The following is a 144179-nucleotide window of genomic DNA, read 5'->3' on the forward strand; positions in this document are numbered from 1 at the left end:
ATTACCTGCCTTGTACACGTTCTTTCTAGCCTAACATTGATCTCTAGAGCTGTTTATGATTGATAATTAATTGTATCCTTTCAATGCCACTATTACTAAGCGTACGTTGTTATGAAATGTTCTGGCATTCAATGCTGAGGTGACGTTACGTATGTTAAGGCATGATGCCCTACGTAGGACAGTAACTAATTATGTGTTTAATTTTATGAGTTTGTCAAAGTTTATGACAATGTTGTGTTTAATATGATGGTTTTGTTAATGTGTACGACCATGTGAACAAAACGTTTGTGCCTCTGCTGTTTGTCTTTGCCAGTATGAGGGCGAAGGACTCCCTCAAGCCATCCTTGAATGGCTTTTCCGTTCGTCTCCGATCAGATGTATCTGTGATAAACCAATAATCAATCAATGAATCAATCAATGTATCAATCAATCAATCAATCAATCAATCAATCAATGTGTGATGTTGAATATGTAGAAACAGCACAGTCGGTTGCTGTGCTGTCTAAAATTAATTGTTGCGACCTGCAGCCATGTAAAAGAGCCCGAGGGATGGTGCAAGAGCACTCCATTTGAATAACATTCGGCCGTTCGTGCTCAGCAAAAGAACGCCTGGCAATTGAGCCACTCTGCCAGTCGCTGTGACGCTTACCGGTAAACTGCAACAAAATATTACGACCATGCAGAAAGCCAGTTCAAGATAATGTAGATATAAATGAGCCTCCATGTGAAATTTCACGTTCAAAATACGAAAAGAGCGAGAATAAGCTCGCAAAATGAGATGTCTTTCATACTGAAAAATGTGCTTCAAGTACTGAAGCTTCTAATAAAAAAGTATGCAATTACCAGCTCTGCGGCTTTGTCAAGGTTCCGTCAGTGCTTTCTACTATTTATTCATGACCAATTTCACCAAAGTGAAATTTCGTTGTAAATGGTCGTTATGCGCAGGAAATGCGTGCGCTTCAAGAATCATTCAGGAATCATGCTGCAGAACTTAAACTTTGCATCTGATCATGGCGTCTACCGTCAGGGTCACTTGGCAAAGGCTGGTAACGATGAGGTCACTGCATGCCATCACACATGCGTAGCACTTTTTACAGCGCGGCTCTCAGGCACGCGTTCCTGCAGCGAGCGTCGGCGTCTCTTGAAAACGGGCGAAAGAACACAGCGAAGTATTAAAGAGCGAACGGGGGCTGCCGCGGGGGCTGAAAGGCAGTGACAGCGTATAGAGGGCGAGGACAAAAGCGGAAAAAGAGGGTATGGCGAAAAAAAGGGAAGAAAATTATAGTGCCCCCCAATACATGGGCTCAGCGGTGATGATGACTACGAGATTGGTGCCTCGTCTGTTCACCGGTGACGCCACCGATGCCATATAAGGAAACAAAGCGCTGCATTAGCGGAGGTCAGCCTGCGGCGGCTGCTGTGAATCGCGGCGACGCGCCACCCACACCCTGCCCCTCTCGATCTCCCGATTAGCGAGGCAGTCACGCCAAACTTCGCTCTGTTTGCAACGTGCCGCACGAGACAGATTGTTCGCGCTAGCCAATATATGGCGAAATGGTAACACGTATAGAGATGCGCTCAATTTTCACATTAAGGAGTATCGTAATTATCGATGAATTTTTCGAACATGCAATGTATAAAAGTTCCTCAGGTATGGCGGCTGAGTGATCAGTTATAGTGTCCTGCCGCCTAGCTGAATATGCCTTGCGGTTGCAGAATAGCTGAGGTGTTCTGCTTTTGAGCACGAGATTGCGCGTTCAATCTTGGCCTAGACGGCCGCATTTGGCTGGGACGTGTAGTACTCGAGGAGTACGAGTAAACGAGCGGTTCTTGGGCACTGAATATTCTGGCTGAGCGGCAAAGAACCGCAAGTGGTCCAAAGCATCGGGAACCTTCCAATACCGCTGCCTTCATAAATAATTTCCAACTTCCAGGGTCTTAAACCTCACAATTTTAAACCTAGCAGAACTACAAGACAAGCTATTTGCTGCACAGGTTTGGTTAGCGACTACTGCTCTACAGCCTCAGTGCACCACTCCATTTGATTCAAATATGAATATGTCACTCAGCAAAAACCTGTGATATTATACATAAGCACTAACGTACGTATGGTTTATGCGCACAAATAATCGACAACAGAAAGAAAAACTTCCGCGACACTAGGGAAACATGTTCATTAGACGGAAAAGGACTACGTGGACACGCAAATCAGAGGAATAAAGATAAAGAATAAGCAAAGCTTACGACGGTCTTACGAGCGAACCTATGGTACACGGTGTAACGAACCTGACTAGAACAATTCGACGGACATCTGCAGCCAAGTTAGCACGAAATGGGCCTTGTGCAGTTAAAGCTATTCAGGAGCCGGTTGAAAGAATTAACTCAAACAGATCAAGGAAAGACTGCGATAAATGTAACGGCGCCACCGCAAGAATGTCATGGTTCGGGTGCCGCCAGAAACATCAAAGCAGAGTTTTTCTTGAATAGCACGATTCGCTGTGCACATGCACCGAAATAACGTGAGAATTCGTCGTTAGTGTGTACGTGGGGCGCGAAACTTCCTATCGTAGTGATTGCTGTCTGTCCTAAAAATGTTTGCTCTCATTTGTAAGACTTTTGCCCAATTCTGACGCACTTCCCTTTCGTCATTTAACTCTGCTGCGTTGACCGACTGGTTTCACTTACCCATATGGACAATGCCTTGTGATCACGGTGAATTTTGCAATATAAATGTTTAAGTCTGGCCAAGACGCTTCAACACTTTAGCTCTATTTCCTATGTGTGGGAAAAAAACCAGGAAGAAACCCCCGTACCTTGCAGCAGCTCTTACAATCCAGGAGCGATAACTGCGTAGCGACGCACGCCGCTAGCCATTTGCACGGCGTGCCAAGCCGCAGAAAGCTGACACGGAGTTATCGCTTTCGGCTTTTCCATTATTCTCCACTGACCCACATTCTTCCTCTAGGTATAAGCAGCTTGTTGGATGTTGAAGGAATGTTAGTTGGCGTTCTAGCTCCAACAAGCCTTCGAAATTCTAATCAGAAAGGTAAACTTGACAAAAACATTACCTTACCTTATGTTGGATGGCTGCTCCTCGTTATTAGGATAGCGTGAGCGCACAGGGTACGGTACGGGACAGAATTTTTCTTAACATTTATTACATGGCTTTGGCGTCATCTTGTTGATCCGTCAATAGAAACATGCTCATAGTTCTTTTTTGTATATTTTACACTGGTTCTAACGTATATTTTGCAGTCACGCACCATGTGCCCCACAGGCGCGGAACGAGTTTCGCCCAAGAAACCAGGTTTTGAGCGGCTGCTTGAGCCACTAGGAGAGGACGCACCTGAGAGCGTCTGCGAGGTCCTTGTGTGTTTCGGCACGTCGCCGGCTAGCCTGCTCGAGCGATTTTCGTCTGCGCTGCGTCGGCGGTGGCCCCACTGGGCCGTGGTTCTCTCCTACGGCGACAAGGCGCTCTACTGCACTGGCCGGAGGGACCCGCGCACCGGCTGCCTCGTTGGCACGGCCACCTGGAGGACGGCCGCGCAGCTCGACGCTATGAACGTCCATAAGGTTCGTGTGATGGACCCAGTAATCAGATTAATGAAAAAAAAGAAAACGATTCAATGAATCACGTGATTAAATTATGTCGAATATTGAGCTGGATTGAAGGCGTAGATGCCATACAAGTTATTGTGTCACCGTTCTATTCAAATAAGCCCACCGCGATCTAAATATGGACAAAAAGTTTTGCCGTTAAGAAGAGGAAACGGGTTTTGTTGCAGGCCATGGTACTCACCTTCCGACGACGACGGAAAGCAAAGGCACTCGCGTACCGACCTTTTCGCGCACGGCAAAGGTCTTACAATGCTTAGCATAATGCGCAGTTCCTCGCGGAAATTGCTCAACTTCGAAGTTGCTTTGTGGCATTAGGTCTAATAAATGAATAATTCTTTCCCTACCACGGGGGAAAATAGGTGTTTTTTGTAGGTTACGCCAGATACTTCTTTCCGAAGGAACTACTGCACTCAATATTTTATGTAATACATAAACAAATGGCACAATGAGTACACTTTTCACACATAAAACTTTTATTAACGAGATGTATGTCATAAAAAGACAAAAATTGCCAAAATTAGGACTGCGAGAAAAGTTTCCAAAGACACGGCGGTATCCACTAATAAAGAATGTAACAAAAATTATGAGATATAAAAAATCTATTGCCGTCTGATTAGCACTATCTCCAAAAAAAATTAAATTATTCATTGGACAGGTATCCCACTACAAAAATTTAAGTGCAAGTACTACAGTTTGGTGTGCCAGACTGCGGCCGTCGATGTTCCGGGCCGGCTTGGGTCGTCGTCGGTCTCAGAGTCAAAGTCTGACGTAAAGACAGCATTCTCAGACTCGCTGCTGCTCGACCCGTGGATACAGTCAGCCACAAACGAAGCGGAATTGCGAGATCTGCGATCTTTCGAAGCGCGCGGGCCTCTCCCGGCGGCCGCGATTTTTGCTTTTTGCTTTGGCGATCGCGAAACTTCGGAGTGCGTTCGAAAATTAACGCATAAGGGGGAAAAAGCGAACTGCTTAGAAAACAAAAGAATAGTCCCCCTTCAGGACCAATAGCGCAGTGTGTCAGTGAGTGGCTCGGAAAGTCTTGAAGCCAGCGTTTCAAATCATAGTTAACGGGCTAACGATGCCGAATAGGCACGGTACGGAAAGAGTTAACGAACTGACAATAAATAACAATGGACTCATTAAGGTTCAAAGAAATTGCGTATAGTATTTTATTTCTGTTGCGAAAACAAGATTTGACTTAAATGATGTGATTACCTCTCGTATAACATACATAACATGATGATGTGGCTATGAATAAGATTGGTCTATATCCTGCGCAGTGGCAAAAGCATCGAGTTTTCGAATGCCACTAACACCGCAAGGACAAGGGGAGCCGACGGTTCCGTATATAATGCCTAACCAAGCCTCAAAAATCGTAAATGAGCAAAGAAATTAAGGCGACGCTTTGCAGCCTACTTACCAGGCCTATTGAAGAACGAGGCCGCGTGTCTGGGTGTTGCACACTCTTAATGCAGGTGTTTACCAGAACTTTTTACTATACTTGCCATACTGATAATCACAAAACGACTCTCGATAAAACTGTTTGTGAAAATGTCGATGAAACTTTGCAATGAGATGACCTTGAAATTCTATCACGTGCAGATGTCCCTGGGCGAGCACACTGTGTTGCCGCAGCAGCTTTGTGACGCCATGACCGGGCTGTGTGAGGACGGCAAGTACCGGGTGGTGCACAACGACAGCCAAGCTTGGGCTATCAGGCTCCTGAACCGTCTCAGCTTGGATATACCGGACTAGCTGCAGTTTTATGTAGCTCACGTCACACCTGTCTATTGTCCATTGTTCAGTATACGCCCTAACAGATCCATCTATGCATCACTTTCTTTGCCCAGCCACTCGCCATGACAATGACTACGTTTAAGTCATGTATTAACACTAGAAACACTGTGTGCGAAACGTCTGTAAAAGCATTGGACTATACTTATTCCTATAATAGGTTTCTGTTGTATTGTTCACCATGTTGTGTTTACTTTTCTAGAGAATCACAATAGTATGGGAGTGTTTGGATCATTTTAACATCATCTCACAATCATGTACGTGGCCGTGCACATTTTACATAGCGAATCAGATTCGTGGGGTTAATCAACAGGGATTTCCAAAATATGTCATTATTTTCGCATGAATGTTTTACCGTCATTACGGAGCAATTTATTTTTTTTTCTCGCGTGATGTCACTTACCACTTACCTTGTTATTTAGGCAACAATACAATTGTTCGCATGCATGCGACTACCGGTAGTTTAGTATAGAATGTATGAATGGTTACTTCAAAAAACTAATACGCAACAATATTGTTATAAATAATGGCGGCCTAATTCGGAGGTCATGTGCTCTTGTTCTGATGCTTGTCAGTGGAAGTAACTTTAGATTGAATATTGCAATTTTGAGGGAATATTTAATACTGTTCCCTTAACTAGAAAACGTAAACATTGCGCAACATCTTGCGAAAATTTCACCACGTTTGATGATTGAAGTTGGCGCTTGTTGTACACTAGTTGTATTGATGCCATTTCCTTAGCACTGATCAGAAATCTCAAAAATAAATTCCTCCTAGAGTTAGACCCGTTTGACAGATGCAAGCAATTTTCTTGAGGATGATAAATAAACGATGCTTCCAAATCAAAGTGCAGCTTTGCTCTACCAACTTACAAAAATGTGATGTAATACAATAACCTTCCTTCCAATCACTCTTTTTTCATTTTTATTTTTCGTCGTATTTAAGCGACACACAAGGTCACTAACATAGCAAGCACTAGAGACGTTAAATTATATATAAAAATACCCCCATGAAACGTTCTTTCAAAGCTGTGATATGATTTTTGAACAGAAGTTAATCGCCACTCTTGCATACTGAAATAACAACATAATGATGCTGCTAATAGTTAGGCCTATTTCGTTGTGTAAAAAGTGCGCCCGAAGCTCGACCTTATTGCTGAAGGGTTTGTTATTTTATAACTGGTATTTACATTCTAAACAACAATACTGAGCGAGTTGCAACACTCCTAAGTATAAGATCAGGCGTAGAAAGACAGACAAAACAAAACAAAGCTCACCGCGGAATTGCCGACCAACATGTCAAACATCGTACGGTGGTAGAAGGAAATCAAATTCAAGAACACAACTTTACGTATGGTTGCTTACGAGCGAGAAAGGGAATATGTTGCTCATGAGCTAATGTGTTAGATAAGACAGATAAGACAGCAGTTGCACGAGAAGTGTGTCTTCAGGAGTATAATTGAAGCTTCCATTTAGTATCGATGTTGCAGGCCGCCAGAAGAAGTCAGCTTTCGGTGTGGAAGTTTCCGAAGACTACCTGACTTTCCTTAGGTTGTGAGCTCACGATTGTACAATTCAAGGTTAGATGCCATACTATTGCTGAATGAACTTTCTGCTTTACTAAAAGAATTTGTGGCTAAAGTTCATCGTTACTACATAGAAATTCACGCACATGCATGCATATAAAGAGACTCCACAAAGATCTTACAAATTTACAAGTGTAAGTTAAAATCTGGGGTGTACGCTTTCTGTATTACAATATTGTTACTAACTATAGCCTGCCATGCATTTTTTCCTGATTGAGCGCCAGCACTAAAAGCAAGTTTGATATTATATACACTAGCTAGTTTTCACAAGTATATCAGATACAAATTATAATGAAGATGTCACGTAAGCTAAACTCGTTTTAGCATCGATGTTTTTTCTGCTGTTTTTAACGAGCATGAAGACGTAATGTACGTATTTAGGCAATCAGGGTCAACAATGATGACAAAAAGAGAGAAACCTGCTTCACTGATAATCATAGTTTGCGAACATTACCTAGTAGGAGAACAGTCGAGACAAGACAAGGGAATTGTGTTTGTTTTTTCAGCATAGTAATGATTGGTAATTTTCTGCAATGGTTTGCATTACCCTTGCAATATTACATGCACGTTTGGCTGTATAAGCTTCGGTGTTGAAATATTTTGTTTTTATACTTGAGCAGGACCACAAGCACTCCAGGCTTTTCCTCCTTTCATGTGACCTCTGTAGTAACACGCATCAACCTCGCTCTTGAAAGCAAATTCAGGTGCTATATCAATACAGACAAATCTGTTTAAATTCACATCGTGTAATAGAGGAAGCGCCAACCTTATAACCGATCAAAATTCCTTAGAGATATCAAAAGAAACTGTCGTTCTAGCACACAAACGTTGTTTTAAAATACGTACATGGACCACCAGGTATGGGTCACCACGGAATACGTTTCATTATTTAGAAAAAAGTTATTTATATCCTCGCTCCAAATAGCAGTCCTTTTCAACTGTAGCGAACCATCCTAAGAGAAAAAAATAGATTATTCACCTCCATGATCAAGGCCAATTATCCACCATGATTTTTTTTATGATGGATCAAGGACAACTGAACTTGCAACGCACCAGCGGTCAACAAATATGAGCGAAGACACAGTAATTTGCAACTGCTGTGGGAGCAACATATCCGCATATATTTTATTTTGAAGCAACAACCGGAAAAATAATTCACCCATTTTAGGTTTTGCCAAGAAAGCTTTCTTCTGACGATAAACATGTGTACTAATGATCAGCACGTTGACTTTGTCTCCATTAAAGCATTTCCAGATGCTTTGTTCCCATTTCGTTCTTGCCGAGCAACATGCCAGCATGTCTTAAGTCCCTTTCAACTCTATGGTGTTCGCGTACTTGATGACTTATTTAAAACGTGTTCCTATTTAGAGTAACTTACTGCATCCGTTATTGTAATGTGTGTGTGTGTGCCAGATCATCATACTGTCCATGGGTGTTATGTACATAGTTTCTTGCGCAATAAAATTCACCCGAAATTCTCGACTCTGCTTGCACAGTACATGAAACTATGGATGTGGGGGCCAGGAAATGGAGCGTAAAGATTGGGAAAAAGATGTTTTTTTCTTCGTATTTTTTTGTAATACGGAGAAAGTCTCAACAAATATTAAAATTTACGCATACCTTTGTGCTTCACAATTTCTGCTGTGCCGCGTGAAGTTCTAGAAGCGGCGGCGACAACAAGAAAACGGCAGCACATTCTTCAAATGTTTAGATTATATATATTCGAGCAGTTTCCTTTTGAAAGCGTGGTGGAGCTTCAAGAGGAAGCTTTAGGCCGGGTGCTCGTAACTAAATACATGTAAAAGGAGAATTAGTTTTTCTCGGCAACCACTTTACCAAATTTGACGAGGTTTGTTGCATTTAGAAGAAAAGCCTGAAATATAGTGACTGTTCGTTTTGAATTTTAGGCCTTCAAGTTTTATAAAAATTGACAAAATTGAAAATTTTCAAAGAACGAAACCCTCAAGTTTACAACTCTGTAACTCAGCGATAAAAAATGATAATACTATTCCGTTAATTTCATCTAATAATGCTTCTAAAGCAGACAAAATTGATATTGGTACGTGAAGCTGAAGCCGAATACTATTTACAATTTATTTACGGGGAAGCTCACGGAGGCCAAAATGGTGACGCTATCTCAAGCCGGCACACACGTCGTCTTCGTCCTCCTCAGTGCAGCCACACTGTGGCGGCTGTTCCGTAGCATCATGTCAGACATGAATGTGAAAAGATTTAGTTCTATGCAAATACAGCGTTTGCAGAACCCTCGTAAACAGCGTAACAAATATCATACTTGTCCGCGTTGAATGGTTTAATGGATACCGTTTACAAAATCGCGATATCTGTTTTTGATGCAGAGCTATTAATTTGTAAACTTCGTGCTTCTATTGTTTTCGAACTTTCAAAATTTTAAAAATCTTCTATACAATATCCAAACCGTAAATCGAAATTCCGCTTCCAACAATCACTAGAATTTAACTTTCCCTCTAAATTGCAACATATTTCATTAAAATTAGTCCAGGGGTTACCTCAGAAAAACATTTTTGTGTTTTACATGTATTTAAATAGGCCGCGTCAGAGTTGAGCTTGAACTAAAGCTTCCACTTCAGGACGATGCCCAGGTGTTGACGAACGAAAGCCGTCTGGGACTCCTGCAAGCACGTGGGACTGCAGACGGGGTGGCAAGGCCTTCGAACTAATCAGCAAATAGCACCTATAGCTCTTAGGCTGCTGAAGATGTCTTTGCCATCAGCCAGTAGACAATGAAACTGGTTTTTGTTTAAAACTTTCTCACAAGTAAACGTCTACTCATCCACGTATACTTAAATTTAATGTGGAAGCAGCCACGATCGTTTCTAGTAAGAGTGCGTGTCGAGCGAGAGTGACTCGGACACTGAATAACCTTCTTCTCACTTTTGTGATTAGCAATGTTTCGTACAAGAGAACACAGTTTTAATTGCGCTGTATTTGTATTCTGTGCGTAAGTATTACACGCATTTATAAATAACTATACTTAAATATAATCATATTACACACAAAGGAAGTTCAGGCTCAGGTGAATGGTGGCAACGATGCCATACTTGGTGTTGCGTTACCGCGTTGTGAAAATGAACACTTCATTATATACGAGTACAGCGTCGTATCTGCCGGAACAAGCTCTCTGCAGTACGTAAAATATATCTTGGTCGCGGCCAGTGATGTGCTGGCATTGCACTAATTAAAGGAAAGCTTTCTTTTAGAAGCCAGGTGCGTTTCGATGCCGCGGTTGGTCCACCAGGCCTCCTGCGTAGGGTAATTATCTGCATCCTTGCGGTTACGGCGGTAGTCACTCAATCTTTGTGGCATTCGACCACCTTAAGTTGTGCAGTCGACGACGGTGGTTCGACTTAAGCGAAGGCAAAGTGGCAATACCACGAGCACAGCGGGTATTTGCATGCACCGGTGCGTTCTTCTGTGGTGGAGAAGTCGATGCTGCTGCATTGCCTGTTGAGTTCGTGTGGATGCACCTAATAAGAAAAAAGTTCCTTGGTTACTAGGATCAGCTCCTCCAAACGGAAATACCAATTTTGCTTCAGTACTAGTTCCCCGTACAGTGTCCCCAAAAAGGGCAGCTGGAATTTTGGGGTTTAGCTTTAAAGAGGCGCTCCTAAGTGTCACTTTTTGCGTCTTGTTCTTGGTTTTTAGAATATTCCTCTTCTTGTGAGCTTTTATCGTTTGATATTTTACCTTGAGAAGAGATATGGCAAACTTGTATTTAAGGGGGCCCAAGAGACTTTTATAAGTAATCAATATCAGATCATGACGCAAAATGTTTTGTAATCCTTAAAGTATACATGTACCTACGGCCTCAATAAGCAGCTTTCTGCCTCGTTTCGTATCCCCTAGCGACCTTGAAGCTACACAGCGGAGAAGCCAAAAGGTCAACATCACGGCCGATATGTATTTTCGCTACGGCGAAACATTCGTATCGGCACCCTTTGGCGGCCTCGATATAATACACTACGCAGTATATATATATATATATATATATATATATATATATATATATATATATATATATATATACATATATATATATATGTGTGTGTGTGTGTGTGCGCGTGTGTGTGTGTGTGCGCGCGTGTGTGTGTGTGCGTGTGTGCGCGCGTGTGTGTGTGTGCGTGCGTGCGTGTGTGTGCGTGCGTGCGTGCGTGCGTGCGCGCGCGCGCGCGCGTGTGTGTGTGTGTGTGTGTGTGTGTGTGTGTGTGTGTGTGTGTGTGTGTGTGTGTGTGTGTGTGTGTGTGTAACCCTCATCGTATATCATTCGTCCGGGAATTCCTGATGGAGGCGGAACCCCGGCAGAAACATAGCAAAATTCATCAAGATGCGTTCGTTTCGTGCGTCCTGTCATTCAAGCACGTATATGTATAATTCCTTTACTTCTATATTGGCAATTAGATTTTACTATTAATGCCCTCGCGATCACGAAATCAGCCAGTAGCGTTTGTGTCCAAGTGCTTGGGATGACGCTGAATGACGACATTTCGGAAAGAGAGCAAGCGATCTGTGGCTGTCGGACATCCCCTTTGAGCCCAGCAGCCGCATCGACTGCAGTGCACAAAGCTGCTGGCATAAAAACCTGAACCACACTTCCGGTCTCGGTTTTGGGTGCGCGCGTTTTGAACATTGCCTTGTACACTTTACGTTGGCTGTGCTCATCAGTGCGGCATTTGTTTTTCGTTCTACGATTCAGCCACGCGCGGTCTTGGCGAGGAACAGCCTTTTGTTTATTTAGTAAAAGAAATGTTACTGCGAGTGAACTTTACTAGCCTCCATGAAATCTCTTCTCTTTGAAACGTGCAATTTTGTAAAGTAAATGCAAGACGCCTTGTGAAAGGAACAAATGTTCATTTTGCTCAGTATAAAGGCTCTTTCCGTGCTTTTGGTGCGTTTACCTAGTACGAAACTGCAACAGACGGCATCAGATGGAAAAAGTCACGTACAAGTACGTGTCATTCTGGTGTTTAGACCTTAAATGAAAACTGCGTGTAGAAGCGAAACGTGCGAAAGTGGTGGATAGGCGGCATTACAAGCTAAATCAACTCAACACACACTGTACCATACATAACATTTGAAGGAAAAATCAGATTTCAGAGCATACTCCCATTCGCGGACCTTATTTCCTGCACTTTAGGAGCACAAATACACGAGCAACCGAACGCTTTAGACACAGCTTGACCTCATCTGACGCGATGGTACGCCACATATACAGGTGCCCACAACGCTGTGTTCCTGCCAGACCTTGCTAGACACCCATGTCCTGTCTCCTGCTTACATTCAGCCCAAATGCGTGGGCCCAAAAAAGCGTGTTATCACACGTTAACACGACAATTTTCGAGTTCCTGTTTTCTGAGCTCCTGGCGTTACCCTTGCGCGTTCTGTCTGCGCACGCAACAGACTACTGTTATCACTTTTCGCGATCGCACGTCGTGTTTCAGCAAGTGTGAGTAGCGAAAAATGGCACATGTTGCAGGCGTGGGGGCCAAAAAGCGCCACAAACCTGGCCCCGTAAGACTCAGTATACGCGAAGTTAACAGCGTCACCATGGCCGAGCTGCTTCTCGCCAACTGTGTCACAACGCCGGGTGCCGCTACCATGCCCAAAAAGTAACAAACTAAGTTATGATATTGTTGGGGCCCCTAGAAAGAATCATCAACATGTCCTAGTTCGATTCAGCACAAGCCAAGCTAACCGGCCACAACGGCCGAAATGTTTTTCACTAGTTGCGTCACAACGCTCTGGGCCATGCACTAAGCCCCAATTGCTTGAAATTCAGCGCAGCCTGTCAAACAAAGTTTCTCACCTTGCCGTAGCGCAGTAATGCAGTGATGCCATGTGAAAGTGCACAAGGAATGCAGGAATACGCCGGTAGCGCAAGAGAGCGGGCTGCATGCGGAAAAGAAGACAGGCGGGTCGCCGAACAGAGACGCACACTCACTGCGCAGGCGGCCACGCTCGCTTCGGTGGCGTGTCTTGTGCATCGCAAATGCTCGCACATACTTCTTGTGCATCACTGTCTTGTCCTTTAGGGAATGCAAGAACAACGTTTATTTATCCGCGAAACTTTCTTTTTTTATTTTTACGGGAAACAATAAAATATAGAACCTTGAGCCCTATAACGTAAAACTATTCCAATATGTTTCTATTCCAATCTCCTGACGTCAAATTTGCGTAACCAACGACGCAAGCACCGGGCGGTCACCCGCAGGGTTGTCTGAACAGACCAATCAAACGCTCTCCTCGTTCATAGGAGGTCACTTTTGTTTGCTTGAAAAACGAACAACATTGCCTACGCTGAGCGGCTTGTCGTATCTAATTGGCTGACAAGAGGCGAGGAGAACGCTCAAGTGGAGAGAGATTCGCTGGGGCAGAGCCAGTGCACTGAAAATCGATAACCGGATGAAGAGGGTGGATCCGGCGTCTGCGATTGGTCGGCTTGCCCTTACTTAGCTTGTGGTGCCTGGTCGAAAATTACGGCGGCATGCAACGGAAGCTTAAGAATGACGCTAAAACTGACTCTCAGCAAAGAAGAGTTGGCAGAATGAGGCGGTAAACGTGCCGAAAGTGCTCGAAAACGTTACACGGTCACGCAAGAAGATTTATTATACGCAAAGAAACCCATGCTCTCCGGCAGGTGCGGATAGCCAGCGTCTCAGCGATTGGCGGCAGCCATTTTTTATTCCTTTCGGAACGGGGCAGCCTGCGGCTATTCCGACGAAAATTCAGTTTTGTTCGGCATATTAATGCACCTTTATCGCGTACACGTCACTTTGACACGGTGAGTTTGTGCGGTTTTGTGACGTCGCGTGACAGGCAGGTGAAGTAGGTGCAGCCCGAAAACTTTTTACTAATAGCCAAGGGATAATGGCGAAAAGGGGTCTAATCAGAAATAACTGTTTTTCTTTTTTCTGTCAAATCATGCATAATCAGTGTGTACACATCATATCAAATGGGAAGTATCGCGGTTTTCGTCACGTCGCGTGACAGACAGGAGAAGTGGGGGTGGTCGAAAATTGTTTTTGACCAATCGTGGAGGGCTGATAGCTGAATTGGAATAGAAAAGTTTGGAATAGTTTTACGTTATAGCGCCCGTTGTCTGTTAACTTCATTTCACATTCATTTCTTTTTATGCTCGTGTCAGCAAACGGATAGCACTGACACTAGCGTCACGTCTTTGTCTTTGCCAGTTTTCGCCGACTGTCCGCTCTTGTTGAAATCCTTCGCCTATGGCTAGGTCGGAGAAACTTGACCGCAGCAGCAATCTTGTCTGGGTCTGCCTGAATTCCGTCGTTGATGAAGAGATGACGGAGTTTAATGTTTTTGTTTACACATCGGCCTTTTCTTGCACTTCGTTTGAAGCCGGCGTTTGCAAGGTGCGCCAAGGCATCGTTTCAGCGCTGAAGATGCATGAAAAACCTACACTGCAAGAAATTTGCCTAAATTCCGGGCAGAAACTACGTAAAACTTACGCAGACCATTCTGTTTTATGAAGAACGGCCATATTCTACCAAATGAAAAATTATGTGAGCCTTGCTTTTGAAGTACGGAGAGCCGTCCGTAGTTTCATATGGAGCATATTCGGAGCAAAAATCTACAAACAAAGAATATAAAGAAAAGACACCGCCCACTCTCAACGCCAGTTACATATTACCTCCATAGATAATGGTGTTTGTACATTATTCCTAGGTGAATAAACGTACAAAAAAGCAGGATTGGTTTGAGCGTTTGGCGCCGCTTAACACCTTTCGTCGAGCCTACACGCCAGGTTGCATTTCTCCGGCACAACAGTACGAACGGTGGAGCGGCAAAGGCTGCAAATGGCACTGAGCGATGGTTGTATTCCTGTCGCGTCTGTGATTTTACCCCTGGATAGGAAGGAATCGGCACTGATTGTTACACAGGTAAGTGATTTAGGTGCCACTTTCTTGTTTTGGTGCACGTCACGCGTGCGATATGCACTGTGATGGCCGTTGATGGGCACCATTATGTTGTGTTGGCACGTCATGTAACGACATTCTTGCTTGGGCATGAGACTTGACAAAGCGACATTGCAAGTCTGTGTTAAAGATGTTGTGTTGATGTTGTGTTGATAACATACCGTCTACAACTTTATTTATTTATTTATTTATTTATTTATTTATTTATTTATTTAGAAATACTGCAGCCCAGAAGGGCTATTGCAGGAATGGGTGAATACAAATGCGAGAAAGAAAATCACTATACAAAAGAAGCATACGTGAGTAACATGACTAAGGGGAGCATTCAATGGCATCCCCAAATTCTCTATGTGGTAAAGAACGGATGGAACCAGGCAGGTCATTCCAGAGTTCAATTGTCCGAGGAAAAAAACTATATTTAAAAGTGTTGGTGCGAGCAAAAAAGACGGATAAGTTTAAGTCATTGCTGTTCCTCGGCTGGCAGTGGGTTTCAGCCACATTTGACGTGGTTCGCTCGGCTCCTGCTTTTTGCCAACATTTTCGTATGTTTTTCGAGTGTGTACCCCTGAACTTTCTACATTTTCGGATCCGTGAAGTCAAGAGGAACACGCTGATGCCCGACTTTTGTGGGTGGGTGGACTTTTGTGACATTTCTTGCCGTTTTTCTTTCGACTACGCCATGACTGTGTGCTGAGCCTAACCGTGTTAGGGTTCGCGAGGCAAGGCATCGCTAGCCCACCTCTTCTCGTCGGAGGCTTTTTCCACGGACTTTGTGATGGAGTGTGAGGTGGAAGGGGAGTTTTTATCCCCCGAGGACTTCACTAAAGACTCAGGGTGGCAGCTCGTTGCCGCCAGACGTTCTTCACGGAGCACGAGAAACGCGGCCAATGCCAGTGCGGCCGACGTTCAGCATAACACCAGTTCCCACGCTCGGCGTAGCGCCGACCTCGCGGGCATTAAAAGCAAGATAATTCGAGGAGCCAGGATGCCTCCGATGCCCAAGGAAGAGGCAAAGATCGTCGTGCGGCCCAGGGGAGGCCTGTGTATCAGCAAGTGCGGACCTACCGCAGTCGCCGACGCCATATGGCAGGCTGCCGGGCTCGATTCGGCGTCGCGAGACACGGACACAATGTGTCCTAACTTTCAACAAAACATAATGGTGATCAGCACACCAAATAGGGACAACGCTGCACGCTACGTCGGCGTCGAGGGCATCTCCGTCGCCGGTCAACGTTTCGAGGTGAGCGCTTACGAGGCCGCCCCCCACTACACGTGCAAGGGCGTCATCCGAGGCATCTCCCTTAGCGACGGGCCCGCGGTGATCGACAAAAAACTTGTAAACCCGAGAAATCCCACGGCGCTGGGCGCCAAAAGAATCAAGAACACCGGCACCGTGGTGGTCCTGTTCGAGGGGTACCGAGTGCCAAATTTTGTCTCCTACGGCGGCACTATTGTCAGGTGCACTTTATTTCGCAAGCAAATGGACGTGTGTTACAGCTGCGGCAGGCTCGGGCACCGCTCCGACGTCTGCCCTTCGCCGAACGACGCCATCTGCAGAGGATGCGGAGAAGCAAACCCCGACGCCCAGCATAGGTGCGATCCCAAATGCAAGCTGTGCGGTGGCGACCACCTTACCGCCGCCAAGGAGTGCAAGCGACGATTTCAGACGCCATATCTCGTCAGACGCAGACGGGGGGAACGCTCCCACGCCCTCAACGCCGAACATTTCCCGCCCATGGAAGGCGCGAATCAAGCCCGGCAAGCATCGCCTGAACGCCAACACGGTCGCAGCCACTCCCGGTCCAGGGGGAGATCCAGGTCTCGTGGCCGCTCCAGGGGTCACATCAGGAGCCGCTCCGCCTCCAGGGCCAGGTCGATGTCAAGATCCCGAGTCCGATCCAGATCCAGATCCGGTTCCAGGGGCGGCCCGGGTTGCAGAACCCAGCCAGCATCTGGACCTCAGCCCGCCTCCACATATTTGGGGAAGCAGCCGACCCTCCTTTGGGCCGATCTGGCACGTCCCAAGCCCGGTGCCAATGTAGAAGCTGTTCAGGCACCTCGTAACGACCAACACCCAGAGCGAGCTAGGGACGCGGAAGTCACTCGCTTACGCAAAGAGAACGACGATCTCAAGAGCACGATCAAGAGGCTAGTTAACGAAATGGCAGAGATTCGGAAACTCGTTTCGAATGTGTCGGATAACGGTGCGCCAGGCAGGGCCACAGAGACTCCAATCCCAGCCCCAGTAGACGGTACTGCGACGTCCACCAAACGCAGAGCAGTAGTAAAACAAACAGGTGAATCGGGAGCGTTGTCCGCAGAAGTCAGCGAGATTAAGCAAACTGTCATTGGGCTGGCAGATGGCCTCAGACAGGTCACTGCTAGCGTCAGTTGCCTCACCGATAACGTTCGTCAAATTCAGGTTGCACTCGGAGACCCCAACAGGAGCCTCGGAGCTCTCGCTGATCGCATAGATGCCATTGAGGCGCGAATGGCTTCATCCGCCTCCGTCGTCCAACCGCTCACCGTTCCCGCCATACTAAAGGAAGCTAGACTTCAATATCCAACCAGGGCGGCGACAGGAGGCCCCAGTCTTTGCACAGCCCTAACTGCCCCATTAGGTGGTAGTCCATCCGGTCCGCCATAATGGATAGGTCCAAAGAGAGTTTTCGCATTTGGCAATGGAACTGCAGGGGGTATTCTAACAAAAAAGCCCCTCTGCAGCAGTTCTTCAGGTCTTTCGCTGTCAAACCTCAAATCATTGCTCTCCAGGAAACATTAGTCTCCGCCGCCTCGCTCCAGGGCTACAGGGCCGTGTCGGGCCTGCCCGGGGGGCGAGGGATTTGCACCTTGATTGATAAAAGGCTGACTCATCTCACCCACGACCTCAAGCTGGCGAGTGGTAGAATTGAACACGTCATGGTTGAGATCCTGCTCAACGTACCACAGCAGAATCAGCGCAGAAACAGCGTGTTCGTCCTCAATATCTACAGCAGCCCCAGGGACTCGCGCCAGCAGTTCAAGACCATCCTCAAGAAAGCGACCGACTTGGCCGGCCCTCGACCCTTAGTCGTCGTCGGTGACTTCAACGCACCGTATGGCATCTGGGGTTACGTCTACGACACTACCAAGGGGCGCAACCTGTGGCAAGACGCCAACGAGATGGACCTCACTCTGGTCACTGACAAGAATTTTCCTACGCGCATCGGCAACTCCGTCACCCGGGACTCGACACCCGACCTCGCGTTCTTCAGGAACGTTGAGGACGTGGGCTGGGAGAACACCGCCATGGAGTTCGGCAGCGACCACTACATTCTCGAGACCAACTTCAAGGTGTCTCGGAGTAGGATCAAGGAATTCACGTTCGTCGATTGGGACCGCTTTCGCAAGATTCGCGAAGAACCCGGCAAAGACACGGCACCCGCCACCCTCGAAGAATGGTGCGAAGGCGTCCGGAACGACGCTTCCGCGGCTACCAAGAAAGTAGAAACCGATCTCGACGTCGAGCGGATGGACAGCAGACTTGCCCACCTGATCGAGGCCAAAAACGCCCTGCTCCGCCGATGGAAGGGCCAAAGGCTCAATCGCAGACTTCGAAAAAAGATCTCAGAGCTCAACAACGTCATCGATGAACACTGCAAGGCGCTATGCCAGCAGCAGTGGGACGAGCTCTGCGAATCCGTCGACGGACAGATGCGCAACGGCAAATCCTGGGGTATGCTGAAGCACCTTCTCGACGAAAGCGGTTCAAAGTCAAATCAGAGGCATACGTTGGCCCGGGCCCTTCAGGAAGCCACCAGGTCTCACACGGTTGATGAGCTCGTCTCAAAACTCGTACAGAAGTACTTGCCCGTCTGTCGCGATGGAGATCCAGTGACCCAACTCCCGGACTACCGAGGCCCTCCACGCCCCGAGCTCGACGAAGACTTCTCCATTGCCGAGGTCAGACAGGCCATCTTCGCACTCAACCGCAAGTCTGCGCCTGGTCCAGACGGAATCACCAACAGAATGTTGAGAAACCTCGAGGACACGTCGATCGTCTTCCTGACCGACAAAATCAACGAGTGCTGGAATAGCGGCGTTGTTCCTGCAGAGTGGAAGATGGCCTGTACGGTGCTCATTCCCAAGCCCGGCAAGGCCCCGAACATCGAGAACCTCAGGCCGATTTCTCTAGCCTCCTGCGTCGGCAAGGTCATGGAGCGCGTCGTCCTCAACAGGGTCAACGGGTACCTCGAAGACAACGAGGTTTACACCTACAACATGATCGGCTTCCGCGCCGGACTCTCGACGCAGGATGCAATGAAACTAATAAAGCATCAGATTGTGGATGGCCGTTCCAGAGACGTCAAGGTTTTGCTCGGTCTGGACCTTGAGAAAGCTTTCGACAACGTGCTCCACAGCTTCATCGTAAAGACCATTTCAGACCTGGGTCTCGGTTACAGATTCCATAGCTACGTCAGCTCTTTCCTAACGGACAGGAAGGCCAAGCTTCGCATTGGCGACTTCCGCTCCAACGATGTGCCCCTCGGAGGACGGGGCACTCCTCAGGGCGCCGTCATCTCACCCACCCTGTTCAACATCTGTATGATTGGTCTTTCCGAGAGGTTGGCACGCGTAGAGGGCGTCAAGCACACCATATACGCCGACGACATCACCTTATGGTGCCCCGGCGGCTGCGAGGGCAGAGTCGAAGAATCCATGCAGGAGGCGATCGATGTGATCGAGGAGTATCTCCGCCCCACCGGACTTCGATGCTCCCCCGCCAAGTCGGAGCTTCTGCTTTACAGAAAAGAGAAGGGAGGGAGACCCAAAGATTGGAAGCCAGTTTCCGAAAGCAGCATCAGTCTTCGTACTTGTGACGGGGGGGTGATACCCAGGGTCGACGTTATTCGGGTCCTCGGCATGTTTGTCGAATTCAACGGCGGGAACGGAACGGCTCTCCGCAAGATCATCGCAAAGACCGACAACGCTTTCCGCCTCGTTCGCAGAATAGCAAACCGGCACCGAGGAATGAAGGAAAACAATCTCCTCAGGCTTATCAATGCCTTCGTGCTATGTCACTTTACGTACACAATTTCTATGCACAACTGGCTCAGTGCGGAGCGAGACAAGCTCAACGCTCTCATCCGCAAAGTGGTCAAGAGGGCTCTGGGGCTACCCATCAGGACCCATACCGAGGATCTCCTCAAGCTGGGGGTGCATAACACTGCCGAGGAGATTGCCGAGGCCCAAGAACGTGCGCAACTCACTCGCCTGAGCACCACAGCGGCAGGTAAACACATCCTCGAAGAGTTGGGTTACCACCCTGCGGGATTCCCGATGGTCAGTACCCCGATCCCTAGGTGCATTCGAGACAAGTTCGAAGTGGCCCCTGTGCCCCGAAACGTCCATCCGGTCCATAACGAGGGCAGACGCAAGGCCCGAGCAGCAGCCATCCTCAAACAGATAAAGCAACGAGACATTAGAGCAAGCTTCGTCGACGCCGCGGAGTACAGCGATGGGAAGACCTTTGCCATCGTTGTGGTCGACTCCAGCGGCAAGATTTCTAATTGCGCCTCCATTCGCACTTCAGATCCCGGAGTCGCCGAGCAAGCCGCCATCGCTCTCGCCCTGCTAGACGGTCGTGGGTCCGAGATATACAGCGATTCCAAAACGGCAGTTAGGGCTTTTCAGAAGGGTTGCATCGCCAAGCAAGCTGCTCGTCTTCTTAGCAACTCGAATCGATATGCTCTCACGCATCATTCAATCCACTGGTTTCCAGCTCACGTAGGGTCGATCGAGGGTGCTCCCCAGAACCTGAATGAGTCTGCTCACGAGGCTGCGCGTGACCTCACCGACCGCGCTTCCTCTGCAAGAAGCACCGACTCCCCTCCTCCCTACGGCCACAGGGACGCTCCCGCTACTCATAACGAGATTATTAAATTCTTCTACATGTCTAGAAGGGTCTTTCCACCCCCTCACCCCAGGTTGAATAGGGCGCAAGCCGTTTCTCTTAGGCTTCTGCAGACTAGTACGTATCCGTGTCTGTCCGTTCTCCACGAGGCTTACCCGGACGTGTATCGCGACGACGCCTGCCCCTCCTGCGGGCAGACCTCTACTCTAGCGCACATGTTGTGGGAGTGCGGGTCGACATACCCTAAGTTCATCAAGGAGGAGTGGGACTCGCTTCTGCGTAGCCCCGCTCTGGAAAAGCAAATCCTGGCTGTCCGGCGTGCCCGCGACCGGGCCGGTGGGCTAGACCTGCCGGTCCCGACGTGGGACTAGCCGGGTGCGCGACGAGTTCGCGTCCTCGCCGGACCTACAATAAATGTTTCTTCACTCACTCACTCACTGTTCCTCGTGATTAGGGGCTTTGCACGGGCCAGATATGTGTTAGGGGAAGCATAATGTGGAGAGTAAAATAGAGAGTGTAAAAGTTTCAGAGAATTAATGTGACAACGGTGGGAAAGAGGGGTTAAACCAAGCATATTCAGATGAGATGACGGTGAAAACATTCTATCATAACGGCGGTATATGAAACGAACCGCCTTTTTCTGAACAGATTCAATTTTGTGGACGTCCGAAATTTTGTAAGGGTTCCATATGGTAGACGCATATTCAAGAATAGGTTTTACAAGTGTTTTGTATGTAATGAGTTTAGTTTCTTTGGGGGCAGCACGTAGAGTTCGGGTTAGATAACCAAGTTTTTTTAGTCCTTTGTTGCAAGTTGTTAGAATATGTTCTGACCAGGATAATCTTGGAGTGAAAAGGAGGCCTAAATACTTATATTCATATACTCGCTGCAGAAAAGTAGATTTATAGGAGTAGTTGAAATATGAGCAATTAGCATGCTTGTGAAAGGACATGGCGACTGTTTTCTTGAAGTTAATGTTCATTTGCCAGAGTTCGCACCATTCACAAAAACATATAAAAGATTGATTCAGAGTGTTATGATCGTTAGGTGAAGAAATGACATTGTAGAGAACGCAGTCGTCAGCGTAAAGCCGAATTTTTACTGAAACAGAGCTTGGAATGTCGTTAATGTAAAGCAAAAAAAGCAATGGCCCTAAAATAGAACCTTGGGGCACACCGGAAGATACTGATGCGTCAGGAGAGTTGAATGAATTAAAAGAAACATACTGTGAACGATAATAAAGAAAACTACGGATCCAGATAACGAGAAGAGGGTTATTAAGGATAGAGCTTAGTTTATGTAATAGTTTAGAATGTGGTACAGTATCAAATGCTTTGGAGAAATCAATGAAGAGTGCATCTAATTGATGACCTAAATCAAGAGCAGAAGCGATGTCATGTGTAAATTCAGTTAATTGAGTCACTGTGCTAAAACCACTACGAAATCCATGCTGAGCGCTGCATAAAATATTATTAGACTCGAGAAAAGTGATAATGTGTTTATAAATTATGTGTTCAAGGAGTTTGCATGCATGAGAAGTTAACGAAATGGGTCTATAATTTAGTAGAGATTGTTTCTGCCCAGATTTGAACAGTGGAATGACTCTAGCCCGTTTCCATGAACAAGGAACTGTACAAGTGGATACAGATTTCTCAAAAATCAATGTGAGGTATTGACACGTCCAGAGCGCATAACGATGAAGGAACACATTGTTGACATTGTCTGGACTGCAGCCTTTTTTGGTGTCAAGATTTAAAATAAGGTTCAGGACTCCTTGCTTACATATTGTAACATTGTTAATTGCACGGGACATGTTAGTTGTCATGGAGTAGGGAGGAATTACGCCATTGTCCTGTGTGAATACAGACTGAAAATATTCATTGAATGCTTTAGCAATAGGTCCTGGATCGCTTACTTCGGAATCATCTAATAGAAATGTCTGGGTGGTGTTCTTTATTGGCGAAATTGAGCTCCAAAATTTTCGTGGGTTACTTTTAACTATGTTTGGTAGAGTGAACTGATAATAAAAGTTCTTAGCTGCGTCCATTTTTTGACGGAGTTCTTCCTTCATAAAGCGGAACTGGACATTTGTTTCGGCATTCATGTGGCGCTTCCGACGTGCTCTGGCTACTCGACGCTTCAAATGCAGTATTTCCCTTGTCATCCAAGGAAGGTCTAGGTTTTTCTTTTTTGTTTTCAATGGCACATAGCGCTCTATGCAAGTATGGACAATGTTTTCAAAATGGGATACTATAGCATTGATATCACTGGTAGTGCATAACTGGGAGAATTTGTCGAATGAAATGCTTAATGTATCAAGTATGGACGTATCATCTGCATGATTATAACCGTAAAAAGTAGTATATTCATAGTGGCGCCTTGAAACTGAAAGATTAATAGTAGTAATAACAGCCTTGTGATCGGAAATACCGTCCGTAAACTCACACTCAAAGCCACTCGTAAAGAGCGGTGCACTTAGGAAAATCAAATCTAGTATGGAGGACTCTCTAGTAGGGTTAGATACAATTTGTTTCAATCCAAGGGATAGTGTAAATTCAAGCAACTCTCTAGAAAGAGGGACGTTATCACCAGTTATCGATAATGAAGCCCACGAAACGTTAGGTACATTGAAGTCCCCCATGCAGATTAAATTTGAGGAGCCAAAACCGTGCTCTTGGATGAACGCGTTAAGGATCATTATTTCATTTGAGGTATGTCTGGGAGGTCGATAAAACACACCAATGATTTCATTTGTTTTACCAATGTGCACCTTACACCAGACCGTCTCGATTTCAAGTGGGGATTGTAGTACAGAAAACTGTAGATCAGAGCGCAAAAACAAGGCGACGCCTCCGCCTCTGCCCGCATTCCTGTCTACTCTTATGACGTTATATCCTGGGGGAGTTACCTCGCAGTCAAGGATGTCGCTATGCAACCAGGTCTCAGTAACACCGATAACATGTGGGGAATGTGATGCCACCAAAGAGGAAAAGCTTGAATATTTGTTAGATAGGCTTCTTGCATTAAGATTTAATATACAAAGTTTATTGTACTTGTCATTGTTAAGTCAAGGATTGTTCCCCTGAGAGAGTGGTAAATGATGGTGAGTGGTGCGGTCAGGAGCTTTTACAAGAGAGTTGGAAACAACATCCCAATTGTAGAGCTGATTATCAACAAACGCATGGTCGTACCTGAGGTGTACCACTGAACCATTGTTACGGAATTCTGCTGTAGCGTCCCATAGTTTTTTACGGATGGATCGTACGTTTGAAGAAAAATCTTCAGATAATCGCCACTGAGACCCTTTTAGCTTATAGCCGTTCTTTAGAGCACTAATCTTTTCGCGAAAATCTAGGAGCTTCATAATGATGGGGCGAGGTCTCCCACCTATAGGTCTACCAAGCCTATGCAATCGCTGAATTTGAGGAAAATCAAGCTTGAGTACGTCCGTAAAAAAGTTCTTAACTTGCGATTGCAGCGATTCATTAGTGTCATGCTCAGATTCTGTCAGACCATAAAGAATAAGGTTGTTGCGACGCGAGCGATTTTCCAAATCATCGTTTTGGGAAGAAAGTGTGTTAATAGTGGATGACATTTTCTGAATTTGGCTCTGTAGGTTATCGTAGTGGGCTGTGCTAACCGTGGGCGTCTGCTGCTCAAGATCAACTATGCGTTTTTCAATTGCCTCAAATCGAGCGTCGATAGATTTTCGCATCTCGGCTATATCTTTTGTTATCTTATTTTGCCCTGCAAGAAGCTGAGCGAACATTTCGGATATCATAGAGCCAGACTCATCTGTTTGAGTAGCGGAGCGTTTTCTAGGGCCCGGGTTTGTTTCAATATCGCCACTCAGTAGGAGGCTGCTCATACTGTAAACAAGATCAGCACATACAGAAATATATGCAGAAAGACGTTCGTGTGGGCAAGGCATCAGCAATAAGAAGCGGTTGTCAGATCGAATACAATAAGCGTCCATAAGGTAACATACCTGCATGAAGAAGAGACAGCGTTTGAACATCTGGCCTGTATTGCTGCTGCCTTGCCCACTGAAGCGATGAAGCTGCGGTGTGGCTTTTATACTGAACGGAGCCGGCGTCGCGACTCGCATTAGTGCACCATCCAGGCTGACGTCACCGATGGCAGAAGTCAGTATCTTGTCGAATCCAGCGGTGAACAGACCATGACTATCTTCCAGGGCGGAGATAGGGCAGTCATCGCGCGCATGCGGGAACATCAGGGCGTGATGACATGCGAGCGGTGATGCATCCAGGAAGGCCTTCGTAGTACACTCCGGGAAAGCAGCCAAGCCGGTGAAAAGCTGCATGAAGAAGAGACAGCGTTTGAACATCTGGCCTGTATTGCTGCTGCCTTGCCCACTGAAGCGATGAAGCTGCGGTGTGGCTTTTATACTGAACGGAGCCGGCGTCGTGACTCGCATTAGTGCACCATCCAGGCTGACGTCACCGATGGCAGAGGTCAGTATCTTGTCGAATCCAGCGGTGAACAGACCATGACTATCTTCCAGGGCGGAGATAGGGCAGTCATCGCGCGCATGCGGGAACATCAGGGCGTGATGACATGCGAGCGGTGATGCATCCAGGAAGGCCTTCGTAGTACACTCCGGGAAAGCAGCCAAGCCGGTGAAAAGCTGCATGAAGAAGAGACAGCGTTTGAACATCTGGCCTGTATTGCTGCTGCCTTGCCCACTGAAGCGATGAAGCTGCGGTGTGGCTTTTATACTGAACGGAGCCGGCATCGTGACTCGCATTAGTGCACCATCCAGGCTGACGTCACCGATGGCAGAGGTCAGTATCTTGTCGAATCCAGCGGTGAACAGACCATGACTATCTTCCAGGGCGGAGATAGGGCAGTCATCGCGCGCATGCGGGAACATCAGGGCGTGATGACATGCGAGCGGTGATGCATCCAGGAAGGCCTTCGTAGTACACTCCGGGAAAGCAGCCAAGCCGGTGAAAAGCTGCATGAAGAAGAGACAGCGTTTGAACATCTGGCCTGTATTGCTGCTGCCTTGCGAGAGCCAGAGACTGAGACGAGTAGGTAATATCAGTGGCATTAACGCCGCTAGGAGCTCTTTTGTTGTCTGTATGTGGCCGCTGGCATATTGACGTTAGCATTATGTTGGCACTTTATTGTGCAGTGGGCTAGGCATTAAAAACAAAGACATGACCGGTGTATCTTTTTGTATTTTATCTCGACGCCATGCACTGGTATGTTAACCATATTCGTCGAAGAATTGCATCCAAGTATCGTGTGCGAATCTTGTGTATGAATCTTGTGTAGTTTGCTCAATGCGTATGCCACTACATTACACTGGAAGGATGGTGTAGCTTGCTTGCTGCCGTAACCTTGGGCGCTATAGCGTAAAGTTATTCCAAACTTTTCTATTCCAGTTCTGCAATCAGAAGGCCACGATTGGTCAAAAACTTTTTTTTGAACCACCCCCACTTCGCCTGTCTGCCACGCGACGTCACGAAAACCGCGATAGCTTCCCATATGATATGACACGTACACACTGATTCTGCATGATTGGACCAAACGAAAGAAAAAGTTATTTCTGACTTCATGCCTTTTCCCCATAAACCCTCTGCTATTGGTCAAAAGGTTCGAGGCTGAACACACTTCACCTGTCTCACAAGACATCACATAGCCAGAAAACTCACGGCATGAAAAAATTTAATTATGGGGTTTAACGTGCCAAAACCACTTCCTCATTATGAGGCACGCCGTAGTGGAGGACCCCGGAAATTTCGACTACCTGGGGTTCTTTAACGTGCACCTAAATCTAAGCACACGGGTGTTTTCGCATTTCGCCTCCATTGAAATGCGGCCGCCGTGGCCGGGATTCAATCCCGCGACCTCGTGCTCAGCAGCCTAACACCATAGCCACGGAGAAACCACGGCGGGTCAGTGCGTGAAAGTGACCTGTGCGCGTTAAAGATGCATTAATACTCCAACAAAACTGAATGTATTTCTGAAAAGCCGCAGGCTGCCCCGTACTGAAAGGAATAAAAATGGCTGCCGCCGATCACTCAGGTACTGACTACTCGCACCTGCCGGAGGCCATGGCTTGATTTGCGTACAATAAAACGTTTTGCATGGGCGTGTATTGTTATCGAGCACTTCCGGCACGCTTATGGTATCGCTATGCCAACTCTTCTTTGCTGAGGATCGGTTTTAGCGGCACTCTTAGCCTTGCGTTGCATGCCACTGCGATTTTCCACCAGTCACCTCAAGCTAAGTAAGGCAAGCGGACTAATTGCACACGCCGGCACCCCACTCTTCATGTGGTTATCGATTTTCAGTGCACTGGCTCGGCCCCATCTAATCCCTCTCTACTTGAGCATGCTCCTCGACTCTTGTAAGCCAATTAGATAATACAAACCGTTCAGTGTAGACAATGTGATTCCTTTTTAAAGCAAGCAAAAGTGACCTCCTATAAACTAAGAGAAAGTTTGATTGGTCTGTTCAGATAACCCTGAGGGTCACCGCCCGATGCTTGCGTCGGCAGTTACGCAAATTTGACGTCAGGTGATCGGAACAAAAACATATTGGAATAGTTTTGCATTATTGGACCCCTTGTGCCATCTCAAATGTTAGGTAACATGAGTGTCACACGGTACCATTTCCATTGGGATCAAACCTGAGCAGCCGTGCTAGATTGTGATTGTGAGTGCCCACGTGATACCCATTAAGGTCTCTGAAAAAGATCCAATTGTTTTGATAGCTGAATATCTGCATCAGGCATCGCTCGAATTTTTTGTATTTGCCTCTGAGGACTACCAGGCTGGGATTAACGTTCTGATGCAGTACGTCCGCATTTAACATATCCTGGGAGTGAGGATTGCCACGTAAATTCAGTCCATATACAGCCGTAACTGTTCAGCAAATATACGCGATAAGTAATCTTGAAAGTCAACTTGACGTATTAATAGCGCTGGCCAAACGTACGCGATGTACTGTCGGCCAAAAAAGTAAACGGACCACTGCTTAGGTAGCCGTAGCGGCTGCGGGGCCGCACCAGAAGTATCTCGCTCCGCACGCTGACGGCGAGAGTGCCCCGAGTGACGCCGGGCTTCGCCCTCTCTCAGCCGGCGCCTAGTGACGCTTGATAAATTTGTAGTGAGCCGTTCTGTTCCTCTGCTGCTGACGGTCGCGACGAAGGGACCGCGCATCACCGGTAGTCATGCACATGGTGCTGTCGTGCAGCAGCAGGCGACCGCAGACCATAAAATGGTGGCACTGAGAAGTAACGGTATGGGAGATGCCTTTGCCCTGCAGTAGCCGTAGTATAAATATAATCGTCATGATCAGCCTGGCTGCGCCCACTGCAGGGCAAAGGACTCTTCTTTACTTCTCCAACTACCCCGGTCATGTGCTAATAGTGGTCATGTTGTCCCTGCAAACTTCTTAATCTCATCCGCCCACATAACCTTCTGACACCCATTGCTACGCTTCCCTTCTCTTGGAATCCAGTCCGTAACCCTTAGTGACCATCGGTTATCTTCCCTCCTCATCGCATGTCCTGCCCATGCCCATTTCTTTTTCTTGATTTCAAATAAGATGTCATTAACTCGCGTTTGTTCCCTCACGCAATCTGCTCTTTTCATATCCCTTAACTTTACAGCCATCATTCTTCTTTCCATAGATCGTTGCGTCATCCTCAATTTAAGTAGAACCCTTTTCGTAAGCCTCCAGGTTTCTGCGCCGTTGGTGAGTACTAGTAAGACGCAGCTGTTATACACTTTTCTTTGAGGGATAATGGCAACATGCTGTTCATGATCTGAGAATGCCGGCCAAACGCACCCCAGCCCATTGTTATTCTTATGATTATTTCAGTCTCATGAAGCAGATCCGCGGTCCCTACCTGCCCTAAGTAGATGTACTTCCTTACCACTTCCAGTGCCTCGCTACCTATCGTAAACTGCTGTTCTCTTCCGAGATTGGTAAACAGTACTTTAGTTTTATGCAGAATATTGTTTAGACCCACCCTTCTGCTTTGCCTCTCCAGGTCAGTGAACATGCATTGCTATTGGTCCCCTGAGTTACTAAGCAAGGCAATATCATCAGCGAATCGCAAGTTACTAAGGCATTCTCCATTAACTTTTATCTGAAGTTCTTCCCAATCCAGGTCTCTGAATGCCTCCTGTAAACACGCTGTGAATAGCATTGGCAAGGCCGTAGATCATCTGCATGAGCCTCACCAGGAAGATGTGTAATGTCGTACACACTTACCCAGCATCTGAAGGGAGTGAAGCTCGTCCAAGCGCTGACATGTAGCGGGGATGTTAATATACGAAGTGCGATTTTCAACCACCACGGCGTTAAATGTGACGGGCTTGATTCCATTCAAAATTTGACGAATATATTCTCGTTCCGTGATGTTGCTACTGGCGCCTCAGAAAAGCCCACAAGACGTCTTCATTACGCAGTGTATCACTCACCGTCGTGTGGGAAACGGCTGGCGAGCTTCCTTTTCGCTGCATCATACCGGGTAGCAGATGTGCAGAAGGTATGTGGGTCCTTCTGCGTAAATGCGACCAAATAGGCGATTTCCCGTTTGTGGTTGAGGAACCAGGTTTTCGCGACGTAGATGAAGAAGAATAGGACGTTTATTAACTTCTGATGCTCGTCCCATTTATTCAGATCATTGACTGCGTTGTAGTTGTTGATGCAGTCCTGAATGTCATCACCGCAAAGTCTTGCGAACATCTGGGGATCATGCTGATGACTATTGGCTGACCAAACTGGTGCGTTTGGGGCTCCCGGAGCTGTAGTGTTAATAGAAGTAGAGCCGCTGGACTCCAATACAGTTAACTTTCTTCAGTGAACTTCAGCGGAGGCAAGGAAATAGTTCACTTAAGTGAAAGTGCAATAAACTGAATATTCACAAGGATATAGAACTGTATAGGGCACAAGAGACATTGAGTCAGTTGTGTGAAATGCAATTTGTTTATGTATGTACATAGATACATACGAAGTGCGTAACAATTACGCTGCTGACTAGCTCATATTAAAAAGAGAAATCTAATTTTGATTTTCAATGGTGCTCCTAAAGCGAAAGAAGTAACAAACCTTTCCAGAGATCTAAGTGTTTGTGCACTTCCTCTGGCATAGCTTGCTGCTGATGCACGAAGTCTCGGAACTTTCGAAGCCACCCTGCAGCCTCGATCAGAATACCAGTATTTCAAGCAGCCTCTACACCTTCCTCATCGCCTCATTATTCTTAGACACCAACACTCGAAACAGCTTCCAGATCTGATATTTCAGGTCTGGTAACCAACTCACTGTCCCACTGCACATAACCGCCGCTGGAGAGGCAATGTGGGGACGGTGGGCGTCGGCTACTCCCGCGCTGCAGAGCGCAAAACTTCGTTGATTTGATTTGCAAAGTAAGCCCGGGTCGACTGATCAAGCTCACTCACCTGAAATGTTCGCTGTTCAGAAATTTGTTCAACTGAAAGATTTTTACATTTAATGCATAGGAAAACTGGCGTGGATTTTCCAAAAGTTCATTATTCTAAAATATTCGTTAAGCCGACATTTATACAACTGAGAATTTACTGTGCCTCGCATATATGCGAGCGCACCTGGCGACCTAAGCGCAGCTCCAGGGAAAACGGGAAGCTGGTACGGCACAAGGATGGATGAAAACCTCCAGCACTTACTAGTAAACAACCAACACAGCGCTTCTCTTAAGCGAGGCTGCAGATAGCGCCGGCCAAAAAGAACAAGACCTGGGATGATGACGATTATATAGATTAAAACGGTGAAGTGAGCTAGAAGCGCTCACAAAATTGTCAGTTGTGAAGCGGCATGAGCCTTGGAATAGAAGATGAAGAAGCGCAGGAGTCTGGGTTCAGGAGAAGAGAAGAAGGAAGTGAGAATAAAAAGGAGACAAGATGGACGCCAGTTCCACAGCAATGCTTTACGTTTACTGTGTCCTTTAAGTAGGAACGCTACATTATTTTGGCGCAGTCGGCAGCGAACTCCAACATGTGGGTGAGATTTTTCCTTGAGGAGACCTCCGCGGACAAGATCATCTTTTCGAGATACCAAGCTGAAGATGAACCAGCGGTGGAACTACCTCGCGAACTCAACTCGGCAGAACTCATGAACCTGGTTTTAGAGAAGGCTTCCATGGACCCTGATGAACTACGTCGGAAGGGTGCTGTGAACGTGAACTTGCCTCCGGTGATCTTCGACGAATTAGTTCTTCAACCGATGCGTCGGAAGGACTCTGGATCACAGTCGTCGACGGAAGAGGTGAGCATCGTTTTGAAAGCACTTCGGCTACAACAAGAACAGATTTCGCAACAAAACCAGCTGGTGACATCGCTTATAAGCTCTTTAAACGCTGAGAAGCCAGTGACTAAATTTGTAGAACCTGATGCATTCGACGGCATGTCATCAAGTCCAGAAGGTTGGCTTGAATTCTATGAATATGCCGCTGGAAAGAACAACTGGCACTCTAATGAGGACAAGATTACTAACATGCGTAGTTACTTAAGCGGTGTTGCACGGAAGTGGTATGATTTGCACATTATTGAAGAGGCTGGCAACTCTTGGAATCAGTGGAAAGAAAAATTCTTGACGACATTCCGAAGCAACCCAGTGCAAAGGTGGGACGCCGCGCTTAATTTCAAATTCAAGCAAGGCTCCCTCGTAGAGTATTTCTTTGACAAATGCCGCCTTTTAAAGCTGGCCGAGCCTATGCTTCCTCCGTCTGCCGTAGTAGCACTAATAATGCACGGACTGCACGCGCAAGTCCTGAAGCAAGTGCAACTACGGTCACCTAAAACTATGGACGGGCTCCTGGAGTGCCTTCACGACATATCATTTACTTCAGAAGAAAATATAAACGCTAGCTCAAGCGGTCACTTCACACGGTCCGGCACGGATTGGTCAAGCCGTAATCAGCGAGAACCGCGCCGCCTTGCAGGCGGCACAGAGAGCTTGGGTTGGCGCGCTCCCAGAGGTCGGGTGCATAACATCGACAGCGACCCTGTTCCCCTACTTTCGGACGCTGAAGAGGCTCCGACGACAAAAAACTGATAAACAAGGGTGATCAGTCCGACCCGATGACCACAACTGAGACTGTTTATTTAACTTGCTCTAGCCTACTTCACATCCCTGTGAAAGTGGGAAACAGACACATGATGGCTTTGGTTGACAGCGGTGCTTCTGTGTCTATAATAAATGCCAAGCTGGTAGATGCAAGTCACCTGCATAGTGGAAGAGTACTACGGGTGCAAGGCTACGATGGAAAAGTGACAATGCATAATCAGTGGGCCTCAGTAAACATCGAGTTCCAAGGTCATGAAATAGCGAGTGAAGTACTGGTGATTGAGGGGGTGACGTATGACTTTCTGCTATCCAGACCAGATATAAAGAAACTAAAAATCAACGTATACTGGGACGATGCGGTTTTAGTGGAAGGACTATCAAGGCAAGAGACACAGCCGGATAGAAAGGATAACCTGCGAGTTGTCAATTGCGCGGAGGATATTGCAACGACCTATCCTGAACTAGTATGCATAGGAAGCTATCCACCGGCGATGACGTCACACAAGGTGCCTTTCGAACTCACCGACAAGACCGTCATCCGAAAATCACCTTACAACATGTCAAGAGAGCGCAAGATATGGTTGAAGAAGGAATTACAGGAGATGCTAGACGCCAATATAATCCGGCCTTCGGTGTCACCCTTCGCCTCTCCCATAACTATTGCGCCGAAAGAAGATGGAACTTTCAGACTGTGCACAGATTACAGGGTTCTCAACCGAAAGACAGAACTTATACCATTTCCCATGCCGAAGATAGACACGATTATAGATGAGACAGGTGGTTGCCGATGTTTTTCACGTATTGACTAGTGCAAAGGTTTCTGGCAGATCCCGCTAACCGAAGAAACAAAAATGTACACTGCTTTTATCACGCCCTTCGACCTGTACGAGTATAACCGGCTTCCTTTCGGCTGGAAAAACTCACCAGCATGGTTCCAGAAGATTATGAACGAAGTCCTGAAGCCTTTCCTAGGTGTCTTTTGTAACGTGTACATAGACGATATTATCGTCTTCTCCAAAACAGAGACGGAGCATCAGGCACACCTGTCCCAGGTATTAAATGCCTTGAGCTTGGCACACCTCAAGGTTAATTTTAAGAAAAGTGCGTTCTTTCAAAGAAAAGTGGTGTTTCTTGGAAGAGTCTTTGATGGGACTACCAAAAGCACGAAACAAGAGTCCGTCGACAGGATATCCCAACTGGTAAAACCATATGACGTACACTCATTGCGTGTATTTTTGGGATTAGCAGGACATTTCAGGCCCTTCATAAAAGACTTTGCCATCAAAACAAGATGCCTCACGCGCCTAACACAGAAAGAAGTTCCATTTGAGTGGAATGAGGAATGTGAGAGAGTCTACCGTGATCTGGTGCACAGAATATCTGCTGACCCTATTCTACGCATACCAGATTTCACTTTACCCTTTGAACTGAATACCGACGCCTCACACTATGGGACAGGTGCAGTCTTGTACCACAAATGTCCAGAAGCATCCGGCCGAGAAAAGCGACACGTAGTAGGTTACTACAGCTACACCCTCAAGCCACCTGAAGTCAACTACACCACTACTGAAAAGGAAGCTCTTGCAGTCCTCAAAGCAATTCAGTACTTCCGTACGTACCTAGAAGGTGCGAAGTTTACTTTGTTCACCGATCACCAAGCCCTCACTCATCTCTTGAATATGACCCAACCTAAGGGACGTATCGCCAGATGGGTGAACTATTTGCAGCGGTTCGATTTCACCATCTCCCACAGACCTGGACCCCTTTTGACTGATGCAGATGCATTGTCTAGACTGATGATACAGGCCAACAACGAACAATCGGCAGAAATCAATGAAATTAAATTGTGGGAAGGCACTGAACAATTGATTTTTAGGGAAGGTCGCTATCAAGTCCCGCCAACGCTGGTTTCCAGGGTGCTTTATTTGTACCACGATAGCCCAGAATCTGGAGGACACGACGGATTTTGGCGCACCTACAACAAGCTAGTCAAGAGATTTACGTGGCCTCACATGAAAGACGACGTCAATCGATACGTTCGTTCATGCCACATTTGTCAAATCAACAAAGTGAAATATAAGCAGCCTACGGACGCCATGATAATACCTTGCCACTCAAACGTGCCTTTTGAAGTTATACACCTGGATTTCGCCGAGCTAAATAAGAAACGAGAAGGAGTCCGAAAAACGCAAGCTTTTCTTCTGGCCATAGATGAATGCACCAGGATGGTCGCGGCACGGGCAGGAAAAGAAGATGCGAATAGTGTCATCGCCCTTCTCGAACGGGATATGTTTAGGACAACCAAGACAATTGTATGTGACAACGGTCCAGCGTTCAAGAGCGAAAAGCTAGCAAGATGGGCTCGAGACCATAATATATCAATCCAGTTCTGTGCGCCATACCATCCCGCAGCGAATGGGCTTGCAGAGCGTGCTATACGAGATGTTAAACAATACATCAGGATGTACGATAGTTTCCCTGGTGGTTGGAAATGCTCTTTAGAAGCAGCTGTAAGACATCACAATCGCTCCTACACCAGCGGCTTGGGATGCAGCCCGCAATTCGCTTCTTCAGGAGAAACCCCTATTCTTCAGGCGGACCGTGAACTTGGGCTGTTAGAAAATCTCCAGATCGTCGAGGAAAGGAAACAGAAATCGCAGGAGGAGAGGTACCGTAAACGAATAAAAAAATTTTTGACAAGAGACATTGCTCAGATATTCCAGACATTCAAGTCACCGACCTCATTCTAGTTAGGAAAGGAGTAAGAGAATCCAATGCCAAATTTTATGGTCCTTACTCTGTGACAAAGACGGCCACTCAGAAAGGAATATTGAAGACTGTGTGGTACATTGGCGAACGTGGCTCAGTTGAATGTGCTTCGATTGGAAACGTTTTCAAGTATTACCCCAGGAGGGGTTAGCAAAAGAAACCTGGAAGGGTGAAGCGGTATGAGCCTTGGAATAGAAGATGAAGAAGCGCAGGAGTCTGGGTTCAGGAGAAGAGAAGAAGGAAGTGAGAATAAAAAGGAGACAAGATGGACGCCAGTTCCACAGCAATGCTTTACGTTTACTGTGTCCTTTAAGTAGGAACGCTACAAGTTGTAGAGGAAGGCGAAAGTGTTGCGAGTCGATTAAAGAAGCCGTCCCTTTAGCATACGCCATAGAGGATGAAGGCGAAAGCCTTCGAGCTCAAGAGACATCGATTAAATTACCTTGCATTTTTCTTCGAATGCGCTGTTTCTTATTACTTGTTTTTCCCCGCAACGGTCATGAGTTCGAGTGCCTTAATAAAGCTACCTTAATTAACCATGCCTTAACCAACTTCATCCTATTTAACACCGAAGTTCATGGGTTCGATGTAAACCAATGGTCGTGGGTTCGAGTGTTTAATTACCTCTATAATATTTAACTGTGCCTTTGTTTGGCATGATTGGCGGCATCGATGTGACAGCCACTTGGAAGAAGACGACGATGACCACGTGATCAGTGGCACGAGTGTTCCGATTTTCTGTAGCTCACAACGCGACCTTGAAACATAGCGATCTAACACTTTTGCCTTAAAAGGCGATGTGCCAAAGGGCTCGTTCAAGTGAAGACGCATAAAAAGATACTCCTGAGACAGTTATTCTTAAGTGGATGAATGCCAAAGCATTGCCACCACCGCGCAATCCCTAGGCTCTTTCAGTCCTCTCAATTAACCCTAGCCTGAATGAACACCAAAGGCCATGGGTTCGACGCACACTAAAGGTGGAGGGTTCGACTTCCACCAAAGGTAGGGAGCCCTGGTGCCTTAATGAACTATATATCAAATAGCGGTACCTTAATGAACTTCCTCTTAATGAATACCAAGAACACCAAAGATCATGTGATCACCGACCACCTAAGGTGGTGGGTACGACTTCTTTAAATAAATAAATCCTAATTAACTGTGCTTTAATTAACTTCGCCTTAACACCAAAGGTCGTTGCATCGACTCCGCTCAGAGATCGACGATTCGCAGCCCTTATTTACACCATAGGTCGTGAGTTTAATTAGCTACACCTTAACTAAACGGGGCTCAATTAATCTCAATTTAAATAAAACCACAGGGCGAGGGTTCAAGTTATGCCAAGTCGAGAGTTCGTAGCCTTTTTGGGCAGTGATGTGGTCACGCCGACAACGGCGCATTTTCTGCCTCGTGAGCCATTTAAGGCTTTTGCATTAATAACCAGGTAATGTTACACTTAAACAACTTGCATCGCGATGTGTGGTAATTGAGCTTACGCACATTCAACAAATACTGAAACAAGAAAAAGTGTGAAACAAAAAAATTATTCGCAATGATGCCAAATCATGTAACAATTCTGTTTCGGGTGGGCTTGGTGACTGTGCCAGTGCACAGACCACTAATCAGTTCACTTTCGCTATGCAGATGGTTTACTGCGTTGTGCGCCTGCTGCTGCCTGCGCTTGCGCATGCAGCATCGCAGACAACATTGGAATGCGGACTCATCGATCCTGGAAGCTACGGACCCACTGGCCGGCTCCTACCTGTCGGCAGGCTGCAGTTCCTGCCCAAGCCGCATGGGGCACGCTGGACAGCGGAACTCTCCCGAGATTGGGCTGCCGCATCATCGTCGACAGCAACAAGTCTACCAGCTATAAAGGAACAAGCACCTTCGGCGCAATCCTGTGGGCTTGGTGACTGTGCCAGTGCACAGACCACTAATCAGTTCACTTTCGCTATGCAGATGGTTTACTGCGTTGTGCGCCTGCTGCTGCCTGCGCTTGCGCATGCAGCATCGCAGACAACATCGGAATGCGGATTCATCGATCCTGGAAGCTACGGACCCACTGCCCGGCTCCTACCTGTTGGCAGGCTGCAGTTCCTGCCCAAGCCGCATGGGGCACGCTGGACAGCGGAACTCTCCCGAGATTGGGCTGCCGCATCATCGTCGACAGCAACAAGTCTACCAGCTATAAAGGAACAAGCACCTTCGGCGCAATCCTGTGGGCTTGCTGACTGTGCCAGTGCACAGACCACTAATCAGTTCACTTTCGCTATGCAGATGGTTTACTGCGTTTTGCGCCTGCTGCTGCCTGCGCTTGCGCATGCAGCATCGCAGACAACATCGGAATGCGGATTCATCGATCCTGGAAGCTACGGACCCACTGCCCGGCTCCTACCTGTCGGCAGGCTGCAGTTCCTGTCCAAGCCGCATGGGGCACGCTGGACAGCGGAACTCTCCCGAGATTGGGCTGCCGCATCATCGTCGACAGCAACAAGTCTACCAGCTATAAAGGAACAAGCACCTTCGGCGCAATCCTGTGGGCTTGCTGACTGTGCCAGTGCACAGACCACTAATCAGTTCACTTTCGCTATGCAGATGGTTTACTGCGTTTTGCGCCTGCTGCTGCCTGCGCTTGCGCATGCAGCATCGCAGACAACATCGGAATGCGGATTCATCGATCCTGGAAGCTACGGACCCACTGCCCGGCTCCTACCTGTTGGCAGGCTGCAGTTCCTGCCCAAGCCGCATGGGGCACGCTGGACAGCGGAACTCTCCCGAGATTGGGCTGCCGCATCATCGTCGACAGCAACAAGTCTACCAGCTATAAAGGAACAAGCACCTTCGGCGCAATCCTGTGGGCTTGGTGACTGTGCCAGTGCACAGACCACTAATCAGTTCACTTTCGCTATGCACATGGTTTACTGCGTTGTGCGCCTGCTGCTGCCTGCGCTTGCGCATGCAGCATCGCAGACAACATCGGAATGCGGATTCATCGATCCTGGAAGCTACGGACCCACTGCCCGGCTCCTACCTGTTGGCAGGCTGCAGTTCCTGCCCAAGCCGCATGGGGCACGCTGGACAGCGGAACTCTCCCGAGATTGGGCTGCCGCATCATCGTCGACAGCAACAAGTCTACCAGCTATAAAGGAACAAGCACCTTCGGCGCAATCCTGTGGGCTTGCTGACTGTGCCAGTGCACAGACCACTAATCAGTTCACTTTCGCTATGCAGATGGTTTACTGCGTTTTGCGCCTGCTGCTGCCTGCGCTTGCGCATGCAGCATCGCAGACAACATCGGAATGCGGATTCATCGATCCTGGAAGCTACGGACCCACTGCCCGGCTCCTACCTGTCGGCAGGCTGCAGTTCCTGTCCAAGCCGCATGGGGCACGCTGGACAGCGGAACTCTCCCGAGATTGGGCTGCCGCATCATCGTCGACAGCAACAAGTCTACCAGCTATAAAGGAACAAGCACCTTCGGCGCAATCCTGTGGGCTTGGTGACTGTGCCAGTGCACAGACCACTAATCAGTTCACTTTCGCTATGCAGGTTGGTGAACCTTACTTTATGTTTGCAAAAAAAACGAGTAATTATTGCCTGGTACAGCTGCCGAGCCCACGGTGCTGTATTGCTATTATTGCTGAATGTGTTGATGTAATGCACTCGCTACTACTCCAAGCTGGAGATATTGAATCTAACCCTGGCCCTTCTAATGAAGCCCTTCTCGCGGAAATGCGTAATCTGACTAACGGCCAAGCGCAGGTACTTGCTGAAATACAAGGCCTGAAACCTCAACTCGGCAATACGGACAAAACAATAGGGAAATTGAACGAACGACTAACAGATCTCGAAAATCATTATCAGGCATTGGTACCACTGCGGAAAGAAATTGAAATCATGCGCATCGGCACAGAGCGCACTGCCTCTCGAATTTCGGAGCTGGAAGCCTGTATGGATGACGCCGAGAACCGTTCGAGGCGAAATAACCTAATCTTCTACGGCATCCCCGACCCCTCCTCCTCGGAAACATTCGCAGAGACAGAGCAGTTGGTCGCAAACCTTTGCCGGGATAATTTACAGCTAACCTTGGAACCAAGGGATATAGAGCGTGCGCATCGCCTCGGCCGTCCCACAGCCGGTCGCTGCCGGCCCATAATAGTAAAGCTTGCGTTACACAAGACCAAAGCTGCAATATTGTCAAAAGGCCGGATGCTTAAAGGGACAAGTTATGGCATCGGTGAGGATTTCTCGCGCCCAGTCCAAAATGCCCGTAAACAACTAATTGCTTTTGCGAAAAGCAAGAACAAACCATTTTCCATCCGTTTCAAAACTCTGTATATGAACCAAAAGCGTTACGTCTTTGACCACAGTACTAATAGCATCAAAGAATTATCATAGCAGACGAAGCACCAAAAAAAGAAAGAAAAGAACCGAGCATATGCTGTCTCTAGCGATGATTTTTCACTTTCTGCAATTTACACTAACATCCGCAGTTTTCTTCAAAAACGTGAACGTATATCTAGCATTGTATTGTCCTCTAGCAGTAATCTACTAATACTTACCGAGACGTGGCTCACTGACGACGTGAGCGATACTGAAGTGCTATCGGACCTACCAAACTTTCGTGTGTACCGCAATGACTGTACATCTACGCGCGGTGGTGGTGTACTGATTGCATTCCACGAACGATTGTCTTGTGCAGTAATCAATGTTCGGTCACAGTTGGAAATATTATAGGTGGCTATCCAATCACGCCCACACACCGTACTACTAGGCGTTTGTTACAGACCTCCCCACACTACTTCCGAATTTTGCAGCCAGCTTAACCAAATCATGTGCCAGCTTATTGCTGCTCACCCAAATGCACACATACTACTATTTGGCGATTTTAACTTCCCGCAAATAGACTGGCACACGGACAATCTGTGTTCTTCGGCAGGACTAACCGAAGCCAGGAACTTCCTCGATATCTGCCTCAATTTTAACATGACCCAGCTGGTTTCTGAAGCAACACGTGTTTCACAGGATACATTCAATATCTTAGATCTAATATTAACCAACAACCCCGAAAGTCTTTCGTACATTCATTATCTCAAGGAAATAAGTGACCACAAGGTAATTCATGCTGGCTTTTCTTTTCGACCAACAAAGTGCGAAATGTACAAGAAAACGATACAGTTGTATGACAAAGGCGATTATGAAGCGATAAATGAGGGCCTTCGCACATTTTTTCCCACATTTGAGACAACGTTCCACCACCATAATGTTGACGCCAACTGGACACGTTTTAAAGAAAAGCTGAAGGAATTAACCGATAAATTTGTACCTAAAGTAAGTTTCAGAGCCAGTCGTCACAAACCATGCTTTACGAAAACATTAAAAAGGCTTGAAAATAAAAAACGTCTATTTCGGGTTGCAAAGATTAGAGATCAACCAAAAGCATGGGAGAAATATTATGAAGCAGATAAAAACTACCTTTCTGCTCTACATCAAGCAAAGCTTTCTTTTTACCACTTAGAATTGCCCAAGCTACTAAAATCTAATCCCAAACAGTTTTGGAAAACACTGAAAGACGACGAACCGCGAGAAATCGTACTCACGAGTGACCTGAATGAAAGGATTACGGACGTGGACTGTGCGAACTTGTTCAACACCACGTTCAGTACTGTATTTTCTGATGAAGGGACCGCACCCCCATGTTTACCTTCGCTTGACTTTCGTTGTGACATGCCAGCGATAAATTTTTGTGAAAATGGAATTTCATCCATAATAGAAAATTTTAAATTGTCATCTTCTGCAGGAATGGACGAAATTAATACCAAAATCTTGAACACCAAACACAACGTCTCACTTTATCTCACCCTAATTTTTTCACAGTCACTTTCTACAGGAATCATTCCAGACGACTGGAGGACAGGGAAGGTCGTTCCTGTTTTCAAGTCAGGTAGCAGAAATTCCCCACTAAATTACCGCCCTATCTCTCTAACAAGCGTCCCCTGTAAAATCATGGAGCATGTGATCTACTCCCACATAATAAATTTCCTTGACAGTAATCACTTTTTCCATCCTTCACAATATGGCTTCCGCAAGGGCTTGTCATGCGAAACAGAGCTTGCAGTTTTTCTACCCGACATCCACACTAACCTGGATAGTAACATACCGACTGACGCGATCTTTCTTGATTATGCTAAAGCGTTTGATAAAGTGCCTCACCAACGATTACTTGCGAAACTCTCCCCGCTAAATTTACATCCTACTATCTTAGCATGGATTGCAGAATTTTTTACTAATCGATCGCAGTACGTTGTTATAAATAACCACCTATCCACACCGGTTCCAGTAACGTCAGGCGTCCCCCAGGGATCGGTTCTTGGCCCCCTCCTATTCTTAATCTATATCAACGACTTACCTTTGCATGTATCCTGTAATATGCGCATGTTCGCGGATGACTGTGTTATCTACCGCACCGTACTTAACACTTTGGATCAGATAACCCTACAAAGGGACCTTACTTATATTTCAGAATGGTGTACCACTTGGTTAATGACACTAAACGTTAACAAATGCAAAAGCATGTCATTTACCCGCAGTCATAACCCTCGGACGTTTGCGTACACAATTACCAACTTCGCTCTTCAATCAACCGACACTTTTAAATACCGCGGTGTCACTGTATCAAACGACCTCAACTGGCGTACGCATGTGCATACCATCATATCAGCTTCTAACAAAACTTTAGGTTTCCTAAAACGTCATTTGCGGAAAGCCCCAAATCACGTAAAATTACTTGCCTACACATCACTTGTACGACCGAAACTAGAATACGCCTCAGCAGTCTGGAATCCGCATCAAGCATGTCTCATCGACGCTCTTGAAGCGGTACATAACCGCGCTGCTCGATTCATCCATTCGTCGTACTCATATGACGTAAGCGTTACGTCACTGAAATCACTATCTGGGCTTCCGGACCTCGTTTTACGTCGGCGCATCGCTTCCCTCTGTCTTTACCACAAATTCTTTTACAGTCCTATCCTTCATCAAGCACCATATATCACGCCCGCGGCGCGCATATCATACCGGACGAGCCACTCGCTGCAAGTTTCACGACCACGCTCACGAACATCAACATTTTTAGCCTCGTTTTTTCTTCGCGTAGCGGCAGACTGGAACGGCCTCCCCGCCGCCAATGTCGACATAATCTGCCCATCCATATTTTTACAACATGTTACTGACCATCTCCAACCACATTGTACATGATTTTTCCTTATATGTGTTGTTTGTATTTACATACGTGTATGTTGGTCTACATATATAGGCTTTGATATATGTAAATACATGTGTGAATATACTCGAATATGTATACTATGTATGTGTGTATATATATGCGTGCTTGAACTTGAACGTTACTTGCACTAGTCTTAATTCGAATTTTGTACCCACCCCTTATGTAATACCCCTGAAATCGGGGGTCTTTAAGGAAAATAAACTGAACTGAACTGAATTTCAGCGTATTGAAAGAGCGAATGTTCAATGTTGTTTCTAATTTGCAGTGCATTATTTCATTCTTGGTTTTCCGTATCGACCAGTTCTTCTGGTGCAAGCGATACCCTATGTGTGCAGGCTTCTGTAAGTTAAGACGTCGTGCGGAAAGACATTGTTCATTTCACACTTGAGCGCGGCGGTTTCCTCAGTTTTTTTATGTCCTTGCCTGTCTGTTCAAGCCGTGTAGTGCGCTTCACTTCAAGTTGCGAATGAGCTAGCACACGATATTTTTTTCGCAAAAGGTGTTAGTACGTCGCGGTCGCTATCGTGCATATTCAAGCTGTTGCATCTGACGCGCTTTATCTCTCGGTCATCATAAATGCGGCACGCTACGCGAGTAAATGTCGAGCTATGTTCTTTCACTCTCCGTAACACAGCCTCTGAGCTCTCTACCGGCTGCTAACTTGGTAGGTTGAAGTCTATCTAAATGATAATATGCTTCGGCCCTGTCTAGTTCGATAACTCCTGCATATGGACGTATTGTGTCGCACAGAATCATGAGTGCTTGAAGGAATATCCGATAAAGTTTCGCATATATTGCTATGATGGAAATAGCAATGACCGTGTCTTCGCCGTATACCGTTCACGTATTGAAACATATTTCATTTATCACATATTTTGGTTGTTTATTTTATGGCGAATAAAAAAGAAGTTTTTTTGGGGTTTTACGTGCCAAAACCATATTCTGATTATGAGGCATGCCGTAGTTGGCAGCACCGGAAATTTTGGCCACCTGGTGTTCTTTAACGTGCATGCACCTAAATCTAAGTACCCGGGTGTTTTCGAATTTCATCCCCATGGAAATGTGGGGGCCGTTAAGGGATTCGATCCCGCGACCTCGTGCTTAGCAGCCGAACACCATAGCCACTAAGCAACCGCGGCTGGTAATAAGAAATAAGTCACTCTTGACATTGTACTCACTAGCGCTGTAATTCTTTCCCATCCCATTTCGTCCTGTTCTTAGGGAGCCTAAGAAGGACTTGTAGTCGATCCCATTCAAATGATGTTCTTAACGCACAGGTCATTCCTGTACTTTGAGGATACACTGCAGCGTCATCTGAGGTGAGTATACAAGCTCAGAGCAAAAAATAATCTGCACGCGTGATGGTCGCCAAAATGCAGGACCCCAAAGGAATTCCATCATTCATGCCAATCAGTCAGGTCTTGACTTCAGCGCCACTTGTAGATGGGGCACCTGGCTCATTTATTTGTAAACAGTTGTCTTCACGCGCCCCAGGTGGCGGTGGCTGCGGCAAGTCGGCGCTTTCTAGTCAGGTAGGTTTCGGCGGAAGCTCTGCTACCTTGGGACACGGTTAGTTGGCGGCCCGCCAGCTGTTATCTTTAAGAGGGAGAGACTGAATGTAGAGAGGAAGAGAATCCACAAGCGTACGAGCGGGTGAGAGGAGAAGAAGAGAGAGAGGCAGCCGATGACCCCGAGAACGAACGCGAGCGGCGCTGCGAGCGCCGCTCGCGTGACTTAGGGCACGGACTCGCGCCTGTCGTCTGCTACAGTTCGGGCGTTGTCCGGGCGCTTTCTGCGGTGTTTTCGTTTGTTCGCCCTCGTTCTCTCTGGTTGTATACTTATGGTGGTAGTCTCAAATATATTTTTACGACGTCTTCCTTTGCGAACATTTATTCAAAGAGCTAATTTCTTAGACAACAATGCAGCTCTCGAAGGCAACGCTACAGTGCCAGCCTGGTGACGCAGACCAGCCCATTGCGGGCTTTTCATACGCGGATAGACAATCGCAAAAGCATAGCCTATAGGAATCCAGTTATGATACCATACCTGCCACGGTGCAGCAAGTATGTCACAAAGCTGGCTATATATGACTTCTACAGCAGTTACGTTGATTTTATTCCGCTAAAATAGGTTTGCTCACGACGAGTAGTTCATGGTATAATATCGAATTTTTGCATTTCCTCACAGAAACGCTCGGCAGTAGCACGGGAACTTAACTAATACTGGAGCTTATATTCTACACGCCTCACTTGCTGCTTTAACTGCTTGTCAACATTAGGCGGTTCTTCACGTGTTAATTTTTTTTAAGTGGCGGAAATTTGAAGTGAAGGTTATGAAGGCTTACAGCTATTTACAGAATACAAATAGGAATGTACCAATATATATTCCCTTTTCCGTGCTAGACGTTCAACTCACCTCTTTAGAGCTTGTTTGTTAATGATTAATAGTGTATGTTATGTTCCTCTTTTTTTGTCTATGTTACCAAGTGTATATCATTTATTTATTTCAATGCCGCAGTGTGTTTTGCATTGTCATTGTGTAAATATTTCACTGTTCTTTCATATATTGTATAACTGCAGTGTTTTATGGCCACCATATAAATGTAATTTATATGGCGCTTGATGTGTTAACCCATGTAGCCATATTGTACCTAAGGGGGTGAAGTTACCTCAAGCCGCGTCTGTGCGGCTTTTTTCCCTCATCCACCTCCACTTACCACTCCTCTGTAAATGTGTGTCTGTAAATGGAAATTAATAAATCAAATCAAATCAAACTCACTTGAGAAATATACTGGTGCTTGCTGCTTGAGGAATATACATGACGAATCTGTTTGGCGAACTGACACAGGCTGCTCGGCCCAATTTTTTTTGGTGAAGTATGCCTGCTGGACCACATAGCTGCAGCCAGAAAGAAGTCGAAGCGTCAATGATTAGTGGTATGGGACATATTGAAGATATCGAAATTCCCCCGGTGGAGGGTCAGAAATCAAGTGAAAGTATATGCAAGGCTTGTGGTGCTTTCTTTATGAATTTTTGCGATTGGATTGGAGCAAACTTAATTTAGCCTGCAAGGTTCTCTTTTATGTACCGACGAAGCGAATAGTTATCCGTTTGTATAATTAAATAACGCTGGATCGAGACATGGTGAGACAGAAGGTGCTTGAATTTTCCTTTTGTATACAGGCTATCTAAGCTGCAGTGTAGTAGCTCGAGAATACTTTAGCATTCCAGTTGGCGCTGTAAAAAATGTTTCATGGTTTTAATTCGAAGTTGTAGTGAACTGATGGGTTTAGCGAACATAGCGTGCCTCGCCATACGGACAGTCGATTGCTACCGTTACGTGATCAGGGGCGTGCCATATTGTCGATAAAAGCTACTGAGGGCCACTATGAAACATTTCATCGCTTTCAATTGAGTGGCTCTCGATCTTAACAACGAAACTTTTCTCTCAGGTGATTGCTACTATGGTGTTTGTGAATTAAATATGTAAATACTCTACATGACGCGCCATCGTGTTAGCAGCGATGAGCAATTCGTTTTTTGGAGGCCTGTTTCAGAGGGGGATGAAAGTAGCAGCAAACTTTTTCATAAGAAATGCGCGCCTAATTATTTTTTACGCATTAATGAATGGCCATATTTGAATAGAACAATACACCAGAGTAATAGGAATCATGATGACAGCTTCGCTGGGCAGGGTCTTTAACATCGGATAACATGTTGACGCCAATTACCAAATTTTTCTTCCACGTACGTAAAATGCAATGCCTCTCATAGCTAAATACTAAAGCAATGTTAAGTGTTAAGCGAAGCATCAAACACAATTTCGCGCGTTGAATTTGCAGATATTCTTTTTTTAGTCAAAATTTACCGATAGACACGGCGCATACATGCATTGCAAAACCTAGTAGACCCCTTTAACGCTACTTAGCTTCCGATATCCAAGCCGCAAAGTTTCACGACTCACACGCTTTTGAAGGAGAAACTGTGGTTAAGGTATGGCAGCTGAAAGAAGCCGACGTATTCTTCAATACGTACGACTCGAGCCACCCATGCCCCAAGCATACACGAAGGGAACGAGCGCGCGCGGCAGCCGAGCGAGCCGGGGCGAGCGGCGTCCTGGCCGTGACGTCACTCGCGAGAGGGCGCCACTCCTAATTCTCGCCTAAAGCCCCTCAATTTTCCAAAAGTAGCGCCATTCTTAGATCTTTCCGCCACCCCGCTCACCCAGGCGCTTCCTCCTCCACTTCACCTGTCGCCCCAGCCTCCTCCGCTCCCCCATTGGCCAATCTATGTCACGTGAAAGCAGGCCCCATGCTTTTGTATATTTTTTCTTGCCGGCGCAGAGCAGGCGCCACGCTTTTGTATATCTTTTCTTTCCAGCGCGCTGCGACCCCCATTCTTGGGCCTGCGCGACGAAAGTACGGCAGGCGGTTTGAAGTAGCGCGGTAGTTTTATGCAATGTGTTAGGGCCGAGTGCTTAATTGCGATGCCGTGCTGCTGCGCCTACGGTTGCCACAACAGACCCAGTGACGGCAAAAAGCTTTTTGCTTTACCATCCACCGGGCGCAACGCAAAACGAAGAAAAGTGTGGATTCACAAGATCGGGCGGGCTGACTTCGAGCAAGTGGCAAAGAACGCGCGGCTTTGTGAAGTAAGTGCCACGGCTCCTCCAACCTCTTCTTTTGACGCCCGTGTCAAAACGGGCCCGTGTCCAGTGCATTGGGGGCGCGTTAAAGAACCCCAGCTGGAAAAAAATTAATCCGGAGCCCCCATTATGGCGTGCCTTATGAGATCGTGGTGTTGGGATGTAAAACCCAAGAATCAACTTTTTTTCTGTCTTGTGTGCCTTGACTGTTCCAGTTAACGCAACACTGCTTCCTTGTGAAAACTTACAACGCAAAAGAATACAGACGCACGTAGTATACAGAGATAAAATTAGCACTTCAACAAAAGTGTTGCTGGTGCCAATGAGGGGAGGGGGATAATAATTTTCTGAAACTCATTCCAGTTGTCCCATCAAGTTGCTTCTTTTTTTTCTATCAAATTCTAACCATTTGCATTGTGATAAATAAATAACGATTTCATATGCTGGTACGTTGTTCAAATTATCTATACCACCTATGTGTGAAAACGTTGCTCATGGCCACCACAACCTGTGCATGAGCTACGTACATCTGTAAAAGACGCGGAACAGAAACGGCCCTGCGGCCAGGCATTGCTGACCGCAAACAGTCGGAATCTCTCACGCGCCGGCAGAACAACAGCATCCTGCAGGTACGTAAATTAACCTACGAAACCACGTGCACATACTTTCACGCTGTCAAAACCTGAAACTCTGGTAATTACTCGCGTGTCTGAGCACACCGCGTGCTTGTGTCGTGTTTCAGCAACACGAACTTTCAACGTGCGCGCGCTTTACGCCTTAAATACGCCTTGAATAATGGTGCTTTTCTCCATTTCTTCCGCAAATCCGACACGACATTCTTAAGGCCAGTTACCGACTGACAAAGCAAGATCTAGATTGAAAAAACTGCTCCGCAGGACTCGAACGAACTTTTCTGCGGATTTCCTCCCGTAGCGTGTTAGCCGTCGTCTGCTACGGCAGGCCCACCACCGGCGGCGCCAGCGTCGAGGCCGCGCCGAGTGGAGGAGGAGGGAAGTGAATGGCGCTACTTTGGGAGATTGAGGGGTTTTATTCTCGCCGCTAATAGGGCGGTTGTTTGCCAGCCGGCACGGGAACGCGACGCGCCGCAGACATAGAAATTTCTTTTCTCTATGCCGCAGACGCCAGGAAACATGAGAGGAAAGGCACTCACGGGTGAGTTCCACGGCGGGAGAACGCGCTGCTTCGACGGGCGCGTGCTGTGCCTTTCGCTTTGCTAGGCAACGGGGCAGGCGTGTCTTATGTTAACTTCGGAATCACGGCAGCGCAAGAACTTTATTAATCGCATCACCTATAATTAGAAGGTGAAAGGAGCGTTGCTTTAGAATTGTTGCCGAAAGTTTTGTTCCTGTTCCTGAAAAAATGTCCCAAAGATGTTTCTAATTCCTACGTAACGCCCACCGACGCCGCGGCACGCATACGCTGAAGGTCGTCCTACAATAGGTGTCCCATAATGTGCACTATGAACATCGTCATAATTAATAATTGTACCTCATCAAAAATACTCATAGAATATGGGTTATATTGAAGGCGCTCATGAACTGTGGGCACATTAAGAATGTGCGTATAATTCGAACGGGGAAGGCACAGGACTGTGTTACTTATTGTTACCTTAAGCTGTTCGAAGTCCTTGAAACCCACTTGCCTTTCAGTCATTAGAAGATCACCGCGTCATTGCTCTTTTATGTCTGTTTCCCAGGTACATATATAGTAATAACTTTCGGTGTTTGCCATTTCATGCTGATGTACGCAAATCTCGACGCTTTCATTAAGCACTTAGTTTCATGCGCATTCATGGTCAAAGGCAGGCATTTAACTCATCGCCACTACCTAGAGCTATTGCATATTGTAACGGTCTCCCGGATAACATTGAAACCATCTCCAATCGTGAAACATTCCATGATAAGCTTAACTCATTGCATGGTATTATTGTATAGCGATGTTGCACTTTGCTTTTTTTCTGTCATGTAATTACTGTTGCAGACTTTACTCAATGCCCTTCAATGGGCATGTAAGGTAATGTGAATAAATGAGTAAAACGGTAAATAATACAGAGATCTGCTTGTCAAATTGAAGGAAGACATTTGCAAAAATTATTCAATAATTTACGTGTGTTGCAAACTGCTCTGGTTCACTAGGACTGATTATTAGAAGCAAACGCATTAACGCGGAGAAAAGAGTGATGTTCAAGTGAATTTAAGAGTGATGTTTAAAAGGGAGTGATTTTAAGTGAAAGGTTTTCCTAACATGCAACTACTTCGTTCTACCGGATTTACATTTTTATGTATTTTAACAAGTGTTAATACGCAAACGCAAGAAAAGAAAGCCATTCTAAAAAGAAAAAGGACGCGAACATCACCGAACGGGTCCGTGCTTCGCAAAGAACAATCATGAATATCCCGAATTTGGTGCCTCGCGGTGGGACCCATGTAGAAATAGTAGCCATCTGACAGCCTGTTACGCGTTCCCTGTCGCGAGCTTCGCCGCGATATGTGCAGTGTAATATTATAATATATATTTCATATACATAACCTAATATATACATACTGCTATATATTATGATTATTTGACATATATATTTTTTTTGCCCTGCTGTAACCTGCCGTTTTGCTGTGCCTTCATTACCGTCACTATGGCACCTTCACACCCATCGCGACAGCGCACCCTACTTTTGCATTCCGAGGTTCTTGCTAAGTGTCGAATTGGAGTGCTGACTGCAGCGGCTTCATTTCGATACTCCTAGTACAATCAAACGTTGGTTTGCCGTGTTTCAGTCCACCTTAAACAACGTCGGGTTGACAGCAAAATGTTTCATTATGTGATTTTACGTGCCAAAACCCCCATCTGATTATCAGGCATGCCGTTGATGGGGACTCCAGAATAATTTGGACCACCAGGGGTCCTTTACCGCGCACCTACACCTAAGTACGCTGGTGTTTATGCCCGCATCTAAATGCGGCCACCGTGGGCGGGATCCGATACCGCAACCTGGTGCTTTGCGGCCCAACACCATAGACACTAAGGAACTGCGGAAGGTAAACGTCGTGACGACCGAAATTCAATTATAAATATCAATTTATTCAAGCTGCCGGCTACTCTTCCGACATGATTCCTGTCACCTCAGAAGCAAACTCAGGGAAGTGTTCTTGCCCCATTGTTGTTTCCAATTTATGTAAATGATTGAACCGCAGTGCAAATACAGAATCCGTTAAGCTATTTGAAGATCAGTGTACTGTATACAAGTGTTGCGTGATGAGCCTCGAAAATATTGCAACGTTCTCTGCTAGCAAATTAAGCGTGGTGTTGAGAATGTGACTTTGGAATTATTGGGGGAAAAACCGTACCTTTGATGATTACACCCACAAAGCAGCCTTCTTTTTTTTTTTGCTGTAACATGATTAATTATGATATCACTCAGGTAATTAAAGATAAATGTTTAGGTGCTATTCTCAATCTAGCCTATTCTTGTAAATACATATGGTTACGACCCGCCGTGGTTGCTCAGTGGCTATGGTGTTGGGCTGCTGAGCACGAGGTCGCGGGATCGTATCCCGGCCACGGCGGCCGCATTTCTATGGGGGCGAAATGCGAAAACACCCGTGTACTTAGATTTAGGTGCACGTTAAAGAACCCCAGGTGGTCAAAATTTCCGGAGTCCTCCACTATGGCGTCCCTCATAATCAGAAAGTGGGTTTGGCACGTAAAACCCCAAATATTATTATTATTACATATGGGTACGTGTGGAAAGACACAGAATAAAGAAGCTTTATACAGGTTACTTATACTGGAGCCAGATCGCCAGGCCGACACTCGCTCGTGGCAAAAGGCACAGACCCACTTCGTCGTCGTTCTCGCGGTGGCTCGTACCTTCTGCATCACTCGATGATATCGTAATAATATTATAGTTTGTTTTTCTGCATTTGTGATGCCATTATTCTTAAGAAAGGCACTCAGAAAGACGTCATTGAATCTTACGCAATTGTCCTTTACTTTCACTTAGATCACACCTGAGAAACAGTACGCCTCGGTAATTTAGGATCCATGCATTATTAAGGATACCCACTACTTGGAGATGACACAGCACAAGCCAGTCCACATTGTTTTGGGGGGAAATACAGAAGATGCCATTCCCTTAAGATGCTATAATGGCTGACAGTAATATTCTAACCGTAGCTTAACCGCCTAGTAATCCACTGTATTATTTTTACAGGCGAACACAACACCAGTACTTAAGTGTAAAACCTTTTAGCATGCGACATGCGTGACATACGCAGGAAGATGCTTTGCAACGAATTTTCGGGAGAACAAACGGCCCATTTATCCGGATTGTTTGCCAGTGGAATGCACTTTCTTATACTATTTTCACTACCATTAACATTAGGAAAGATTTTGTAAAGTTATTGTTGCAATAGCGAGCAAGTGTAATGTCCAGTACATCGCATTTTGTCAGTCGGTTGTTATTTATAAACTGATTGTGTTCTGGAACTATTTCTGTGACGTGTGCAGCGTCTTTATCTGTTTAAAATATAGTTTGTCTACAGATACCGGGACCATGTATTCTTCGCATTAGTATATGTCTCATTGGGCTCGGTACCTTATTCTGTCGTTGTTATTGCGTTGCTTTGGCGAATGGAGATGCTTATACTATTTGGCGTGTTTTCTCGTACGTGCACCTTGATTCTCATTGTAGTCATGCACTCGTGTTCGGGCTTGCTAGCCTGCAGTATTATAAAAGAAAGGATAATAATCTAGGCCGTATGCAGTAACCCCCGCGTTTTCTCGGGATGTTAGGTCACATCATCTCTGTTTACAAACTCGGTTTGCTCCTTGAGTTTATTACAGAAACCAGCGGAGTGGTAAAGTTTTTACTGCCTTTGGCCCGCTATCTCGGCACGTTATTGCATTGCTCTCCGCCCCTCCTAAAAAAAAAACAGAAACTGAGATAGTCATACTTTTCTAAGGGCATAATCACGTTGTTTCGATCACTAACTCTACCAATTATCACTTCGCTTTTGCACGAGATGAATTCGTAGAATGAATATTTTCTTGCGTAATCACTATTCTAGTGCCACTATCCTGTATGGCCCGCAGGGTCGTGTTTTGAAGTATTTAAAGATGATCTAGCCTACATGATTATTATTAATAAGGTCAGATTCCGAGCCGCATAACACAACCAAGGGCATGGCCAGCGTACTTATGGGCTGTTGATTTGACGGTGATTCTTCTTTTTTCCCGGTGTGTTTGTAAAATTCCGCATGAGAAGTGGTTTAAGCGTGGCAAAAGGCTTGAAAAATTTTGGAGGAACGTTTAGAAAAACAAGTCATTTTTTGCTAGGCTATTTTCGGGTGATCATTTGTGTGTATACTTTAGCCTTATCGAGATTTCACGTCATTAGGACAGGGCACCTTCATCATGAAAGAGAGACAGTCTTTCTTCTGCAGTTTCAAAAAAAGTGTGCCTTGTACTTTGCCAAAAAACGATCTTTCTCGTAGACGTCGGCGCGTCTGGAATCTCGCGACATTTAAAGTAGGACTCTAGTGAAAGGACACCAGGAAACGATCGCCCGAGGATGAGGAGGAGTACATATTGTTGAAGGTAAAGGAGGAGCGGTCGGCCGGGAAAGTGTGTCTCTAGCCTGCTACTCCTCAATGGGTAACGGGATGCGGGAGGCACAGGGGAAAAGGTAGGTGGCAAGTGATTACAACATGGTACATATAGCTACTAGATACATATCCAATGCGCGGATGCACGCTTTAGACACACTACATGCCCGAGTGATCTTGTCCACACAACACGTTATCGCCCAAACACGTTATGCAATGTCATTGCGTCTCACAGGTCATAAATACGAGCGTCTAAGCCATTCTCATGTAGAAAGTTACAAGAGCAATTTTATGGTGGGGTGGGCATGATGAACTCTTCTCTAGCGCCTAAAAATCCTTTCTTCCGAAAAGGGCTGTAGTCCGAGCAGTGCGAGAATGCGCACTGCTGTGGTGATCAGGATGAAGCGGGCACTTCTGACAGCACGTGCACTCCGTTGGAAAGCGTGTGAGCACTAGAGCTATTGTGCACTGTGGACGACCATTGACGCATACTGAGGCTTCATCTAGCACAATCACAACTGCGATAAAGAGAGAGAATTATGGTTGCGCGTGTTCCAATGATCTAAGTTATAAGAGACTAATTGAGACGGTTTAGTTTTGTAAGTGATGGATTACTTTTGTTTTTCCTTTGGGATTCCATTCCCAGGGCACGAGATCGAACCCCGGCCGCGCCGGCCGCATTTAGATCACAGTGGTTCCACGCTAAATAACCCTGGGTGGTCGAAATTAAAACCCCAGTCCCCCACTACGGTGTACCTCATTATGAAATAGAAGTTTTTTCATGTAAACACCAGATCCTTTTTTTTAAAAGGAAACTCTTTTTGAGCGAGTTATCATCAATTTCTCCTATCGCGTATGTGTCTAACCTCTTTCGTGGGCCGATCTCATAAATTGTGCAGACTCAATATGTGTACTCCTGCACCCACTGGTCTACATACATACGTATAGTTTATAAAGTAGGAGCTCACTCACGAAAAATGCCTGGTCATTTGCTTATGTTTCGGCTTTCGCCGCACGGCATTCGTTAGACATTTATTTATACATTTATTTGTGTATTTAAATTTTAACAAACAAACAATTATAGGACGCTTAAGCTTCGCCTTAACGCAATAAGGTTCAAAGATAAGGTTAGGTTCAAGAAGGTTCAAAGGGAAGCGTAAGACTGCTGCTTACGCTTCCCGGCAACTGCAGGTCGTGTAAACGTAACGTATACTGAAAAACGCTGGCGGCGACTGCTTTGCAAGAAGGCGAGCTTTCTGATAGAAGCGCGCCCTCTTGCATGGGCCCATTCCCTATGTTGTGCACAGCTGCGCAAAAGAAAAAAAAAGCAGTATGACTTTAGGGTATCAGTTATCGTGCCGCTCTTTTAATATTTATATCCGAGAAGATTTAACATAAAAGGCATGCACTCTTGGTTTTTCGTTTGATGACGTTTGTGGGCTCTCATTCTCGCAATTCTGAGAAATAAATTTGCCGAGAATGTAAGATAAGCTATGAACTAATTTATTGATAGAACAGTGTGACAATACAACACGCAAATACGCCATGTCTTATAACAAGCCATGTCGTGTACGTATGCTTAAATATATAACAAAATTTTGGCCCACCGACATCTCCGCCGACGCTGACACCAGATTTTCTGCGACACTACAGTCATGTATTACAGACTGCATGTATTAAAGTAATGTAGTAGTGACTGTGCTACCTCCAGGCTATTATTAAAGTGGAATGCTGTCCTAGAAAATGCATCGCTCTCCCTTATTGACCTTCTCGAAGAACACTGCAAAGAACAACTTATGATAATCTCTGATCAACTCGACAGCATAATGTTAACTGCACCGAAAAGAAGAGACCTTAAACAATTCGTCCAAACTAAGGGGGGGAAATTACTAGATAAATACCAGCGCAAAGATATGAGAGCTGCAGATCCACCCAAAGAAACTTATGTAACCCCTGCAGCACGTAGCCGCACCGACAGTCCTACAGGCGAGCATCCAGAGCACTGCAGCAATGCAGTAGACATATCCCATAGTCTATATATACGCCCCGAAGAAGTTGATCTCCTGAAACGTGGTCTAACGTCTTGTCCGACGAACAACGCAGTAAACGAATACGAACTCCACAAAGACATAACAGAGATTTCACGACGCATGCGCATAAAGGAGTTCTTTTTAGGTAGACCAGATGTAGAAAAAGAAGACAGAGACTCTATTAGACCACCTAGCACGTGGACACCGAAAACCGAACAGTGCCCAGACCTCGATTTATACTTGAAACTGATATCAAAGGAAATTCTAGAGTCAACGAGGAATTGCCGGAATCGCACAAATTTGACCCCCGTTCAACACCAAATCCTTAGAGAACTTGCGAAAAGGAATGATATTGTAATAAAACCAGCAGACAAAGGCGGCAGTACCGTTATCTGGCCTATAGATAAGTACAAGAATGAGGCCTCTAAACAACTGAGCAACCACACCCATTACAGCAAACTCGACTCTAACCCAACTTCAGATTACAGCAATATTGTGATGAGCACAATAGCGGAGCTCCTGTCCAGGGAACTAATCACGCAACCTGAATATCGCTTAATGATACCCAAGAACAAAACAGCAGGCCGCTTTTATCTTCTTCCTAGAATACATAAAGTTCCGGTTAAAGAAATATTTACAGCAGAAATCCCACGTCGGCCTATTGTGTCTAATAAAAACACACCTACGGAGTTACTGTCTAAATTCTTAAATCACCACCTGTGAAACATATCCACCACCCTCCCATCTTTCGTTCAAGACGCGCCGCACTTCCTCCGAATTATCGACGGCATCAACGCCAACCAAATCCTTTCTGACCGCGCTATTCTATTCACTTTGGATGTTTCTGCCCTTTACACGAACATTCCCATGAGTGAAGGAATTGAAGCAGTTTCTAGATCCCTCGCAATCAATCCCCATGCGCACGCTCCTGAAGTTTACTTATCGCTCCTTAGGTTAGTTCTCACGCTCAACTATTTCGAATTCGATTCTATACACTACCTGCAAATTTTCGGCACTAGCATGGGTACGCCATTCGCTCCCACGTATGCGAACATCTTCATGGGACAGCTTGAAGCAGACCTGCTGAAATTCTACCCGTTAAAACTCCACACCTATCTTCGTTACATTGACGACATATTTATAACATGGGAACACGGCACAAGCGCCTTAACCAATTTAATTAGCCATTTCAATCGCTTTCACCCGAGTATTAAATTTACGGCTCACCACTCTCCTAGTCAGATCAACTTCCTGGACACGACTGTCTACATAGAAAACGGAAAACTGAGAATGACACTTTACCGGAAGCCTACAGATAGCCAGCAATATTTAGACTACAAGTGTCATCACCCGCGACATTGCAAGCAAGGAATTTTCGTTGGACAAGCAAAACGTATAAGAAGAATCTGCAGTGAAGACCACGATTATATCCACCACCTAAATGACCTTAAAACAACGCTAGCAGAAAGGAACTATCCCCAAGTAGCTCTCGATAGAGCTTAAGATGCCGCGTCAAGATTGGAGAGACAGTCGGAATTGGCGAAGAGACAGCTGCCCACATTAGAATCTGACAGACCGCCGGCCTTTATAACAAAATATTCTAATGCACTCCAAAACGTAAACAACATCCTAAGAAAATACCACCCAATATTATCAAGTAACGAGCGTCTGCGAAAAGCGTTCCCGGATGCACCCAGGGTTACCTATTGCCGAAACGAGAACATTAAAGACATGTTAGTTCATGCAAATATCAGCAAACACCATTCTCCCGTAATAAAAGCATGTTGTCGCCCTTGGTGCAAAACCTGCAGGCATCTTCAAAGTGACATTAAAATTAAAAGGACCGCAAATAGTTATACGCATGAAGTCAAATCTAGCTTCACTTGTACAAGTTCAGATGTGATTTATATGCTTGTAGTTCCTTCTGTAAGAAACAATATATCGGTGAAAGAGGACAGTCAATGAACGTCAGATTAAACGGACATCGCGCGGACACAGCTGAAAAGCTTCCCAAAGCCGTCGCCGAGCATTTCAACCAACCAGGTCATAACTATGACGAACTTAAACTCTACATCTTACAGTCAAATTTCCGTTCTGAACGAGAAAGAAAATACAGAGAACCATACCTTATCCATAAGTTCAAGACATTGCAACCAATAGGCATAAACGTTTCAAAGGGAGCTTTAGAACCTATTCGCTATGCTAAACTTCAAGCTATAGGCAACAACACTTAGTTTGATTTCTTGGCGTATCCCCCCCCCTTTCTTTTCTTTTTCCTTTCCGTTCTTTTTTTTCTGTCCGCCGCCGTGTCAGTCGCCTTTCATACGCCGGCTAACGCGCGTTCATTGACAGGCCGGGGGGGGGGGGGAGCGGGGGAGGGGTTGTGCCCTGGCTTTGACCTTGTACACAGCGTTCCTTTACTCTCAATTCGCCACGCTAACACATTTTCCCTCGTTTGCGCATCCTCCCGCCTCACACCCTCTCCCCTTTAGAAGAACCCCACCTATAGATACTGTGACGAGGAAAGCATACCTCGTCTTGAAGAAGACAAATCCACTTGTTGAAACGTCGGCTCCTGCATTCACCTTGTTCACGTTTTGCTCATCGTCTTGAATTTCCATCTCCCGCCTTCCCCGTCTTTTCTCTCAATTTGCACAAAGCCACTCAGCAGAACGCAACCGAGAACATTGATGCGATTGCGGAGTGCGTTCATACAGGAAGCGGAATGTAGAACACTGCATACGTTCCCTTAGGAAGCCGATTTAGTGGAGCATCAGGGTGTGTCTAGTTACTTTCTTTATAGCTGTGCCAAGCTGTGCGCATGTTAATGGTGACTCCGGAAGGCGCGCTTCTTAGATGAGCGAAATCAATGCATTCTCTGCATCCACCGGTGCACGTGAAATGTATGCGGAGTCGAGCGTAAGCAAAGCTCTGCAAATACAGTAAAAGCTCGTTAATTCGAACCGCAAGGGGAAGCCGCTTCAGTTCGAAATAACGAAAGTTCGAACTAACTAAAGTGAAGGAGAGCAACAGTACACTGCGATTTGGAAGCAGTAGGGCATGTCAGAAATTTGGCGTGTCAGAAAGTGATGGCGTGTGCCGCGGGCACACGCCATCTTCAAGTCGAAGCTCTGGGTCCGACTGTGCCACACCACCGATGTCCACCGAAACGAACGTTAGCCGAGGCTTAACACTATCACAATGATTCGCAACGGCCGATACCTCCTAAGCTGAAAACAGAGGTGCACAACCAATGAAGACTGCCGAGACAAAGACGCTGAACATGTGAAGGTGGCGAAGGCCCTGACTCGTTGGTTCTTGATTGCAAGCGCAGCTGCGACGTACTTGATTCGCTGTGTTTTGGCGCTTGCCGTGCCATCTCCGCACAACATTAGCAGCCGTACAAGATTTGCAAAGCCTCCGAGATCCGCAACGGGCAAGAAGTCTTGGAGATTACGTAGAACGGAGAGGCGGCAGCCGCCACTGCCTTCTGGCTGACCCCGCGTCGGTTAGATTTTTTCCCGATTTTGCCTTCTGTCGCCGTTCTCTCCGTTTCGGAGGCAATACAGCCTTGTGTGTAGGCAGTAGGCGCTTTTCTCTGGCCGTGTGTCAGGTGAGCGTAGTTCGAATTATCCGTGAGGGAACCTTCTGGCGTTCGAATTAACGGACTTTTTTATACATAGACTTCTGTAGAGCTTCGCCGGACCAAATCGTACAGTTCGAATTATCCATAAATTCGAATTATTGAAGTTCGAATTAACGAGCTTTCACTGTACTGCCTAATTTCGGGCACAAAAGACCGATACTATTAACCGTTACACGACGGACGTTTTTCCCCTCCAATGGAGCGCCTGATAATAAAATTGTAGTGTGGCATGTAAAACCCGGCAAACGGTTGAAAACAAAACACCTCGTGACGCGTTAAAAATGTGTACCGATCCCGAAGGTAGTGCTGAAATATTCTGAAGTAGGAAACGTGAAAAATGCCTCAATATGTATGTATGTATGTATGTATGTATGTATGTATGTATGTATGTATGTATGTATGTATGTATCTATGTATGTACTTCTCAATCACTATGACCTTAATAATTTTGACTTGTTTGATTGTTCATATCACTATATTCGCAAGTTATACACAGTGATGTAGAGCTCTGAGACTTCTACTACTTAACATAGGTTTTATTACAAACTTTGTCTCGCCTTTCTAATCCATAACCATATCGAATTGTTTCATCTGGTTGTATGTAACTGTTTGTAACAAGTTCATTTCTATATTGTTTTTTTCCTGTACATTGTGGGGACTGCGTAGCCCATTTCGTTGCAGCGCCATAGCGCAGCACGTTTTGGGCATAGGAGCCGAGCGCGGCGAGGTCGCTTTCGAACTTCGCGCGCGCGGTCCACCGCTTTCCCTCTCTCTTATTCCTCCGAGGCCGCTGAACGGCAGCGGGACCGTAAAACACTTGCTGCCGTCCGCCCCCGAACGGTCCAGGGGCTCACCCGATTGGTCTGTTTGGGCGGGAACCCGCGTTCCCTCTCTCCTGGCGACTCAAGTCGACCGAGGAGCGGCAACGCGGGGAGAAGCTCTCGGACAGCGAAACGGTGCGTACTGACTTCCCATTCTCCCGGTCATCCCTTTGGTTGGCCGGTCTCGCCGAAGGTCCTCGACCCGAGGCGGTTGCGTACCTATTCGCTGCTCCTGTTCTGAAGGCTACGCCAAAGAGACGCGGCTCACTTGACGTGCGCGGTCGTACTGCGCCGAGTCGCCCTCGGAGGCTACCCCGAGCTGAAAGAACGTTGCCCTGGTAGCACGGTCGTTGGGAGCCATCCTCCCGTATAGCGGCCTGCTACCGCGTTTTGAGATAGCTGAGTGTCACCCCTTGACTTGCGGGAGCTTCGGCTCATGAGCCCCGCGCCGAAACGGGTGTATACAGATATCCGGAACGCAAAGGTGGTCGTACAATAAACGCCTTCCTTGTACTCTGGGCCTTCTCCTTGCGGCGCTCTGTTTCGCTCCCATAGGAGACCGAACGAGCGTCCGCTTCGGGCACACGCTACACACGCGGCTGAGCTGATCGTCCCCCTGAGGGGCTCGGATCCTCGGACCCGCGCGGTGGTCTAGGTGACTCCCGGCGGAGCACCGCTATATATAGGGGGAGACCACAAAGTGGCGCCCAACGTGGGGCCAAGGGCTCATTAAGCCTTTGGCCGCTTGATAGCCGATCCAGAACGCTTTAACGATCAGGCTCGCCGCGTCAGGTCTGGTAGCAAGAGTGGCCCTTTGCTGCTTTCCGCTTTCGGACGACCCTCTGCCAAGTACCGAACGAGCGCCCACTTCTGGCACACGAAAAACACGCAGCTGAGCGTATCGTTCCTGCGGGATCGGATCCTCGGCGCGCGTGGTGGTCTATAGGTGGACCCTTAAGGAACACCACGTGAGAGAGACCACGAAGTGTCGCCTGCAACACACGCGGCTGAGCGTATCGGTCCCTTTGGGCTCGGATCCTCGGCAGGCGTGCTGGTCTAGGTGGTTCCCATAGGAACACCACGTGAGAGAGATCACAAAGTGGCGCATAAGTTCGTTTGCTGGCAGAATCCTTCTCGCGCACGCTCGCTGCAGCCCACATTGGGGTTGAAAAGACAGCGTGGTGCTACGCTATCGCTCCCACTGGAGCGGACGTAGCACGTTTGGGAATGGAGCCTTGCTTCCCCCAAAGTGTGCATGTTGGCACAACTGCCCTAACGGCTCCCTGCGGAGCTAACAGCAGTTCGTCGCCACCTTGTAGCGTTGGCTACAGCACATCGCTGAGTTAGTCGCCTTTGCGATTTGACTTGTCGTGTCAGTTCCGCTAGCCACTGCGGCCCCTTTGCTGCTTTCCGCTATCGGACGACTCTCTGCAAAGTACTGAACGAGCGTCCACTTCGGGCACACGAAAAACACGCAGCTGAGCGTATCGTTCCTGCGGGATCGGATCCTCGGCGCGCGTGGTGGTCTATAGGTGGACCCTTAAGGAACACCACGTGAGAGAGACCACGAAGTGTCGCCTGCAACACACGCGGCTGAGCGTATCGGTCCCTTTGGGCTCGGATCCTCGGCAGGCGTGGTGGTCTAGGTGGTTCCCATAGGAACACCACGTGAGAGAGATCACAAAGTGGCGCATAAGTTCGTTTGCTGGCAGAATCCTCGCGCACGCTCGCTGCAGCCCCCATTGGGATGGAAAAGTCAGCGTAGTGCTACGCTATCGCTCCCACTGGAGCGGACGTAGCACGTTTGTGAACAGAGCCTTGCTCTTCACGAATTTTGCGTACCTGCACATTTCTGGCAACTCATTCGGAAAGCCTTAACGCCTGAGCGATCTGGCTGACCGCACCATGTCTGCTAACCAGAGCGGCCGTTGTCCCCTCATTACGTTAGCAGACGTTGCTTTGCGCGAGACCGGGGCCTTGTCCCCCCTCGAGCCGAGCATAAACTCACGCTCGCGTACTGCCGCCCCCAGTGGGGTGAGCACGACAGCGAGGCGCTATGATACCGCTCCCACTGGAGTGGACGTAGCTCAGTACGGGAACGGAGCCCTGGCGCTCCCCGAACCGTGTGTGTCGCCACCGCTGCCTACAGCTGTTCCCAGTGGAGCTAGCGGCAGTATGTTGCCACTTCGCCCTTCATCGGCTCCCTGCGGAGCTTACGGTGGGCAGATCGGTACAGTGGCCTCAGCCATTTCCGAGTTCTGCCCGTTGGCTGCGAACACGTTGAGCAGTGAGAAGGCACCGTGGTCAGCTGCGACCCCCTGTGGGGCACCCAGCCGTTCCACAAACAATTCTGCTTCTCAGGCTCCCTTTGGGGTGCATGGTGCAGCGCCCAGTGGCGCAGCATCGGAGCAACGACCCATTTTGTCAACGCTGGCCGAACGTGGCTTAAGCGACTCCGCCGCTCTCGGTAGCGACGGAAGACAACGGTACGGTCCCCCTAGGAACCACATTTGTTCCGGGGCCGGCGCGAACGGAACCCCCTTGGATTCCGCGCCGCTTATCGAGTTGGGAGCCATAGCTCCTTCGCTCGAGAGCACCTGCAACGGTCCAACAGTTTCCTGCGAAGCTGGAGCAGACACGTTGCTGCGCAACGCTGCAGGCATGATCCAAACCCTCTCTGAGGCGGTGAAAGCCCTTGTCGCTACGCCGAGGCTCACTCGCCCAGCGGTAAAGTTGGCCATTCCGATATACCGTGGATACGGCGACCTGGTGAGTGCCCGAGAATTCATAGAAAACCTGGCGCATTATCAAAGAGCCATGGGATTGGATGAACACGATGTTCTGGGACGCGTCGTTCCCGCAGCACTGACTGATGCGGCTGCCAGGTGTTATCGACTTGTCGGCCACCGAGCAGCAAACCTTGGGGAGTTTCGCGTGGCCTTCCTACGCGAATTCCTACCCGCAGACTACCATGGTAGGATGCGGCGAGAGCTGGAGCGACGCACGCAGGCTCCGGATGAGTCATTGCAGGAATATGTGCGAGCGATGGAAGAGTTGTTCTCTATCGCTGAGCCCCAAGCCTCAAACGAGGAACGCGTCGACCGGCTGATAAGGCAGGCACATCCGACTTTTTCGGCCTACCTGCGTAGCAGTCGGTTCCGTGATTTAGAGGAACTGGCCGCCGAGGCGAAGCGCATACAGGGGGACATTCTCTCCACTCGTGCGTACCGCCCGCCACCGCCGGTCAGCGAGGCCCTTGAGCCGCGCTGTGCGTGGGGAGGAGCCGTGCTCTTTTCCCCCCGGCGCCCCGCTGAGGCTGCCTGTGCAGCAACAAGCGGGACGAAAAACTGGGAGCTGAGCGAACGAGCTCTGGACCCGTTCTCCTATGAGAGGCGCGTGGCTTTGACTACGCCGTCGCTCGAAACGCGCGTAAAGGGACGTCATCCGTCTTATCGCGCTGGGAAGCCTCAAAACAGAGAGCCCCGCGGCACTCCGCCGAACCAACCCGGGAGGAGAGCAGCTGATCCAGCCCGTGATCGAGATCGGGCTGGAATGCGCTGTTTCCGCTGTTCGCAGCGGGGTCACATGGCAAGGGAGTGCACCGTTGACAGGCCTCCGGCGAGGCAGGGAAACGGAAACCGCGGTCGCTCGTGAGCGCACGATCGGCCGAACCCTTGTCAGCTCCCTGTGCGTACCGGGCAAGCTGTGATGCTGGTGCGCACGCGCCGTTTATTCCGATCACCCTTGCTGGTCGTGAATTTGCGGCATTACTGGACACGGGCGCTAGCGCCTCGTTGTTCGGCGATGAGGCTTTCTCCCATTTGAGCAAGCACGCAGTGCGCTTGAGAGACAGCCGAACGACTTTCAGCCTTGCGAAAGGCGTGGCCCATTCGGCAGGCGCTGCAAGGCTGACCGTCAGATGGGGGGAACGACTGAGACGCACGCGTTTCATTCACCTCCCAGGGCTCAGTGTTCCTGTGATTCTCGGACGGGACTTTCTCCTGAAAACCGGGATCGTAGTGGACATTGCTAATGGTGGCTATCGCGACGGACCTTTTTCCTCGCTTAAGCCGTTCATCAGCCCGCCGGCGCCGACTCTTGCCCGTGCAGAAGAGGCGTTCGGACCGTGCCGCGCGCAAAATTCGGGGGCAAGCCCCTGCGCTATGCGCTCGCCTGCTCCTAGCCCCCATTGGCATAAAGCGGCACGGCACGTTAAGGCACTACACCCGTTGGCCGCCAGTGCGGTTCACTTGGGTGGTGCACAGAAGGCTCGGTTGTCGTCACTATTACGCCAATACGATGAGCTATTCACCGATCTACCTGGCTGTGCCGATCTAGTGAGCCACAAGATCGAAACCGGTGATGCGCTTCCACTGAAGTGCAACCCTAGGCCTGTCAGTCTGGCCAAGAGGCAGGTGATTGACGGTTTGCTGGATGAGATGCTAGCGACGGACATTATCCGACGCTCTTCCAGTGCCTGGGCGTCTCCAATTGTGTTGGTGCCTAAGAAAGATGGCAGTCAGCGCCTTTGCGTAGACTACCGCCGTCTGAACGGAGTGACTCGAAAGGATGCCTACCCACTCCCGACGATTAGCTCCATTGTAGGAAACCTGGGCAGTGCGAAGTACTTTACTACGCTAGATGCCTCCAAAGGTTACCTACAGGTCCGGATGGATGATCGTGACCGGTGCAAGACCGCGTTCACGTGCCACAGAGGGTTGTTCGAGTTTACTCGTATGCCCTTTGGCCTCTGTAATGGTCCGGCGACCTTTCAAAGGCTGATGGACCGCGTTCTCGGGGAAGCCAAGTGGTCACACTGCTTATGCTACCTCGACGACATCGTGATCTATTCACGAACCTTCGAAGAGCACTTGACCCATGTTGCCGATGTGCTCGAGAGGGTGTGGGCTGCCGGGATGACTTTGAATCCGGCGAAAGCCCAAATCGCACAAACTCGAGTTCAATTACTCGGGTTTACGCTGGGCAGCGGCTCCATTGAGCCGGACAGGGAGAAACTTCGAGCCATACTCGATTTCCCCGTGCCAAAGGACGTACGCGGCCTGCGCCGCTTTCTGGGAATGGCCAACTACTACAGGTCGTTCATTCCGTCCTGTGCCCGAGTGCAGGCACCCCTGACCAAGCTATTGGGAAAGTCTGTCGAGTGGCATTGGGGACCTGAGCAGCAAGAGGCGTTTCGCCGTCTGTCTAGCGCCATTGCGGAGACAGCGCAGCTCCGGCTCCCCGACCTGACCAGAGAGTTCGTTGTCCAGACTGACGCGAGCGATTTGGGATTGGGAGCCGTCCTCCTACAGGTATTTGATGGCGTGTTGCAACCGCTGGCCTTTGCCAGCCGCTCCTTAACACCCTCGGAGAGGAATTATTCCGTGACCGAGAAGGAATGCCTCGCCATCGTGTTTGCACTACGTAAGTTCGATGTCTACCTTGACGGGACGAAATTTGTCGTGCAAACAGACCGCAGTGCGCTAAGCTGGCTGATGCGGCTCCGCGAGCCTGCGGGCCGGCTCGCGCGCTGGGCCCTCCTGATACAGCATTATGACTTATCAGTGCAATATCGAAAGGGGAGCACCAACGTGGTAGCTGACGCGCTATCTCGTGCTCCATTGTCCACCGGGAGCCTTCCTCTAGGTGCGACAGTCGATGGCGGCGCCTTTGCGCCAGCAAGTATCAGGGGCGAAACGGTGGCCGAGCCGCCGAGCGGTGAGAAGGGAGAGCCCGCAAACGGGCAAACCCGTGCCGCTATCCAGGCAAGCAGCGTGCCGCAAAGCAGGCGAGAGGGGGAGCTTCTTGAAAGCGAACCCACGACGCCGACGCGGGCGGTAGGGATGGCTGCAGTCCTGAGTGGGGACGAGACCAGGCCCGCCTGCGTGGGTACTGGAATCGCATTCAGCCGGAAAGAGCTACTGACGGCCCAGCAAAATGACCCGTTTTGTCGCGCTTTGAGCGACGGTCTCCGGGAGACAGAGCGCCGAGACGCTGCTTGTACTGCAGCGGGCGCGGTGGAGGCGAAGCCAGCGTGTGTCGCTGTGGCCTCTGGGGATTCATATTTGCTGGATCATGATGGGCTCGTGCTGAAGTACATAGCCACCGATGATGAGTCCGTAGACGCCTTTAAGGTGGTTATCCCCAAGAGTCTGAGAGGCGCACTGTTGCGATTCTCTCACGACGAACCCTTGGCCGGTCATATGGGTGGCTCCAAAGTTTTTGCAAAACTGAGCCAAACTGTGACCTTGCCGGGCATGAGGCGGTATATACTCCGCTATTGCCGCTCCTGCCATGTCTGTCAAATGGTGAAATCACGAGGAGGCAAGCAACCTGGATTGATGAAACCAATTGACAGTGTGCGTCCGTGGCAGATAGCCACCTGCGATCTAATGGGGCCTTTCCCCAGGAGTAAGCAGGGGTATAGCTACTTGTTGGTAGTTGCTGATCATTTTTCGAAATGGGTTGAACTCAGGCACGTACCCAGGGGGGGGCCCGGGGGGGCCCGGGCCCCCCCCGAAATCAACTGGCTTACCCCCCCCCCCACCCACGTCACCACTCCTCACACATTCCTAAAGCGCCGCCAGATCAATGTTGAGACTTGGCAGCTATTAATCGGTCAGCATTATGCTGCCTTTTTCGCTCCTTTTCGATGGCGGTAGTTATCGGCATCTCTTGTAATGTGAAGGACAGTTTTCTCATAGATTCCGCACCCGTGCGATTAACTCGAGATGCGTTCAGTTGTCACCATCTATTCAACCGTCACCCGCATAGCTGTTGCTTTTGTTAGTTCAACTTTCATTGTTTAGGCTGACCCTGGGACCAGGAAAGGGATGCGGCTGTTACTGAGCTGGTCTGTACTCTCGTGGAACGAGTTGCGGCCGGAGAAAACGCCAATTGCGTTTAACTTATCCCTGTGCTTCATTATTTCCTTGAGTTACGGCTCGCCGCGAGGTTGGCAGATGCCCGCAACCATATACACGTGATATGGGTTAGGTAAGGTGGGAAATAAAATAATGTTAAAGTGCGTCCATCATGAAAACCTGCAATAACCCTTAAACCCATAAGCAAGATGACTGTCGCCCGTTACCTTGTCTGTTATTCCCTAATTGTATAGCACTTCTCGTGCAAAATTGGCAACTGGAAACAAAAATCGCAAGGAGTTGAGAAATTAAGCGATCTACTAAGGGAGAAAGCCAAGGCAACAACCAATCTGCAAGGAAAAGCGAATAATATGAAAAGTTAACCGTTGTTTATGAGAATATTTATGGATCAACATCTTTTTATTTAAAAAGGAAGTAGAGAAAACGCTGCCGGAAGTCGAGAACCATTACTTGCTTTGAATGACGCTTCTACAGTTATCGGTCGAACCGCCTCACGTAGCCACTTCTCTGCTGTGCTTTGTGGGTGTTTTTCTAACCTTTCGCGGTGAGCGCAGTACGTCTAGAATTGCAGAGTCCTGCGCTCTACGCGGTTGTATGGGACTGGCGGCCGCACAGCGACACGCAATTCGCGGAACTGTCAGAACTGATCAACAAGGCGAAAATAACTGATATTCGAAACTGTAAAATGAGAAAGACTGAAGTAGCTGTAAAAAGTGAACGCAGCCTGAAATCAGTAAAAAAGAAACCTGGCTTGGGGCAAACCATGATGTATACACTAAAATATAATGTCATCAGCAATCACGAAGATATAGTAAAAGCAGCGGAAAAATTCTAAGCTGCCCTGTATACAGTACTCAGAGGAGTCACGATACCTCCCTTAGAAACAGTAATGAACAGGATACAGAAACTCTCCTATAACTAGCGATGAGGTCAGAAGGGTCAGAAGAAATGAAACGATGAAGAGCGCGGTAGGAGAAGGTGGAATACCAGTCGATTTAATCAAAGATGGAGGAGACATAATGCTTGGAAAACTGGCGGCTCTTTATACGAAGTGTCTATCGACTGCAAGGGTACCAGAAAACTGGAAGAATGCAGATATTATACTAATCCACAAAAAAGGAGACGTTAAAGAATTGAAAAATTATAAGAGCATTAGCTTGCTCCCAGTATTATATCAAATATTTACCAAAATAATCTCCAATCGAATAAGGGCAACACTGGATTTTGTCAACCAAGGGAACAGGCTGGCTTCAGGAAGAGATACTTTACAATGGATCACATCCATGCCATCACTCAGGTTATCGCGAAACCCGCAGAGTACAATAAGCCTCTCTACTTGGCTTATATAGATTACGAAAAGGCATTTGATTCAGTAGAGATACCAGCAGTCATAGAGGCACTACGTAATCAAGGAGTACCGAACGCTCACGTAAAAAGCTTGGAAAATATTGCTACATGCGTGTGGTTTGTTTGAACGAGGCGCGTGGGCGCCATCTCTCCAGAAAAGAGGAGGAAGAACGAACTGAGCTTGCGCTGTGAATCTAACCGGTCAGCGCTGCAACCATTTTTGTAAATATAATCTGTAAATAGTTTCTCCTCTTACTGACTCGTCCTTCGCGTAAGAATATCTACAGAGGTTCTACAGCTACCTTAATTCTACACAAGAAAAGCAGGGAGATACCTATAGAGAAAGGTGTCATACAGGGAGACACAATTTCTCCAAAGCTGTTCACTGCGTGCTTAGAAGAATTCAAGCTATTAAACTGGGAAGGCTTAGGAGTAAAGATCGACGGCAAATATCTCAGCAACCTTCGGTTTGCCGATGACATTGTTCTATACAACAATGCAGACGAGTTACAACAAATGCTTGGAGACCTTAACAGAGAGAGTGTAAGAGTGGGGTTGAATATTAATACGCAGAAGGTGAAGATAATACTAAATAGTCGGGCAATGGAACAAGACATAAGGATCGCCAGTCGGCCACTAGAGACTGTGAAGGAGTTCGTTTACCTAGGTCAATTAATCACAGGGAATCCTGATCATGAGAAGGAAATTCACAGAAGAATAAAAATAGGTTGGATCGCATACGGCAGACATTGCCAGCTCCTGACTGGAAGCTTACCATTAGTATTGAAACGTAAGGTGCGCACTCAGTGAATTTTGCCAGTGCTGACATATGGGGCAGAGACTTGAGATCAAGTTAAGAACCGCGCAAAGAGTGATCGAACGAAGATTGCTAGGCATAACGTTAAGAGAGAGAAAGAGAGCGGTTTGGATCAGAGAGCGAACGGGTATAGACGATATTCTAATTGACATCAAGAGGAAAAAATGTAGCTGAGCAGGCCATGTAATGCGCCGGTTAGATAACCGTTGGACCATTAGGGTTACAGAATGGGTACCAAGAGAAGGGAAGCGCAGTAGAAGACGGCAGAAAACTATTGATGGTGCGATGAAATTAGGAAATTCGCGGTTGCTGGTTGGAATCGGTCGGCGGCAGGACAGGGGTAATTGGAGATCGCAGGGAGAGGCCTTCGTCCTGCAGTAAACATAAAACAGGATGATGATGAAGAAGATGATGATGATGATGGAGGTGGTGGGCCCCCCCCCCCCCCCCCCCCGAAAAAAAATCCTGGGTACGTGCCTGGTTGAACTGTTTCCTCTTCGGAAAGTGACAGCACGGGCGGTGCTAGGAAAGATCCTAGAAGTGTTCAATCGGTTCGGCTACCCGGAAAGGCTGATCACGGACAATGCGTCCTATTTCACCGCTCGGGTGTTTGGTGCGACGTGCCGTTCCTTTGGAATTGATCACCGCACTACTTCGCCCTACCATCCCCAGTCCAATCTGACAGAGCGAATGAACAGAACGCTCAAACCCATGCTCTGTGCCTTTGCCGAGCGCCAGAAGGATTGGGCTGACCACTTGAACGAGCTCGCGTTCGCCATCCGAACCTCTGAAAATCGTTCAACTGGTTTCTCTCCTGCCTTCCTCAATTTTGGAAGGGAGCTGGCGAATCCTATGACCAGGATAATTCGCCGCCAGCACGAGGATGAGAAGGCGCAGGCAGACCGCTCTGCTTACGCATCGAAGCTTCGGGACCGTCTTTGTCAGGCTCTCAGCAGAGCAAGGCAGAGCTTGACGAAGGCCAGAGCCCAGCAAAGGGCTCAGTACGATCGCAAGCACCGCCACCTTTCATTTAAGGTGGGTGATCTAGTCCTGAAGCGGAACCACGCGCTTAGCGATGCTAGTAAGGGATTCTCAGCCTCGCTGGAACCTAAGTGGCTTGGTCCGTACCGAGTGCAGAGAGTTTGCTCTCCGCTCGTGTACTTGTTGAAGGGTCCCCCTTCGGGGAAACTAGGTCGTGCCCATGTCGCAGACCTGAAAGCCTATGTCGCTCGGGCTGGCGATTTCACGCCCGAGCCCGTTGGTACAAGGCGCCAGCGACAGGGCACACCCGTAGTGGCCAACCACAAACGGTACAGTCTGAGGAAGCGATCACCTGTGTGATATCGCGCCGGACGGCGGACCCCCTCCGCCACCGAAGGCCCTCAGGCAACGCGCAGCCTCAGTAAGCAAACTTCTTTCTCGACGGGCGTTCCCCGAAAAGAAGTCTTGCCGCAGCCCATGCTAAGTAATTTTGCTCTAAGTGCATGTTCATTTCAGTGTGTATATATGCTATTGCGTGTTGCTCCTACGTAAATACTTATTTTTGTTGCATGTAAGTGCTCTTACTTTCAAAAGCATGTGTGCGTCCTTGTTTTGCTTTGTTGTAAATAGCGACGAACCGCAGTTTCCGTGTAGTTAAGTGGCCGCCAGTGCTGTGTCGCGGGTTTTTTTTCGCTGGCCCATTCGGGGCGGTAGCCGTTGCGGGAACGCGGCGGGGAGTCGCGGTTTTTGTTTTGTATGTGTTTTTTTTTTGTTTGGGAGGCCAGTTTGCACGTCGGCTACGGCTTCCCCTCGAGGGGGAAGCTGCGGTCGCCTGGCTGTTGCTTCCGGATGTGCGCATGCGGGAGGACAGTCGTAACGGTGCTGCGGGGTTGTGGTGATGACTGCCGAAAAGGCGCGCAAGACGCTTGTTGTTCTTTTGTCGGGCTCTGTGACGTGGCCGCAGCCGCTTTGTGTGCGCGCGTCTGGCGGCATTCCTGTGAACATGTGTGCGTGTGTGAGTGCGCCCGTGCCCGGGGCGAGTGTGCGTGCGCGCTTCTTTGGACGCCCTAGGTCGCCAGTGGCATCCCCCACCTTGTGCCCCTACTCGCACCTCCCCGGGGAAGGGCGAGCGAAACCCACTGCGGCCCGCGACGCGAGACCCACCTCGCTTCCCCCGGCTGACGGAGGGGATGTTTTATGGCATAGGTCCCATCTAAGAGTAACGGGATAGGGTTGCGCCGGCGGTCCTGGCCCACTTCCTTGAGCGCAACTTTGAACCGACGTTTCTGTGTGTGTGTACTGCCGTGTGTGCATTAGTGGCCGCCTCGGTGGGGGTCGAGACGGACGGGCGAATGGGGAGGCTTCCCGCGTTTTTGCGGGCGCCACCGGAACTCTTGCGCGTTGTGCGCGGGCACTTGTCTCCCTGACTTCAAGGCGCAAGGTGCAACATCGATAGCTGCGCAGTCCTGCACAAACGGCGACCGTGGCGGCGACTCCGACCTGCAGCATCCAGGGCCATTCGCAAAAGAAAGGCTTGGCTCCCAACGGGACCTGGTTCAGGCCGGCCCGGCCCCTCGGCGGAGCCGGACATCCAAGAGGAACCGCCGGCCGGGTCAGACGAGTGCTCGGCGGCAGGACCGGGCTGCGAGGAGTGTGGCCACCTGGACGTGCCAGCAGGATGGGGCGCCGCCCCTGACCTTCTGCAGCAGCGCCCCATGGAAAGCGCAGAGGCGGGTTCGCCGAGATAGGCAGGTGAGCCTGGCGCCCCATCCATTCCGCGGGCACACGGTGGCCGAAACGAGCGGCTTGGCCGCAGCGCAGTTCCCTCTTCCGGACGGCGTCCGTTGTTGCCGGCTATGTGCCACGCCGGTCTACTATCAGACCCATTTCCGAGGTTTTCTGCACGGGGCTCGGGAAAGGGCCCTTTTCGAGGCTGGTGCTGGCGACCGCAATCCGGCACCAAGCGGCCCGAAGATTGCGGACTCGGATTTGGCGGCCCTGTGCCGGCAACGCTTGCGAGACAACCCCGGCTTCGCGGCAATGGTCGGTGCGGTGACCCCGACGGCGGCTATCGAGAATACGGCACCGGGCGTCCAGACCAAGGTGACGGGCTGCGGAGCTTCCCCCACACCCCCGCGTCATACTGACGAACTGATGCAAGAACTGGGGGGGGGCTTTCGTGGCCGTGACCGGGCGTTGCGCAGGGGAGCGTGGGCACGAACATAGCGCTATGGGACTCCCCGTGAGTGCCAGTTTCCTTGTTCGGGCCGCCATTATTATTATCATTTTGTTTTGTTATGTTATCATCTTGTCTTTTGTACAATATACTACTTTTACTTTTACTTTACTTTTACTTTTAATATACCTTTAATACTTTTCTTGCTTAATACTTTTTACTTAATATACTTTTACTACAATATACGTGTTTTTTTGTGTAGCTGTAAATAATCTTCATTGGGGTGGAACATTATTATCGTTTCCCCCGCTCCTGTATTGCTGTTTTTGTTTTGTTTTTTGTTTGTTTATTTGCGTGTGTGTGTTGCCTTTTGTATATGCCGTGACTTATAATGATATTACACTGATGTGACTTTATAATATGGTTTCGGTTCGTGTTTTCTTTGTAGCTATCAGTAATTATTTTTTATTTCATGGTTATTTTAGTGTAGACATGCATGGCACTGGTTAAGAGCAATTATAGAAATTTCTTTGGGCTGACCTGAGGTTTGCGCGCGCCCCGCTAGTCTGACCACGTCAGGCCGGTGGGAGGGCGATTTAGGAGGGGAGAGTGTGGGGACTGCGTAACCCATTTCGTTGCAGCGCCATAGCGCAGCACGTTTTGGGCATAGGAGCCGAGCGCGGCGAGGTCGCTTTCGAACTTCGCGCGCGCGGTCCACCGCTTTCCCTCTCTCTTATTCCTCCGAGGGCGCCGAACGGCAGCGGGACCGTAAAACACTTGCTGCCGTCCGCCCCCGAACGGTCCAGGGGCTCACCCGATTGGTCTGTTTGGGCGGGAACCCGCGTTCCCTCTCTCCTGGCGACTCAAGTCGACCGAGGAGCGGCAACGCGGGGAGAAGCTCTCGGACAGCGAAACGGTGCGTACTTCCCATTCTCCCGGTCATCCCTTTGGTTGGCCGGTCTCGCCGAAGGTCCTCGACCCGAGGCGGTTGCGTACCTATTCGCTGCTCCTGTTCTGAAGGCTACGCCAAAGAGACGCGGCTCACTTGACGTGCGCGGTCGTACTGCGCCGAGTCGCCCTCGGAGGCTACCCCGAGCTGAAAGAACGTTGCCCTGGTAGCACGGTCGTTGGGAGCCATCCTCCCGTATAGCGGCCTGCTACCGCGTTTTGAGATAGCTGAGTGTCACCCCTTGACTTGCGGGAGTTTCGGCTCATGAGCCCCGCGCCGAAACGGGTGTATACAGATATCCGGAACGCAAAGGTGGTCGTACAATAAACGCCTTCCTTGTACTCTGGGCCTTCTCCTTGCGGCGCTCTGTTTCGCTCCCATAGGAGACCGAACGAGCGTCCGCTTCGGGCACACGCTACACACGCGGCTGAGCTGATCGTCCCCCTGAGGGGCTCGGATCCTCGGACCCGCGCGGTGGTCTAGGTGACTCCCGGCGGAGCACCGCTATATATAGGGGGAGACCACAACATTCAGTGTATTTATTCTAGACATTTGTAATTTGAAAGCCTTTCAGATATTCATTTGTTCTAAGAAACTGTTTTGTATGTATTTTTATGACGACTATAAAAACTGGCTTAACTTTTGTATTACCTTAACATTTCCTTTACTAAGTGTTTGCCCTATAGTACTACGCTGTCTGTTAAGTTTCAATTTTTTATTTATTTCACGGCAGTGTTGTTACCGCTCCGAAATTTTTTTATAGGGCTGTGGCCTAGTCAAGCTGTTCTGAAAAACAGCTTTTTGTCAGTCCTTCTTTCTGTATCATTGACAGAAGGAAAATAAAGATTGATTGATTGATTGATTGATTGATTGATTGATTGATTGATTGATTGTTTGATTGATTGAGATACTACGGTAGGTGTGATTTCTCGGGGATACTACAAGCGCTGCGTTGTTGCAATGTATTTCTTACAGCCCTTTCATATATATAAAAGGCTGGACCTCAGCCGCAACGTTGCAATGATATGTTTCTTATTGTGTTTCTTCTTTTCTGGTTTAATAATATTTTCCACTTTATTGATAAAGAAAAAGACCCACCATGGTGGCGTACTGGCTAGGGCGTTATGCTCTAAGCCCGAGAGCACAGGAGGAAACGGCCATATTTAAATGAGGGGAAATGCAAAATCTTCGGTGTACCCTCCATTGATGGCGCGTTCAAGAATGCCATGTGGTCGTAATCCGGAGTCCCTCACTACATCGTGCCTCAATATCGAATTTTGTTTTGGTGCGTAAAATATCGATTTTTTTCGAAATTGTGTCATGCAGAAAACCAGGTGGTCCTCATATACTGGCACACAAATGGATGCGATAAAAAAATACGGACGCCTTTATTATTTGGTCTGGCTGACTTTAGTGTCCTTGAAACAGATTAATTAGAAGCCTCGAAAATGCCTTAGGACAAGTGGGTGCCTCTAATACATTTTAGATAATTCTTCTACAGAGCTTCTACGAACAGATACTACGGTAGGCGTGCTTTCTCAGGGATACTACAAGAGCTGCGTTGTTGCAATGTATGTATTACAGACCCTTGTCCTCAGATGTTGACTTTTGTCATGAGTGATTGACGAGGCTGCAGCAGTCCTGGCATCTTAGATTTGGGCCATGGGGTCCATCTCACCGAGGTAACCGAAGAGTATGCTTGTTATCCGCTTGCGCTGACTGTCGTCTCCACGGGTTTCATCCACTCTTGAAATGTGGATGGCCTGAAGAGGAATGGCAGCTTTTTTTGTATGCGTGTATCACGCTGAGCGATATGCTAACGTTACCGCCTACTGTCTCTCCAACTTCCCCTGTTCCGACAGAGCAGAGCGCCACTGGTGTCGTGCCTATGGTGTTACGTCACCTGCTTTCATTGCCATTGTGTGTCTTCTTTCCATGCCAAAGTGATGGCCGTTGTTTCCAACCCATAGACCCGGTAATCGTAACTATGGTAACGTTGGTCACTTCAATTTTTGGCACGCGTCTGTATTTTGTCACGCCAAGTGTCTCTCAGTGGCCCATTTTCTTGTGCACTAATCAGTGCACTAATCACGCAAATTACGAAGCTCCAGTGAGCCGTTTTACACGTTATTCTCAATCACCTGATTAGACTGCGTCGGCAGCACGCACATTAGCCGGGCGACAAACGCTATACTATATATACTATACTATTCGCGTTGCCATTGTTTCTATTGTATAGCTTTTCACCATGGTAGTGAGGCATGTGGAATGTGTGTAAATCCGGAAGCAGACAATCCGGAGACTACATGACCCCCGCAATCAAACGTCCACGATAATAATTGGTGCTGAAGACCCTGCAGCAGCACGGGTTGCCACGCCAAGCAAGAGATGTTTGTTCCATATTTCGTGCTCAGATCTACATTGTCCTTTCATGTTAACTATTTCGTCCGTTTTCCTGCAAGTTTATTAAGGTAAAATTTGAGCTGGCTAAACTTTGGCGGGGAGGAAAAGGGGTGGTTACAGGAGAGCACGTTGTTGGGCGAGTCGGTCGTACATACTTAAAGAAGGGAATTGTGCTAAAAAAGACACGGACGAGTAAGGACATGGACGGGCGCCCATGCCCTTACTCGTCCGTGTCTTTTTTAGCGCAATTCCCTTCTTTAAGGGGTGGTTACAGTCTACATGATGCTTCGGACCAACGTAAAAGGCGGTAAATGATTGCGTCTGCAAACTGCGATCACCGCAGGAGTGGGCCACATGGTAGTATTAATGCTGTTGTTGTTCTGTGCGTCGCAGTATCATTGGCTTAGAGCGATCTGGATGCAACGGAGGTGTCTTAGCTGGACCTTACCACTCCAGCTGCATGAGTGCTATTTGCGCACTATCTAATGCGCGCGGCCACTGCCAGAAGCGTGCGCGAATATGAGAAATGACCGATGTGGCAATGTTTCCACAGTGACACGTTCCTAAAACACTCGTGCATTGCTTGCCTTGAGGCAATATCTTGTTGGAAGCCTAGCAACGCAAGTGTAGATGCAGGTTGTTTGCAGCCATGGGAAATACAGCAGAATAAATCCGGCCGAGATAATTCAGACGACGTCCCGAAAGGCAACGATGACTGAGGATCTGTTATGGGCATTTTTCAATCATTTTATGGAAATCAGGTGTCATAGAACTGTCACCATCTTTGCGGCAGAAATCACTAAGCAACTTAGCCTGCAAAGCATCTCATTTACTTGAATTTGACATGCCTTCCTCACAGGAAATATTGCTTTGTGGTCTACAAGATCTTTGCCCGATCGTTGTAAATTCAGTTTGCATGTCGTAACTGGGTGGCACAGCCTGCTGCAGTAATGAATTAATAAAGTGTAAGAATTGTATTCCCTATTACGCGACAATCTCACGTCGTCGTCGGCGTGGCCGAGCGATGGTTCCAAAAATGGCCGACAGCAAAAAGATTAAAAATACGTAAAAGTGTTGATGTCATTTTCTCGTATTAACGTCAAATTTCTTTGCGACATTCGTGTAAACAAAGCAAGTCAATGGTTTTGAAAAAGAAATCGCGCATTTCGGTCTGGGTGGGAATCGAGCACGGGCATCCGGAGTGTGAGACGACCACACTTTGCTGAAGCGACGGCTGGTCGATGGTTCTGGCTGACTAAAGGTAGGCCTTGTCCTTGCTTCAATTGGGCACTTGATGGCGCCGTCAATGGGGATGAGAAGCAAGTTCTAACTTGGACTGGTTGGCACATGTCTGAGGAAAAGGAGTAACAACGCTGGATAATGGGGCATCCCGTTGCCCAGCGCTCTTACTCCTTTTCTTCAGGAAATGAGGTAGCGTGAAGTCTTGAGTATATAAAATGAGCACGTTCATGAAGTTTTGAAGTCTGCAAATGGCATACTGCTTTCGCGTTCTCTAACGTAAGAAATCCTAGCTGCCTTTGCTGATGCTGAAATCTTCACCCATCAGCATATATGTCGACTTCAAGTGCCCTCCATTTCTTGTCAAAGCGTAGCCAAACCTACCGAAGCTGTTATGCACACACCAGCTGACCTACAGATCAGACAAGCCTTCATCGGCATGAAAGAGCGAATTATATAAAATTCCAGCGCTTAATGAAAAGAGTAATGGCGTCAAAGTAATAGAAAGAAAGCATGGTGATGGAACACTGGTCCAAGCAGTTGAGCGTTCCTTCTTTGTTCCTGTTCCCGATAAATTTACCTGTTTTCCTCTTTACCACTGCTTAAGCTCTGGATCTCTCCTGATAATCTCATGTATCTAACTAGCCCAACTTTCATTGTTGTCTAGAATGCGATCACCAGGATAACGTAGACCATCGTCAGCAGCAGTGATGTCGAAATGTTGTGATCGTGCGAACGGAAACGCTGTCTGTCTTGATGGTTCCTCGGGATTCCAGTTCTTGGAGACCCTCAGAGAGCCCGACGCGCGTGAACAACTGAAAAGAGCTCGCCCAATGTGAGACGTGTGCTTTTTTCTTAATCAGCCAGGTGCGTTTACGGTCCGCTCCTGGGACACCGGTGTAGGCTGTGAGTTCGCATGGATTCGCATTGTAGTCGCACTAGTGAGTGTACCCACTTTCCACATACCAGCAGCACGACGCAGCGTGCTTCCTTCTCCCAGAAGCGAGACGCGTGCGCCAAACCAGGTGGGTCTCGCTCTGCTATAAAGCAGATTGGGTCGTGCGTGAGCGTGCATCGATTTCGCTTCTTGGTCATTTTCCGACCAAAGTGATGGCACATCACTGGCGTTTCGCTGAGACGTGCTTGTCATAACCGTCGATTCTACGCATTTCGCTGCAGTGCCTGAACAGGTTAACTTAAGGCGGAGCGGGGCCTAAACGATGCACAGCTCAGGCTGTCTAATCATTTTTCCGAAAACTATTTAGAGTGCTCCTGATGAACTGCCGATGATGATATACGAACACTGTCAGATGAGCTTAAGCGCTGCGCTAAACGCTGTTATCGCTCTCGGTGCTTCGCCCTTTGGGGAAATCTGCCACTTCTTACGTTCTGTCATTTATTTGCGGAATAAATGAAGCAATATGCAGCTCGCTGGTACTTTTGCACGATTTCTCTTGGTCTCTTTCATTCCCCTTTACCTTGGTGGGAATTAGTAGGCTCAAGACACTCTTCAGCCCGTCATCTCTTCTTTTCATTAGATCAGCGCCTGCTCTCTTCGACAGAGATGAAAAATGTGCTATTGGTCTTGTTTTTACACCTACCTGCTTCAGTTGTGGCAGGCAGTATGGCTCACTGATAAGTTCTGATGAACGTTCCACGTGTAGAATAAGTTCTTGAATATGTTGGAGACAGTCACTTAAAATTATATACATTTCCTTCATGCAGTGCTGGGACCCGTGGAACCATCGGTGCTCGGCCCTGTGCTGACACATGAACATCTATCGGATACGCTGGACGACCGAGTGTTCCTTAGCGGGCCGTCTGAACTGCACCATGCCGAAATGAGCAGCTGCTCAATGGCCCTGGAGAACCTTTGGTGGATACGGCAATTTCCGTAAGGACTTTATCTTGGATTTCTTTCTTTCAAAGTCTCAATATCCAAAACCCCAACACTGAATGCTTTATGCGACATTGTTTCAAGAAGATTGCCGAACTTAGGATGCAGGGTTGGGAAAAGCGTTCAGCCTAAAGAGAGCTCAGAAGTGTTCGGTTCCCAAGACTAGCGTAGCAGTCACTATGCACACCATGGCCGTATATACGTAATATGAACCAACCGAGTGTATGATCGGCATGAGAGAAAAAAAAACTTTAGATCATTCACGCGAGGAGAGCTGGTGAACAAAAACAACGGCATGCCACCTTTGCTGGTAATCAAAATGCTTAAAGACAAATGCGTGTCAGAAAATTGTATTCACCGTTATAAAAAACTATTAATCTTTGGATGCAAATTACACCTCAGAGGTTTATCTTCCTCTGTATTGATATGAAGGCACGTCTCCATCAAGAGGAGTGCAAAAAATGATTATATGGAAGACATGGTTGCTGTAAGGGCCTTAGATTTTCTATTTATGCTCGGCTTGTGAATTTCAGAAACGCACGTTTTGCCAAATAAAAGCGAGCGCGAGGCCTGACTGAGCCGTACCCAGCTCATTTTCCAAATTTCACGAGTGCACAACAAAGACCACAAAATCTTAGATGAAGTTTTGCAGGAAGTAGGCGGCCTTAAATCGTGGCAGCTTATTTGGTCTGTGGGATCAGACCAACCAGACAAGGTACCAAATGTTTCTGGAAAACAGATATTGTCACAGTGCATCAAAAATAGGCCACGAGAAGGAAGGCCACAGTGTAAAGATTACAGACCAAAATTTTAGGCACAATGTCTTTTTTACCTGATTTAATTTAACTGACCGTGTGGGGCTTATTTGGAACATCGAGAAAAAAGGTTCGCTACGATCTCCAAAGGACCTCTTGCTGATAGAGTTGTGAAATTTCAATCAGTCTCGGAAAATTAAACCGGGGATGGATTTCGGTACTGAAACATCTGTCACGTGTTCTGACTGGTAGACATTCTTCGATTTAAGATTAAATTTGTGCACTGAATGTTCTCAAGTAAATGTCTGGCAAAGTTGTTTTGAGGAAGAACCGCAGGGTGGTAGGGGCTTCGTAGCTTTCTGCTACGTGTTGGGTGGGTGGCAATTTTATTCATTTCAACAAGTACAAGTACGGTACGTGCTGCTAACATTGACGTGTGTTGAGAGCGTTCCTTTTCACTACACGAACTAATACTTTGTGAAGAAACGCTCATCGTGAATGCCTAAAACCTTTGGATTGTGCATGTTTGTCAATGATTTTACAACTTTTTCCATGGTTTTAGTCACAATAGATATCAGATAAGCATTTTGCTCTCTGCAACATATGTCATCTTGTTTTACCGAAAAAACACTCTTCAGAAAACAGGGGCATTTTGGTCCTTAGAAAACTCTAGTCAATCATAATTTATCCCAAGATGCACATCGTTAGTTATTACCTTAGTCTAATGGCGCCAAGATGACACTATTTGCGCCTTTATATGCCTTAGATGAGATATATAGGGCAGGTTATAGGCGCGTAGCACCGCAATTTCTAGTGGCTAAATAAGCTGTATTTTTTTACGAGAGTACCACCTTACCGGTAGAGAAATGTTGAATGTTTCCTGCAAAAACTTGTGTAATCGTGACCAAACGTCATGCAAATTGACCATTTCCAATTGTCAAAATCGTGTTTTGAAATTGGATAGTTGTTTTTCATTTTTCAGTATGAGGCCGTTTCTACAGCTTCTGCAACAGAACAATTTTACCTATTTTGACAGTTTCACCGGAGTTTTGCTTGCACATGCACAAGGATGCGTAGAATACAAATATATATGTTTTATTGTAAGTTTTATCATTTGTGACCCAGCGCTTTTTATGAAATCAGTGATCGTTGTTCTCAATGATAAAATTCGGGAATGAAATATGCTTTCTCGAATATAAAGATGGTGAAAAATTATCTTTGAGCCTATTTGCAAGAAGATTTCATAGGGACTAATATTTGCTATTTTAACCATTCTCTTGTGCATGGTTTAAGCCTAAGTGTTACGAGAAGAAGAATACTTCTCCCACATTCAGAGGTCGTAGAAAAATAGCCAAATAATGTATTAAAATGCAAGAAAGCATTCAAAAACAAGCCATACTACACCTTCTTCGAGAATTTCATTTAGTCATCTTCATAATTAACAAATGTAGGTCACTGAGGCACATTTCCACTTAATACCATGTTGTCAGGGTATGCGAGGGTGCCTTTGGCTCTGCTTTATTCTGCAGCATTGGCGAGAGTGTCCAACGAAATGTGCTCGACGTACTCTCATGCGCACGATCAGCCTAACCACCTAGGACAACACATAAGAAAACTTGGACAATGATCACTGCATTCTACTCATTCAGGTGACAGCGTGCCATATCCCTGAGAAAGCTATGCCGCTTGAAATTGTGGAATGCGAGACTTTCCGAAAATTTCATCTGACGCAAGATGAACCTCAGATATAGGTGGCCAAGGCCAATGGGTTGCAGAATTGCGCTCCCAAATACAACACTCCTCCAAGGAGATACCAGATGATGCAGAGCTAAAGGTGATTGACAGCCACCTCCTACAGCTACGACAAGGTCGCAATAGTCTCCAAGAACACTGGCTGCAACTGAAGACCACCCGACAGCTACGGTCTCAAATTAATGATCTGGAGAAGGAAATTGTCCAATATAAACACACACTCGCCGATCGAACAATGGCACCATGAGTGTGATGACACGCACGACCTTCTCTGATTGTCCTGGCCCTGGCTGCTTCTTGGCCACCTCCTCGACCCAGATGAAACCAAGGTAGAACAGCAGTAAAATATAACCCGACTCCTACATGCACACAGCTGGAAACGTCCATCCCTATGTTTGAGCCCCAACTCATATACATATGTCAAATCGCTGACATAATCAACCGCCCTTGTGTGCTCGAAGAATGTCGAACTCGACCACCCCATACCCCAGGCGGAATTCCGAGCAGCCCTGACACATCTGCGGACTACATCCGCTCTGGGCCCTGATATCATCACCAACCGCGCCTTAAACAATTTGGAAAACCAATTGGTCACCCAGCTTACAAACTATATGAACCGTTGCTGACACTGCCACTCCGATCGAGCGAGCAGAGATTGTACTCATACCTAAACCTGTAAAGAAATGAAACCCGTGCTATCTCTTTCCCATTTCATTCACATCCTGCACAGGGAAGCTTATGCAGGATCTTATACTGAACTGCCTTAATAATTACATGGATATACAAGAACTCTTTCCACCAACCATGTATTGTTTCCGCAAAGAGTTATCTACACAGGACAGCGTGGCAGAGGGACAATAGTGGACCTGGACCTTGCCAAGGCCTTCAATAAGTTAGGTCGTGAGGATATGCTACAGAACCGCCAGTCTATCGGGATTAGACAACTAACATACAAGTACATTCAGAACTTCTGGATAGACAGGACTGTAGAATTACATGCAGGAATTGTTAAATCTTGACTACCCACATTAGGCGCGCGCGCATGCCACAAGGGTCAGTGCTCTCACTTCTCCTTTTTAAAGTAGCCAGGAGATGACTACCTTCAGAGCTCAGTAAATTACGGAACCTCCGTCATAGCTTCTATGCTGATGATATTGTGCTTTGGGTGAATAAGAGGAATGATGTTAAATTGGAGATACCCTAAAACAGCAGTGGGCGTTACCTAAGCAAACATCGATCGCAAAGGACTTCCATGGTGACCGGCTAAGTCGGAGCTTCCGCCTAACCACGTAATATCCCATCTCTGCTTCTGCATAACCCCACGAGGCACTCTAACTCGGGAGATTCGGACCATCAAAGTACAGGAGTCATGCATCCAAAATAACTATCGAATTACTACAACCATAAAGCACTTGGAAAGCGTACTGTACAGACCCTCCGGCTAACAAAAAACAAGCAAAGCCTCGGCCTTTTACCAGGTACCTTGCCGACCAAGCTTCTAGCGTTAGGAGTCCACAAAAGCTTGGACGAAGTTGATCAGAGCTCGGTTTAGCGGAGGCAAGGAATGCACTTTTTGACAGGTTGAGAAGGGAGAGTTGACTGCATTTATACAAAAGTAAAAGCAGGTTTGCCGAGTGGCAGTGGTGGCGCCCAGGTAGGGCAGCCACTCAGGTTCCCAGAAGGAGCAGTGAGCAGTAAACCCCACGGCGGGGACAACGAAGTGCTTTCAATGGTGCAATATCCTTGCAGCTCATAGCAAATCATGTGGGCACGCGTAAACACCACCTACGCCATTAAACACACTAGCTGAGATGGACATGGAGACTATGTTAACCAACTCAATACAAAAAACCCAGCACACCGCGGTCGCCAGAGCCCCAGCGTTCCCGGCCACCTCCCAGTTAGCGAAGTAAAAATTTTAAATAAAAAAAATCTTTCTCTGTGCTGAAACACTTATCCCAAACAAAGACAACAGGCTTTACAGCATCCACTCACCCATACGACGCGCATTAGTGAAGGATATTTTCGCATTTAGCAGGCAGGCTTTAGTAGTACCGTAGAATTCGCGCAGTTTATGCCGATTTTACTGTACTCACCCCGGTGCTGCTAGATGAAAGTGGCACATTCGCTGAGAGCATCCTTTATTACTTGGCTCATTGCCTAAGGGTTAGTGTCTGTGAAATTTCCTCTGAACTTCGCTTGGTAGACTGCAGATAACTAAAGTTGATTATTATTACCATGTCGCCTAGCCCTCCCTGCCTGAGTTCATATTAGTGCACAGAACACAAGACTCAAATTGAAGGTGGAGGACGAAACTTGGGTAGTTTACCGAGCGCTCTTGAAAGTTAGGCCTAGCTGGCGATTGTACAGTTTCCATATGCGCAATTTCTTATTATAGAATCTTTCCAGCCCTCTCAACGTCTTTGTCTATTTTACGGGAGAGGAGTTTTAATCATTGTGGACTGCAGTGCATTTTAATTTTGTGCCTTCGGCATCGTGATGACCCTCAACACCCGCAGCACCACAGTGAATGTAAAATTGAACGCTAATTAGTTGTGCAGTTATCAACCAAATTCTAATTCGCACAATTTCAATGCACCGCAGTGTTGCACCCCAGCACCATTGCTTCTTTTGTAGGTGTTGTAGGCTCTGCAATCAAAACATTTTGCACGTATTCTCTACATGTGATCATAAAGACACGGAAAGGTGTAGTCCTTCCCGACTAAAGCCTCGACCATGCTGTAGTTGGTGTCGGCTTGAGTCATTACTAAATTCAATGCCTTTTTGAAAGAATAAATACCAATCTAGAATCATTGTCAGTAATAACTGTGCCTTGACGCAAATGTTTCGTTTCTAAATTACGTTACACACGGAAACGAGATTATTTAGAACACCCGTATAATTACGCATGTTTTAGGGTTTCGTGCAAGAGGTGGCCTACAGGATGCACAGTCCAATGGCTACAATGAGTAGCTTTTCCGAATGATGTCAAGATGTGCCATGATTTGTTTCGATCACAGGTGAAATAATGTAAAGCGCTTTACATCGACAAGTTCATACGGGAGGATAAGAAAAAATGGCACTGGGGTCTACTGGTGTCAAAAGGCTGATGAAAATATCATAATAATTACGTTGAAAAAATTGTTATGTTTACCGTAAGAAGCTTTCTGTGCAGATAGAATGCCCTCAATAAAGGCGAATGTAGATAGTTAACTTTTTGAAGTATGCTCACCTGAGGCACGGAAGTACGCGCATTTGTATTTTTTGGAGAATTAAGAAGAAAGCAAAAGTAATAAATCTAGATAACTTTGATCAAGCCTGAACGGGGCACCTGTACATTTATTTGGTTGTTCTTTCCAGGCTTTTGCATGGTGATCCCTTCTGTCAACTTCATCCCCTGGCTATGAATGTGTGAATGTCCACAACTACTGTAAAAAAAAAAAAACATTGCGGGGTTTTACGCGCCAGTGCCATGATCTAATTTCTGAGGCACGCCGTAGTGGGAACGCTCGAGAAATTTTGATCACCTGCTTTTCTTTACCCTGCACTTAAATCAAAGTAAATGAGTGCTCTAGCATTGCGCGCCCATCGGAAACGGGCAGCCGTGGCCGGGATTCGGTCCCGTGACCTCATGCTTAGCAGCCCAACACCATAGCTACTAAGCAACTACGGTGGGTGAAAACGGTATTTAGACCGCAGAAGTAAGCACGCATGTCATGAATACTTTCGCAGGATCACTAGTATCTGTCACTATCTTAGACATATTTATTTTTGGGATTTCGGGTTGTTTGAATTCGTCAACATAAGAACTCATGTTACTTAAATATTTCTGTATTACTTTTTCTTAAACTGGGTGCGCATCGCTTAACTGCGTATCCACAAATTAGGAGATGAATAGCCGAGTAGTAAATTAGTGAAAACACGCCAAAAACTCCTTGAACAAAGGTGTCAAAAGAAAGGTGAGGGGCTTGGCACATTGCAGAAACATGAATTGGTATACCTAGATAAGAAAGTGCGGCATCTAAACGGTAGGTTGCGGAATCACTGGCTTGCATGTTTTCTTTGTGGCCCAATACGGCCTCAAATTTGCTGAATGGTCACCGTGCTGGCAACCTGAGTACCAGACAAACAGATTATGTGTCCCTCTTAACCACGAATCGAAACGTCGTGTCTTATTCCCAGGTACAATCACCCGGAGAACCTACGTTTCCACGGTGCCGACGTAGACGAGGCAGTTCTCGCAGAGATGCACTTCCTGCGATCCAATGGTGGAGGCGCCTTGGTAGAAAATACGTGCCGCGGCATGGGACGCAACCTACCACTTATGCGCCGTGTAGCGCGGGAAACGGGCCTTCACATAATCGCTGGCACTGGTGAGCGAATCATAAAGAAATTAGCACTGAGCTGAGAGCTCTGTGCTGAAATTCCGCCTGTTCACTGTAGTGTTTTTCCATTAATGAATATGCAACAACCTAGAGTGCGAAAGTGCATGTAGGTATTCTAGTGTACTTAACGCAAAATCGGGTTTATAAGTGTACATAGCACTGGCAAGAAAAAGAAAAGAAAAAACAATAATACGCCCTGCACCGTAAATGCTGTGGGAAGGGCGTGGCCCGACAGCGCACACTAACGCGCCCAAGTCTTGGCCACCTGCGCCAAAGAGTGTTCGGCCGTGCTTCACCTTGCATCGCTGGCTCCGATGCCGCTCATCATGTCGGTATTGCCATATTGCCCACGATAGTGCGAATTTCTTATAGGATAACAGTTGTTTCTCTAAGATAATGAATCTGAGTCATACAAATCATTCATAGGTGGCAATAAGAACAAGAACACCAAGTTTTCAAAGCTTTCATAATTAGTTTACGGGTGGTCTGATATAGCGTGCTTGTACTCTTTCTCATATCAAATAACCGCTGCAGAAAGGGTGACAAATATATCGGGCTCAAAAGTTGCCTGAGCTTAGCTATTTGTGAGGCCATGTTTCGCAAGGCGTAAGTGGTGCTGGAAATATTGCAGAACATTTGTCACACAGCGGGGGTGCGAAAAATGATGTCCAAGCGTGCTCGTTCTCTTGAAAGCATTTTTACAAAACCGCTTTAGATGCAAAACATTCCTTCTGCAATTTGCTGAAATGATTGCACAGTGTCTTCTTTTTATGCGAAATTTAAAAGGCCACTGACCAGGTATATTCTAAATTTACCGATATGATCTGTAACTTGTAAAGCCTCATTCGGAGAGCATTCTACAGCAGGAATGTTAGGAGGGATTTATTTGGACTGCATGTATGCAGAAGCAAATCAGCGAGTGCACTGGAAGGGCATTGCCTGAACAGCCAAGCTTAAGCCATCGCCCAAGAACTCGACAGAGCGACAGTAGCTCGAATTCCTGACTATCCAAACAACCGCACACACACTTAATCGAAATGATGGCAATCTCCTGCCAACATATGCAAGATGCCAGAAGTGATTATTGACGCAGATTTAAGCTGAAGGTTCTTTCCTCTCAGGTCAGTGTACATGGCTCCGTGCGGAAAACGAAGCGTTAAAAAAATTTTTTTTGACAACCTTATTTTGGTCCGCGTTCTGTATTTTATTCCTATTACGCTAAAAGTATTTAGAATTTACCAGTGGCCGAACATAATCAAGCCTGTTTCAGACAGGCTTTAGAATAAAATCACTCCGACGCTTTAGCGCAATGCGCCATGATGGCGGCGTGCAACGAATGAATAATTATGTGGACGCATGCACCGGTGCCGCACTCATCTCAGAGGCCACGTGCAGCCTTTCTGGGCGTGCGACTAGATGGCGCTGCGTGTGCAGAGTGATGCGCTAACGAAGAAAGTGATTGCAGTCAATACCTCACATGACTTGTTTAGCGACGGCAATACCTTCATTATCGCTTCATTATCTATGTGCTTATTTGCATTAGCACGAATGTTCATCATGAGATAGATTCTGCTGCATATTTATGTTTCCAGATTTAACAGTGGGTTTCTGGAGGCGTTTTCTTGCGCATAGCAGTTGTACGTTCAAGGGCAATTACCCAAATTTTCACGCTGCTACTTGTTCGTGAGCATTCAGCGCGTTTGTCAAGCTCAAGCGGTAAACCTGCGATGTTGCCAACACTGCGGAGCAATAGCTGCTCCGAGAAAATGTGTGCATGCGCTTTCGCTGAACATATGGCATGTTTACGAGACATACACCCGTGAGCGAAAAAGTAAATGGACCACAGGGTCGCCGAAAAAAACAGAATATATTCATAATTAACACACATAAACGGAAACTAACGTTAGCACTAGAAACTTCGTAACGCCAAGCTTGTACTGCAGCCTTTAATGTCAAGTTGCATTCACAGACAGAGGAGAAAATAAGTTCTACCGCGCAATCCCTGGTCTGATTACTTTTGCTAACGAGTCTACATTGGTGTTATTCCCTGTGACGAGCCCATTACCTGCTTGCGCTGTAGTTGATACGTGCTTTTAAGAGACTCCACCTATGTGTAGGTAATCAATTTTATTATTTCTTAATAATTTCTAGTTGCACACACTCAATATCACAATTGTTCTTTTCTATTTGGGAAGCTTTTGCAAGGCGTTTGTGGAAATAAGGTACTTTGGCTCCATCCATTATATTATTATCATGAGCGACAACGAAGGGCCGTATGGATGATGATGAGAAACTTTTATTAAAATATGAAAGGCTCACCTTTGTATTAATGGTTATGAGACTGGAAGACGACATGTCCCCAGGGTATTCCTTTCCCGGGGGTGGATGTCCCATTCCTCGGCAAAGGCGAACAGCGCTTTTCGGACGTTGTCAGACTCCGCAGAGACGCGAATGCGTTCCTTGAAGCTGGTCAAGTGCCCCGGTGCTTCTGTCGAAAGGCTGCGCACCTGGCGCAGTCTCACATCAAGTACTTGAGGGGTTGCGAAGCTGCTGTTTGGCACGCGTGGGTAATTCGTTTTTCGATAAACGAAGTCCATATTCCTCCTATCGATCAGTAGTGTATAGTCGGTTTGCTACAGCATGTCACATGGTATTACGATGCCTTGACTGTCATTGAAATCCCGTTGTTGCATTTTTTTGTCATTTGGTTGACTTGTTCATCCGCACTGGTATTGTATTCACTCATTAGGCATTGTCGCGGAAAGACCAGAGGCACTGTAGCAGCAATGAGTCTTCAAGTAATTTAGTCTTGACCTTAAGTACAAGTGCCTGGTGCTTTTGCTGTAATTCATATGACCCACAGACATCACCGTACTTTCTAATTTCGTATGTCAGTTTGTAATAGAACCGCACCGTGAGAAGGGAATCCGATCTACGGAGCTTATAATAATGGAGCAAGGTTGCTTAGTCAGGCGTTGTCACGAAAGGGACAACATTGCAAGATATTGTGATATTACTTTTGATTAGCCATGTCACAACTGACTGTTTTGCTTTCTTGCTGTTTGTTCTTGTTTTGTGTTTCTTAATTCAACGACTACTTTTTACTTCTGTCCCCAAACCCCGGTCCGCATACACTTAGGTCAGCCCGAAAGGGCTGTTCTGTACTGATGATGCGTACATGAATGGTAAATGGTGAAAACTTGTTGGCCGTTACGTAGGGAAAAGTTGCCCATAGTAATGTGTTTCTCGACAAAATATTTTGTTGGCGTTGGTGTTCGTGCTATTAGCCCCGCGTTCTGAGTACTTCCTCCTATAAAGTAATAGTTCATGTTACTTTAATGCAATTGAAGGTTTATTGTACTTTGTGTAGGGGGAGAGGGGTTGCTTATCCCTCAGCTAGACTAATAAAAATATGGCACGAACAGCATTCTACATGCCTGGTCTTGCCACGGCGAGCACCTCAACCATAAGTATCACCTAATATCACTCGTGTGTTACTACAGCAACTTCAAATCTCTGCTATTCTTTAGTCGTAGCCCCTAAATATTCGACGTCACCAACGCGGCGTTCGACAGTTATTTGCAGGATTTATCTGTGCACCATAACAAATTACATGTTTGCAGGCTACTACGTATCGGCCAACTACGGCAGCTCCGTGTTGTCAAAAAGCGTGGAAGATCTTGAGCGGGAGTTCATCGCCGACATCACCGAGGGTGCAGATGGCACCGACTCCCGGTGCGGTGTGCTCGGCGAGCTCGGCTGCACCTGGCCTCTGCACGGTGAGAACGGGTTCGTATTCCTCATAGTAATACAGTATGATGCGGCGGGGTAGCCTCTGTCATGTGGGTGCATCCTATTCCTGTATAATTTCAAAATAATTGAACAGACCAAATTATTGATATGCGATGAGACCAGTGAAATATATAGAACTAGTGCTCGCAGCAAACACTTTGCGAAAGCTCGCATGGACGCCGAGCAAGTATCGGCGCAAAGGGTATCAAAAGATATACGTGGGTCCATTATTTCCCGTTCCTGTCTGAGAGCTATCGTCTTGATTTGGGCCAGCAGAAAGTGCGGGTAGAGTACATGCGGAATCTCGCATTACTCCATCGTTAACAACACTTGTCGCAAAATGACACCTATTCAACGAGCTCAACATCGACGGGACAAAACAGCCATTGAATGAACATCAGCGCATCTTCCCAACATGCGTGCTCTCAATAAAAGCTTTTTTGGGGCTCAGCTTATTTTTGACATCTTCGCCGTGTTTGCTAGCGTAAACTACGATTTTGTATGTGGCATGGCATATACAAAGTCATTTTACTAATGTACAGTGAGAAGTCAAGTATATCGAGTGTCTACCTCACAATAACGAGATATTTTCCTTTCTGTGAAACAATTTTCAAGTTGAATGGCATTGTTTTTTTGAGCATTCAGATAGTTTGGTGTTTTGGGGAGAAAGTAGCTTAGATTTTAGAAACCTTATTCCACTACCAGAGATAATGTGAGGCAGACCAAGGGATTTTGTCATCTCTTCAGCTCTCCGTTGATCATTGTTGTTCATTTCATATTTTCACTTTCCTGAAACCTTATGTTCCCTTTGTAACTTATTATACTGCATTTTACAGCTCAATATTGCACTGTTTTCTGCAGTAGAAGGAGGATTTACCGCATGTCTACAAATCTGTGACTAGTTTATTCAATCGCCCAGTTCGGAGAAAGCAGCAGTGAAAACATGCTCAACTCGTTTGCTTTGTGCACAGATACCGTAAACCGGGTAAAAATAAACGACCTGAAAAAATGATCATCGTGCGAATTCTAAAATAATTATTCGCAGAGTTCGAGGTGCGTGTGCTGCGAGCCGCCGCATCGGTGCAGCAGTCTACGGGCTGCCCGGCCATCATCCACCCTGGACGGAACCATAAGGCGCCAGCCGAGATCGTCAGAATTTTCGCAGAGGCCGGGGGAAAGCTGCGCCACACTGTCATGTCACACCTGGAAAGTGAGCCTAGCCCATTTTCTCGTGTAGGTTCGCCTTAGATTTGGCAGCGTTAAATACAGTGTAGATAAGCTCAACATTACTTTTATGAGTGGTTGCGCTTCTGTGAGTTAGGCCAATGAGAAAACAGAATGCGATGGCCACCTTCGCAAGAAAGGCCTGGGCTGTATTTCGGTAAATTCCGCTTGTCGTTTGTCAATACCAGTTTTCACAAGGCGAAACAAATGTGCAGGGACAATAGCACGCTAGTATGCAGGGCCCTTAGCATGTACCAAAAGTTCCAAAGCGACTGTTCTTCCAACAAGGCTGTGCAAAAATGCATGGTATAGGTTAGGTTACTATATACTATGCTATGATACTATGATATAATATACTATGAATGACCAGCTAAGTGGCCAAACCACGAATTTCGATGCTTCGCTGTATTGAATGAACCACATACATGATTATATACTAATACCAAATGATCATGCTGTGGTTCTGCGTGTCTCATTGTTCTTGCGTCGTGCGAGGCTTCACTAATCAAATCTAATGTATGAAATTTAGGCAAGCAAGATTTACGCGCCGTGCCCTTGGCCACGTCACTAGTTTCCTTATTAATACTCGTTTCTCTATTTATTGTTGCTGCACAGAAATAAATCAGGGTTCTCATATATCTAATAATTTCCAGGCTATCCCGCATAATAAGCATCAGTAATATTCAAACGTCACGTTAAGCAACATGTTGCATACGAATGTTTTTTTCTCGCCCAACCTTTCATAATTTTTTATTCGCGTATCTACATTGCAGGCTTGGATTCCATGCGTCTGAACTTTGGCATTACCATGTTAAGTAAAAACCGCACTAATCGCACATGCCCATTCAATGTTTTTTTCTGGTGCCTATGATAAGAAATCCTATATTTTACTTCGTTCTGAATATTTTCATGTCCATCTCTTTCGTTGAAAGGACACCAAGGCAAATATCAAGTCAAGCTAAGGTGACATATTAGTGCTCGAGAATGTCTAAGGCCTCAGTATTATCGCGAACAGCGCCTTATTAATCGAGATATTCAGGTAACTGCAGGACATGATTCGAGATACCTTGGGAAATTCAAGGAATTGCATGATGACGACAGCACCCCTGAGTTAAGTTCTGTGTTAGTACTCAACCACACGTTCCAAAAAAAAAGTTCTTCACAAAACTTGAAACACGAAATAAAATGCAACTTGTCCAGTTCTATTTCATTTTCAGAAAAAAAAAGCCCGTTAAAATTACATTTGACAACAAGGCATGTTGTCAAAAGGCTTCGTTTTCGTTCGACTCCACGCCACCCACGCTTTCGCGTTTCAGGTGCTTCGTTATCGCCTAGTGCTGCGAAGGTTTTTCTGGCTCGCGAAACGCGCACAACCGACAAGTAGCAGATAATTCAACTTCCATGTGGTGTTGAACGATGCCCGAATGGTCTGCGTGTGTTGACCAAAAAGCAGCTGCAGTGGCGATTCCACAGCTCTGTTTTGGCTTGGTACCGCCGTATGCCGCGTGCCATTTTACTCACCGACGACAGCAAAAGGTGGTGGTGGAGTATGCAACGTCACGGATTCCCCGGTGTGGTGGGGGAGATTTGAATTTCCAAAAAGGTATTCGGTCCATTCAGATGCAATTTTCTCGTAAACTAAGTCTTTCTATGGCACAAAATTAGCGTTGCGAGGTTTCTGGAATGCTATTTAAACATTTCACGTCGACTTGGTGTTTTCATATTGTGGCCCTTTGCGCTTGTCACTTCAGCGCTTTTCTGCGTAACTTGTGTTTTTTTTTGTGCCATCGTATATCTGGTCTTGGACTGATCAGCTGAAGAAAACAAGTTTACGTAGCTGCCACAATAAATTGTTTCCAGTCATTTGTCGGCGGAACGTATGCGGACTGAAACCGCCTTCCCGCCACCATTGCCTACGTATGAACGACAATGCTTTGAAAACTGCGACAAGGCGACATCTGCTTCAGATTACTGCGCTGTTTCCTTCCAGGTCTTTAAACACTACGGCGCCCTTGCGATGTCCTGTTCACGAGAACAAATGTGAAATAAACGTAATATGATACGACCGATAAAGCCGCAGCGCATATTGTGAAACAATCGCTGCACATGTTTCTATGAAGTTCGTAACCGCATGGATGGATGGATGAAAAACTTTATTAGGGTCCTTTAAGGCGCGCACTAGCGCGCAGCCGGACGCTCCCACGTCGGGACAGAGAGGCCGAGCCTCTCCGCCGCGTCGCGGGCCCGTTGGACAGCCCATAACTGTTTTTTGAGGAAGCATTCCAGAAGCTTTCCTTTTATTTGTGTACGAGAAGTTTCTGAAGGTAAAAAAAAAATTCGGTAGGCAGTGTCGAAGGCACAGCCGCAACGGGAAACGTGAAGTGCCTAGTGCATGATGAAGTGAATGTATGAGTACTTGAGTACAACAATGACATTACCAAATTCACAAGTTACATTTATGCACGCATAGTAAGTTTAACGTTCTGAACACATGTGAAAGCAAGAGGGTGTCTTACGGTTTACTTTCGGACTCGCGTCCGCTCGCCATTTGTAGGCGGCTTACTTGTTCTGCAGAAGGTGTTTGGTGGCTAGGGTACAAAAATGAGCCCCCTCCCCCCCCCCCCCCCCCCATAGCACTCAAGATTACCCTGAAACGCTGAAGTCCACTGAACTCGTGGATGGTTCTAACTCCTGCGCTTCCATCAATGTCATGTGCTTGCGCTCCCTAAGAGGACTGACCCATTCCGCCCGATAAAATAGTACGATACCCCTCTATCATGGTTCCTTAATCTCTTCACGCTAGTTCTTGACTCTGTGTATCGAACGCGGGGGCGCTAACGCCATGGAAGTCTGAGGGCGAATTAAAAATGAAGGTATGTACGCCTTGCAACTTCTCATGAGCATCGGTTTGAGTTTGATAAAATACACATGACTATGGCAAGTGAGCTGTGACATGAGCACTCTCGCTCAGATCGACATACCCACTGGTAGTGCTATACTTTCTTGAACGCTGAATGAGAAGCTGAATTTAGCTCCATTTGCATCATGCACGATACAAGAACAGCACTATCTGCGTACTCCATATATGTGTCATCAAGTATTGGCTTTCTTTTTTACTTATAACAATGATGCTAACTTAATGCGCACATCTAGCATGGTTGTTCATACGCAAGCGAATATATTCCTTACCCACAGTCTTAGGATGCGATCCCTATCTAAAAGATGTTTCATGTGATAACAAAGTAAAAACACATAGTATTTAGCCTCATTTAATAAATTACTGTGAACAGAAATCTGAAAATTCGATACGGTGTACTAGCTCCTGAAGCTCTTATTTTGCTCTTTCGTGTCTCCTGCTTCCGCTAGTCAATGCTACTGTGGGTTCTCATCCGAGAGTGAGATGGCAACTCCGCACTTGTTCTGGGGACACTTTGGCGACTGACTGTACTGGAGTCCCCTCGCCCAGGATGCTATGTCGCATGTCAGTGCTGCAATGTTGAACATATTTCCTGTAAATATGTTAGACGTGTTCCAAGAGATGGGCGTGTATTGTATGATACAATGACCACTGGCCACCTCATCAACTCCCTTGGACATTATATAGATATAGAAAGCTATTTTACCTACAGGTTACATACTTCTTTTGTGCCAGATAAAGGACTTAAACTCGAACCAATACCATTCTTCTTTGACTGCGTGTGAGCCTGAGTCCCGCACTTCAAAGGCCGTTCTTTTACTACCGAAGCTCTTGTCTGTTTCTACTAGAGGCTGGAAGCGTTACCAGTGCCCTCTCATGTGTGACATCAGCACGGCGATTCCACTGCAATCCTTCGCGTGGTAGCTGCGTCAATGCTCTTGACGTTTTCGGTTGACCTGTCCTGCTCCAACTTGTTCTTTCTTCTTTCGTTAATCTTCTAGGTCTGTGATAAAGCGTGTGGTATATTCTAAGACAGCTACTGCGCATTCCTCATATGCAGCTTTAGCAAGTGAACGCGGGTGTTTCTTGAAGCACGACATCGAGTCTGACGAAGTGTCGAAATTACTTGTTGAGTGAATCACCCCTGTAGTCGTCGTTAGCCGTGGGTATGTTCATGTTTTCGTACGGCAAAATTATGTTGCGAATATATTTTATTTCACGGTTGTGATGCACTCATTTTCGTTGTGCTTTCGGTTTCTTGACGACGATCTGAAGCACGAGGCAAGGGCTGCCATCTCCATACTGTAATGAATCAGACTTTGCATTTGTACCACGAATATTTCGTTATGATAGTACGCTTGGTTGGCCACGCACACTTTCTCGTCGTCTAATTTTTGCGCTATTATTCGTCGCTATGGAATAGCGACTCAGCTACACTTCAGGTATTCTGAGAAAAATGTTCATTTTGTTGCTTTCGTTAAATTACAGAAGGCGCTTTATTCCGCTCTTTGCAAGTTCAGCGGTCGCTGTGGAAGGCGAATGGAGAGTGTTGCAGCAAAAAGTGAATCTTACAATAATGCCACAGTAGATAAGCTGTGTCATGTTGTAGGTGATAGTTAGAGCTAAACCTGCCAAAATCCACGATAAACGGAAGGGTACGACTATTGTGCAAAAGATCGATAGGTCAATCACCTTTCTAGATTTTAAAGGCAGATAGTCTGGCCATTCCAATATGTTCCCGTTGTAAAGAAGCGTGATTATTTAAAAAAAAAGACTGTTAATGCTGCCTGTGTGAACCAACTTCATTAGAACGCAATGTGGTGCCACGAAGTTCCATTCTGCTCAATGTCCAGTGTCTAGCATTTCCAGCGCAACGAATGTGTTGCGCTGCGCAAGACAATAACAAGGCCGTATTTTAACAGGGACAATCTTGGACACCGACGCGCTGGTCGAATTTGCGCAGTCGTATGGCTGCTACTGCGAGCACGACTTGTTCGGCATAGAGACGTCACACTACCAGCCAGCGCCGTCCTTCAGCATGCCTAGCGATGCTCAGAGGCTGGTGCAGCTCAAGCGCCTCGTGGATGAAGGCTTCGCCGATCGAATTGTGGTCAGCCATGACATTCACACCAGGCATCGGCTGGTGAGTGCTTGGGTGATAATTCCAAGGATATCTTGCTGGAACTTATAAACTTCCGGCACGTATCTTTGCAACGGTTCACTAAGTGGCATGAAAAACTAAGGTATAAACAGCCGTTTCCAACCAACATTTTTTTTAAGAGGAAGCTTTAGCTCGGGTGCTCCCATCTAAATTCATGTAAAAAAAAAATTCATTTTTTTCGGTAATCACTGCACCAAATTTGACGACGTTTGTTGCATTGAAAAAGAAAAACTTAAAATCCAGTGACTGTTCGGCTCAAATATTTGATTTAGATTGCCAATTATTCAATAAAAATTGGCAACAATCTAAGTTTTTCCGAATACGAACCTATAAAGTTTTCGGCTCTGTTTCTCAACAAGAAAACTTCATATCACACTTCTGTAAATTGCATATGTTGGAACATCTAAGGCGGACATACTTCATATGTTAAACACAAATCTAAAAAAAATTGAGTCATATGGAAATGCAGCTTTTCATAACCTTTGTACACAACTTCACAAATTCGCAAAAAGTTTAAATTGACATATGAAATTTGTCCGCTTTGAATGATCTAATGGATACCGTTCACAGAACGGCGATATCTATTCTTGATGCAGTGGTAATAATTTATAAACTTCGATCGTCTGTTTTTTTCCGAACATCCACACTTTAAAAATTGTTTTAATAAAATGTAAGCCCTAAATCGAAATTCCGCTTGCAGCAGTCACTAGAATTGAACTTTCTCTCTCAAATGCAACACATTTCATTGACATCAGTGCAGGGGTGATCTCAGAAAATCGTTTTTGCGTTTTACATGCATTTGAACAGGCCGCCTCATAGTTGGGCCAGAGTTAAAATTTCCTCTTAAGGTTGGCGACATTGTGCAACATTTCTCAAGCCGCTACCTGTTGCTCCTCAGCAATGTGCTGCGACAGCTGAGCAGCATTTATGATAGTGAGAAAGGACGCCCACGATGCTATGTCGCATGTCAGTGCTGCAATGTTGAACATATTTCCTGTAAATATGTTAGACGTGTTCCAAGAGATGGGCGTTTATTGTATGGTACAATGACCACTGGCCACCTCATCAACTCCCTTGGACATTATATAGATATAGAAAGCTATTTTACCTACAGGTTACATCTTACCTTGCCCTGCGCATGCTCACTGTGGTGCAACATTCGATTTGATTTGGCCCGTATACACAAGTTCGATGTTACGGAACCCTTTCAAAACCCGCCGTGGTTGCTCAGTGGCTATGGTGTTGGGCTGCTGAGCATGAGGTCACGGGATCGAATCCCGGCCCCGGCGGCCGCATTTCGATGGAGGTGAAATGCGAAAACACTCGCGTACTTAGATTTAGGTGCACGGTAAAGAGTCCCAGGTGGTCGAAATTTCCGGAGTCCTCCACTACCACGTGCCTCATAATCAGAAAGTGGTTTCGGCACGTAAAACACTACAACCTATTATTAACCCTTTCAAAGCTCTGGCATCATTCATGCCAGCTCATGCAAGTTATGCATTAACTACAGGTGATGCTCGCATCGTATTGTTGTTGTGTTGCATGCATGTAAATAGCAAATTACTTACGTAAATAAAGTTAGTGAGTCTATTTCGACCAAAAAGACAGCTATCCAGACCAAATAAAGTTACATTCACACAAATCACCAGCACCAGAGGATGACGCAACGAGCTATGGAAAGAAGAATGATGGGTGTAACGTTAAGGGATAAGAAAAAAGCAGATTGGGTGAGGGAACAAATGCGAAGTAATGACATCTTAGTTGAAATCAAGAAAACGAAATTGGTGCTGGCAGGACATGTAATGAGCAGGGAAGATAACCGATGGTCATTAAGGGACACCGACTGGATTCCAAGGGAAAGAAAGCGTAGCAGGGGGCGGCAGAGAGATAGGTGGAGGGCTGAGATTAAGAAGTTGGCAGGGACAACATGGCCGAAATTAGTACGCGACCGGAGTAGTTGGAGGAGTATGGCAGAGGCCTTTTCCCTGCAGTGGGCGTAACCAGGATGATGATGATGAAATCACCAGCATTTCTCTTTGGCAATTCAGCTGTGAAAGCGAGGCAAAGCCAGAGATCACAGGTGCCTAATATATCAAGCGTAGAGATATGCATCAGGATACCCAGTTTTTTATGTATGAAGAAGATACTGTTGAAACATTTAAGTGAATGTTCAAAATGGCTCCCTTCGCATGAAGATAGCAACTAATCGTTTTCAGATTGTGCATTTCCAGTTTTGGTTTCATACTTCGTATTTATTCAATATTTAATTATATAAGTGATAGCGTGCTTTTCTCGATAATACATATTAGGTTCAAGGATAATAACTTAGGGTGTATGCATAGGCTAGGGACAGAGCGTGCTCTGTTGCTCAGGGAAAGAATCATGTGCTGTTAATGATATCTTGCTTTTAGAGATTACTAATATATTGTTTGTTTCATTACACAAAAGCCGAAATGGCACCTACTATAATTGAATTTGTGATATGTAATGTAGTGAATACGATTATGTATCTATCATTTTAAGTAAAGGACGCCATATCAGAATTACCAAGACCCTAAAGCATCTCCCAATTAATTTACTGAGATCATAAGATGAAAGGTTAAACCTACACGGTGCACATAATGACTCAATAAACTAGTCTCGGGCAAGAAAACAACGTATTCCACTTTTATGTGGCACGACGCTAACGGGCAACTCTTAGAGAAACTTAGTGTCAAAGTAAGTGCGTACTTGAATTCTTACCTTGTTCTCTCCACCATTCTTGTGATGCCAAACTCACTCGGAGGATGTTATTTAGCTCGCATGTCTGAGGTGGCATACTAGAGTGGTGATTTGGGCAAGATGGAACGGCTGAGCCGTAATGGCGGCCATGGCAATACGTAAAATGAGGGGCAAAAGCATATCGAGCGCACAGTGTGTCAGCATTGCTGCGTCAATTTCTTTTCCTCATTTATTTTGCGTAGTGCATAGGCGAACATTATGACCTGAGGTTGCATTCAAACACGGCGGAAGAAATATCAGGTGTCTCAACGACGCCCGCGAATTGGTTTCTTCTTTGTTCGTATTTTTCGGCTCTCTCGCTAAGAGTGTAGCAGGATATGGGGCATCATTTTCCAGTGCCACAGCGTGGACCTCTATGGCTCGATCACCGCGAGTGTGTATTAAAATGCGGTAAAGTGCCGTCAATACCTAAACATTGCGTTCAAATGGCCACGGTAATAAATTCTGTTCATCTTGAATGCGAATACGCTAGTTTTCTTACTTCTAGGGGTAGTGCGGTAGCAGGCCGACCCCCGGATGAGGAGAAGTAGGGTTCAAGCACTCTAAAAGCGAAAAGCAAAGTGCACGCATTCTTTCGAGTCCCGTATACAACATAACGAACAACATTTCTTTCAATAAATAACAAGCACAAAAAAGCACTCGTGCAACATAATTGATGATAAGGCACCACTAATAAGAATGCGAAGCTCGTAGCGCTTTTTGCGTACGTTTCGCAGTAAAGATTACTGTTGCGCAAGCTGCCGCGGCGACGGCAGCTAGTGACGTGAGCGGTGACGTCACTACGCTTTCGCATATAACAGAACCCCTCTACCAACCAATTTCACTACTGTTGCAGCACCGCTATGGGTAGGCAACGCATAGTTAGGACTCTAAAGGAGGAGCTTGAGTACAAGAATCAGCAAACAGACAAAGAAACGGAAATACGACAAGTGGTTGCGTGCTGTCTAATTTACCATTACTGCCATTACTGCGATTACTGTAAGTTGTCACCGCTACCGCTACTCTAAAGCAATAAAGCACTGCATTCCCCCCTCAACAGTTGTAGTTGTGGTTTTCAACAGCTTCGGAGGGTCCGATTTCGTATCCGGTTTCGCAGGGTGGGGAAGGCAAGTCAATTCTTTTTACTGGGGAAAACATTTCCCACGCTGAAGTGGGAGGCTGCATGCTTTCTCTATAGCTTTACACCAGGTATATAGTAAAATGATAATTTGCGCATTTTGTTCGATATGCAGGCACTTGAGGAATCAAATAGGAACTGCTTTGTTCAAATTTTGCAAGAAAGATGAACGATCGCAGCTAGCAGGCGGCAGCGCAATTGGTGGGTGGCTAACATGCATAGTAACCTCGTAGGTTATTATAGTCTGAGCAAGTTACTGTGTTCTATTATTTTACTTACGCCGACTAATTGCCATCTTGTCCGATGGATGCTAACACTGTGAGATGGGCTAAAAGGTATGTGCACGACTGTGTAAAAAAAATGTTACCATTGCGACCATTACCAACGTGACAAATATTAATATCTGCACGGTGCACGCTATAGTTAGAGTAACACTACGGGAACTGTTTCTCATAATAACAGTGCCCAAAGAAACGACCAAAAATACTAATCTGCTCAGTCATACTCACAAATTAAGCTTCTTCTACATTCAAACACATACGTGCGCGTGGCTCCGACCGCACAATACGTCTCTGTCACTGTCTGCACGCTGACGAGCAATGAACGCGACGGTGCAGCAAATTTCATCTGACACGCAATTCCAGCAGATCTGGACTCGGAAATGCAAAAACCTTGCAAATCGCCGACTAATAAGTAAGATGCTGAATGACTGCCCCGGAAATCAAGATCCAAGAGGTAGTTGAGTTGTGGGTCCCTAGAGATGTTTCTTATTTTTCTTAGCAAATAACACCGGCAACAATATATAATGAATGGGCAACCGTTAGTGCTGCTTTAGAAAAGTACCATGGTTCGTTGCAAGAGCGTTCGTAGCAAAATACGTGAGCTGAGGGCCTCGCATCGCAAGCAGATGGCAGAAAATGATGTGGATGGACGGAAGGGTGCTTTAAGCGTTCGTTTTGAAACGGGGCCGTCGGCTGCACCACCATGCTCTTCGCATTTTGCCTAATGCCTTACGTATCATGTTTAAATAAAACGCACACAAAGAAGGCCCAACATTAAATTCTTGAAATATTGGGAACTTTGTTTCAGTACGCCTCTGTCGTTTGTGGTCCCCATACTTTTCTTCCTTCATATCTCTAATCGCCTCTTACTAATCTCTATTGCGGAAAAGTTTGTTTTCCACCTGCTAACCCTGAACCTAATGACTTGAAGGATAACAGAAGAACCCAAACCGACAGCTGGAGAAATATCTTCACCTTTTAATAAACAATGAAGCACTCCTGCCAGCAGACAAAGGAAACGCGAGCACAGTTGTACTAAGCCCGCTATGGAAACAGGTGGCACCGTTGATATACCTGTCAATTCTTCCACTGTGTATTTAATAGATCACTGAAGTGTCACCTGCATCACAGTAACGAAGACTGCAACAGCGAGGGGTCTTTCGCGAAATAAACAAGACCTGCGGACGGGGCATCTTGATATAATATTACATTATATTGAGGCTCGCACACTCTAAAGACCGTAGAATTTACATGCTCTTTATTGAAAAAAAAACAATATGTGGTAATACAGAGCTTCAATGGTTCAATAGCTGATTTTTTCATCTTGCGAATAATGCGCGGGCTCCAAAGGTTTTCAAGAGCTCTGGTAACAATACCTAATTTTCAATTTCATATTTATCTCCGTTATTGCGTCTTGTTGACGACCGTGTTCTTGCCCGTACATTTTTATTGCAAATACAACAAAGGCTGAAGGCTAGGAGACGCTTGAGATGATAAACGGTGGTTGAGCATGGAATGTCGCTGGAGTTAACGTTTCTACAAGGGGCCTTCCCTTCTCCAGGGCAACAATGTTCATGACGCAGACAAGTCCCGCTATCTAAATATTGGCTTCCGTGAAATCGACCATTCGTTTTTACGCAAGCTTGTCATCACGATGTTCCTCATTTTTTTCCAGATGAAGTACGGTGGCCATGGTTACTCGCACATCTTGCTAAACGTGGTGCCAGCTATGCTTCGGCGGGGGTTCTCGGCCGACGTTGTGCGTGCCATCACGCAGACCAACCCGCAGACCTGGCTCACTTTCTGGTGACACACTAGGTTATTCCTGTTTTCACGAGAAGCTGGCAAACGAAGGAACTCGTTTAATTATTTTATTGTCCTCGTGGCTCAATATAAACGTCCTTTTCTCGTGTGGTGGCGTCATCGGTATTTTATTTAAGAAGCGGATCACTGGTCGGTAATTTTGACATTTGGTTTTGCATGTGCTCTAAAGGCTACAGAGGCACACCAACACACGCAGACGCGTCTATGCCTGTTCACATTGTAAACGAGGAATGCACAACACAATTTGCCTGTCCATCCTTGTGCTGTTGCTGTTCGGCTAGTGTTTCACTGCACATTACGCTGCCCCATAAAACTTCCACGCGGCACCGCTGCCCGACAAAGGCGCCAATGAAGCTGTGGTGTCACAGTTGTTCTGCTGTCGAATCTGATATCACAAGCTTTCGCATCCTCTTATTTCATTAGCCATGCAGAACAACGCTGACTAGCAGGTGCCTTCGCCTCACATCAATGACCTGATGACAACCAATTATTTCCCTATAAATTTACTATCCGCAATACTACTACTATCCATAATACTATCCGCCGGCGCAGCAGCTACAAATCAAGAAAATATGAGCTTAAGTATTAAGAGAGACACATGAACAAGTTAAAGGAAGGAGTACAATCAGTGCATTTGACCGTTGCTGACATATAGGGCAGAGACTTGGAGGCTGACAAAGAAGCTTGAGAACAAGTCAAGGACCGCGCAAAGAGCGACGGAACGAATAATGCTAGGCATAATGTTAAGAGACAAAGAGAGCGGTTTGGATCAGAGAGCAAACGGGTATAGCCGATGTTTTAATTCACATAAAGAGAAAAAAATGGAGCTGGGGAGGTGATGTAATGCGCAGGTGAGACAACCATTCGACCATTAGGATTACAGAATGGATACCAGAGAAGGGAAACGCAGTCGAGGACGGCAGAAGACTAGGTGGGGCGATGAAATTAGGAAATTCGTGGGCTCTTTATGGAACAAGTTGGCACAAGACATGGCTAATTGGAGATCGCAGGGAGAGGCCTTCGTCCTGCAGTGGACATAAAATATTATGATGATGATGATAATGATGGACAAGTTTGTTTTGCACGCTGTGGCAAAAGGCACGACAGAACAATTGTGAAAACTGTATCTGTGTCACCATGCGTTAGCATATTATGGCCGAAGCTGCCCACACCATTACGTCACATTTACTGGCCACCGGGCCAAGTACACCTTTGGGTATGACATATGCAGTACTTGAATTTGGTCGTCAAGGTACTGTCCTCTCACGGTTATACACGAGCGTGAAAGAAGACGGCAATTTAATATTACGCAGCTATACATGGGTAATTTGTCTCTTCTCCATCCTGTCTGCCGTATTGCCGTTACGCTTAGATAATTTAGCTGCAATGTATATTAACAGATATTGAACGCCAAAAAAGCTGCCCACATACTCAAACACCTCGCACACTATTCCTCACACTTATATTCAACATTTGTGCGACTGTAAAGGACATCTTTAAGGAATGTCGGTAATTTTAGGAAGGTGACATTCGGCACATGACACAAATTTTTCGAATCCTCATTGCGCGAAAATTGGTAACGGCCGTTGATGAATGAGGCGGCTGGTACTGATTGAGCCCCCCCCCCCCCCCCACCCGCATTTAGCGCCAGAAAAGGGCCTTTAGTGTATATGAATTTTTAAAAAATCGTGAACCATATTCCACTGTGTAAAGGTGGATGGCCAGCGAAACTGTTTAGCCCACAAAAGAGAGGGGACAAAGCATTTGAACAAAGGTACGACCACAGTTACTGTCACTCTTATATACCGTCACGTGTACGGCAGGACCGCCGTCCTGGGGACCCGGAGGAAACTAGACACGTGTGACATTTCGACAGAAACGCAGCCACGGGAGAGTGGAGGGAAAGGAATCTAGATATGCGAGTGCAAACGCTAGGAACGCCGACGAAGATAGGGTGGTGAAACGCAGAATTAGCCGACATGTATCGAAGTGTAGCATCTGTTCTTCTCAGATTAATATATTATACGGGTTGTGTTGGGACCCAATATATTACACTTACTTTTGCAATTTGGCGAAGCGTTTGAAGTTTGATTCAACTCCACCGTGAGTCGGCCCGGTACTGCGCTATCCTCGGATTCGGCCCGCGGTTTTGCTCGCGCAGACCAAGACTGCATGGAACCCTAGCCACAAACAGATACACTGTAAAATAAACAATGACGGCAGAAGTGAGAGAAAAGGTGCGCTAGCGCGAAATACCGATTTGCTTCGTGAAACAAGGGTCCTTTTTTTTAACCCTTCACTGTACACGCCTCCCGTAAAACCAGTTTGTATGAAACGCAGCTCATATTACTCGTGCGCAAACAAAACGTTAGCATTGGACGTGGTTATTTAGCCGACTGTATCTTTCTGGATTCTTGTAAAGCTTTCGAGAATCTGAATAATGTATTATTCCTAAATAGTTTGTTTACTTAGTACTGTACTTTGTCCTTTTTCTCATAGTAAAAAGTCCCCAACTTGTGCGTCATCTGATACGCACTTATTTGCGGACAACTATGCAATATTTTGCGGAACAGGACACATTGGCGACATAAGGTGTCTTCAATCTTGTATTAACACTATTTCTAATTGGTGCTATAGTTTGTGACTGAATCTGAACATTGACAACTGTATGCCTACGCGCGTAACCCGATGCATTTATGAATTGCAAACTTATTACCCTAGCAGTGCCCGCTTGCAATAAGTACCTTCTTACAAATGCCTAGGCATTCCCACGTCAATCTACCCCACTTGTAGACGTCCATTAACTGTTTAGCTAACAATACTAGCAAAGCTCTTAGATGCCATTGAACGAACCATTCGCACGCACCCTTGAAAATTAAACGTTTCCTTGACATATCGCCAGTCCATCAAAAACTGCAATATACGCCGAATCAGTACGGGACAAGCCCGTGTTAGCGAAAGTTTGCGCCACTGTTGGTCTGCACTTGCAATGGAGAGGATCGGGAGAGCGACGTCACTGGTGCACTTTTCATATTTCTTTCGGTACTGCCGTAATGGGCCACCCGCAGAGCCAAAGTACCGCAGTCTGTTCGCGTCTGTCCATGGCCGCACTTGTGAACTTTGCACCGTCGCTCTCGAAGCACACTACGCCGTAAACAGGAGTGCCGGGTGCACTCGTTCAGCGCCCACAGTGGGACCTTACCTTGCAGCTGCTTTTGTTCGTCTTCGCAGCACGGACTGAACGGAAGAGGTGATTAATGAGCCACATAGCCAGACTGTATGTTTAGCGACGCCCGCTTCGAGTATGAGCGCGCCACACAAGCGCACCGCACATGGAACGCTCCGCTAAGGCAAGTATACTTTAGCGACTACTTAGCGAATAATTTTTTTTAGCTCTCACATCGGTGCAATTATTACGTAGGATCTCGATAAAGCTCCCGCCGACAATTTTGCGGCACTACACATCTGGTACATCGGGTACATGAGCTTGGGCTGCCGGTTGCCGGAGCATTCTCTGCCATTTACGCCCAGTCAAGAAGGCTGAGAGAGGGCCATCTCCACACATATATGGCACCCCCCTCACACAAAACTGTAACCTGGCAACCGCGGCCCACGGCCACCTGGCCCCCTGTGTTACTACGTGACTGGACAAAATACAACGAGGCTCTAAGATGACTTTCTTTCTTTGCACACGGACCGGTGAGACGTTGAACAAAGGTGTTATAGGGAGATCCGGCGGAGGCGGAAGCGAACACGGCAACTGATTGCATGGGCCATGGTGGCACCGTCAGTTCATCGGAAATAACCAGTGTGTCTTCTCTGGGCAGCAGCATATCACCGAAGGTAGGAACAACTTAAATGGTGACTGAAAGTTCGCCGATGCAGCCGTTGACGAAAGCACTCCACTCTTGGAGGAAGAGAGTACCGAAAATAAATTCGTGTGTACAACGCTGCAGAACCAGGAACTCAGTTGGGAATACCTTTCTTGCCAACGAGGCGTTAACGACGCAAAGTCCGAAAGGGTGAAGTATTTCCCCGATGTCACCACTAAATCTTTGTAGATTCGGGCTTGCAAAACATAACTTTGCGGTCAGTGCAATTTTTGAAGGAAAGACTCATAACAGAAATGGTTGCAGGGAGATTAAGATTAACTGCAACGATTGTAATGACATGATTGGTATCAGACATAAGTTGGCGGGGTGTCCCGCGACTCTCCCCGACCTCATTGAAGAATGGATACAGTGGCGAAAAAGGATTCAGGTCCCATTGTTTTAAGACCAAATGAGAGCCGTCCAGAGTTCACATTATGGGCCCTCAGGGCTTGGCCTGACAGTAACAACGTGGGAGCGGTCGGCCTCGGCTCCGAAAGTAGACTCCGGGCCTTATTCCAATAAAAAGTTTTCCCCCACACACACCAGTGTCCATTAAAGACGTTGCACATATTACATCTATTAACGTGTGTATATTGTTCCTAAGCATCGTGACTGGTGGAGACATCCACCAGTCTGAGGTGAATCATTTTGTGCGACCTTACCTCTATCCGTGAGGCCGTCTAGTTTCCCGGTGGTGGCGGTGGTGTGAGCCGCCTTCGCAGTGAAGGCGAGCAGTGCACTCGCCCGTACGGAGGGGTCAAGCTACCGTCAAAAGCGGGCGACCTATTGTTCCGATTAGCTTGTGGCGAGATGCTCCTGGAATAAGCGGACCAGGGATCGTTGTTGTGACCACTGTCGGCGCGAGAAAACGTTTATGGCGAATCGTATCGTGGTGTTTGCCTGAGCTGACGACAGAACCGAGCTAGTGCCCGGCAGCACCACAACAACAGCACACAGGAGGATGGCGGTATGCATTGTACTCCTGAAATGATTTTTGATATAAGTACCTTTTTTAGTTTTGTCTTACCCACTGTGTTTCGCGCATTCATTTATTTTCCTTGCACTTTTTAATTTTTTTCCGCTTGAACATCCTTAATATACGTCTTAGATTATTGCGCATTGCGTCAACGGCTGAAACCATTGCCATTGCGCGTGATTACGCATACACGACGCCCATTAGTGTTGAGACAATGCGTACGCATCTCAGACATTATGCAAGGTCCCCTTCCCACCACCTCACGAGCCTCACTGCTGAAAGGCCCTGCTCGACATTTAGCGCTACTGTCAGTGCACATCGTGCGTCGTTTTCTTCAGGGTACGCAACTGCGGCCAAGCCAATGTTTCCTCCGTGATATTTGATCCGTCTACTAGTACATGTAATGATTCCAAGATTATAGAAGAAGTCAGATATACCGGCACTTGCTCTAAAACAACTGAGCTTACTTCTCTTTCATGAAAAGTACAGTAAGCACATAAACATGTATATAACAATGGATCGACTACGTCATCCAGCTCTGGTGGTGCTGTGGTTGTACCAACGTGAGGAACAAGAATGCGGTGCAAGACATCGCATGTCACAACATCAACGGCGGAAGAACTAACCGCTGTGCGTCATGCACTGGAATTCATGGGTTCTGAAAGACCGAGAAAATGGTCTGTGTTCTCTTACTCAAAACCGGCATTATAGTGCACGCAGTCAGTTCTCCGACGCGGATGTCATGAACAGCTGACATACGAAATCATGAAACTTCACCACCACCTCTAACAAAAAGGTCACGAGCTTGTCACTCAAAGGGTACCTGGCCACTGTGGAATCAACGGCAACGAGTCCACCAATAACGCTGCTCGCATATCACATCAAGAAGAGCACACCGTTCCAATATTGTTCTCGAGGATAGACACCACAAGGAAGCTTCGACAACTGGCACGCACTCTCTCACTGACCGAGTGGAACTCGCCAAACATAATACTTACACGACTGCATACACGACTGTATCGATTAAACCCCTCACTGCAACTCCGACCTCCATTTGGACTTCCTCGACGTGAAGCTGCGCTTTTCTATGGCCATTAGTTAGGAGTTCCCTTCACAAAGGCCTACTCTACAGTAATTGGAGTGACCGATAGTGCAGTTTGCGAGGTCTGCGGCACCGATTAAAATATCGACCACCTGCTGTGCCACTGTCCACAATATGCCCCAGAAAGACATGAACTTGCCAACGGTCTCCAAAAACTTGACAATCAGCCGCTTTCCGTGCACGTGCTGCGAGATCACCGCCTTCATCGCTCGTCGGCCCATAAAGCGGTGAAGACACTTTTGTGCTTCTTGAGGACGATGGGCTTGTGTGAACATCTGTGGCTATTAGTGCAATTACTATTAGACCACTCGCGTAAGCGAGCACATCACTAATTTCCTTCTTTTCTTCCCTCCTCTGTCTCCATGTCATTTTTGTTTTCCCCTTTTCCATTCCCCCGGTGTAGGGCAGCCAACCGAACCGAGCTTCACCTCCCTGCCTTCTCCTTTTCTCTTGCCTTCCTTCCATCCACATTACCCCAAACCTCGTATGCATTTTTTTTTAACCGAGGGTCCCTTTGCCGTCGCTGACGTGGGGACCCTCGTCTTCATACTATCTGTTATATAATCATCGTTATTGAATGTATAATAAACTGAAACTGAAATGTACGCACGATTTCTACGATCCAGGGCATACCTAAATGGGTGACCAACGTGTTGCGCTCCAATGAAAAGTAGTAGTGACGCGTCTCAACAACACTGAGCGCCTGGAAGGATGGTTGGTGTACCTCTGCAATCAATAAAATATCTGCCATCGCACGTGGTACTCAAAGGCCTATACGTAGACTTGTAGCCAGGAGGCGTTCGATGACTTCCTCCGAGGCGTGAGATATACTGTGAAGAACAGGACACGAACACGCTATCATTCGCGTAGTGATTGCACAATGCATGTGAAGCAATTAGGATGTAATGAAAACATGAAAACAAATTATGATTTTTTTTACTAATATGAGCGAGATTTAATAATGTTGCCGCCTCAAGATGGAAGACCTCTAAAAGCTAATGTTTGTGTTCTCTCTGCGAATATATATGAAGCCGCATTTTGTGTATTTCAAGAAAATAGAAATAACATTTTTATGTGTGATATTTGAGCTACTGTCGATCATGTTAACCTCAAATCCAACCACGAGAAACGTGAACGCTTTCGCATGGACCCAATAACGCCATGTTGTGGTCTGAGCTGCATAGTTTAGCTCTTGTGGTCTGTACTGTCAACGCAGTCCACGCAGAACAGTTTGGTATAATGCACTCTGCCTCGACCCGCAGTGAATGTGCCAAATTTTGTTCCCCAATGAGAGAATTTCATATTTTATATCCTACTTTAAGTTGTAGTGATCTTGTTTGTTTATATGCAATACAATGGCTGTTCGGAAACTCACTGTAAAATAAGATGAAGTCGTTGATTTGTCTCAAAGGCGAAGAATTATTAGCGAGAGCGAAGCTTTACACAATTACCGAAAGTAAGGGTCGTAGATTTATTGATAAAATTAATGCAATATATATTAGTTTACTAATTATTATGATAAGAGTTGTGTCCTACGCGCATTCACGAATGAACAGTTCTCACTCGCTAACCATCAACACACGGTGTCAGAATGCTGGCGAGATTAAGAGTGGCAGCTTGGGTGAGCGAATGATTCCTCCTCCCTCTCACTTCAAGGTGTCTTCGAATCTAGGCGCGCAAGAACACCGGAAGAACACGAAGTTACCAGTAATATCGGCTTTCCTTGGCTTTGCACCCACCTCAGGTTGCCTCCAAGATGTTTAGTGCGGAGGCGGGTCATACGCAACAACGGTTAGGGTAGAGTAGGAGACGCGACTTACCGGAACCCTCCTTCCCCTTCTTATTGTCCGCTTGATTCCGTTACTGCATGCTGACCCGCTCCTCTTGCGGGCACAACACTGGGCCAGAGGGAAAACGGCTTGCACCAAACCACCATCCTTCTTCTCACCCTCGTGCGTGTTTACTCATGGCTGCATTACAAGGCGTGCGGGGCGAAATATGATCTTATCGCACTTGAACATTATGCAGTCTCATACTGACACCAGCGCTTATAACGGAAATCTGCTTGCAGTGTCCCTATAGTTGCTATCACAATCGGAAAACTCCGTGGCTTCAACGTATTGGTTACGGAAGAAGCATGTAAGAACAAGCAGTTTGCCCAGGTTTTATCGAGCAACTCTCTGGTGCTCGCACCTGGGTGCGGTATGTCCTGGCAACGTCATAGCTGCATAAAGAAACAAGAATAACCGTATCGTATGCTACTTAGCGTTTTTTTGTTTGTTGGCTTTTTAAGTAGGCTGCATCGCCACCACCGTTGCGCCCAAATATCAGCTTGGAAAGACAGCAAAGTGGCCCCTGTAAATAAATACACGACGCATATTCAATATCACGATTTCAGAGGCGCAAGGCCACGTCCAATATTATTTGCCACAAATCACACGAATACATCATTTCACGTGTCGGACGTAAGAATGCACTCTTTTTGGCCTTTGTAAATGTCCCGCGAGCTCCGATAGCCCCCCAACAACACCACCAATTTCAGGTCTGCGTTTTATCTGATATCACCAGCTCTGTAGTGCAAAGATTGCATAAGATACGCGTCTACCGCTTTGAGTGTAAACACGCTTATTTTTCTCATGACATTATGGAAGGAATGCGTTATGTTGGTGCTTAATAGCAAGGTGCCCACTCATTAGCACAGTGCAGTACTTAGGCCTCAGATATATGTACATGCACACACTCCCCCCGCGCGCACACGATGGACACCAGCGATTGCAGTGGCTTGCCGCTTGCGCGTGGGACTCTTGCCGGTAAGTGCACATATGCACGCAGGATTTGCACCGGTAGGCGTGCACCAGCATAAATGTTCAGTTTCCACGCGAAAACTTACGAAATGTCGCCAAGAATATTGATCTTCATGAAGTATGCAAGTGGAAATTTGGGAAAATGCTGTATCCGAGAGTTTGCATCCTTGCACAGACGTCGTGGAAAATGCGGTACGCTGCCGAGAAGACAGGGCAGATAACAACACGGCGCATTGGATGACTGACGCTGAATATGTCGTTTCTTGGGGTCATTACCGAAACGATGCATTTACTCAACAGAGCCTCCTCTTCTGGAAGTCAGAACACTGACCTATTCCAAGCGGTGGCGACACCGCTGTGGCCCCCGTTGTCCCATTACACACATTTGTGTACACGTCAGAGCTTTCCTTGCCAGTATTGTGCAATGGTGGCAAGGAAAAGTTCATGGTCACTGAGCTATGGATAAACTCAACCCCATTGCGTACTCGATGTGGCTTCATAAAATTTATTGTGCTGAATAAGAATAGTAAATTCTGGAATTTTACATGCAACAGGGCTACCATTAAGAGGCACGCCGTAGTGTGGAACGCGAGATTAATTTTTACCAACTCGGTTTTTTGACGTTCATCCAAGGGACCGTAGACGGGTGATCTCTTCGACTTTTCGAGTGCTGCTGCTGCCGCGGTCGCTACATTGCGCATGACATAGGGTGAACTCTCGGTGAATAGGTACACATCAATGCCGATTTGATAAGAAATATTTTACAAGAGCTGAAATTATGTCAAGAATTCCATAACAATGTAGCTTTTCCAATAGAGCAATATGATTAATTCGAATGATTGCCTTCGAGAAATCTAAGTACATCTCTAGAGTAAGTGTTTTTTTTGCTTCTATGTAGGATCAAATTATTTCGTTTTGTTATACGGAAAAAATTTTTCTTGAAACGTCGGACTAAATCTCGTAATTTGACGACGTAATCACTTCGCGTTCTACGAAAAAAATGTTAACAATCTTCTATATAATAATTTCTCAGGCCCCGTAGAAAACACTGCCAGAATTGAAATTCGTCTATCATTGCCAAAATCCTTCTTGTCTGCACGTTTGCACACCACTATGACTTCCGTGGTTTTTGTACCTGCCTCAGGAAACACCCCTTCAAATCACAAAGCGACTGGCATGCTAGGAGAGACGTCGTAGCAGTGGCTGCCGATTGCATTTGGCTTTTCGTTTTGCTTTGCATTTCCCTGTGTTGTCATCGGAATAAATACACTACAACAAACTTCAATTCAGGGGCTATCTAATGTGTGAAGTTGGGTATGGGAGCGTTTTTTGCACATCATGTGCATTTCGAAGACGTTCGATGCAGCCGAGATGACAACCCGCGTCCTCGGGCTCCGCGAAGAAACTTCAAGCGGTCAGGGTGAATTCATTTTCTTGAGCGCACTGGCTTTCTGCAGATATGACTTCAAGATGGCCTGATACGGAACACCGTATCAAAAGGGCACGTGGAGCCCTGGAATCATGGCTGATCTCCAGAATAATGTAAGTAATATTATTCACTTAAAAGGGCGCATTACCTCGGAGCCGACTTAGATTTACTTAAGAAGAATGACCCCAAGAGCGAAAGTGCTTAGATGTACTAGTATATTTTGTTTTAGTTAGCTAGATAGCTAGTTGGATAGTTGATTTCCCAACCCTCTCTTCCACCCAGGCATTAGGCACATGACCGGCAAGAAAGTAACAAACGCAACAAGAAGCGCAAAAATAAAGAGCCCGGGAAGAAGAGCAGTTTCTAAGTAAGAGCATGCGTGAAGTGTAACATTTTCTAGAGGTAGTACACTCAATCGGGAAACTGTTGGAACTCAGAAAAGAAACTTCACGTTGTTTGTTTGTCGTTAAACTCCTGTATTATGCAGCTTTGGTGCTACTTGCAGGACGAATCATCATTTTAATTTAAACCATGTGGACAATTTTTTCACCACTTTTTTTCCTTCTCAGATATACTCCGATGCTTCTTATTACAGCGGATACACTCTTTTTTCCTTGAATATTGCTGCGTAATCAATCTTGTCGCATGGGTTTATATTTATCTAACCTTAGATATGTATATCGCTGTTGGTAAGGATGGCATACCGCACTTGCGTAGTGATAAGACCATATACGGCCTGATCAACGAAGGCTACGCCGACTCCTTCAGTTTTTGCGAAATGCTTTTAGTGTAGTGAAGAGAAGACGTAGTATTCTGCTGGTTTTATTCTTCAGTGTGTTTTTCAAAAGGCATGACCTCCTCAAGCACTCCGGCCTGATACTCACACTCATACTGAAACCGGTTAGGCTAAACTGGTTAATCTCCCTGCCTTCCTTCTCCACTTTTTTCTTCCTTCCTTCCTACTATACCTTGGATACATTTGTAAGTAAGATATTGTGGTTTATTCTGATCAAAGTGGAAGTATTGGAAACAATTGTGTCGCCGGCTTCTTCACAAACTAATTATGCAATGAGCAGATGATAATAACCTGAATTATAGTGAAATTAAAAAAGCATTGCGGCAATAAAGCGCATTTCGTAAACAAGCTAGAACAGCTATTATAGAAACATATCCTGTGCTTTCTTCATTTACAAACAAACCAATGCGAAACCATACAAAACGCTACGACAAACCGATATCACGAAAGTGCATACAATGATACAATTTCACTTTCAGTAAGGAATTTTATCAAAATATTCAGAGCGTTATCACATGGCCGAAGAAACCTCTATATGCTGAAAGTACAATAATCAACAATATTTTTACACTGTTGCCTTCAAGCCGCATTTGTGTTATCAGATCGCGTAGAAAGCCTAATTCTTTATATGGCTCTCATTTTATTGCTCAAAGCAGTGCAAAATTATTTAATCTTGTTTGCACCCATGATATTTAATTGCTTGTGCCTGGCTTTATAATTGAATGCACTGAGCCACGTAGTTGCCCATATATGTTAGATCTTTCATACAATAAGGACATAGGCACATCAATAGGGCCTTTTCTAAGGACGTGTCATCACTAATCTCAATGCTTTCCTGCTTATAGCCGCAGATGAAGAGCCTTGTTTCCCCTCAGACGATGCAAGGTCCTATACGATCATCTGGCGGTATCTGAAAAAAGTGAAGTCTCAATTTCAGAGTACATTGCTATAGAGGCGAAACCACGTTTCCTTAGACTCAAAGCGCTAACTAATGACCGAGCGCCTTATCACTGCTCTAACATAGATTGCACTTAGGCCGAACATACCCCTGTGTTTAGATATAGGTGCACGGTAACGAACACCAGGTGGTCGAAATTTCAGGATTCCTCCACTGCGGCGTGCCTCACAAACCGGAAGTTGTTTCGACACGTAAATCCCCATAATTTATTTATTTTTTGAGCTCTTAAAATGTTGCACTTTCGATTTTTACAAGTAGCGCATAGGGAAAAGAGGGTCAACCCACAGTAGTTATGAGAGTATGCTTTGCAAGCCTTGGCGGCAGGTTCGCTTCTGAAGCGGCGTAGAACGGCTCAGGAAATTTTGGTATTTTTGATGCTATCAGAAGGAATTTTTCTAAATTTATTCATTTTAATCAATCCTACTTCCAAACCATAGTTTGCTTTCGAATGCGATCTGTAGAAGCGAGGATCAATGTGCAATACGCATGTAGGTGAGACACAAAGCTGCAACTGATTTCAGTCCATTATACTCTCCGTAAAAATTAAATTTGAAAACTCAATCGAACGCAACTGGCAACACATTCGAAGAAAGCTTTTATTTTTTGAGCAAAAGATAGCTAAAGATGCAATACAATTATGCGTTGTTACGCATAATTTTCACCGCAATCTAGGTTCGAATGTTCAAAGGAATGGCGTTCTTCGTGAGTTAGTCTCTGCGGTGTCAAAAACAAAAAAGCAATTGCCTTGTTTCTTGTTATGCACTTTTTACGAAAACAACTGTAAGCGTAAAAGAACAACGACATTGTATATACGAATTCCGAACATGGCTTCTTTGCCATCTTTTTTCGATCTCAGGCGGGTATTGTCAAAAACCCCTGGATCATTGAGTTGCTATAACCAGCTATGAACTTTACCACACAATGGCTTCATGGAGTGCTCAGAGCAATATAAATGATTTCCTTAACCATTCTATATTTAGCAAATACGTAGGCATTGTTGTTAGTGCGTCTTCAAGTTGTTGTGAACCAGATCACCGGAAGAGTCGACGAGGCGTACGAGCACAGTAAGTTACCGACAGCCGAAGTGAAATTTCATCGAATTGAGCTGAAGTCTCGTCTTGCGGAACACTGAAGGAACTGTCGAGATACGCTCTAAGTGCGTGTCAAAATTGGCGAAAAGACAGCGAGATCATCGAGGTTGCACAGGCAGATTGACCACATTAGGTCGCAAAGGAAGGCGTCCATCATTCGTTCGAATGTGGAGGGAGCTTTGCATATCCCGAATGGCATCACTTTCAATCGATATAGACCATCAGGTGCAATGAACGCCATCTTTTCACGATCCACGTGGTGACCTCCAATCCGCGAATACAGGGGATGAAGGCCCATCGAATAAAAATACTTGGAACCACTGAGATAGTAAACGGCGTCATGTACCCCTGGTGAGGGGTACACTTCTTTTTTTGTTATTTGGTTGAGATTTCGGTAGTCGATAGAGAAGCGCCTTCTTCCTAACGAGCATGACAGGAGATCCCCATGGGCACAAAAAAAAAAGTTTGGGGATGTCCCAGGCAAACACTTTATGAGCTTCCTTTTGCATAACTTGGCGCTAAGCGAAAGAGACAATATAGGGACGTCGGGGCATGGGTTTGGCATCGCCTGTGTGAATTCGATGCTTCGCAATTCTTGTTTGCGCCAGCAATCGCCAATTGAGTTTGAAATAAAATTTGAAAACAATCTGAGGCAAATCATGTCCTAAACAAAACTATGTACATTATGTTTGATTAACACAGATTATGTTTATTGTCCCTGCATATTGCTTTTGTATTTGTGCTGTTACTAGTTTCCTGGTTCTCTTTATGAATGTATGCTCCAAAAGAGTGTTTTATGTATAATTTGCGTGCATTGTGTATGATGTACATTATGTTTTTCATTTTCTGTGCTGTACCCCACCCTTGTTACGGCCTCTGGGCCAACAGTATGAATAAATAAATAAATAAATAAATAAATAAATAAATAAATAAATGAATAAATAAAATAAATAAATAAATAAAATGTCCTCATCGACATGAGCAGGCCCCGAAGCGCTTGCACTTGTTCTGCCGAAGGTCCAAGGCGATAATATTCATTATGTTGTCTAAGATCGTGCGATCCAAATCACACATATTGACAAAATCAATCAGGTGATAGAGAAATCGGCAGAATATAACCAACCCTTAAATAACGCTTTCATTGATTACGAGAAAGCGTTTGATTCAGTCGAAACGACAGCAATCATGGATGCATTACGGAATCAGGGTGTAGACGAGCCGTATGAAAAATACTGAAAGATATGTATAGTGGCTCTACAGCCAACGTAGTTCTCCATAACGAAAGCAACAAAATCCCAATAAAGAAAGGCGTCAGGCAGGGAGATACGATCTCTCCTATGCTATTCACAGCGTGTTTACAAGAGGTATTCACAGACCTGGCTTGGGAAGAATTGGGGATAAGAGTTAAAGGAGGGCACCGTAGTAACTTGTCATTCGCTGATAATAATGTCTTGCTTAGTAACTCAGGGGACCAATTGCAATGCATGCTCACTGACTTGGAGAGGCAAAGCAGAAGAGTGTGTCTAAAAATTAATCTGCAGAAAACTGAAGTAAAGTTTAACAGTCTCGGAAGAGAACAGCAGTTAACGATAGGTAGCGAGGCACTGGAAGTGCTAAGGGAATGCATCTACTTAGGGCAGGTAGTGACCGCGGATCCGGATCATGAGACTGAAATAATTAGAAGAATAAGACTGGACTGGGGTGCGTCTGGCAGGCATTCTCAGATCATGAACAGCAGGTTGCCATTATCGCTTAAGAGAAAAGTGTATGACAGCTGTGTCTTACCAGTACTCACGTAAGGGGAAGAAACCTGGAGGCTTACGAAAAGAATTCCACTTAAATTGAGGATGACGGAACGAGCTATGGAAATAAGAATGATAGGTTTAACGTTAAGGCATAGTAAAAGAGCAGATTGGGTGGGGGAACAAACGCGAGTTAATTACATCTTAGTTGAAATCAAGAAAAAGATATGGGCATGGGAAGGACAGGTAGTGAGGAGGGAACATAACCGACGGCCATTAAGGATTACGGACTGGATTCCAACGGAAGTGAAGCGTAGCAGGGGCGGCAGAAAGTTAGGCGGGTGGATGAGATTAAGAAGTTAGCAGGGACAACGTGGCCAGAATTAGTACATGACATGGATAGTTGGAGAAGTATGGGAGAGGCCTTTGCCCTGCAGTGGGCGTAACCAGGCTTATGATGATGATGATGATGATGATGATGGTGGTGATCCAAATCAATAGCAGCATGAGGCGGTGCAGCAGGATTAGTTGCTTTGAGACATCAGCGGGAGAATGAGGGAGTAGGAGAGCGACGATCCAGAGGTGAGCGGGGCAGCTGTCGGGATAGCGTAGGGGAGCTGTTTGATTTTGCTTGCCATGATGGCGGAGCGCTGTCGTCGTTGTTGTGTACCGGCACTCGAAAACTATCACCTGTACGTCACGTCTCTCGATATCTCGGCCAGGGCTGCGATTTCCAAGCCCTGCGACAATGGTGGGAAACGTGTCCGACGCGTCCCCAACAGAAGCAGATGGGCCTCTCACTGAAATTGCGCCATTCTGCGGAATTCTGATAACGCGGATGAAGGGATGTGGCTCTGTATAACTCAGGTGCGGCAGGTTCAGCATCTGAAGTGTAGGACATCAGCGAACGTTTTGCGTTTTATAAACTTGAGGCGGCGTCAGCCGCTTTTCATTTGAAGTGCAGGACGCCAGCGAACGCTCTGCATTTTGCCAGCTCTTCTCTCTCGGACGCGCGAATTTCGTCGTAAAGGTTCACTGCGTGTACCCCATGTTTTAGCAAGACAAGTTCGGTGACCGCGATTTTGGTCTGCTTATGCGAGAGTGCCTATCACGTCTTGCCAAGTCCGATTATAAGCGCTGAATCTATTTTTCTCTGTAAGCGCAAAAGCGACGGTATTGTCTCCAACCAGCGTTGTTAGCGAAAATGCCACTCCGATGTAGCTGTCCTGTCGCTGCCTCGGCAATTCTCAACCTCTGCACTTCGCCGCCTAGTTGGCTGGCAAATCAACAGATTGATTTATATATCCCAACTGTATTCCTCTACAGTGGGATGTTGCAGTTGTACGATATTTTCTCCTTCATTAACTTACGCCGTTCATTTATTAATTAATTCAAGAGATTAGTCAAGCCGCCAGTACGTCATCTAATGATTGAAGATGTACGTGACGCTTTTCTCAATCCTTCAGAATATGCAATTAACAGTACCGAGCAATTGAATGTTCGTCCAGGTGATCGACATAACACTCCCAGGCATTGCCCGGGCTGCCGAGCGTGACATTTTGGCGGACCCAACAATGTACTTTACGATCATGCCTGTGAACATTATGGCCGGTCGTAATCGTACCCGTGAAACCAATGTTGCTGGTTACCTGCTCACCTTCGATCTCCAAGTAAGTGGCAACAGTGAGTTTACTCACGCAACGCGACGGCTGTGAAAACTTGCAAAAACATCATAATTTCACAGCATTTCTATTGTTTCAAGACAGACTATATTCCCACACCATACAAGCGATCAATTATCCTACATTAAATGATGTGCGTGACGTTTTAACAAGTATCGATGCCGAGATTGCTAAGCTTTGTGTTTTATCCACCCACCAATCGTGGATGTTTTAAGATCTACGGCTACCGTGTCATTGTCTTCATTATAATACGGAAGAAATTTCCGGGAAGCTTATATTTTTTTCGGGTAGAGTCATATAAATGTTCTGGTAATCCTCTGGGGCAGGTATGACTAGCCTCCAGAACTGCTCAACACCCGACAGGAGCCCCAGGCTTTAACTGCACTTAATTTTAACACAATCTTGATCTCGTTTCACTTGAATTCTGTCTATCGGAGCAAATGTTTAAAAATATGTTCCGCTGACGTAGGTATAAATGCCTTCCACTCAATATCAGAAAATATATGAAATTATATTCAACATATTATTTTTTACATTTTGAAGACATATAAAAGTACATATAAAACTGTGCTATGATATATTATTCACCGCTCTCCGGAACAGTGTTCCACGTAATAGCAACATTTATTTAGAGTTTGTTTCACGCAATCTTACCCAGCTGAAACCATGTTTATACTGTCGGTCACCATCCGACAGAGAGAGGCAGTATACTGTACAGAAAAGAGCACACGAGCGCAGGTAGCTCGTCCGGTGTGTAGTGGGTGATCCACTATGCCTAAAAGTCCAGCAGTCTTAGCTGCACTTCTCGGTCAGTTGACCAGGTTGAGCTAGTTCCCTGGAGTGGGAGCTAGGCAGTGCTGCCTCCTACAGTAGTGCAAACGTTGAAACGGGCATTTATTGCACCTTTCGTGCACCAATGCGAGCTAGCTCAATAGAAGATGCCGATGGGCATGGACGAATGAAGGAAGTCGGACTCACCGCTATAGGATATTGAGCAAGTGTGTGAATTTTCATAGTGGACACCCATGCCTAACCCTTTGCGTGTATGGTCACGCGAATGGCGACGCGATGAAAAGAACGTGTTCGTCCACCCCGGTTTCCCGCTGCGAAGACTTTCTCGGGACGGTCGCGCCAAGCGTGTCGTACAGCGTGCCAGACGACCATGCATGGCGCTGACCCCAAGCTAAAACAAACAGTTTACTTACTTTCTTTCGCACACGAATAACCTCCATGTTGGGTGGCGTTAACAGCGCAATACTCGAGCCATCTCAAGAGCAATTGTGCAAATACGCTGACCGCCGGCAGCGATCAGCTATGCAGACAAGCCAGATTACAAGATATTGTTACGGCGAGACATGAGAAACAGGTCGTCGGCGGTAAAGACGGAGAAGTGGCAACAGCCTCTCGGGATTCTCGGCTGGTGTTTACAACTCCTTTGTAAATACACCGTGTAAATAGTTTTATACCCGTGAAATTTTAGTGGACGTGCGGGGTACGAGTCTTCGCCACGGAGCTCCGCAGCGGACGTTGTACCCAGCCTGGGGCCATGCTTCGAGTTGAAGGCACCACATTTGCAGCTGTAATGCCGACTACGCATACTCAGTACGTTGCTCTACTTCAGCCGCAAGACCCCGGCAATTCGCCGGCCTCGATGGTCTTGACGCAGAAGAATGACTGAAGATGTATGAGCGCGTATGCAAAGTGAGAAAGTGGGACCCGAACACCACGAACGTAGTTCTACACACACGAAAAAGAGCTAACCAGATGGGACTTGTTCAAAGAGAAGCTCTCCGACGTTCTTGGCAATCCAACTGGACCCAGAGAAATAGCCATCAAGTAACTCGCCACGCGCGCCCAAACTGCTACTGAGTCGTATGTCTCCTAGATTCAGGACGTCCTAGCCCTCTTTCATACTATAGACACGTCCATGCCAGAGGCGTACAATGTTGGTGGATACATTATCAAAGCCATCGCGGACAACGCATTCAACCTTCTCGTTTTGAGAAACCTATCGATTGTCGACGCCTTTATGAAGGAATGCCGCCGTTTCGAGCAGGCGAAGAGTCAGGGTATATACAGTCAGTTTATACGGTGTCCAAATACTGCAGCTACGTCTTCCCGTACCTAACCCACCGACCAATCTAGCTCGCCGCCACCCAGTGAAAATGTGACCCGAATTGTACGTCGCGAACTCGAGGCAGCGTTTCCTGCCTCGCCTCAACAGACGTCGTGGAACAACACTGCTTAGACGATATCGCTAATGCACTCTGTGGTTCGCAAGGAAATCGCTAATATGGGTCTTCCCAGCGCCTGCTCCTTGAGTCGCCCTGACACTCGCCCTGCTCTTATGCCTCGGTCCTATCGCAGTCCACCTTACAGTGTCCGCTATTCCTACACTACCATGTGCCCTCGGACTGGCGTACACCTGACGACAGACTGATCTGTTTCTGCTGCGGCCGAATCGGTCACGTTTCCTATCAATGCCGGAGCCGTTGGCTGTCCCCTCCTCGAAGCACCTTCCGGAAATCAAGTTCTCCCCGAAGTTCCTCACCCCATCACTTCTACGATGCTTCCGACGCCACTACCTTGACTCCCCGCTATGCTAGCTGGCCTTCGCCCCAACGTCGCCAGCCACGTCCGCCCCAGCTTCACCACTAACCGTCGCCGACCTACCCAGGACCGGCCCAGCAGGAAAACTAGGCAATGCGGCATCTTGAGGTCCTGCCGCATTGTCAGATTCGCCGCAAAATCCTCATTTGACGCTCTTAACGAGACATAACCTTCTTGACGTCCAAGTTGATGGCACATCCGTCAAGCCGTCATAGATACCGTAGCGCACATATTCATTACGACCAGCCGCCTACGCCGGCATTTCAAGAATATCGTTATGCATACCTTTACCTGATTCGTACGAATCGCCGGAGGTAGCACGGTGACCATGGTAGGAATGTGTACTGCACGTGTGAGCAATTCAGGCCGCCACAGTTTTGTCCTTTTTACTGTGCTTGACCAATGCCCCCATTACCCCATCCTAGGCCTAGACGTCCTCTCCGCCCATTCAGCGCTCGTCAATTCTTGCACAAGTATGGTGCGTCTTGACCTGCCTCTACTGGACGTTCCTCCAACAACACATGAAATTCACCTAAGAATGACTGATTTTGTTCCCATTCTACCATGGGTATTGACATACTTGAAATGTCCCCTTCGACGCCAGTTCCCGATGGTGATTACATCTCCACTCCCATAACCGCCGTCGTTCTTATCCACAGCGTTACTGTCCCGCATACAATACTAAGGGTCACAGAAAATCGCAGGTACCTCCCTGTGGTGAACTTTGGGCTCGCTAAGCAAATGCTGCCCGAACATGTCACCCTGGCTAAAATCACTTCTTCAGAAGTTAGTTGCGTTGATACTTTTGCTATCGAAGCTTCCTATGAGCCTTTCTGGTGTGCCAAATCCACTGACAACGACATTACGAAAATGATCGCCCCGAATCTCATACCGGCGGAGACTGAACAGCTCTGCAGTCTATTGCTTTCCTACAAGGATATATTAGACCTCACCAACCAGCCCGTAGGCCAGACGTCACTTGTAAAACATCGTCTACATACAGGCGATAATCCACCCATTCATCGGCGACCCTACCGAGTTTTAGCTTTGGAGCGTCACGTCATCCAAACAGAAGTAGACAAGATAAAATCGAAAGACATCATTTAGCCACCGTCAAGTCGCTGGGCGTCCACTGTCATGCTCGTCTAAAAAAAAGGGCCGCTCATGGAGATTCTGCGTTGATTACCGCCACCTCCACCGCATCATGAAGAAGGACGTCTACCTACTACCTCCTATGGGTGACGCCTCGATTGCCTATACGGGGCACAGTATTTTTCGTCCATCGACCTACGGTCCAGATATTGGCAAATCGCTGTCGATTACCTCGATCGTAAAAAGACCGCCCTTATAACTCCTGATGGTCTTTACCACTTCAGTGCTTTGCCTTTTGGGCTATGAAACGCTTCGGCTATCTATGAGCGTATGATGGACTCATTATTCCAAGGATTCAATTGGTCGACTTGTGTCTGCTGCCTTGAGCGCTTGAGCGCTCAAGGCAGCAGACACAAGTCGACAAGCATTGAGCGCTTTTCAGCTGTACTTGCCGTTTTGCAGTTTTGCTGTACTTGCAGCAACAGGTGGAGCGCTCTCGCTACCAATTACGCGACATACTATGCCATCACTCGGGCGCTTCCCACGAGCAGCGCAACCGATGTCCCTGATTTCCTACTCAGGGATATCATTTTGGTACATGGTGCCCCGCGACCGCTCCTTACTGACCGCGGCCGCACTTTCGTCTCCCAAGTCATGGCCGATATCCTACGCTCATGTTCTACCAAGCACAAATTGGCGACCTACTATCATCCCCAGATGAACAGCCCTACTGAGCGACTTAATCGGACCACCACTGATATGCTATCGGAATACGTTTCACCCGACTACAAGGACTGGTATGTGGCGCTCCGTTATGTCAAGTTCGCCTATAATTCATCACGCCACGATACTGCTGGGTATTTCCCCTTTTTACTTACTGCTCGGTCGTGACTCTGTATTGCCATTGGTCAGTTCACTCCCATTGATACAGGATTGGAGGCATGTGTATGCCCGTGGCGCCATCGCCCATGCTGACCATGCGCGTCAGCTTGCCGGTACTCGTCTGTTGGGATCGAAGTGATCTCAACAGCACGCCCCCTCTGCAAACGCTCGTGCCAGCGCCACTTTAGTAGCAGCACTTTGAGCAATAAACCGCATTCGAAGGATGTCGGTCGCTCTCTTTAACGTAGTTTTGTTACCGGGAAACCCAGGGGAAGTCTGGTGTTCTCTACCGACACTGCATCGGCTATGACGAAGCACAGCGTACTTCGAGGTGGCACTATAAAACTCATTTCGTTCGCCCTCCAAGCACAAGTCCAGCTCCCACCACTCTACGAGCTGTAAGTAATTAGCCGACCTGCAGGACAAGAACTCCCGGCTGTATGGACAATGGTGTTGAATACCCAGCCAAACTAACCGAGTCCATAGATTACCATGTGAAATCCAGCCGCGCTGTGTGCCGGATTAGTGGTTGCTGGCTCCTGCACCACCTATGCATCAAAATTTAATTGAATTCTGCTAGCTATTTGACCCATTAGCAGGCAGCACATCCAAGCCGCGCTGCCGATGAGGTTGAGCTCACTAGCCTGGAAACCAAAACGAGCACCAGTGCACCGAGTCAACTCTTCCTCCTACTAAAACTGCAGACTGTGGTGAGGTTAAAGCATCACCTCGCCCTGAGCGAATTTGTGATCGCATGCACATCCCCCAGATCATGAACAGGGGTGCTAAAACGTAAAGCTCTTCTCAATTGTATTCTTGCATTTCAGCATTGCACGATTTGTAAAATTTTCGGGCTAGCCCTACTTCGCCTATCTGTGGCACGACATCCCGCTTACCAAACGCTCCATCTGGTTTCACCTGTAGATGCCGATTATGCATATTTGACCGAACAACAGATAAACTTCCTTCCTGATTGTACGCCTTTCTCACCATTATATTTCAGCGATTGGCCAAGATGTTTTCAGGCTGTGCCTACTTCCTCTGTCTGTCACACGCCGTCCCAAAACCGCGATCCCTCACCACGTATAAGTGACATGTACGCATTAAAGATGCATTATGCTGAACAAATCTAACTTACTTTCGAATATCCGGAGAATGCCCCGTTCGAAAAGGAATGGCTGATGTCAGCCTTTCGATCGCTCCGTATTACACTGGCTACTCGGAGTTGCCACTGAGTTGCCACTCGGAGTGTAGCGTTATGAAGATCTTTCGGCACCTATACGACATCGGTCTGCCCACTCTTGTTGCTTAGGGATGCATTTTAGCAATACTTTTGAACCTTCTGTTCCCGCCGCCGACACTTTTGACCATCCAACGCAAGCTAAGCAAGGGGAAGCGGAGCAATCGCTGACGCCATCACCGTCCTCCTCAGCCGGTTATTTAATTCCCCTGTGCTAGCTTGGCCACACCAAAATCCTCTCCAATTAGGCGACCTCCTGATCCCTTTTGAGCCAATTAAATAAAAAACCTTTCAAGGAGAGCAGTGCAAATTTCTTTGAAAGCAAACAAGATCGCCTGCTAGAAACCACGAGAGCATTTTATTGCACGGTTCAAACATTGCTGTGGATCATGGTTATGTGTTTACACCACCGTTTACTTAAATTTGACGTCAGGAGGTTGAAATAAACACATATAGGAATAGTTTTACGTTATGGGGCCCCTGAAGAGAGGAAAACTCGACGTGGCCTCAAAAAAATCATCGATGATTTAGCGGGCAATGCTATAGAAATGCGTAAGAATTTTGTTACACAGCTTTGAAGTCACGGATCCATGATTTAAATCGTAGCCTCCACATTGCCACGTGCTGTCCAGGGGCTTACTGGAAAAAAGTAATGCTTTGACAAGGAATGAGGAATGAAGTGAAACTAAGGGTTGTCTGGAGCACAGCACCGACCGTATATCCGTATATATATATATATATATATATATATATATATATATATATATACCCAGTCCTTGCTGGCCGCGCCCAAGAGCGCCCAGTCATATTGTCTTCCATTTTTTCCATTTCTTCGACTTCTGATGCTGATGCCCGGGTTTCGGCACTGCCTCTCCCTCTGTGGAGGCGATGCTGGCACTGACCCACTGCGGCTTGCAGCGACGGCACCGTACTACCACTGGTGGGCAAACAATGAAGACTGCTGCCCCAAAGAAGGATCGACAGACCAGGTAACCTCCATGTCACAAAAGCCTTTCAGGAACGCGATGGCCCTAATCCTGACTCGCTTCCAGGACGTACGCATCGCGAAAATGTGGCCGACCAGATAGTGAAGCCTGCGAGTTGCCGAGTTCTTGCAGGAACCAGAAGACCCTAAACCATTCCCGAAGGCATACCTGGTTCAGTCTTCCTCCATGACCTCGTTCGAGGAGGAAGCGCTGCATGCAACATGTTTGCCAGAAGTAGCTGCCACCCGCTCACTGCCATTCCACCGCACAGAGTCCACACTGCACCGCACTACGCAGTTAGAAGGAGGGGATGATCGCAAATGATGATGATGATCGTTGGTCGAACGGTGCCGCTTCCAGTGCCGTTGGCAAGTGTCCTCATATGCCTATGAGGTTCTCGTTGCAACCATCGTGGAACTTCTTCAGAATCGTAATCATCGTCGACTTCGCTGCTACTGGCGCTGGCCGGTGCCGAGGAGCTGTCGCCAGAGTCCGAGACTTCGCCCTCCTCGTCCTCGGACGAGGACGACGCGCCGCTCTGGTTTACCATCTTCGCTACCAGAGCAGCGGTTCTTCGAAGCCGTTTTCTTCGACAGCTCACATTTGCGTGTCTAGGTGGCGCCCTTACAGACAACGGTCTAGTCGTTGTCACTCTCCGACGTCTCCAAGTCGCTCGACGCGTCCACATCTACCGGTTTGGAGCCACGCGTGATCCCCGTGCTTCGCAACTTGTCGCACTGATGGAGTACTGCATCGCATTGATGCAGTAACCGCGCCGGCAGGTCCCTTCTCCCACGTTGACGGCGGGAGCTTCAGCAGCGCGTAGGAGACTGCTCCGTCCCCGTGTCCCATTCCCGACCCGATGACAGTCACAGGGGAGCCGGCGTAAACGCTCCTGAGCGAATGCCAGCACAGGCAGCTCGCACCACCAAGATGGTCACGCACCAGGCCAGGCAGGCGTCGCTACTGGCCATGGTAGGGGCGCCGGCCACCTTGCCCCCGGTCATAGCCTGTCCCGGAATGCAGCCGGTGCCCCGCGTTACGGGCGCCAATGTGGGAACGCACGGTCCCTCGCTCCACGCCAGCAGGCACCAGTCCTGGCAGGCAGCGCCCAAGCCCAAGACTGCCCAGCCGAGCCTCGAACCCCGCTTGCACTCACGAGTCCCTTTGTCTTCAGTTTCTTCGGCTGCTGGCTCCGATGCCCGAGTTACCACACACACGCACACACACACACACGTATATATATATATATATATATATATATATATATATATATATATATATATATATAGATAGAGAGAGAGAGAGAGAGAGAGAGAGAGAGAATACAGATGCACGCATACACTGTGTTCCAGTGTAACACGCCTAATGCCTACGCATTAAAATAATGAACACTTTCCAGGAGGGACGACCGACAAGTAGAATATCTGTAGGACGGAGCGAAAAAGATTTAGCGCCAGCATTCGCAAGAAAAGAGAGTTCCTTTTTCTCCAGACGTCGCTTCTCGAACGACACACCTCGATCACGCGTAGGACGTTGAGGCTCGCGCAAGAAGAGCTACTGCGCAACTTCGAGACGAACCGCTGGCGGTACGACCTATTCGGGTCGGAAGAACCAGGTGGCGTAGGTGTAAAGAGCGAGAACCTCGGTAACCGAATAAACGCAAAGATCACCGACAATGGAATAGATGGATGGAAACAACTTTATTCTGAATCTGGCAAATTTGACGACCCGGGCTCAGGTCTCCCATGAGGGGACTTCGAGACCTTGCCTCGTCGCCGCCTCTCGGGCTTGCTGGACAGCCCACTCTTGTGTCTTGAGGTTGGAGCTGCGCAGAGCAGTGGCTCACTTCTACGCAAGAGCCTCCGGAGCTATTGCCATTGTAGCTGATGTAACCCGACACTCCGACAACGTGTGTGACAGCGTCGCTCTAGTCTCCTGACATAATTTGCAAAGAGCAGTCGGGTATTGCGCGGGGAAAATGTGCTGCAATCGCACCGGACTGAGGAAGGTTTGTGTTTGCAATTGTCGCCAGATGACTGCCTGGCGACGTTTCAGCATGGGGTGAGGTGGGGGCAGCAACCGCCTGCCTAGCTGGTAGTGCTTGGTGATGTCATTTCACCTGACCAGGCGTTCTCGCGTGTTTTGAGCCAGCAGTTCTGAACTCGAAGAGGCGGTCTCCGATTCTGCGCGGCGGGTCAGTTCTCGCGCAGAGCGGTGTGCTACCTCGTTCAAGTTAATGAGGCCCTCATCGGTGGGGGTGGCAACGTGCGCTGGAAACCATATGATGGCGGTGTTATCGAAGTGCTGTCGACCATCTTTCCTTAGAATCTGGAGAGCTTCGGAGGAAATGCGCCCCCGCGCGTAGTTGCGAACTGCGGATTGTGAGTCGCTAAAAACTACCTCGCAGAGGGGGTCAGTAAGCGCAAGCGCAATTGCTACCTCTTCTGCTGTTTCGGGGTATTCTGTTGAGACACTACACGCGTGCGTAAGCCGGGAGCTGACGTCTACGACTACCGCCGTGAACCGGTGTTCTCGTGTGTATTCTGCGGCGTCTACAAAGCGCGTAGTCCTCTTTCCACCCAAGGAGCGCAGCAGTGCCTTGGCACGGGCCTGGCGTCGGTCCCGATTAAATTCGGCGTGCATGTTTCGAGGTATAGGGGCGACAATCAGCGTGTCGCTGAGGTCAGGTGGAATGACCTGTTTCTGACCGTGTTGGACGTGGTAGTTGAAGCCGTGTTTCTGCAGGATGTAGCGGCCCGTGGCTGTCAGAGACATGCGTTCGAGTTGAGAGGTTCTTTGCGCATTCACAATTTCCTCAAGCGTGTTGTATACCCCCAGCTGTAGCAGACGAGCAGTGCTTGTGGACTCCGGTAGGCCAAGGGCGATCTTGTAAGTCTTGCGTATAAGGGTGTTGATTTTCTCCCTTTCAGTGACATTCCAGTTGTGGAAGGCAGCCACATAAGTGATGTGACTGATTGCGAAAGAGTGTATGAGGCGCATGACACTGTCCTCCTTCATGCCCGTGTGCTTGTTTGTAATGCGTTTGATCAGGCGGGTAGCCGCTGTAACCTTGCCTTCGATTTTGCGAATAGCTTCTATGTTTGACCCGTTGGCTGTTATATGCATGCCTAGGATGCGTATCTTCGGGACTCGGGGAATGCAGGAGCCGTCTTGCGTATAGAGGATTATGTCGTCACATTGGCGCGATTCGGCTGTAGGTTTCGGCCGGCGGCGCGAGCGGTAGACGAGCAGCTCCGATTTCAGTGGAGATAGTCGGAGACCTGTGTCTTGGAGGTAGGTTTCGACTGCAGAGACCGCTGCTTGTAAGGTGCATTCTATCTGACCATCACTGCCCTTGTTGACCCACAGGGTGATGTCATCTGCGTACAAGGCGTGATGGAGGCCATCGATCTGGTCGAGGTAGGCCGGGAGACCCAGCATCACGAGGTTGAAAAGGATCGGGGATATGACCGATCCTTGAGGAGTGCCGGTGCTTCCTAGTGTATGTTCGTCGGATGTCATGCTGCCGACCGCGAGGGTGACTGTGCGGCGCGACAGGAAGTCTCTGACGTAGTTGTAGCTTCGCTCACCCAAGTTGAGCTTGTTGATGCGGCTCAGGATTGCTGCATGTGCTACATTGTCAAATGCCTTTTCCAAATATAGACCGAGGATGGCCCGGTTGCCACTAGTTGGGTCATTGATAATCTGGTGGTAGAGCTGGAGCATGACGTCTTGAGTGGAGAGGTGTGACCGGAAGCCCACCATAGTGGGTGGGTAGGCTCCAGTGTCCTCGAGGTGGTGGTTCATGCGGGAGAGGAACGCGTGCTCCATCACCTTGCCAACGCAGGATGTGAGGGAAATGGGCCGCAAGTGATCGAGGCTGGACGGCTTGCCTGGCTTCGGTACCAGGACTGCTTTAGAGCGTTTCCACGCCTCTGGGATGCAACCTGCTCGCCAGCATTTGTTGATGTATGCCGTAAGAGCGGTTATCGAGGCATCATCGAGGTTTCTTAGAGTCTTGTTCGTAACCTTGTCGGGACCAGGTGCTGATTTGCCATTAAGGTCGTGGAGAGCTGCGCGGATCTCTGACTCGTGAAATTCTTCATCGAGTGTCACATTTGTCTCTCCAGTGTAATCTCCGTGTTGAACATCGGGCCGTTGAGGGAAGTACTTGGCTAGCAGGCGTGTCACGAGCTGGTGATCACTCGTGGTAGCCTGTTCCTTGTGCAAAAGGCGTTGCAGGTTTGCTTGCTGAGCAGACTTGCTTTGCGTTTCCCCCAAGAGGTGATGAAGCAGGCGCACGTACTGCCATTTTGGAGCTGCCCATCGACCGCGTTGCAGATGTCATACCACTGTTGGCGGCTTAAGGTCCGGCAATGTTCTTCCAGCTGGCGATTAATATATGCGATCTTCTTACGAAGCTTTCGGTTGTGCCTTTGCTTTTTCCATCTTGCGTTTAGTGACGTCTTCGCTTCCCAGAGGTGGGCTAGTCGGCTGTCGATCTTGTGAACCTGGACTTCGGGTGCGAGCGTCTGCGTCGCCTTGTTCATGTCGTCGTTGAGCGTTTCCATCCATGCCTCGATGTCATCGATGTTCTCCTCACCTCTCTGTTCAGCTCGCTGCTTTCGGAATTTGTCCCAGTCCGTCCATTTGAATAGCTTAGGAAAAGGGGGTGTACCTGCTTGAGGAATTCGTGTTTCTATGATCATGTGGTCACTACCGAGATCTTCAAAGGTATTGCGCCACATTGCTTGAGGGATGTTACGGACCGCCGTCAGGTCTGGTGTCGTGTCCCGTGCCGTACAGGTGCCCGTGCGGGTCGGCGCCGTGGGATCGGTAATAAGAGTTGATTCGGCATCATGTAGGTCCTGCCACAGGCGTCGACCATTGGCGGTAGTGTAGCCATAGCCCCAGGCGTTAAAATCTCCCCCGACCAGAAACGGGTTTGCGCCCGCCAAGGCAAGTGCCCCTCGGAACACAGAGAGGAAATGAGCCCGTGAGTGAGCCGGATTACTATATACGTTGAGGAGAAATACACTGTGGTTGCTTGTTCTATTGGGAAGGAGCTCTACAAGCATGTTTTCCGCATGTGTGCCGCTTACGCTGTGTTCTTGCGCTACTGTCGCTTTCCGAATTAAAATTGCAAGACCGCGATCAATTGGAATCGGCGAGGCATGCGCAGTGTAACCTGGAAGCTTTGGTACGGTACGTACTGTTTCTTGTATCATTATGATGTCGGGTTTGGGTTGCGCGTGTCGGACGTATTGTTGCAGCAGTGGTTGCTTCTTAGTGAAGCCCCGACAGTTCCACTGCCACACCACGAGCTGGTTATTGGGGCTGGCAATCGTGGTGCTGTACTTGTGCGTTACCTGAAATAGGGCTAGGGTGAATGACTGTAGAGCCCATGGTGGGCATCATTTCCATGCCTGGGCGAAGGCCTATGTGAGTCTTGATTTTGTCTATATGGACTTCAACCCTGTCTGTTCGAGCAGTGGGGTTATTGACCGCAACGCCGATGTTGCGGATCCCGGTTTGAATTTCTGAAAGCAGCTTCCTCATTTCTTCTTGTTCTTTCCGCCAGTCATTTATCGTGACATGTGCTTTGCGCCAATCACTTACTGCTGATTCGAGGTTCTCGAGCTGTTGAGACTCGGAACTGGCCGCCGCGCGTTTCTTTGTGGGCGGCGCCGCACTGTCGTTACCGTTCGTGACGGGAGTCGGGACTAAAGGAGGTTTAGGTATAGATGTCTGCGCCATTGACTGTTTAATCTCTCGAATTTCTTGGGTTAATTGTAGCACGACCGTACGTAATTGTGCGTTTTCGCGCTGCATTTCTTCTAATGCCACATCCCTGGGGTCCCTCTTATTATTGGGTTCTGAGGCAGTAGCTCCCTGAGCCTTGCGTCTCAGCGAGCCCTTAACCGCATCTGCCCAGCTCACCTTGTCAGGTAGGTCCGAATCTTGCTGGTCGGCTTGCCTCGGGCGCCAAGAGCTCGAACGGCTACGGCTCGCCCTGGGCGTTTTGCTGCGCGCGTGGCTCCGAGACCTGCTCTGCCGGCGGCATGGAGACCCCGCAACCGAGCGAGACCGGGCCCGGCCTCGAGAGCGGGAGCGGGAGGCAGGTGGGAAATGTTGGTCGTAGGTCTGTTGCTGTAGCTCGAGGGCGGCCTCCGCAGCTGCCCTCTGTCGGTCTCCGCATCGTTTCTTAACGAGATAGGGGGTCTTGAATCGAGCCTTGCTGGCCTTGTCCGCAGTGGGATGCGCTCCCCCACAAAGGTGACACCCACCTTGGCGTGCATGTGTGATTGGGGTCTGGGTTCGAGGCTCCGCAGCCTCTACACACACGGTCTTGGGGGTTCGGGCAGACGTCCATGTGATGTTCGACGCGTCCACACTGGTGGCACACGTCAATCTGCTTTCTGTAAAAGGTACACCTGAGCAAGCACCCCCGTAGTACACCCACGTTGGTACTCGGCCACCATCGAAGGCGATGATGACCGACGTGGTCTTGCTGAGTCTTTTGGCCGCTAAGGCATTCGGGTTCCTCTTGTTGACGATATTGAGGTGAACGTCTTTCGCGTCTTCTTCGAGAGGAATGTCTCGGACGACTCCCTTGACTGTATAGTTGGGCGCAGGTTCATATGCCCGTATCTCGAACCGGTGTCCGTCGACCTCAAAGCTGTCGAGTCGGCGGTACCGTTCTGCATTACGAGAGTGAGGGGTACTCACAACGATGATATTTTGCTGAATATTTGGGCAGACGATGTCTTCCGTGGCGACCTGTGGAGATACGTTTGCTGCCCTATATAGGGCCGAAGCGAGGCGGACGACCCCGACTTTTGCAACGTTCAAGCCGCCCCGTGGCCTGATAACTACTTTGTGGTGATCACGTGGAAGAGTGGGCATCTTCCCTGCCTTCAGAACTTGCTGCTTGTGAGCGCGCGGGCCTCGCTGCGCCTTGTTCGTGTCTCCAACGTCGGTTTGGGAGGCTGATGCAATGTTACGGTTAACGCGCTTGCCCCAAGGAGAAAGTCGTTCACGCGGGCCAATGGTGCACCATCCTGCTTCTTCGGAAATCTCGGTGGGTGAGATGTCAGTTCCTGCAACTTGTATTTCCATGGCGGCTTGAAGAAATTTGACGCGCAGCCGTAAGTGCGGCTCACGTAGCGGCCGGAGCACTAAGCTTAGCAGTAAGCTTAGCTCGGCGGTGCAGCGGCTCGGCAGAAATGGTCCAATAAAGCGGTGAAAATGCAGTTCCCACCTTGAAGACGAATATCGGTAGAGTCAGGATAACTTGCGGGAGATGATGGTGCAAAATTACAGAGATATTTTGCATAAACACTGCGAAATCATTTACGAAAGACAGAGCCGGCGTGAAGTGCATCCGCTGCCTTCGGCTTCTTCTTCTTCCTCCGACAAGGGAACACTATCGCCGTAAGCCAACCTTTCCAACAGTAACGCCGATTTCTTGAACTAACTACAGACATTCACCTTAACCTTCACGAACTTACACAAACTGACTCCATATTTATAGATTTTGCTAAAGCCTTTGACCGTGTGGCTCATAACCGCCTCATATATAAAATGAAGCTGATTAATGTTGACGAAAAAGTAATAAACTGGGTTAAAGAACATTTAAGTAACAGACGACAAGCTGTCGTAATCAATAATGTCCGTTTTTCATTTCAATCTGTTCAGTCCGGTGTGCCTCAAGGTTCTGTTTTGGGACCCACTCTATTTTTAATTTATATAAATGATATTCATCAGGGCATAGACTCAGAAATCCGGTTATATGCCGACGATTGCGTTCTGTGTCGGCCATTAAAATGTAAGGGTGATTGTGATAAATTACAAAATGACTTGAACAGGATTGAAAGATGGTGCTCAGACTGGCAAATGAGCGTAAATACCTCGAAAACTAAACTTATGAGATTTCCTACTTGCAGTGAAATTACGAAACACACCTGCTTTCTTAATGATGAGGCTCTAAAAACTACAGAATCATTTAAATATCTAGGTGTTCATCCTTCTCCGACTTTGTCTTGGCATAATCACGTGGGTTGTATTGTTTCCGCTGCATGCAAATCTCTTGGCTTCATTCGTCGAACGCTTCGTCAGGCTAATAGTGATACTAAGCTTCTTGCATATACCACCGTACTTCGTTCAAAGATTGCGTATGCCTCATTTATATGGAACCCGCACCAAACGCATCTTATTAAGAAATTAGAATCTTTTCAAAACAAGGCAGCGCGATTTATTACAGGTAACTATTCACAACATTCAAGTATCACCAAAATGAAACATGACCTAGGACTCATCCCATTGCAGACTAGAAGAAAGATATTTCGGCTAACTTTCTTCCATCAGCTTTTTCATAACCCAAATATATTCTCTCAGGCACACATCTTACCAGCCAAAAGAAAATTCTCACGAATTGATCACGAATTTAAGGTCGAACCACCATTTGCACGCACTAAACTACTGCAGTTTTCGTGTCTGCACTTAGCCATTTCGGAATGGAATCATCTCCCAAGTAGGCATTCCACAATTCGCGTGGCGCACACAATCAGATTACAAAACACTCGGACGCCGAGGTGGAGCCGAGCGGAGTGGCTGGCTCTGCATGGAGCTCCGTGATTTTCTATCTTTTGACCAGTTTTTCCTACGATGTGCTGAATTTCGTGTGCAATACGTGATTCGGGAACATCTAAGGACTCTGCACACACAAGTGTTATCGGTGAGCCCTTCGTATTTTCGTAAACACGGGCCAGGACGTGCCCGCCACACGTGTGCGGATTCCTAACACTAACGCCGACTATGTCGGCGGTGGCTGCTGCGCGGGAGACGCCGTGCGCGCTGCCGCAACAGATGGCGACGCCGGCTGCGTCCGGAGCTGCGACGCCCACGGGGGCGACGAACGCTACGACGAGCACGCCTAAAGCAAGCAACACTGAAGCTTCAAGCTCGCACGAACCACTAAAAGTACGAGCGACGCTCTCGGACCTGGACCGGGAACAAATGGAGTACCAAGACACCGACGAAGCGGATAGTATCATCCTACAAGACACCGATATGCCCGTCACACTCGTCGGGCAGGAGGAGGACAAAGGAGACTGGCAAACGGTGTTAACTGTTCGCCAGAACAAGGCTCTCGCTAGAGTTGGAAGAAAAACCATGGGAGCAGGGGGTGCCCACGACTCGTCGAGCCAGCACCTTGGACCAGCTAAGAAGCCGCCGATGAAGAAAAAGCCACGAGTCAACAGACTAGCTTCGTTACCAAAGGAAGACTTCAAAATAATAGTCCGACCACATCAAGGGCTACCAATTAAAGACTTGATGGCTCCGCAGATTTCCGAAGCGGTCATCATGGCCACACAAAGGAAGGTGAGAGGAGAACACTTCCTTTTACGGCTAAAGCCAGGATCAAACATCTTTATCATATCAACCCCCAAACAAGAGGTAGCAGACATAGTCAGGAAGATAACGACGCTCGTTATCAACGGCAAACAACACGCAGTGAACGCTTACGTGACGGCCGGAGAAGACACAAAGAAAGGTGTAGTGCATGGATTTGCACCGCACACGAGTCCGGAAACACTCCAGGCCAACCTGCGCATCAGAACGCAAGGAGTGGAGATACTACGAGCGCGCATGCTTGGGGAAACAAAGACAGGAGTCATTACTTTTTATGGCCCCATGATACCACGCTTTGTCTACTACATGGGAGGAGAAATGCCATGTTACCCATTCAAGAACACCGTACAATTCTGCAACGCCTGCATGCGAACAGGCCACAGAACGGACGTGTGCCCTCAACCCCATACCTCAGTATGCAGCAACTGTGGCACTAAGGAGCCACAGCCAGAGCACGAATGTAAACCCACCTGCTCCACTTGTGGAGAGGGAGCATCTTGCCGGTTCGAAGGACTGCAAGAAACGGTACAAACAGCCACGGCAGAACAACAAAACGCATAGGAAGTCTTCCTCCAGACTACTCAAAACTTCGATCAAGGAGTCTGTACCAAGGCCACGGTGGTACGACACAGATGAAACGGACGACGACGGATGGCCACCATTAAAGCGACAAGAAGACCTACCAGCGGCGCGGCCACGACGACAGCGATCCTGATCAAGAGAACGACGAAGGCGACATAAGGACTCTGACTCTTCAGACCACCCCACTTCCCACCGCCAGCCCATTCTTACAGGGTCCAGGCAAAGATCTCCCACTCCAACAAGCAAGAAGGAACCCACCGACAACAAAGTGAGCTGGGGGGGGTTCGTACCACGGCTCCCATAACATCGAACCCAGAATACCAAAAAATTGTATTAGAAAATAGGCAACTCAAGCGAAGCTTAGAAGAACTTAGGCTGGAAATCGCCGCACTTAAAAGCCAACTCACAGCTAAGGCGGAACAAGCAATACCCACACATGTGGCACAACAAGAACACACGAAAGCGACACCCACTACGGACAAAACACTACAACTCCTGGTGCAACATATGCAAAGCATCCAAAACTTCCAAGAACAACTATACGCTGATTTACAGGGACTTAAAGGATACGTGGAAGAAACGCTATCCCGACAAAGACCACTGCGTAAAAGAGCAAATAGCAACCCCAGCACACCGTCGGCTAGAAAAGCCAAGAATGGCATAATCTCGGACTCGACGGACGTCGAAAGCGTGATCAACAATGGCCAGTAAAACGCCCAGAATTGTAGACACCGCTGAGATGTGGCATTGGAACTGCCGCTCTTTCCAAAGAAGAGCGGCAGCGCTACAGACTTCCATCGATTCGGCCATCAGCAAACCTGATATTATGTGCCTCCAAGAAGTAGGAAAGGGTACAGTCAAGCTAAGGGATTACTACACAGTTACGAATCAGCAGTACCCGCGGGTTGTACATTAGTGCAGGTGAGCTCACACTATGTCACTCAATGCGCAACCGAGCACCAAATCATCTAAATACACACATCGAAGAAAGGGAGAGCAAAGACCTTTATTTGTAGCGTATAGAGTCCTCCCAAAGAACGTCGACCAGACTTTGCGGCAATTATAGACTACGCATTAGGCCACCTGAAAGGAAAGGACAAATTTGTACTCCTAGGCGACTTCAACGCTCCCCACACCCTTTGGGGATACCGACGAGATACCCCCAAAGGCAGAAGCCTGGTAGAAATTACAGACAAATATGATCTAGGACTAGTAACTCTCCCACTAACACCCACTAGATTAGGAAATAGCGTGTGCGGGGACACCTACCCCGACCTAACCTTCACGCTAAACATAACGGATGGGCAATGGAGAAATGTAGACGAAAATCTGGGAAGTGACCATTATATTATTAGCTATTCAATGACCACACCCCGGCTCAAACTTCCACCAAAGCAGGCTAGAATCACAAACTGGATGGCATACAGAAAATATCCAATGTCCACAACACCCCCCAACACAGCTGAGGACTGGGCAAAGGAACTCAAAGTCGCGCACGAAGCCACAACACGAAACATATCCATTAACACGAAAACACCTGCAGTAGACCCACATCTGCTGCACCTGTGGGAGGGCCGGCGCAGCTTAACCAAGCGCTGGAAAACTCAAAGACTGAACAGAAAACTTAGGGCAAGAATAGCAACGCTAACAGAACAAGCAAATGAGTATGCCAGAGCTGCAAGCGGAAAATTGGCTCCAATTTTATGATTCACTGAGAGGGACGCTATCCACCGCTAAGACATGGGCTATCTTACGTAGCATGATGGACCCGGACTCTACAAAGATGGCAACAGCGAGAACGATACGCGCCCTAGTAGGTGAATACAAAGGTGACACCGATAAACTGATCCAAGCCCTCAGGGAGAAATACATTAACACAGGGGGCGATAGTGTCGAATATCTCAGCTACAAAGGGCCGACAAACAAACCTCTAGATGTGCCCGTTACGGTTGCCGAATTGTATGCAGTGGCACAGGATATCAGGCGAAACACAGCACCCGGAGCGGACGGCATCACCAATGCAATGCTGCACAACCTCAGCAATGAGCAACTCGGACGACTAGTCGACTACTTCAACAAGGGCATATGGGAAACTGGCACCATTCCACAGCAGTGGAAGGAAGCCACCATAGTCATAATGCCTAAACCGGGAAAACAGAAAACTATTCAGAACTTGAGACCAATCTCACTAACGTCATGTCTCGGGAAGCTGTTTGAAAAAGTGATACTCACCAGGTTAACGGATTATATCGAAAGCCACAACCTCCTATCGCTGTACATGTATGGTTTCCGAAAACATCTGTCAACACAGGATGTTTTCCTTAGGCTAAGAGACGAAGTAATAAACAACGTGGCGACTGGTGAAGAAAACATAGTGGTGGCGTTGGACCTAAAGAGCGCATTCGACACTATGTCCCATAAGCTCATCATGGAGGAACTGGAAACAATGGGATGCGGCAAGAAAATTTTTGACTACGTCAAATCCTTCTTAACTGGTAGGACTGCCATGGCAGGTTTAGAAGATATGCAATCACCCAAGCTCAGTCTCCCCAACAAAGGAACTCCACAGGGAGCTATACTGTCACCATTATTGTTTAACATTGGCATGAACAATTTGGCAAGAAGGTTGCATCAAATTCAAGATCTCAAATTCGCGCTCTATGCGGTTGATATCACCTTATGGATGCACAAGGGATTGTTAGGCCACAAAGAAAGCACCCTACAAGAAGCCATCAACACCATTCAAAACTTCGTGGCAGAACACGGCATGGCCTGTGCACCAGAAAAGTCGCAATGGGACAGAGTCCATGGACGAAACTACCGTAACAGGGCAAACCTACACCTCCAACTAGAGAACCGAATGCTTCTAGAAAAGACCAAGGTTCGTGTGTTGGGCCTCTGGATCCAAAGCAACAGGCGAGTGGATCGCACTATCGCGACCCTGAAAGCGACAACGAAGCAAATAGTAAGACTAATGGGACGAATCACAAAGAAAGGGAGAGGCCTATACGAAAACGAAACGATACGACTCGTTCAAGCTTTTGTCATCAGCCGGATAACATATGCTCTTCCCTATCAAAACTTAAATCACACAGAAATCAAGATGGTGGACCAGATCATACGGTGCGCGTACAAGGTGGCGCTAGGATTACCGGTGAACACCGGAAATGAAATACTACACGACACAGGAGTTTACAACACCTTTGAAGAGCTCAAGACAGCGGTTATGATAAATCAGACAGAGCGCCTGTGTCTCACACAAGCCGGACAACAACTACTGACTGAACTAAGATATTCGGTGAAACCACAATATTGCAGTGACCAAATCCATCAGATACCAGGCCACATCAGGAAGCAAATACAAGCCACACCGATACCAAAGAACATGAATCCCGAATACCACAAAGGCCAAAGACAAGCCAGAGCCAAGCAACCTATCAAAAGCTTTGGGAATAATCAAGAAGTGCAATACACGGACGCCGCTCGGACTGCTAGAGGACACGTCATTGTAGCAGTTCGCAACACGCAGCGGAAAAGAGCCGAAATAACGGCCTCAATAAATACAACATGCACAGCCACTGCTGAAGCTTCAGCAATCGCGATGGCAATCAAACACAGCGACAGCACCGGGCACTCGGCACTGGTTATCTCCGACTCTCAAGCAGCATGCAGAATGTACGTGCAAGGCAGATTACCACGAATCGCGCTGAGAATCTTAGGCGACGCGCTCCAAGAAGAACATTCAATCATATGGTGTCCAGGACACGAGGGCATCCCAGGCAATGAGAGGGCACACTCCCTAGCTCGAGAACTCACAAACCGAGCGGGGAACCACAGCCCTTTCCGAGACAGTCCACTTACAGCCCGAGACATCCTCGAACACCAACGTCGCACGAGAGAGCGCCTTGCCCCCCCCCCCCCCCCCCCCCGCATCGGCAACTGGGGGTACAAGAAGCCCGCGCATACAGACGAATACAGACGCACACCTATCCCCACTTGGGAAGAGCACACCACATAAATCCCACACTACATGCCAGCGCTTGTCCATGGTGCGGTGCGTGGCCGTCACTGCCACATGTGACGTGGGAATGTACAAAAAGACCACGAGAAGCGAACTCGCCTGAGATGCTTGCCTACAATAGGGAGCCGTGGGAGATCCTCCTCGCCCGGCCGGGGCTGGGGGCCCAAAGGGGCCTCTTGGACCAGGCGGAGAGAGTAGCCAAGATCACTGGTGTCCTGGAATAGGGACCCACCCAACCGGTTCCCTCCCACCCTACCCTTTTCCTTACTCCCCTCTTCGCTCTCAATAATTAATAAAGTTTTTCCACCACCACCACCACCATCTCCCAAGTAATATAGCTGAAATAACTGACCATATTATATTCAAACAAGCACTTAGTGAAACATTCGTGAAATAATAACATCAACATTTCTACGTGCCTTTCTTCAGATGTCATGTTATTGTTTGTATAATTTAATAATTATTGGCGTATGTCAAATTAGAAGTGATGTAAAGGTTGTATAGCATGTACTACTTCATATAAGGATATTCGACGTACAATGTATGTTGTATATCATTGTATATTGTATATCAATTGTTCTCCCCCCCCCTATGTAATGCCCAAGCTGGGCCTTTAGGCTAAATAAATGGAAATAATGGAAAAAAAGAATTTATCTGACGCGCGCACACCCACATTGTTTTCTGAATTACGGCAGCGAAACTTCAACTGAGGTCTATGAGAACACATGAAGAGGAAAATAATACAGGAGGAAGACGCAAGCAAAGAAGGCAAATTACCATAAGACACTGGCACTAAATTTACAATCAAGCAAGCACAGATGTGAATGGCCTGTAAGACGTTTTATGTAAATGTTTCAAATCTCTGAAACAGCAGCGTATAGCCGCGGCTATCACACTGAAATGGTTCCGAATATTTAACGTTGTGAGCATGTAAAATGTAAAAAAAATAAATGTAAAGAAGCCATGCTATACCTTTCTTTTTAATTTGGTCTGCAACACCATTTTATTTAGATAAGTGATAAATAGTTGCATATATTATTCACTCATCGCGGCAAGCTAAATGTAAGGGTAATAAAAGTGTACACCTGACATTCTTTTCTCTTCCCGTATATGGTCATAGCCCACTCCGGTGGTTTCTTCGCCTTCCATACCCGATCCTTCTCCTTGCCTTATAGCTTTCATAATTGCTCAAGTGGATACTAATTACCATGGTGACCACTAATTTGGATTTTAAGCAGAGGTGCAGTTTCGAGTGTGAAGCGCTATAAAAATTCTGTATTGACACGCGTACATACTTGTTTATCTTTATGGGGCAACTATGTTCGACCGCCTAGCAAATGTTATCGCCCAGTGCAGGGCGCGCCTGCATGTATCGAAAGTTTGTAGAATGTTATCGATGGTTCCATCCGACGTCTATCACTGAACCTTGTGTAATCTGATTGCCTGTATGAGCGACGCGAATAGTGTTGCTCATAGGTCCGTATTCACAAACGGAACTTACCCTTAACTTATGACTTAAGTAGCCTGTCGATGCTTAACGCGTTTCATAGACAAATTTTGTACTTAAGGTATACTTTATTCGACACTTGAGTGCCGGAAAGTAAAGTGTGGTCATTGGCAACCTTAAGTGCGGCTTTCGCTACTCTCGCCTAGCAAGAAAGATGGCCGCCTGCTACGGCAGCCTCGCCGACTTTGCCGATTTCGCCGGACGTGTGCGCAATATTACGGAGGATGAGGCATACCGATACGTGTCGCCATTACGGCCACGGCTTAAGGATCGACAGAATCCCATGGAAGTTTACAACGACGCAGAATTCTCATGGCGGTACCGCTTTTCCAAGCAAGCTGTGCTACGGCTGTTGGAAATGCTGCCACTGGTCCCAAAAGACAACGAACGCGGTCACCCCGTGCCGCCGCTGCTCCAGCTTCTTATCGCGCTGCGATTCTACGGCGCCGGAACTTTTCAGGTTGTCACCGGGGACCTCGTTAATGTTTCGCAAGCGACTGTCTCTCGAATAATTGCGCGAATGTCAAGGATGATTGCCGAGACTTTGTTCCCGCAGCTCGTGAAGTTGCCAAGTGCTAATGATTTGGCATCCGTAATGGAGGAGTTCTACACCATCGCACGGTTTCCTGGTGTGAGCGGGTGCATTGACTGCACTCATGTACCCATCAGAAGTCCCGGAGGAGATGAAGCGGAGGTTTTTCGCTGTCGAAAGGGGTACTTCTCCATCAATGTCCAGGTATGTTTATTACGCTGTCGTACAATGTACGGAGCTGCGAGAGAAACTGTCGGGGCTAAAGATTATGGTGCAATAAGCAACGCTACTGATTTGGCATATACCAAATGACCACACATTTTGCAACTAGCTAACTGCAATCTCAAGAAGGTGTTTATACATTTCGTGCCTTACCTTTTGAGTGCACTTGGAATGAAATATTCTGGGGATGTGTGTGACGTTGTATTATTAGCCGTTTTTAAACACAGCTGAAAATGTGGCTTGTTTTGCAGGCAATCACAGGGCCTAAGCTTCAATTTTTTGATTTGGTTGCCAGCTGGCCCGGCTCAGCGCATGACAGCCGAATTTTCGATAATAGTCGAGCCAGAGTGCAGTACGAAGAAGGGAACATTCCAAACACAGGCTTCAGGTATTCCTGCTGAAATTGCTTAGCATCCTGAACCGTTCAGAACTGTCCTTCTTCAAAGAAGCGGTTGCATTTTTAGCTCCTGTACAACAGGTTCTTGGAGTGATACAGTGTTTGGTGATAAGCAGCGTGTGAGGATATCACTGGGAGAGAGAAAACAGGGCAACGCCGGGCGCAGAGCAAAGATTTATTGGCTGGTATTGACTAGTACTGAGACTGTTACACAGACGATGTCACCAGACAGTCACACGCAGGAACTGTGGTGGACGCAGGTGGCTCCACCATGCAATTGCATGCAAACACACACACAGTGAGAGAGAGAAAAAAAAAGGCAGAAAATTTCAGGCGAGTGCAGGTGGCGCCACCATACACACAAGACCCCTGGTGGTGGCCTTAGCAGTCTTGCGATCGTGCTGTTTATCGGCTACTAAGTGTTACAGTAAGGCAGTCACAGATCCTTCATCCGAATGTTACTTGTGCCTCCCACATATACTATCATCTGGTAATGTGCCTGTTTGTTACTGGTAACTGTAATGTAGTTCTTTAGTTTCAACCGAGCGATTTACGAATGTGCCTGGCATACTACTTGGTGACAAAGGGTACCCCTGCAGATCCTATCTCATGACCCCTTGTCGAGAGACACAAAGCAGCACAGATGATTTGAAGTTTCAACACTTCTCTAAAATCTGGCCAAGTAACAATTATGTTCGAATATAACGACTTAATTGAAAAACTGCTTTGTTTAGGTACAACAAGTGCCACTCCAGGACTCGCTGCAGTGTTGAGAGGACGTTTGGAGTATGGAAACGAAGGTTTCCTTGCCTTGAAATAACTCCAGATAAAAACAAAATCAGTTCCCATCGTCATCACAGCTTGTGCTGCACTGCACAACTTCGGCCACCTGCTGAGAGACCCTGTCCCACCTCCTGCGCAAAGACAGGCAATACACAACGCCGCTTCGCAAGCTCCCACTCCCTCCTTTCAACCAACGCCACCAGGCATGTCTCCGTTGCCAGACACAGCAAGTGGTTTCAGGACCAGAGATCGCATAGTCGCACAGTATTTTACGTAAATGGAATAAGACAAAATCACAGCAACAACAAAGACGTTTACTTTTTCTTCAAAGCTTCTAGCTGAAGCTTTAGAATTTCTGCTTTTGTTTTTTGGTTGGCTTCTTTAAGCCGAAGAAGCTGCATAGTTTGCTCATGTTCAGCTCGCCTATGCAAAGATTTGTATTTGTGCTCGAGGCGCATGCATTTCATTTTCAATAAATGTTCCTTTTTTTTTCTTCACGGTCATCCTTGATGGCACTGAGGCGGGCAGCCAGTTCAAGGGAGACCGCCGTCTGTCTCTGGCTGCTGCTTGTCGCGGGGCGTCTTGTTCCAGCTGGCACAGGACCGCTTGAAGTTGCGGCAGCACCTGGCTCTGTCAGAACAGCATCTGGGCTTGTTGTACTGTGAACGAGCTCTCGGCTGCCTGTGGTGGTCGGTAATGGGGCAGCATTCGTTTCAGGTTCTGCTGGTGGCCTTCCAGCATCATCCCATGACCAGTAGTCGGGCTCATCAGCCGCGTCTTGACTACCTGCAGTAAGAGTTGAAAGTGACCACAAAGCAAGATGGCTCCTGCATTGCTACACTAAACATTCTGCAATGTTCTGAACACCTTGATGCCTATACACGGTCTACGGTTGTATAGTGCACGAGGTCGCCAATGTAAGTGCGAGAATCTGTTATACAAACTATACAGCGAAACTATAGTCGCTTTTCGAGCTGGGTTTCAGCGCCTTTCGTTTCCTTCTCGATTAGCTTTACCTCATCTCCAGGTTGGTCACATTGACAACTGGTGCTTGCGTGAACTACTGAGGACACCACGTAAACAGCTCAAGGCAATTTATTATTGCATTATTGCGCGAATAAAATTGTGTAGCAACACGTCAGCACCAGCGATTACTTTGGAACGTTGGGTGACTCGTGTATAAAAGCGGACGCGCTTGACCTGCTGATCAGATTTCGACGATCGCCGACTGTATTCGCCGCTATCGTTGTGCTGCGAGTGTAACTTGCTTTTGTGGACACAGGTTCGCCAACTAAAGAATCAGTTTCGTCCTTCTCACTTTCACGACTATTTTCTTCACCGTCACTACTACGCGACAATACATAAGCGCACAAAACATGGCTACATAACGCATGAAAGTGTAATAATGATTTATGTAGTACTCATGATTCCCTGTGCCATTCAAGAAATTTCGGTCATTTTTGTTGTAAGAGAACAGTTTAGCGTAAATGACATGAAATGTGGGCAGCAAAAGGAAAAAGAAATAAGAAACAATACCATTTGCCTCACCTAGAGACCCGTTCTGCGTCTGCGACAGTAGTGCAACGACAGCAGTTGTGCACTGGGTTTGGCATGACTGCGATTTGCCTGGCACAGCGTGATGTTCGCTGCGGTCGCTGTCGAATGGATTGGACAGTCGAACTGCCATATGTGACGCTATAGCTCCGACTTGCTGTAGCTCGTCGGTCGCTTGGCTAGGTGAGGGTGTACCGCCACCTGGAATTGCAAGGAAGCAGTTTGTGCGACGACAAGGTTTAACATATCGCAAGAGCACATGAAATGATTACACAACCATATGAAAACATAAATTCAAGCTTTTTATGCTGGCTGTGACTGTGTGCAACACAGCCAGGTGTTCAAGATATGCACCTTTAAGAAATGTCAAGGTACACCATACCATAGCTTATTCGGAGACACACATGACTTATATGCTAGCTGTTCCCAGAACACTGGCATATACCGCCGCAGGGGAATGTCCCTGGTTTTGTGCTGCTCCAGCTTAATATTGTTTTTTCGATGGCCAAGCAGCGGCAAATTCCGAGGGACAAACCGCTCTTTGAGAAACGCAGTTTGTCTATCAATGCTGCCAAATGTGACAAAACATTTCAATGCAATGACTACATGGTACGCATTTGACATATAATGCCATATAATTTCCAAATAAAGAAGGAGGGAAAAACACAGCAAGGGCGCGGAAATTGAAGACTTAGTTGGGAAAATCCACTCGTTTTAGAAAGTGGTAATATACGATTGCAGCACCCAATGTAACTTGTTTTCTAGAGCACAGCAAGTTTGTGCACGATCACAAAATACGACATAAGTTGAACGAGGGTGCAAAGAAAGAAGGTATACAATGTAATAGGCATACACTACATTCTGTACTACATGCAAATTATTGCAGCACTCAGCCAAATAAATGCCGTAATTTTGGCACTGAATCGTATCTGTACTATCAGCGTCAAATGAAACGTGGACAATGGAGCGCGTGGCGCAAGCATATATATAGTGTGCACCGTCCAGTCATCACAATCGACAGTCGCGCACATCCAGGTTCGGGCGCTGCGCGATCGTGAGATATTTTCGCTTCTGTTCTGTTTGAAAGGGAGAAAATAAAACTAAAAGAAAACAGAAGCTCAAATATTGCAGCTTACGGCGAGTATTGCCGCACAGTTCGCCGAAAGCGTAAGTGCTATCGGCGTCAAATGAAACTAAAACAGTGGTGCACCTGGTGCACTTTGCACCGTCACCATTAGAGATGCATTCGCTCGTGTGGTTTGCCGCTTGTAAGTCAGATTCATTCTTTTAATCGGAAAACTTGCGCAGCGTGGTATCACTCGGAGCCGCGACGGTGGCCGGCGTGAGGGAGCCGATAGCGTTTGGCCAAACCGGGTGTGCGCGCCTGTCACTGGTGATGACTGGACGGCGCGCACCATATCTTCACTTATGCTTGGGCCACGCGCTCCGCTGT

At 47.2% G+C, this 144179-nt stretch overlaps 2 protein-coding genes and 1 pseudogene across 8 annotated transcripts in view; all 3 read left to right on the forward strand.

Moving 5' to 3' along the window:
- LOC135896856 (uncharacterized) overlaps positions 1–8479 on the forward strand; it is a 162928-nt gene extending 154449 nt beyond the window's left edge. For all 7 annotated transcript variants that reach the window (XM_065425353.1, XM_065425357.1, XM_065425354.1 and 4 more), the window contains 2 exons: positions 3256–3573; positions 5221–8479. In XM_065425353.1, coding sequence (XP_065281425.1) covers positions 3256–3573; positions 5221–5373 — 471 coding nt within the window. In that variant the 3' untranslated portion in view covers positions 5374–8479. The remainder of the gene's footprint in view (positions 1–3255; positions 3574–5220) is intronic.
- A 39214-nt stretch (positions 8480–47693) lies between these two features.
- Positions 47694–100537, forward strand: LOC135896868 (N-acetyltaurine hydrolase). Its single transcript, XM_065425371.1, has 7 exons — positions 47694–47822; positions 77289–77457; positions 84150–84340; positions 87976–88131; positions 89190–89354; positions 94208–94428; positions 100301–100537. The coding sequence occupies exons 1-7, from the start codon at positions 47780–47782 to the stop codon at positions 100433–100435; spliced, it is 1080 nt and encodes a 359-aa protein (XP_065281443.1). The 5' UTR covers positions 47694–47779; the 3' UTR covers positions 100436–100537.
- Positions 100538–102426: 1889 nt separating this feature from the next.
- On the forward strand, positions 102427–102599 carry LOC135896877 (U2 spliceosomal RNA; annotated as a pseudogene).
- The last annotated feature ends 41580 nt before the right edge of the window (positions 102600–144179 follow it).

Source organism: Dermacentor albipictus, chromosome 5 (assembly GCF_038994185.2).
Source record: "Dermacentor albipictus isolate Rhodes 1998 colony chromosome 5, USDA_Dalb.pri_finalv2, whole genome shotgun sequence".
Taxonomy (NCBI): domain Eukaryota; kingdom Metazoa; phylum Arthropoda; class Arachnida; order Ixodida; family Ixodidae; genus Dermacentor; species Dermacentor albipictus.

Coding starts and splice junctions, on each gene's coding strand:
- LOC135896868 (XM_065425371.1), top strand. CDS start 47,780: ATGCCGCAGACGCCAGGAAACATGAGAGGAAAGGCACTCACGG. Junction 88,132..89,189: donor CTGCACCTGGCCTCTGCACG/GTGAGAACGGGT, acceptor AATTATTCGCAG/AGTTCGAGGTGCGTGTGCTG. Junction 94,429..100,300: donor TTCACACCAGGCATCGGCTG/GTGAGTGCTTGG, acceptor ATTTTTTTCCAG/ATGAAGTACGGTGGCCATGG.